Below are 143,667 nucleotides of genomic sequence, written 5' to 3' on the forward strand. Positions count from 1 at the left end.
ATTCCTTCACTTCATAACGTTCCCATGGCAACAGGGGAAAATGGCTGTTCTTGTGTGAAGTAAACGCAACATTTTTCAACTTTCTGCTAAGATATATGTGACTTTATTGCAACGAAAATGCGGGAATTATGAAATCATGCAAGCCCCGCATATTTTGCGCGGAAATCGGCAATTTATAATATAATATATAATATTATATAATAAATATGCAGACTTTGGCTGATTATGCATTGAATTATGCGATCGCATAATCGTGTTTTTCTGGAGGGACTGATAATTAGGTCTGTTTGACCAGTTAGAGTCCTGTAACGTAGCTCAAAGCAAAAGTGATGTTGCTATGGTTACCTCCAGTTTTTTTGCGCACAGATTTAGAACAATAGTAATAAAACTGTTGACTGGAAGTGTTTGAGTTGTCTTGGTGTACAATTTTGGATGGAATTGCCAGCCAGTTAGAGGTGTTTTCTGCGGCCGTGGTATAAAGAACGGAGCACAGCTGGGTTCCAGTCTACAGTTTGGGAGATAAGCTGCTGTAGTATCTCACACTGATGAATTGTGTTTCTCTGTTAAATTATGTGACACGAGAAATTGTGTAGTGAAATGTAATTGACCTACTGAATTCAGTCGCACTATAAGTATTGATAATAGTATTGAAATGTATAATTGGCAAAGACGTACACAGGCAATGAATTTCTAATAAGCCGTGGAATGAAAAAAACGAAGTACCTAGTATCTGCCATTGAGTGTGATTGTGTAGAAGTGATGATTTATTCACCCCTGAAGTCTTATCTGTTTATTTATTAATGATGTAATTTAATGTCTTTGTAATTGAATGTATTCGAGCTGATATGAACAAAGATATATTGTAATTTCTTGTAAGCTGTAATAATTACATTGACATTTTAACTGAGTGTGTCTCAATTGGATCAGCCACAGTGGTTGTTTAAGTATTACTTCCTCATTAGTGCAGAAGAAGACAGATTGTCTCTGGATTTGAAGACGGTATTATCAAGATTTTTGTAAGGCAATTGGATTTGTCATTAAGGGCATTTGTTATTTTTTGACGCACACTGACTTAAATACATGTTATGTTCTTCAATTCTGCTATAAAAGATGTATTTTAGGATTGTGCATCCAAAAAAAGAAGATAGCGGCTTCATGAGTCTTAAAAGGATAGAAATCTTTCAGAATATTTCATAAAGTGTGTTACCATGAAAAAAGTAAAAAACATGGACTCAACACAGACCTCTGAGATACAATCAAAGTCATTTTTGTGGAGGGAGACCATGGCAACGCAGCAACACCTATCATGCAGGTAAGATATAAGATAGTAATAAAATCCCTATCTGAGATGCCAATCCAATTTTTAAAGCATTTATGCAGGATGGGTTGATGACTGGATCCAGTGCTGTGCTAAGGTCCAAAGGGAATTTCTGAACAGAGCTGTCTCTGTGCTGTGTAGGGCTCCAAAGCCAGATTGACATTTTTTTCAGAGTCAAAAATCAATACCATTCATATGTACCTACTTGTCTGCCATCAGTTTTTGTGTAATACGTAGGTCAAGTGACATAAAAGGCCCCAGTGCATGCTATTATGATGGGCCCTTGTGCACGCTAGTTACTCGTTATGAAACACACACACACACACACACCATTAGGCACATACTGTATATATATTTTTACCAACAATGTGTTGGATTTTACAGTCCAATGAGTTACTCAGGCTATTGTATTGGGAAAGAAGAGAGGTCAAAGGGAAAGCTATCAGTACCATGGATAGTGCTCAGAGTGCTGAAATGTGAAAACAAGCATCTGTCTATATAACAAATGGCATCGTTTTTAATTTAACATATTTTTCTTTGAACACAGGCGTATACAATCTGAATCACTCACAACGGCCCCTTCTTTGCCCAATACATTGTTGGAAGGCCTGCTCTCTCCTTGCCCCAGTTCAGCCGCGCTGCCTGCACTGGCTATATTTACGCCCCTGCACAGGTCAACTACACTAGAGGTGGAACAGTGGGTGAAACATTTAGTTTTCTCCCTATAAAGGACCAACATTTAGTAGGGATATTGTGCTGAAATAGTCCTATAGAAATATGAAAAACACAAGGAAAAGGGTGAATAAGCGTTAATGATGCAAATCGGTGACAAATTGATTTTTTTGGGGTCACTTTTGTATGCATGAAACATTTCTTTCCTGGTTTTCTGAGCAATTGGCACTACGTTTACATGTTGGGAAACATCCTACCAGGTTATGTAGCTTCCAGCATGGGGTTTTGGTTAAAAAGCAATGAGTTAAGTGAAAGTAGTGCAGTTTATGTTAGGGTTTTCATAGTTTTTATGAGTGACAGGCTTGTGACATGTTGGCAGTGTTCCTATGTGCTTGGACTGTTCAAAATGTGTAACCTATGGTTTACCCCACCTCCTCTCCTGGAAGACACAATAATGATTGACAGGGTAAAGTGATCGATTGTATGTGTGTGTAGCGTGTGACCCTTTGCTTCATCCAAGGGAAATAAAACATTAGCACCATGGTTTAAATCAGAGATCTTCAACAGGGGGTCCGGGACCCCTAGGGGGTCGTCAGAGTTACTGCAGGGGGCCGCAAAACTATTGTCTGATAATTTTTCATAACGTTTTTTTTATTTTTATTTTTTATTGGTGTCTGAAAATATACATTAGCAAAGATAAATCAGCCTATTTGTGAAAAACCAACAACATTGGTCTATAGGTAAGCTAGCCACTAATACAGTTAAGCTTAAGGATTCACTGTGCCACATCACATGCATGTTTAACATTAAAACATGATGTATACATATATGAATTTGTCGCAATTATTTTAATAGCTTAGTATTGTATGCACCATAAACAACTCCCTGCTCCGTTTCTTTTTTAGTTAAGGGCTCCTTAGCCTAAAAGACATTGAAGACCCCTGGTCTAAATAAGTCACAATGGGTCGCAAATTCAGAAGAAAAAGCAAAGTAAACTGTTGCTGTGATCCCAATGAATGTGCCTCCCAAAGGAAACGCATTCATGTGTGGACATTTTTAATTATTTTAATTTGTTCCACTTTCAGATTAAAATGTGAACTCCAGTTGAAAACACACAATGGACAATGGAAAATCGAGTCGTTGTTTTCAGCTGTACAAACAGTAATCCGTTTTCCCACACATCTTGAATGCAGCATTAGCCCGGCACAGGGGACAGGACAACATGGCTGCTGCTGCGGGCCGATACTTCGGAGAAGGCGGCAGAGCAACGAAAAGGCAGAAAACCGAGGAGGGAGGAATGACAACGGTGAGGCTTTCCATCTGGCATTGATAGTTAGTGTTTTATTATGCTAAAATGTGCTAGGTTTTGTTTTTCTAAGTGATGGAATTAGCTTGACAAAGTAGAGCTTATATAGCAGCTAGCTAAAATGAACAAGCTAACTTAAGTAGCGTTCACGTTAACGCTAGCTCGGTCAGGTTTAGCTAGAACAACGTTAAAGCGGTCACGGAGTTTGTCTAATTATTAACGTTAGCGTTAGCTATTCGACAGCACATAAATAACATTTTCTGTACTGAGAAAAACGTGTTAGTTTACTGTAAGTTGTGCAAATATAAACAAACATGAATTGGTCTTTTTCAGGCCAGCGGTAAACGTCCATGGCAACGTTCCTTTAGTTAACGTTAGTAACGCTAACGTTAATGTTAGTCTCCAACGCAATAACTGTTATTTTATCTGACTCACTGACTTTGGCTGCTCAACCTAACCGGTCAGCTTCTCCATTCCCTTTCCACCAGCGGTGGGAGTATGTAATGAGCCTAAAAACAAAATGTTGTGTGTTCCGTTTTCAGGAGGGCTACGATGACCCTCATAAACCGCTCCCCTCTCCGGTGGTGCACATCAGGGGCTTGGTGGACGGTATCATGGAGGCTGACCTGGTGGAGGCCCTGCAGGAGTTTGGGGCCGTCAGGTAATAACCGAGCACCAAAGACCTTGTTTGCCTGAAGCGTGATTTATGATTCCGCGTTAAAAATGAACTTGCTCACTGCATTCTTTGGTGGTGTGATTCTCATTTGGAACAGTAGCCACATTGTCTACAAAATCATTATTTTCGCTAGTGGATGCAATTCTCGGCAGGCATGCAAAAATCGGCACAACACCGGTTTCATGGAACCTGATGTGTGAACATTCATAATAACCTCATAAAGCCACTCACAGAAAACAGTCCTCACCCACTGTCAACTTATCCAGCTGCTATGGCAGTTTTGCTAAACAATGAGCTAAAAGCTGCAGAGAGCTGCAGATGTGAATGTCAATTGTTGCTAACTCTTTCATATTACTGGGAATCCCTTGTGTTAATATGAAGCTATAAACTTTTATTAATGAAACATGGTTCAGTAATACGTACTATGGATGCTATAATTTTCTGCTAAAATATTTATTTACAGTTTTGTGGTTATGATGCCCAAGAAGCGCCAGGCCCTGGTGGAGTATGAGGACATGATTGGCTCCTGCAATGCTGTTACATATGCAGCAGAGAACCAGGTTTACATTGCAGGCCACCCTGCCTTCATCAATTACTCCACTAGCCAAAAGATCTCCCGGCCCGGAGACTCGGACGACACCCGGACTGTCAACAATGTGCTGCTGCTGACGATCATAAACCCCATCTATCCTATCACCACGGTAACTTGATTATAAAAACTAACCCTGTGTGCAGTGACAGTGTCACATTATGATTTATGTAGTGTGTTGAACTGGATACATTACTATATGATTACAAATTCAGACAGAATCATTCATTAGATCACTGTACATTAAACCCTGTTTAAAGTGTGCTTACTGTAAGAGTACTGTATGAACGTATCTGTGTGCCTCTGCAGGATGTGCTCTACACCGTTTGTAACAACTGTGGTCCTGTACAGAGGATCGTCATCTTCAGAAAAAATGGTGTTCAGGCCATGGTGGAATATCCTTTTCAATAATTGCCTTTTTTTATTGGCAATGTTCTTTTACATTTGGACACACTATAATTGTACAATGTGTTGATGTTCAAATATATTTGGGCCCTCAGAAATGTTGATATAATCAGACCTCACCTTAACTCATTGCTGCCACATTTGATTCGGTCCAAAGTGCTCAAAGGGCCAAAGCCTCTCTGAATGGGGCAGACATCTATTCTGGCTGCTGCACTCTAAAGATTGAGTATGCCAAGGTAAGTGTATAGCCATGTCTAATCAACCGTTGCTGCCTGTTGATTGAGCTAAACATCTTAGTGAGAGAGAACTAGTTTTAATTTTTGTAATGCAATCCTGTTCACAGCCAGCACGCCTTAATGTCTTCAAGAACGATCAGGACACGTGGGACTATACAAATCCCAACCTCAGTGGCCAAGGTAACATGCAGTCCCCCACCCTTACCTCCACCTTTTTTCTTCCTCTTTTTCTCTCATTCCAATGTATGGGATGGTTAGGGTTCTCTGCCTCCGGGGGTATTGCCTTTGATCACAGATGAATGGTTTCCTCCACCATTCACCATCCTACTCAACTCAGTGTTCAGAGGCAGTATCCCTGCGATGCCTTCACGAACTTCATGCATTTTTCTCGCCACACAGCAGGCTCAAAGTAAGGGCATGAGGAGCAACCTCAAGGGCAGCCAACTTCAATTACAGGCTCATGCATGTGAAATGCCTAACGCACCCGTCACAGTAGCATATGTAGGCGCACCATTCTTCACATAGGTTCACATTCCCCATAGAGCATGTCACAGCTACACAACCTCACATCCCTGCCTACTCTACACTACAGAGACTATCACGCCTGTAAGCATTCCTTCAAACATAGTGGAGATTTTATCATAGGTTATTTTAGACATAGCCAGCTGAGTTGAATTGTGAGACCACTCGGCACACCTCTGGTTAAAGGTCCCATGAAACAACTCCTGAGATCTTAAACATTTCCCCGATTTTGATGTACTGAAAACGTATTTTGGGATGTGGGTAGGATTTAATAATGGGAGGGCCTGGATACCTGGTAGGTAGAGTATAAACGGAGTGATCACTGTCAGCGACACCATGTTGTTGAGGACTAACACCCAACTGTGTTGCTGCAGTATTGTTGGACGTATAATTTAGCATACCTCCCAAGTACATGAGTTATTATAATGACGATGATGAATTTTTTTTTCTATAATTATGGGTTACATTTTTTGGTATGTTTTGCATGTAACCATTGATGGTAGAACAACAGATCCAGGGCACAAGAACATTCTACATTTCATGGGACCTTTTAATGTAAAATGTGTATAAGAAACACACATGATAGTGCCATGTACATTGTTAATGTTAGTGTCAACAAATTTGTATTGTTTTAAGACTCACTGATGAAAGACCAGATAATGTGGACATAGGTTTTTAAAGGTAGATATTATATCATTTGTAATTGGAGATATGTGATGTATTGATATAATGCCACAACAATATGTTTAAAAATCAGAACTTAAAAAACCTCCATGAAAGAAACTTAACCAGCCAATTGGCATGTTGTGATGACAGAGATTCTTCTCAGCCACTTCAATGATCACAATGCAGGGTAAAATACAGGATACAAGTTACAGGATAAATGCAAGTTGCATTGCTGTTAGTTAATCAGAGGGTATGGGATGGAGAAGATGATACTGCAATTCATATTTGCCTTAGATTCAGTGTGGTCAGCGATAGGATTTGCTGTGATTTCAAACCTGATTACAGACTAATACTTAAGTGTATTTGTATTGAGGACTTTTTTTTTTTCTTTTTTTTTGCTATCACTGTAAAATGATGTAGTTTTTTCTTTTCTTGTATACAACCAGGACCACAACATGTACACTTCAAGTTCTATACAGGTGTTTGAAAACTTTCTTGATATATTCTATAGTTTGTGCTGCCTTATGAACCAGAGGTACTCCTTGTGTCCTCACTGTGCAAACTCATACAGGCTTACCTCAACTTCTAAGCAGACACAGCGGCTTCTACAGCTACAGTATACCAGCACCTACAGCCACAACTAATGTATATCTGCTCAGTGGCATACATCGGACACAGTGGGGCAACAAATAATGGAACACAACCTCAACTCAGTACTTCCTTATTCCAAGTCCATCATCACCCCTATCTCCACCACCTGACATGGGAGTCCATTTTATTTTTGGTGGTGGACAGTAGCCACCATTTCAGTTTGAGGGACAGAAATACTCCCAAGGCCACGCAAACAGACACTTTGCATATCCACCACAGACTGATGTTGATAGATTGATAAGCATCTACCACCACCTCTTTACCAGTACAGCACATCTCATCTGCAGAGCCCTGAGGAGTCACCACTTTTGACACAACACATTGATGATGAGGGTGGGAGGCAGGTGTGTGGTCGTTGTGGCCACGCCTCCTAGCCTTGGGATGTGCCTGCCATAACACAACCACAGGGAGCAACAGAGGAGTTTTCAGACATACTCAGCCCGACCAGGGAACAGATGATACCACACACTGGGGCAGTAAACAAACAAAAAAAGCGGCCATTCTTTTTTCTCAGACGCTAATACCGCTCGACTCTACCTTCCTGTGCTGAACACAACATGACAACACAACGAGCTGAATATCCACGGCAACACACAGCTGAACCACCATGACAGCACATCGTCACGCAGATATTCCAGATGACTTATTGTCAAGCACTAGATGCCTTTTCACTTTGCAAGTGGCTGACAGCTATTAAACCAAATAAGCAAGCATCATGTGAGCGTTTTTACATGAGAAGAAATATCCACGGGGGGGCCTATGAAGACACAAGCATCAAACACCTATCAAGCATACAAGCACAGAGGCAAACAGATTAAAACTCCTTTCCTAAAGCTATCTCCATTTATGGACTCTGGTGTTCTGCTTTTTCCCCCTGTACCTTCTTCCCCATTTCCCTCCTTCTCTCTTTGCTGTTCTTGTGTTGTTTCTGCGTTGTTTCATTTTCCCTTTTTTTGCACTGGCCCATAGTGATGCCTTTAACGCCTCCCGTGTGATGCAGGTTTGGCTCAGTGTGTCTGTGGACAGACAGCCCATTCTCAAACGGTGCAAATGTCCTGCTTTGTGGTCAGAGCACGGTAAGCTGGAAATGAGCCTCTAATAGCAACTTTCAAAACAAACTGGCAGCAAGTCAAAACCAAGCATGGATGTGTGGATGTACTTTTCTCTCTGGTGGTGGGGATGCAAGGAAGGGAAGAAGGAAGGAAGGAGGAAAAGACTGAAGAGGGAGAATGAGTTGAGGCTGGAGTCAAGAGGTTGGCGGGTAGCGTCCTTGCTGAAGACTGCCCCCTACCTGCCCACTGTGTCCCATGGTCCATGTGTGGTGCTGTAAGTACTTGACAGAAATGAATTCATAATCTGACTTGATGGTTAAACGTTGAATGTTATTGTCAAACTAAAACAACATGACTGTTGTTAATTTTTGCCATCATGTTAATACTGCAACATGATGTCGATGGCCCAAAGTAACCAGCAAACAACAGATTTCAGTATGTCATGGACAAACTGGCTCTGAATTCTTGCTAATTTTCTATTTCAATTTTGTATTCTTATTCTGAGAATTTGCTACATTTACAGCTGTCTCATTATACTACCTTATGTTGGGTTACCAAGCACCTTAGTAACCAAGGGAATGAGTGGGGTCAGTCAGTAGTTGACCATTCTTAATTTTTATTAAGGGAGTGTTGGATTTGGATTTTACGATATTGTAGCACTAGTAGCTAAATGATCAGTTATTTTTTTTTTTACAGATGTGGATTTGGGTATTAGTCCTTGTTGTTTTTGGTTTTAGCACTATTGTGAGGTTGCTGTCATACCCGGTGGTGATACATTACAGGAGGTTGTGTTTGCTCAAGTAAGAGTATAATGAAACTAAGATATATTAGTTTTTTTTACTTTATTTCTCTTCACTTTGTGTTGAACAAATCAGAACTTGTTATATTCAGATTGCATGTATCATGCGAAATCCTGTGAAAAATGGGTCATGGAAGTGGCGTTTGTAATTAAAGTCCCCATATTTGGTGACTACTCCCCTAACCCTACTCTGCTCCAGTATTGCCTATTGCCGTGTAGCTTTAGTGGCAAATTCAATTAGCAATCATCAATTTAGGAAACGTTATAAGCAGCCACTGATTTAGTGTAAGTAACTGACCTTCTGTTTCAGTAATATTCATTGCACTATCTATGCCGTTAAATACACATTCTCCCAGTGTTCGTATCACAGTGTACCTGTCGTGCAGTATCCATATTTTAGTTACAGATGTGAAACAGATTTGATGTCATAGACTAACCAAAACAGGTGGGAAATATGTTTGATGACAGGCCACTGTAGCCTTAACCTGCTGGACTGTTACAGAGTGCTAGTGTGGATCTCTCCTTGAAACTACATTACTTAATGGGGCTTGACTTGATATACAGCACATTAATACGATCTGTGAGAGCTGTGTGGAGGCAATCCCAGCCCACTGTTTTTTTTTGTTTTTTTTTGTTTGTTTTTTTAATAGTACTTTTTTGTTGATTTTAAGCGTAGTCTACAAGTTGGGTGTAATTTCTTCCCTTCCACAATGTAGTCTAGTCAAAATGCTTGATGTCACTTCATTTCTGATGTTATACATCTGTCCTATCCTGGTTTGTATAGTTCTCATAGTTTCAATAAAATATGCTTAGACTGCAGGTGCTGCTCATAGCACTGATGCATGTTTTACTCTCTGATCTTCTACCTGAATTTTTCTATTCCATATGATTGCGTAGGATTAAACAGGATGTTTATACAGTGTTGGCAAATTTATACTTTATGTTTATTTGGATTTGACGTGTGTATATGTGTACCTGCACAGATGCTGATGGTGAAGGCAATTGGAACAATTCACAAGGTGTGTGTGTGTGTGTGTGCGCGTGTGTTTGAACTAGGATGGCTGATATAGGGGGTCTTTTAAAAAAAATATTTATAAGCTCTTTTTCAAAATCACTCCTTTTAAAAAAAATCTCCATTATGTCACGTATTAAAATGTAACACTTAAGATGTCAGACCCCTCTGTTGCATGTCATTCACAACCTTGTCCCTTAGTACATTGTAGGTATGATTACCTGTTTGATACATTTAGGCAAAAAAGCTTTTTGATAGGCAACTTTTATTTTCCCATTTTAGATCCCAATGCCAATCCCAACAAACGCCAGAGGCAGCCTGCTCTTCTGGGAGACCACCCACCTGATTATGGTAAATATCCGATAAAGAAATTGGTCTGACATTTAGAAGAATGGAACACACTCTGTATCTGTACCTCAAATGTTGATTTTTTTTTTTCTTTTTCTCCCACTTAAGGTGGCCCTCAGGGAGGTTATCATGGCTACAATGAGGACAGCTATGGTCCCCCTCCTCCCCACCGCATCGGACCAGGTATGGGTGGGCGTGGCCGTGGTAGTCAGCGCTATGGCCCAAGTTATGGACCACCACCCCCTGAGTATGGTCCTCACGCTGACTCCCCAGTTCTTATGGTTTATGGCCTAGAGCCCTCTAAGGTCAACGCCGACAAGGTCTTCAACATCTTCTGCCTCTATGGAAATGTAGAGAGGGTGAGTGAAAGGATGCTAACCAAACACCCTCGGAGCATTAACCGTTAGACACCAAAAGTTGATGGCTGCATCAGTCAAATTTAATGAATTTGTTTGTTTGATAGTGATTACTGAAGTTGAAATCCTAACAAATTACACCACTCATTGACGTTAAGTTAGTTCACCAGCATCAAATGTTTCCTGTAGAGCTGCAACAATTAGACGATTGTTTGATTGATAGAGAAGTAATTGGCAACTAATCGTTCGTCATTTTCCAAGGAAAACTGTAAAAATATTAGTAAATAACTTCCGTACTGGCCCGAATATAAGACATTTTCCTGGAAATGCACCTGAAAAAGTGGGGTTGTGTCATATTTAGGTTCTAGACCAGGGGTGTCAAACTCACCTTCACTAAGGGCCACACTGGAAATGGAGAATCGCATCAAGGGACACATGTAGAGTTTATTTTCATGCTTTTATTTTGAAAAAGTCAAATATCTTTGACTGTATTATTCCATGTCTCATATAGTCTTCTTACTTAGTTTGGTCCACATAAAGCCCTAAAAAAGGCAGCAAATAGTTCCTTAGAAATCTTAGAATTTAGCAAATGAAGCAAAACAAAGATTACATTTTAAAAGTCGACTCACAGCAACCTGTTTCCCAGCTTGGGAAATTCCCAGTGGGAATTTCTGGGACTCTCAAAGTCGGCAAACCTACCAAATTCTGCTCCAAGTGTGGTGTAGTTGCCGTTTGAAAAACAGTTTCCTGTCTTTTTGTTTTGGTGCACAACTAAGCGGGCCAACATTTATCGTGAAGCTAAATTGATATGCGGGCCGGATCAAAACCTGCCAGGGGCCGGGTTCGGCCCGCGGGCCTTGAGTTTGACACGTGTTCTAGACTTTTAAATGTCAAAAAACATTCACAACAGCAGAGGGCGCCAAACAGCGAGCCTCCTGGCAGCCAGGATGACGTTCTATGGGAGGAGCCGATGGTACCAGAACATGGGATTGACGATAGTGAGAGTGAACTGCGGCTCCGACTGCATATTTCTGTCTGAACGGGAGAGTAGTAACCGAGGCCAACCAGAACGCGCCAGGCATTCTGTTTTTTTACGTCCGAACCCAACCCGACACAGACAATGTAAAGTGAAGCACAAATACACCTATATCTGTCCATGTGTCTGTCTGGGGACGCTGCTGAAGCTGTGTAAGGGCTGGCAGAAACCAGACACTACATTTTCACTAAAAAGACCTTGAACATGGTTGTTCTTTCACTATGAGATCAATAGCCTAATTGGTATTAGATATAGGCCTACCAATACTACAGTTTATTAAAATTTGTAATTTACAAATGTGATTATATTTTATTTAAATGTGACAATTTAATCTAAAAGATATTGAAAACATGATTTTATTTAAAAGATGTTAAAAACAACAGCCTACCTTGGTTTATTCAACATGGATGTGTTTTTATTATCATTATTTTTAAATACAATTATTTTCTTTATAAAAACAAGATTAGGTCTTCAAAAATTCTTTTTCCAAAAAGCAGTCTTGAAAAAGAGGGCGGCGTCTTATATTCGGGCCAGTGTGGTAGTAAATTGAACAATTTGAAGACCTCTGAGATATTGTGAATGACATTTTTTTACTATTTTTTTTTAACATTTCATAGACTAAATGATTAATCAATTAAACTAGTTGATAGATGAATTGGTAATGAAAATGATCCTTATTTGCAGCACTAGTTTCATGCTCTCTTTTTCTTCGTGCGAGTCAGCTGGATATTTTTCTTCCTTTTCAGATTAAGTTCATGAAGAGTAAGCCTGGAGCAGCAATGGTGGAGATGGGAGACTGTTACTCTGTGGACAGGGCCATCACTCACCTCAACAACAACTTCCTTTTTGGCCAGAAACTCAATGTTTGGTAAGAGCAGCTGTCCAAACTATTACAAAACATGACAATAGATGACTGCAAAAGGTGCAGAGCTAGACATACAGATGTACGACCTCTGGCTCTCTTTCCTTGGCAGTGTGTCCAAGCAGCAGGCCATTGTGCCAGGACAGTGCTACCAGTTAGAGGACAACACCAGCAGCTTCAAAGATTTCCATGGATCCCGCAACAACCGCTTCACCTCCCCAGAGCAGGCGGCAAAGAACCGAATCCAGCACCCCAGCAACGTCCTGCACTTCTTTAACGCACAGCCCGACATCTCTGTAGAGATCTTCAACCAGGTACAAAAAACTACCAGGGGCTGTGAAGTGTACATTTTCCACAACCTAAAATATCCACTGAAACTGGTCTTTCCGTCCAGGTCTGCGAAGAACTGGAAATTAAGAGCCCCACAAGTGTGAAACTTTTCACTGGAAAGAGTGAGTAATATGGATTACAGCCTGACCAACAGTATAAATTGGTTTTGTTGAAGTGTGCTTTGATTTCCAATGAATAATATTAATCTATATTAAAAAAAAAAAGAAGTGAAGTACTGACACAAAAAGCCCTTAAAGCAAAACATTGCTACACACTAAACCCCAGCTCTTCTTAATGCAGTTTTATTTGCTAACTAGATCATTTAAAAATGGGATCAAAATGAATTGCTCACGTGTATAAAACTTGAATTTGGGAGACGGAGACAAATGTTTTATACGTTTTAGCAGCATACATATTATTTACTGTGTTACTAAGCGAAGACCAAATCAGCGTTAGACAGTGGGTTGTGATTCTCTATTTAGTTAAATATACTCAAGTTCAAATTGCATTACATCCTCTCCAGCTGGTTTTGAATATTGCTATGTTGGCTGTGCTGCAGCTGTCAGGTGGCTTCTTCTGGTATATTAGTGATCTTAAAACCTATACAGAGCTTTAGTTTAACGCATTAGCACACAGTTAAGTATTCTCTACTGTGGTAATGTAATCACGTCATCTTGTGTGGCACAAAAGGTGAGCGAAGTTCATCTGGCCTTCTGGAGTGGGAATCCATCAATGATGCCATGGAAGCCCTAGCACTGATCAACCATTTCCAGATGAAAAACCCTAGTAAGTTTTCATCTCGTTACATTGAAGGAACACCGTAACCCCCAGAGTAAGATAAGACCATACATACCCTTCTCGTGTCCGTGCGTGTTGTAACTCTGTCTGACGGTTCCACCGGTAGCTTAGCCTAGCACAGAACCTGCAGGTAACTGGTTCCATCTAGCCTACTGCTCCCAATAAGTGACAAAATAACGCCAACATGTTCCTATTTACATGTTGTGATTTGTAGAGTCACAGCGTGTACAAAAAAATAACGTAACATGAGACAGCCATCTTCTAACCGTAAACAAACTGGGAACTATGTTCTCAGACAGGCTTGCTGCAAAGCAAATCACTCCGCCCAAGTAGCAGAAGTAGCAGTGCTTCGCCTTTCTGAGAATATAGTTCCCTGTTTGTATACGGTTAGAAGATGGCTGTGTCTCAAGTTACGTTGTTTTTTGTACACGCTGTGACTCTACAAATCACAACATGTAAATAGGAACATGTTGGCGTTATTTTGTCACTTATTGGGAGCAGTAGGCTAGTTGGAACCAGTTACCTGCAGATTCTGTGCTAGGCTAAGCTACCGGTGGAACCGTCAGAGTTACAACACGCACGGACACGAGAAGGGTATGTATCGACTTGTCTAACTCTGGGGGTTACGGTGAATAAGCTAAAGTCCCAATAAGTCGGCGTGTTCCTTTAACATACCAACGTGGTTTTTCAAACGCTGGCCATGTAGTTTTACAATATACTGTACATTTGAAAGCCTTTTTATATCTTTTTGTCTACCTTTTGTCTTTAAAATGTGTTTTTTTTTTTTTTTTTTTCCTCATACAGGTGGGCCTTACCCTTACACACTGAAGCTGTGTTTCTCAACCACACACAATGCCAACTAAATCCTCTCCCCTCAAACCATTTGTAATGTTTTGTGTCTTTGCATAGAGTATACTGCAGTTCTGTTGTCACATCCTACTAAAACATTTAATCAGTATTGACAAAAACCAGAACTGATGTGCTATAGAACATGTTACTTAAACTGTGATTTTGTATGATTTACTTTTGTTTTTCAATCAGCTGTTTATTTTCTACGTTTACAACACTATTTGATTTGAATAACCCCCACCCCCCCCCACTACCCTGAAATAACTATTCAATGCGGACCTGTTTTTGGTTTTTAAATCAAGTGAACAGTAATGTGAATACATATAAAGCTAGTGTTCACATCTTCAAAGATTGTTTGTATTGCATCTTTCATAATTTCTTCACTCTTGACAGGGAAACATCCATGTCCATTTATGGGGAAGTAAGAATACATAGATTGGCAAGGTCTTACAAAGAGAAGCAGCTGTAGTTTTCTGGAGGAAAAGTCCCTCTGACTGTACTGAAGTGGTTAGGGTGCCTTCTATATGTTGATACCTGGACTAAAGAGCATGGCAGACATGAAGGAGATGGTTATCTGTTCAGGGAATGTCAAGTTGACACTTTTTTAGTAAACAATACTGTGAATATGACTTTGGCTGGAATTACTCAATTAACTAAAAGTTTGTTTCAGTTTCCACATACCTGAATTGGGCAGAAGCCCCATCTATACACACGGGTTGTGAAGCCTAATCTGTAGTGATTACGTGTACTCAGACCTGCAATGCACTGCATTATTTTCAGTATTATGGTTTGTATTCACAAAGTGCTAGATTAATTAAAGCAGTTTAAAGACAAATTGCCCATAATTGGCCTTTTTGCTTAGATGTTCACCTAAATGTTTTTAAATAATTTAGTGTTAAGCATGTTATTAGCAGCACATCCAAAATACATAACTGTAAATAAGTTCTTATTTTTTACCTAGGGACCACAGTATATTTTGTGCTTTTTCGCTATTTTTTGGATTCTTTGTTTGCTGCATGCATTTGTGGTGTACTTGGAACATTACCCTTCTCCATATACAGTAAAAAAATAAATAAATGTAACGTAGTTTTCTCAAGAATACTAAGTTGTATGTTGCACACAAAAGCACACATACATAAACCAATTTGTTAAAGACTGAAGAAAACCAACTCCAGGTACAGTAGTAGATTTTCTCTGGAGCTTTCAGCCACATCTCGTGGCCTTCAAAGATTGACATCTACATACACTACAGGCCCACTATCTGCTGAAAAAGGCCATGAGATGAAGCTGAATGCTTCAGCAGAGTCTAATAAGTGGACCTTTTTTGTTGTTTCAGTGAATAGTTTATAGTCCCAGAATCCACCAAATTCCATTTTCATCTGTTCTCATCTTTGTTCTGGCCTTCAGTGGGATCGTGTATCTAGAGGCGTTTCCTCCTCATATGGTAACACAGCCTACCACATCATTTTGACTAGCCTGAGGACCATCTTTATTATGTTAAAAGTAATGAAGGTAAGCTGACAACGTGTTAAGAATCACAACCTTCCGGAAAATATGCAGGTGGCTAGTTGCATTAGAACGCTTCATTCCCTGCTACCTCAACCAACCGTTTAAATCAAACGGGTTTCTAACTCGATACAGGTAGTTAACCATTATTATTAACCATTATTTCGATATAGCTATAACTCAAGACTATCATTCCAGCATCTCCAATAGTTACGTTATCATAACCGCTCAATCGCTTTGGCACATTTACTTCAACTTACGTACAATATTCACACCACGTGGTACATTCAGCACGTCACTATATGACCTGCAAAAGGTGATTACTCAAATCAAAATAATTAACTCCTGGAGGGAAAATCTTTTGATATGACGCAAACTTTTTTGATCTGCGAGGCTTACTCTTTGCTTTTTGTACCAAAGCAATGAAAAATGACTATAGTCATGTGAACAACTGACCTAATGTTCATGTCCTATCATTTTGACGAAGTTTATAGTCATTCGACGATTGTGCCAAAGCGATTGAGAAGTGTACACTGTAAGTGTTAAACATCCTTTAAATCTCTCGTTTATTTACTGACCTGCCATATTTACCTGTGCTGTGAACCTTTATTCCCTAATTGTTCGTACAGTTACGTTAACTATAATATTCACAATACTAGAGAAAAGGAAAAAGAAGGGTCCGTAAGAAAAAAAACTACAACTCCCATAGTGCCCTGCGCCTCAGTCGCGTAGGTGTTTCCGGTGTCTCATAACATTTTACTTCCTTCCACACAGACCGACACGAACAAATCGAGAAAGAAGACGTCGCTAACTTTTAAATGCTGTCTTCAACAGTCGCGTTGTGAGTTTATTTTTCGTTTAATTTCCATCGTAAAATGCGCGGCATGTGGCGAGTGGTGTCTTGAGAATTGAAGAATTGCTGAAAAACGTAGACCGTAACGTGTAGGCCTCCCGAAGAAAGTTTGGTCGAGGGCCTGTAAACAACATGTCCTCCGCCTCGCAGTCTTCCTCTAGACGGCAATGGTGCTACCTCTGCGATCTGCCCAAGATGCCCTGGGCCATGCTGTGGGAGTTCAGCGAGGCTGTGTGCCGGGGATGTGTCAACTACGACGGGGCAGACAGAATAGAGCTCCTCATTGAAACTGCCCGGCAGCTGAAGAGCACGCACGGAGTTTTAGACGGCAGGTCCCCCGGTCCACAGCAGGGAAAACCCAGCTCGGCTGGGCCCCTTGAAGCAGGGCGGCAGCATGGAGAGCGTCTTGATAGGGGGAGGGGTGAGTATGGGGTGTCTTCTCGCCTCCCCAATGGCCTGCACAGAGCCGAAGATGTGTCATTGTCAGAGGGCAGCAGACAGAGCCCAAACACTCGCCGGGCTATAGTTGGGGCAGTTCCTAGTCTTCATGGCACTATATCCCATGCCTTGATAGCTCAGGGGTTAGTAGCAGCCCCTCACGGGCTTTTAGCCCCCTTATCAGGCTCCAGGGCTGGGGCCACACCAATTGCAGTCTCAGCTGGCCCCATAATGGGTGAAGCTGGCAGAAGGCAGGTTGTGTCATTGGGTGTGGGAGCAAGCACCTCTGCTCTGGTGGGTATAGATTCTGCAGTGTGGAGGAACAATGAAGTGATGGCAGAACTGAACGAGGTGACGCGTAGCAGGGTTGAAGGCTGGCCAAACCGTCCCAAAGCAGTCCGGGATGTGCTTGTGGGCCTTAGCAGCTGCGTCCCCTTTAATGTGCGTTTCAGGAAAGACCATAATCTGATGGGTCGTGTTCTGGCCTTTGATGCCAGCACTACTCCAGACTTTGAGCTGAAGGTGTTTGTGGAGTATCCTGTCGGCACTGGAATGATCTACTCAGGAGTTCCAGACCTGGTCAGGCAGATGTTCCGCGACTCAGCCAAAGATGCAGGTAAAGCGGTGAACTCTGGGTTACGCTATGTGGAATACGAGAAGCGGCAAGGCACCGGAGACTGGCGTGGGCTGTCTGAGCTGCTGAATGATGGTGTGCGTATGTTTAAAGAGCCCCCAGTTCCAGAGGTTCTGCCACAGTCAGATGCAGGTTTGCCTATGGCAGCAGCCGGACGCCCCATACCGGCAAAGAGCACAGCTCGGCGCCGCAAGGCTTCTCCGGGCTCTGAGAATGGAGAGAGCGAAGGGAGGCCTGATCACCCAACGAGAGAGCCCTGGCCCAGAGGTGCTTACTCAGGCATGGAACCTCTTCCTGGCATGGCCACGGCTCAAGAGGGCCCACCCCGTTTACACAGCCAGCCCTCACCCATCTCGGCGCTAATGGGAGTCGCAGACAGCCTGAGCTCCAGCCAGATGGCCAGGGATAGCCCCAGCATGTCCACAGCCCACTCCTCCTCAGCTGGGCGCCCCACCAGCAGCAGCCCCTCCACTGCCTCCACCTCAGTCTCCCAGGCAGCCTTGGGGCAGGGTTTAAGTGCGGTGGGGCAGAGCAGCAACGCCAGTGCCGGGGAGTCTACAAGCAGTGCTCAGGGCGCTCTGCTCTGCTGCACCCTCTGCCGAGAGCGCTTGGAGGACACTCATTTTGTCCAGTGTCCCTCTGTCCCGCACCACAAGTTCTGCTTCCCCTGTACCCGAGGATTCATCCGCAGCCAAGGCCAAGGCGGGGAGGTGTACTGCCCCAGTGGAGAGCGCTGTCCCCTGGCTGGATCCTCTGTGCCTTGGGCCTTCATGCAGGGAGAGATCTCCACCATCCTGGCCGGAGACGGAGACGTGACAGTAAAGAAGGAGAGCGACCCTTGACGTCTCCCTCCTGTTGTGGTGAATGGTAAGAGGATGAGAAAACGTGCTTTTTCTTGTACTTCATGGTCAAGCATCTTTCTTTTCAGTGAACACGAGGGATGCAGCTGTCCAGAGAGGGGGGGTAAGGCCCATATGTAATCAGCTTTAACAATGCCCTTTAAAGATGACATTAAAAGCAGATTGAATGTATCAACCATGGTCTAAAGTCAATAAGAAACGTCTCAAAAATGTAGAGTTGCAAATGAGAAACACTACCAGTGTTACCAAAAGTGATGTTTCCTTTTTTTTTTTTTAAATACGGTTTTCTTTATTGAGCTGTGACTGCTTAGGTTTTTATGTCAGCATTACTAATTTAAGTGATGCTATCCTCCAAACTATACAACAGGATATACAAAGGTGAAGAAAGTCTTGAAAATCTTTGGCAGGAGAGGGGTCTAAGTGCATCTACTATCAGAAGAATCTGTCTGTGAATTTTATGAGACACAGAAAGACGACTTGACAATAATACAGCTAAATAACAATTCCAACGTCTTCTCACAATGCTAATAAGCATTATACGAAATACACTGTGACCTCCCCAGGCTCCTGTAGGCTAAACGTCTTTTGGTGGCAGCACATTGTTGAATAAGGGAGGCTCAATGTTATAATGGCCGGAAAGCCAAATTACACAAAACAGTTAGCATTGTAAATAAGATGCTTTGTGTACCATAAAGAAACATGATCTGTACTAACTTAAGCTCCTCATTCCGAGAAATCCTTTCCCCCGCGTCATCTTGTTTACAGTGCATGTTAAAACACCGACCACAGTGGAACACGGACTTTGTAGCTCCACATATCAACAGAATATTGTCATTTTTCTCAGTGTGTAAATCTATAAAAAACATTACACTTTGTTACTTTCTATAAAATATAGAATCCATGGGTTTTGCACGTGATCAGCCCTTTCATTAAGGCCACACACCGCAGGCAAAAAAACGATACAGACGTATGGAATTTTGTAATGCATATCTTTTTAAGGCTGTTTTTTGCAAAATGAGCATTTTTTTCTTTCTTGTACTCTGAGACAAATCTCCACTTCAGTACACCTAACATAACCTTTTATTCCTAAAAACATGTAGAAAATACAATTTTTTTTTAATGGCTATTTTCTGATTTATGGAGTGATAAAAAGAGATCCAAAATCCCCTCTGCAAAAACCTTTGGCTCTAATATGTCAACAAAATTAAACCCATTTGCAAATTAGCTCACATTTATTTGGTAATGCCTGGTTTGCATATTTAATTGTAACATTTCAGAAAACGTGGAATACAAACAGTGATTGTCTTAATGTCAGTAATCAACTGGCAGCGTTCCATGGTGCTATCTATTAGTTCCTCCATTCACCTGTAGTGGCCCCGCCTTAAGCAAACAACACAAAGGTGGAGTCTGTCAGTAGTCTGATGCTGATTTAGAGATCAGATTGAGGCAGAACAATTCACCAGCTGCATTGGAAGGGGGAAAAAAGACTCCGGATAAAGTAAACATTGTTAGGTCATGTTCACCATCTTGCAGCTCACTCCCACTGTCCATCTTCTGTAACAGCCTCACATTCTCAGCTTTGATTGTTCTTGGTAGTACAGTCTCATCAGCTAACCACTGGACTGGACTGGATGTAGCACGAGCTTCCCTAATATCAGACCTAGGGTTTCCCACATTTAAAATGGAAGACTTTTTAGGAATTGATTTACATTTTTATCACACTTTTGTACTTCCCAGCTGTACACAATACTTTCTAGTAATCCATTAATGTTACCTGGACCCGGATGAGTGGCAGGCAATTGACGGATGGATTAACCATTCAATTTCTTTTAGCTAAAATGAACCCGTTAGTGCAGCTAGCAGCAGTGACAGTGTTTGCTACCAGTCTGACCGTGCCGACGGAAACTCCTGAGTGCACAATCCACTGTAGCACCAGTCTCATCAGTCATTTATAGATGCATACAGCCACATACAGAAACATGGGCTAACTGTTACCATGGCAACCAAGAAAAAAATTTAAGGTGAGGTGAACTGTATTCTATGCTTTTGAGACTTTTCAAGATAATCCCAAATAAGATCCCGTCTCCAATCAAATGTGACCAAGCTTGTACGGTTGTTCTCATATTTCGATAAAAGCATAATTTGTAATCAGGAGTACATTACGTCTACAGGTAATGCTCTCCAGGCAACTAAACCTGGTGGATACAACAAAAATGTACCCTAAAAAAATATGACTGCTTTGTTCCCCCCCAAAATCCTGACATATTTTTTTCTTTTTCTACAGTGGGTCAAACACTTTGAAAGCACTTCCCCTATTACGTCGAGCAGAGGTCCACGTTGGCTGCCGTTCATCATGTGTGCCTCTGAGAAGAGACTAACTCTGAACCCCAGGAGAACAGCTACACACACACACACACACACACACACACCTTCAACTAAAGACACAACAAGACTCACTTTTGAGAGGAGGGACACGTCTGCTGCCGGAGCTCGGCTCACCTGTGAAGGCTGGGCCGCCGCGTCACAGACCGAAATGTTGAGTCCGACCAAATGTCTCTCTCCTTTGTCCAGTGCAGCAGAGGCCCTCTCGTCAGGATAGAAAGCACACGCTTGTTTTAGAACGACAATCTATTTTTGTCTTTCATTTGTGTATTTTTTTGTTCTACATGTTGCATACTGTTCTATACAGACGGATGACCGGCTCATGCAATTCTTCAAAAAAACAAAACAAAATGAATGTTCAAAATGTGGCAAAACCATTGGGTCCTTAAAGCCAAGTATTGACAAACAAAAATGTAATCCCACAATGTCTCTTAGGTATTCTCCTTATATTGTATGTCAAAAATGTGAATTTACTTTCAATATGGCTATGTAATTTCTATTTTTGATACAATACAAATTTATATGTATTTGTTTATAGTGATACGAAGACCAAAGATGGCTTCATGCTCAATGTCATTTTATTGTATTGTAGCTGTGTATGCTGTATCCACTGATAACCTTTGCATCAGTCACTAATTTGTTCATCTATCTCAGAGGTAAACTTGTTTTTGTCTATTTACTTTTTGAATTCTATGTATGGTAAGATAATTAGCAATCTTCAATGGTTAACCCACATACTTATGTGATCTTTACAGGTCAATTCTACAATAAATTACAAAATAGTTATTCGTCATAGCTGGATTCTTTTTTTTTTTTTTTAACCTCAGATGTGCAGCACATTGTTGAGACTTAGCCATTTTTATAACACTTTATTTGATAAATATTTTGACAAAAACATGAAAAACCCACACCAGCCCTTGAAAATGCATCAATATCCACTGAATTAGCATATATCTCTTAAAGCACAGTTAACCAGCTTTCTAAACACACTGTGAGCAAAAGTGCCAAAGTAATTTAAATGTGATCTGCCATTCTGATTATAAAATCCATGACTTGATTGAGCACAAAACCCACAACCAGCCCCACAGTATGGCAGACGATTGATGTGTAAACAATTGATGTGTAAACATATCATTTGTAGACAAGATAGTGGTGTAAATCCTTTAGTTTCTTGAAGTGGTTACATTTCTAATCTTGTTCACACCATTTGTTTTGATTATACAATACCAAGGTGAGCAGTGGTATGACTCATCGTCTGTCAGACGTGTCCTGGAACATTGCGGTGGTTCAGATGGGGGACGCGGTCTCCCCCAGGGCCTCCTTAGCTCCTTTCAGGGTCTCTTGCTTCACACATTTCCAGTAGCCAGAGAAGCCGTTGTGATGCTGCACCTGAGGACAGGGCAGTGTTCAGCACATCTCACACAACTGCAACCTGAGGGCAATCTAGAACAGATCTACCTGTTCAAAACCATAGCAGCGTTTAGGACTTCTATCTTTGCTAATAGTTTGCTATTCTAAAATAAAAAGTAACGTGTAAATGTTTACTGTTAACTGCATAAATGAAAAATCAACATCAAACAGTACAACCAAAAAGGGATAAGAATTAGGGCACTAGAGCTGTTTTCTCTAATTTCATCAGACGTCAATTTTAAAACTCTTTTTATGAAATGACTTGTTAGAAGAACAGTTGGTGAGCTTTCGAGGTGCAGGTAGGCAGAGTTCCCCCCCACCCCAACAGGGCCAGGCTAGCCGCTCCCTGTTTACCGTCTTTAGGGTTTTTCCTGCATAGAGGATATAATATAATCATATGAGAGCTGATCTGAGTTTCATCTCCAGAGTCAGCCTGTACCAGGCTCTCCTGGTGATTTATTTCAATATTAATATCATCTTTTTAACCACTTTTGTTAATTGGGGTTTCATTTACTCAAGCATAATATACATTTTGGTTTATCAAATTGTCAGAAAGAACAGGTAAATGCATAGACTACCGTCAAATAAGGAACCACAGACTCTTTGCCTTTACTGTTCGCAGACTGATCATGTCTGGTCTAGCATTTAGCATACAGATAGCAGTAAGAACATCTAACTGCGCAAAAGAGCAAGTGAGCTAATTTCCCTAAATGCCAAACTATTCCCTTTAAGATGGGACATTTTCTTTGCAGAAATATTTGCATATATATATATATATATATATATATATATATATATATATATATATATATATATATATATATATATATATATATATATATATATATGATGGATAGACTCACCCTGAGGCCTCGCAGTACTCTGTCTTTCATCACACCCATGAATTCCTTATGGCTCAGGCAGTTGTCCCCGTCCATGTCAAACAGTTTGAACACAGTGTCCAGCACATTCTCAGACAGATGGTGGCCTGTGGCGATCCTCACAGCTCGTTTGAAGTGGGCTGCAATGAGAGGAAGGAAAACCATCTACTGCAGGGGTCTTCAACTGTATTTTAAGCCAAGGACCACTTAACTGAGAGTGAGATGGAGCAGGGACCCCCTACTACATATATTGTATAAAATGTAGCTGCATATTAAACTGGGCCTACAATAACGTGTAGAGCAGCCTTAAGTTTTTATACATAACTTTTTTGGTCATAGAATACTAAGCTAATAAAATAATATTTTGTTGCCATTACCATATTTTATAAATCATGTTATGATGTTAAACATACATGTGGCCCAGTGAATCCTCAGGATGAACTGGATCTGTGGATGGCTACCTTATGGCGCTTACCCACTGCTAGTACCGGCTCTACTCGTGGTTGATCGTCATAGCGACGCCGCAGGAAACTGCCGTGACCTAATGCGACACACACACACACAGAACGTGGAAGGTGTGCGTTTTTGATTCTCGGCATGTGGCTTTGCCAGGAGACACATTTAGTTTCAAAAGAAGCTGGAGGCAGAAAAAAAAAAAAAAAAAAACACCGCTGGCTAAACTATTTAAAAATGACGGGTTTGTTCAAGACACCCCCGTCTGTCGCTAGCAATGATGACGCAGTGATTAGTGACGATTCTCTCCGACCAATCAGTAGTCTGCAGGTTTTCACGTCACCTTTTGGTATCGCCTCAGCTCGCTTGGAACCTCGACGGAGGTGATACTAAAAAAAGTACCTGTTGGCAGGTACCAGGGACTTTTTATCATGATGGAAAACCAAAAAAGGTGAGTAGAGAAGAGGCGAGTCAAGCAGGTACCATGTAATGGAAAAATGCCATAAGTGACTATGTTACCCATCACAAAAAGGCTGAATTATTTTTGCTAATAATATGTTGGATTTATGTTGACATTTTAATTACTGAAAGAAAAAAAAAACATTCAAAACATTAACAATAATTTAGAGGCCCCCCCTGAAGTAACTCTGAGGACCCCCCTTGGGGTCCCGGACCCCCTGTTGAAGACCCCTGATCTACTGTATGCAGTGTTTAGAGTAAAGTATCCACATTCTAATCCATAGAGAGGCGTTACCCATTCCAACAGGACGGTTGGCTCCAGTGAGCATTTTCAGTGAAAAGGCAAAATCCTCCAGGTTGTTGGTGAAGAGACAGAAGGCCTTGAACTCATCGAACGTGATACTCTGCAAGACAACATTTCAGTTCATTCAAACGCTACACTCAATGGCGTTTTCACAGCATTTTTTTGTGAGGGGTAAGTGCTTAGACCTGGCCGGCGGGGATCCTCTTCCTCATGTTTTCCCAGTAGATGTCGTTGTCTTCTTCGTCGGTGTAGTGTAGCAGCCACTCTGCAAAGTCTTCTCTACGCATGGTGTCCATCCCTTTGGAGAACTGCAGGAACTCCATCTCCTGGACTTCAGCCTGCAGGTCCTCCATGAACCTGAACAACCACGAGTCACAACAACACCACTTATGTCACTTAAAAGAGAGCATAACAAAGACTTCTGAAAATAAATCCATTATTTACATCCAATTTCTTTCTATATAGATAATGTAGTCCAGAGTCTGACTTTACAGTCAATTCTGAATTCATATAAAAGGGTTGTATAAAAGGATTTGACTGCCCTGCACTGCATTAGTTCACTGTTTCTGTTCTGTATGGACCAGGACCAGGGGCGATTCCAGGATTTTTTTTATGTGGGGTGACACGGGGGAACAATAATCAGTAAGGGGGGGGGGCATTTTATCAGAATACAGAATAGAAAATCTGCTTAGAAATATAGGAAATATTGGATAGGATATAACACAATGTAATTCTGCTAATTAAAACACATCACATTCGTTATTAGTTTCAATATATCCAAATACAATACACATTTTCTACAGGCTCAGTCTGCCACTTTAAAAAAAAAACAAAACAATTTCACGCTGGTTCCATGGTATCAGAATTTTGGATAGTCACCATGGAAACATTAATTGGTCATGTGACAAGGACTGGGAAGATTGGTAGAACCATAGATTGTTCTATATCTATGGGTAGAACAGGCAGCCAAGTGACAGCACTCTAATCCAATGGAAGTCACAATTGTCTGATTGACAGAACTCTAGCCTAATGGGATGACCGGGGGGGGCTTAATGTAGCCTATACACCAGACTAGCATACGCTAAAGTGCTGCAAGCCATTTTCATCACAGTTCATTCCTCACAAAATGTGGTTTCCTGCCTTTCTTGAATATAGGCTACCATAGCCTACTTTATGAAGTTAAATAAACCATATTTTGCATCATTTTTCCTTCTGGCACAGATGTGGAAAACCTGATGGTTTAATTGTGATCCTAATACATTTTCAGTCCTGTGAGCTTCCTTCCCATAGGCCAGGTCTATCTATTCTAATTTTTAAATTCCTCAACAGCTGTCCCATTGGACTGTTTACAGAGCACTTGTCAATAAAGTAAAGCTCTATGTGTGTGTGTGTGTGTGTGTGTGTGTGTGTGAAGTACAATAGTGTACAGTAAGTTCACCGTTTTGGACATAAAGATCAAATTCAGCAAACCGTGCACGATTCTGACCTTTACATCTGCATGTAGACTGATCCACACTATATGTGTTCAGTGGAATGGAAGGATCTCTGACAGCAGCAGCAGAGTGTGTGACTAGATTCAAGATTCAAAATCCTTTATTAATCCCACAATGGGGGAATTCACACTGTCGCAGCAGCAAGGGATAAGAGGAAAAGTAGAAGACACGCAATAATAAATATACTTAAAGTGAATAAATATTAAAATAGTCAAATGTATTTACAGTATTGCAGTCACATTTTTTATTGCACGTTTTGTCAGTCCTGATGTGTGTGTGTTTGTCCATGCGGTCTACTGGGAGCAGTGCTGATTGTAAAGTCTGACAGCAGCAGGCAGGAAAGTGATGCACAGGACTACACGGGACATTTCCTTACCTGCAGAACTCCTGATACTGCAGCTTGTTTTCGCCTCTCTCCCCAAAGAAGTAGGCCTGCAGAGTTGTGTTCACACTTTCCCCTTCTTCCACTGGTTTCTGTAAACATCCAGGGAATGTACAATACCATGTTAAAACTCAACTGGTAGATATTACTCTGTATTTAAATAGTGATGTTGAAATATCCAAATCAAGCTAAGCTTTCCTTTTAAGGGAATGTGAATATACCCACCTCTGTGCTGTCCTTGGGAGCTCTCTTTTTACTTGTTGCAATGATTTTCTTCAGCTTCAGAAAAAGAAAATGAAAAATTCACAACAAAGTTAAGCATTCAACCAGAGAAATGATGTCAAAATGTAAACATACATCCCCTCTTCTTTGAGCTATCATAAGAAATTATGAAAAAGACTACTGATCAAACCATAGATATAACATCCATCTAAGGCACACACGACAGACACTGGAGCAGATGACAATCCATGCACCTCTTCTCTTTGACTCGAAAACTTTAGGCTTTGTGCACCGAGTCACAACATGAAAATACGAAACAAGGTGCATAGCGTGCCAACATGCAGTCTACTAGCCTGGACCCGATCTAGACTAAGCACATAGAGGGCTTCTCTCAACATCGCAGAGGTTCAGTCCAGTTGGAACAGAGACACAAATGACTTGAAATATATGGACTAAACTGAGGGGCTGACTCAATCAGGATTTATGGTTCTGTGGGGGCTCCATGCAGAGCTTTCGCCGTAGCTTACTTAAGAGGCCGGAGGGTTATACTTGTGCGTTGGTGTCTGCGTCGTTCTAGCGTATCGTATAGAATAGCAGGGCTGGCATGTGTGGGGTAGAGCGAGTGAGAGAGTGATGGTGATTATCTTCAGAGTGAGTAGTGACTCTAGAGTCACAGTGAGACAAACAAAGTGTCTCCCCTGTTCTTTCTGACCACGGTGGGAAATCTGTAGCAGGAGAAGTTAACCCTCTCCTTGATTTCATGTTGTTCATGGAGAAGGAGAACCAGGAAATGAGTTGGGGGAAATGCAACGCTACCAAGCCACGGCCATGCGGACCAATCACAGTTGTTGCTACGTGTAGTTACATTTTTTGAGAGGTGCACGACAGGCTACGGAGTAGTGTCCGTATCTACACGTACCTAGGCATGTACCTACGGCTTTGATTTAACGTAGGTAGATATAAACTAGGCTTCAGGGTGCAGAGATGCAAACACATGACGGATGGAAAACAGACTAGTAGAGTAGCTAGCAGTGCATCTCTCCCTCACCTTCACATGGTGCCATGGTCCATACTTACAACTGTGGCAGCATCAGTGCTTGAGGCAGCATTAAAGGTGACAATATTTTTGAAATTTAAATGCACACAATAAGAATGAGAATCACAATTCTCTCTGTGCAATGCCCCCCCCCCCATGATTACAGTGCTTTCATTATGACACAATCTGTGTTATGTTCACTACAACATTGTTCAAATCTCACCAAACAAAAACATCATGAAATGTATCAGAGATCTTACCTTGAGAAATTCTTTTTGGTCCACCTGCTCATTGCCGTCTACATCCAGCATCTTGAAAGCTATATGAAATCCTGTACGCGGCTCTGCAACAGTAATACGCTGTCAGTCATCTGAATATTATAGAAGAGCTCACATGAATCACTGCACTTGGTTAGTAGGGCAAAGTAACATTTTGTCAACACAGCCTGGAAAACAGTGCTGAGAAAGAACATGAACACAAATCAGGTCAACTGCTGCTGCGCTGAAATGTGCAGGTGTGCAAAGCTCGGACAGAACGACTGGGGGGGAAAGCAATATTCTTACGGAAGAGAAGAAAATGCAATGCCACAAAATCACAGGCAAATCCATTCAGCACAATATCACTGAGAGTGGGGGAAGACCTTGGAAGGCCCAGAAGTTCATCTGGTATCTCACGTTACTGTATTGTGTCAACAGTTAACTTCATTAATACTGTATGTGCGTTTTCTTTTGCGGGGTGCAAATGTTGCAAATGTTCCACCAAAACAAGTTCCTTCCAGAGACTGTTTAACAGATCCACCTTCGCTGCGTCCGGAGCTTAGCGCCGCCCAAGACGATTGTGATTGGTTTAAGGAAATGCAAACAACCCAGAACGATTTTTTTCCTCCTATCCCAGAATGTATGTGTGGTGTAGCCAGACCTTACTCCACAGCGCTGTGGAGAATAGGAATCTACTTACTGGTCAGGATAGTCAGCAGGAACAGATACTCTGTGTAGGATATCAAACCTGCAAGACACAAAGAAATGTACACTGAATTATATTTAGGAAACAAGATAACCAACAAATATATTAATAGACTTTAAAAACAAGTAACCTGCAAACATACTGATGTGTTTTTTCTGTTAAGGTCACAAAGGACTAATTAAACAAGATCCACCGGTTGTCATTCTGATGCCAAGTTTGAACTGCAGTCAGTAACACCGGAATCTAGACACAGCATGATCAGATCTGGATAGTCTGAAGCTCCTGTGTGTTTGCTCTACTCTGTTGACAGACTTACCATTGTCTCCTATGGTTCTGAACAGCTCACTGCCAGCCTGAGCTTTAGAGGCAACCCCCAACATTTGGTTAACTTCCTGCAAAGGCACAAATAAGAAACAGATAACAGCCAAAACTGATGACTATGCTCTATATGTGCAGTTTGAAACCATTTATTTACACAATGTGATGATGTGAACATACTTTTGTTGTTAAATGTCTCTTATGCAGCTTTCCTACATGAGAAGAAACAAAGATATGTTAATATAACAATAAAAAGAACGTAATAAATAACAGCATGAGGCAGGCATTACATGCAATTTCTTTTTCATCATCTTGGTTTTATCTTTTATCTGAATGTCTGAGGGTTTCCACCCCCTGCAGTTCAGTGAACATGATGTGTGCACCACAGCTGCATTTTATAGTTTGTCCATGACTACAGAGGGTTTGTGCACAAGCTTTGCACCTGAGACTTCCTATGATAGCTAATACTGTAAAGACCAATGAACACCCAAGTGCTGGTGACATAGACTGAAGAATAGACACCACCATGATGACTTTTTTTTTTTTTTAGGGCTAATAGCCCAATAATATATATAAATATTTCTATATTCCCAGTGATTAAAAGAACTCCCGTATACAGTATAGAATTAATCTGGTAATGGGGGTTAGCTGTACTTATGTATGGTTAAATAAAGTTATCCGCTGACATGATGGCTGCGTGAATTTAAAACAAGTCACCTCCAATACAGTAAAGTCTTGTTTTATGTATTTCAAGTTACATTTGAAAGTGACATTTCATGAACCTCTGAGCAAATTGCAACTCCCACCCAAACCATGTTATATGTAGGATTTGATCATGTAATGCTGGTCTAATGGTGTTAAAATGAACTAATATGCTTTCCAATTGAGCATTTTCACATTACCACTCACAACTTTCAGGATACTGCAGGCAACCTTATTTTAAATCACCCATATATATATATATATATATATATATATATATATATATATATATATTTCATATACAAAGCTCTGTCAAGGTCTAACCTTGTGGCCCAGGCCTTGAGCAAAGACTTTTCTCCCAGTTCCAGTCAAGTTATTACATTTACAATAAACCTTATAATGCAAAATCTTCCTCCAGCATCTCTTCTTTGTCTTTTCTTTGTTGCTGTCACAGTACTACTTCTCTATTATCCACAGAGGAGTGTTAGAATGAAGGAAGTGGATGTACAGCTGCAACGCTTCCACTTATATCACCAATATCAATTTGTCACTACGTAGCCTCCTTTACATTTAAAGAGAAATGCACTAGTAACAAGTTCTGATATGGCCTCTCGTAGTCTTCTGGTCCTGTCTATGTACAGGTGACAAATAAAAGGAAAATCCAAAATCAAGTATCAGAGTAAAATGTTAGGCAACAAGGAGCCTTACGAATAGCTTCAATGCTCTCTGACATAGATTCTACAAGTCTCAGCAGCTGTACTGGAGGGATGAACACAATTCTTCCAAAAACTATAGAGCACTGTCGATCATGTCGGTCCATGACCTCCTACAGGTGTTCAACCGGGTTGAGAAATGTATCTGGTGACTGTGATGGCTATGACATCATTTTTTTCACACTCATCAATTCCTTTCATGATACCTCATGACCTGTATTGAAGTATCTGCATTATTCATGTTTTTCCTTTTTATTTTTTCACCCATCTTCTGCAGTATCACCTAGACTAGCGTAGACTAAGTGGACGTAAGTGGAGCTTACTGTCAACATTTTCCAGCATCACAGAGAACAGGAAGTCTCGCGGGGTCATGTAGGGTTCCTGTTCATAGACCACGGAGGCGAACTGGATGAAACGCATCTTCCTGGCAGACATTTGGGGTGCTGAAGGTTCCTGAAACAGCACAAGCGTCACAAATATCACTGCACACTACTGCACCGCTGGAGTACTCACTGTTGGCCATTGTTGGCCTGATAAAAAACACATTTAGCATTTCACTGTGTGAGTGTGAGTGACAGCTGAGGGGCGTTAACGTTAGTTGTTAGTACAAACTCAGGCTGGCTAGTTAGAATACGCCCTTTCTGTAGTGTAGGAGCCACACATTGTATGTTTTTTATGGTCTCATTTATATTATTCATTGATTATTATATTGTGCACTTATATTGTAGGTGGTGGGCGTTTTCATCGCGGTTTGAGCAGAAGTGATAACTTGTTTGCTTCACCTGTTCACCTGTTGTTTTTTTGGGCTTTGACAGAGAGGGGGTGAGCCTGGGAGCTAACACTTTCTGTTGACCGCCGCACTAACGCACTTATTTCGACTCACAAAGTAACTTTACATTTGGTAACTGCAGTGCTAGTTGTATTTTACGTGTATCATTTGCAATACAATCTCGAGCGCGTCACAGTGTGTTTATGCATCTCTCGGTGTTTAGCTAGTCCCTCGCGGCAGCACTTCGTTGAACTGCTTACAGCCGCAACATGTAGGCTAAATATTCATATGTGCTGCTGTAACACGTATTTAGCAGCATATTTAAACAGACAGACATAAGATACAGGGGTCACACCGTGCGTCTGTTTGCGACCAGCTTCGACCTCAACGACAGAAACTTTTATTATGCGTGTAAAGTTACTCACTTTTGGTTCCTCAGCATGAACGGCGAAGGGCAGAGTCCTGTTGTTGGCATGATATTGGTAATAACAGATAACCCCAGTTCCGATAACAGACCCTAAAATACCAGGTCCGACAGCACGGCGCAGTGATAAAGTTTTCAGAGACCGAGGACTCCTCAAAACATTCCTCAACACGGCGGCGACCCTTCCCCAGCTGGCCATTTTTTTTAGGAAGCTAGCTGTTAAAAAAAACTCCAAGGCTAGGCTTCCGTAGCTGCGTACTGTATGTGGGCAGAGCCACGCCCCCAGGTATGACGTAACGTCTTCAGTTCCGGAAAGACCATACATGTCCATGTAAATCCATAGAATATATAATAAATAATGGAATTTGGGTTTTAAGTTTCGTCATCACATCCTGCCAGCTACCTATAGATAATACCATATTTGGTTATTTGGTTATTTTCATGAACAATGTCCCAAATATGATCTGTTTGCATCCAAAGGACCTACAGTACATGTAAAGGCAAACAGGAAATCTCCTACGGACTCAGGAAAAAAACAACGTTTAAATAATGAAGCACAGGGAGGAGAGCAGTGCAGGTTGAAGTCAAAACCCTCCAGTAATATTAGACTGCCCTAAAATAAAATTCTGTAATTGAGAAAAATATGTTGTAATCCATGACTGACTTTTGAGATAGATAAACATTGTCCTCAGATCCTGAACATTTCTCTGCAGTGTGACACAATACATCATGTAAATCTGCTTTGGAAAGAGTTCACTGCTTTTTGACCATGTGTAATGATCACTTTCACATCGATTGTGTAATGTTTATTTTCAGACTCCTCTATTACAAGGTAACATTGGGGTTTTCCCCTCAAGGTTGGGTTTTATTATTATTATTAATATATACATATACTAATTACAACTAAACCTGGTGGAGGACAGTGTGAAAGCATTGTGATGTTACTATAGTGACAGAGCATGCACACAAAGTGTTAACTGTAAATTCTACTTTTAATCTGAGCCCACATATATGTGCCTCAGAGCAGAAAATCAGTCCTATTAACCCATGTTTCACAGAGAAATGCATTTCACATTTAACTTTGGATTTTGACTAATGTTAGACACAAGTAAAAACATTTTATCACATTTCTTAAAGCTTTAGTACGTAACTTTTTGATATCAATGAACATCCGTTACATTCAAGCCATTGCTAAATGAGTTGCTACAAAGCTAATTAAGACTATCAGCTCCACACAACTCTCTCTGTATTTCTCAGTATGACTATGTTCAGAAGATTGTGTCGTCCGGTGACTTTCCCGCGCAGAAACTTGAGTGAAGATAATGACCTCTTCTTGTTTTTTTTGTTTTTTTTAATCCTCCGTGTCCTCCTTGGCTACTAGCAACTGCATAGAGGAGAGGTGGGGGCACGTGCGCGATCACGGAAGGCTTGTATCATGTGGACGTGCCGACAGTTTTGTTGTCATTACTTAGAATTCCTCATGTGGGGGCAGAAACGACGCACTATAGCTTTAAACTAGCAGAAAAGTCATCCTATCTCCTTCAGGTTTTAGGAGAGCTGTGGGGGTCTGCATGTCATATACTACTTGGTCTTAATGTTTCATGGCACGGCTATAGATATAGCACCCCTTTGGGTAATAGGCCTACTGTATACAATATTATTGAAAATGTCAGAATACAGTGGCAAGATATAGCAACATTTATCTTGGTCAAATAACAATTCATCTTAGGATTCCTCTCAGTTTTCAAAAGATATTTTACGTACTTAAAATAAGTGTAACATTACAAAGTGTCCGTCACTGGCCATGCTACAGACCTACAGAGGGGAAAAAAAGACAATGGCAAAGTTAAGGGATGAACAGCTTTTATCAGACAATACCGTATTTCATATTTCCACAGACAGACATTGGCAAATGTTATTCAATTCAACAAACCCATCATAATTCAAATGTACATTCTTAAATACATATATCAAGTTGTGCAGAATTTGTGCAACATTGTATACATGTATGTATGTTTTTGTGTTTTATTATAGAATAAACCCTGCATCACCACTACTGTCTAACACTGTGCACAGGGGCTTTGCTTCAGTGCTAAACAAAAGTTGCATGAACCCCTTTATTTTTACTCAGATAAATTATTCACATGTCCACTCACACTTTATTTAAAACTGCACGTACATAGCTCGGATGAGATTCTGAATTTTCATTGGTCGCTATGAGAAAGCCATAAATAGAGCATAAAAAAAATGTTTGCGTCGTACCACTTTCTGTATGTTCAGAAGCCGGCGGGGCGAATCTGAAGCATATAGATACCCACTTGACATGGACACAGTTTGGAAAATAACAGGCCTTCAAGTGATTTCCACCAATGATTCAGTCCTGCAGTAGTGTCAGTGTGAAGGCTATTTCAGCACTAACTCCAGGGGGCGCTTCTATCAACATACACTTTCTCTGATGTTTTCTCAGTTGAGTATCAGTTGAGTGTGTTTACATTTCAATGTCATACTTTACTGTATGTTTCTATTATATCTGGCCTCCCAAATTTCTTCCATATGGTTGGAACCACCAAGGCTTTATCATAGTGTATGGAGCTGATGTACCGTCACTGCTAATCAACGCTGCTGCCTCTCCATGATGATAATGCTGTGTCTTTTAAGCTGGAATCTTCACCTTCACAGATACTGAGAAACAGGGGCAGAGCCAGATGTTGTAAACATTGGGGGCTCAGCCCAAAGGTAAGGGGGTCCAGGGGCATGCTTCCTTGGGTGAGATTTTCCCCATTTACAGCAACTATATGCACTTCTTTTCAAGCCATTTAAAAAAAAAAAAAAACACAGACTGCCTAAAAATTTGTACACCATTTGGGAAAAACATGATAGTTGCCAAGAAAAAGATTCATCCTGTAGAGCCGACATCCTGTTTTATATCTAACTGTTCTCCAACTGTCTTCAGCATTCTGAAACCAGAACACAACAAATAAGGATTTTCACTCCTGCCACCTAAAAAAAAGGCAAAAACTGTCTGATTCTGATCTATTTATAAGTTAGGCTACACAACATACAGTCGGTAGGGTAGGAATTTGGCGTGAACGGAATTACTAATCTTGAAACCTATTTTCAAGAGAGTTCACAGAATGAATGGCGATATTTCTCCAGTAATGCAACTTTTGCTTCATTGATTTGCCGGCCCAGTCAAAGAGAATGAGGGTTTGGGGGCTTTTGAGAAAACATTCAGGGCTGGAGCCCCAGAAGCACCCCCGCCCCGCTCCGCCCCTGCTGACAGAGCTGAAGCAAAAGTTGATTATCAGTTTCAAGAATGCGCAATTGAGTAGAGAAGCGCTCAGCTTGTAGTTGAAACCAATGTGAGGAACAATCAGGTGTATCAGGTGTGTGTGTGTGTGTGTGTGTGTGTGTGTGTGTGTGTGTGTGTATGTGACCAGCATGTGTGTCCACATCAATTGCACATCAAGTTTGCATCAGCAGGTTTGGAGGTTTATTTAATGTCATAGCAGCAAGTTGTAATGTAAAGTAACAATGACATACACACTTGTAAGACCATCAGTGAAGGAAACAAAGTTTGCACAATATTTGTTTTTTCTTTAGTCACGGTTTATGCTGCCTATTTAATTTCGACTGTTCTGTTATAACATAGTGGGGGGGGAAAAAAATCCCCCGTGGGTTTCATAAAAGTGATGGGAAGCAAACATGTAAAAAAACACACATGGTGATGCGGGCTAAATATCTGCCATGAGCAAGGAATCAGAACAATTACAGCCACACGAAAATACTATAGCTCCTATTTCAATGATAAAAAATATGTATTGCAATGACAGGCTGACTGTCATCACTCAATAACCAATGGTTTTCTCTTCTGAACCTCTGTTTCAGCAAACTGCATGACATGGCACTTATGTAAAAAACAAACAGTGACTGACAAATGAAGATAACATTCACACCACACAGCTTATCTATTCTCATTCAACTCATTTGAAGGCTGCAGTGATACAGAGAGATACAGCGCACTGTCACTACAATCCTCAAGTCAGTGGATTCAAATACTGCTGCATCTGAGATATACTTTTGGTGTTTTTGTAGAAAGAAAAACACACATTTAAGGTGCACTTTGACAGGATGGAAAATGGAAAAACACTGTAAGAAAGTCTGAGCTGCTGCCTGTGTTTGACTGCACCCTGCATGTGCATTTCCTCCTTTGTCTTTAACGTGAGTACAATGTGTCAAGACGGCTACATTTTACTGACATTAATGAAACCTTTAATTGTACTTGTATATGTAAAAGATAACTGACATACATGACAATCAATACGTGGGCTAATGCCTGTTCATCTCTGTGATCACAGCATACTGTACTTGGGTTTAGTCACCAATAATTTGATTATTCAGAGCAGCATGTACTGAACTACCCATGCTAGTTGGTTTTATCACTTCTGTAATATATATATATATATATATATATATATATATATATATATATATATATATATATATATATATATATATATATAAATTTAGCACACCTCTCACAGACACACTGACTACTCAATCAGCTATTAATACACGTTCTTATTGGGGCTGCGGGGCAACTCCTGAATCTGATATGAATACATATTGGCATATAAAAAATACAACAAGCATACCTACAGTATGTCCTGCTGCTCTTCCCTGGTAAAAGGTGTTTCATACAACTACATACTGGTGTACGTATATACACTATGATATTTAATAGTGGCTCATAATTTGTGGCTTTAATTTGCATATTTTTCGTTTAAATGTCGTAAACATTAATATATTTGAGTGACGATTGTTTTTATTTGTGGATTAATACAAATGTTTTAATTTTACCCATTTCAGTTCAGAGTATTGTTTTATTAGAGCACAGGATTTATTGGTATACATACAAAGATAGGTATATACAATTCATGACTTGAACCATGACAGTTTTACATTTAACTTGCCTTAGATGGAGAGATTCCAATCAGTTTGAACTTCAAATGAAAGACACGGTACAGAGAGGCTTTACTCCCAGTGAACTGCTTCAGGGTTTTACAATTTTGGGCACCACAAACTCTGTAGTGATTGAACATTTCACAGCTGAAATCAATACATTCTGTGGAAAATAAATTGCAGTAATACAGTACAAACAGCAGAGGGGCCATTTGGCTTCTTAATTCATGTTACAGATCAAGGAGTAGTCACTTCTCAGGTATATTTTCCCTCCCCCCCCACAAAAAAAAAAAAACATCTCTTTCTTCTCATGCTTACTGACAAACCTACTTTGTCAAACTTACCTATGGATTTTCCGAAGTGGACCATCATAGTAAAATACTTTTTTTTTCCACCACTCACATTAAATTATTGCAATTCCAATATTGCCCAACTTATTTCAAGAACATCAAAATAAAGGCAAGTTTAACAGGTGCACTAATAGACTTTTTCATGCAATGTTCAGATTTTTGTCATGTATACAAAGGCATTGTGTCACATAGGCTTAGTATTACTTTGAGCATTGCCACTTTGAACACACCTTGGATTAGAATTTGATGGAAAGCTTTTTTTTGTGTGACATGGATCATTATGGACAAAAAAATAACAATAATAAGAAAAAGAAAAAGAAAAGAGGAAACTAAACCGTAGAACTGTGTATTCATTGACACCAATGAAGTCAGGTGGGTAACACCAGCATTCCATTATATTAACATGATTCAAAGCTAGCCATGTGATGGGATTAAATGTCATTATGATTAGTATACAGATGTGTCAAGTGTCTAAGGTGCACAACTGCCCGGAGTACGCTTATGTGAATGTGACAAATCATAGAGTTCACATTTGCAATTATTTCTTGTTTCCTTTTCCCCCTTTTCTCTCTTTAACAAAGAGAAAAAATAAAAAAGTATATTGCTTCAAAAAACTTTTTTTTTCTTTTTTCTTTTTTTTGATATTGTGAAACATTTCATTCACCTCTTCTCGGGTTTGTCTAGCTAGACAAGAGCATTACATTATCAGTCAAAGATACATACAGAAAGATGCTGTGAATCCAAGAGATTAAACGATCAACAATGGGGACGTGACAGTGACTAATTCCTGGGACCACTTGTTGGGAGTCTGTCTGTCTGGGGCAACCTCCTATCTACCAGCAGGTGGGCACAATGCAAGCACTGATGTATTGCCTGGGTGAAGGGGAGGGGCTGAGAGATTAGTCCGTCACAGTAACAATAGTCAGTCCAAGGACCATGGACCTCAGTGTGTTCCAGCTCTGTGACTGAGGATCAGCAAAACTTAGCTGCACATGCTCTCCATCCATCCCTCCCTCCCACCCACCGCCTCCTACGCCTTTTGTCAGTGAGTAATGTTGAAAAACACAAAAGGGGGCTACTCATTTGCTCTTTCCAGACGTGCTGGAGCCCCCTGCCCCGCCCTCCATTTTGTCGGCAATTTCGGACGTGTCTAACTTCTCCGAGCCATCCCCTTTCTCTGACCTCTCCTTCTCAGACCTCTCCTCCCCTTCGGCGAGTTCGGACCTCTCGGACCTGGCGTCTGCGTCCCCCTCCGACTTCTCCTTCCTCTCCGAGTGGTCGGGGTCCATGGACGAGGTTCCCGGCTTGTCCCACGTGCCCATGGCCTCATGCTCAGCTATACAGGTGGTGATGTTTGAAGTCCAAGCCTTCAGGTCCTCCTACAGAGACCAGCAAATGACACACGTCAAGGAGTCTTTTTCTTATGTAATCTTTCTCTTTTGCACATTTTTCATATTGGGTTTTGGAACTTTTAAACCATTTCATCATACAGACACAAAATGTAGCCTGCAATAGAGAAGAGAAACCAATTCCAACTGTTGAAATTCCACTTATAAGAAAAAACTGATTTCAGGAGTCAGTACAAACTGGTGGGTGGACAGAGCCCATCTTGTTTCCAGAACACAGAAAGCCAAAATTGATATAACTACGACCATGAAAGAGTGTTGTACCTTTCCTTGATTACATCAGCCATTTGTGTTTTGGGGCTGCTCTCTCAGTGTCTTATAGTTCACTTTCATAAATCAACCCCACCAGTTACTAAATGAGAGGATTCCCCACCCTAGGGGTCAGGAACCATCTGAGATAAATCTGATGACTACTGGGGCAGGAACCAAACAAAAGTTCTGCAACAAAGATCTGTTTTAATTTTTAGACTTTTTTCTAAACTTTGAACTGAATTATTACATAATTTTAAATCTTTGGGCCTCTAAACTGTCATTAAAATGACACTATCTGAGAAGTCATAAGGGACATGTATTTTTGGTGGAACTAAAAAGTCCAACATATCTATCTAAAAGATAACTCGGAGCTTGCTGTAAAATAAGGAGTAACGTCTGATTTTAACCCAAACTATGATCTTTTTCTTAACAGCCACGTGCGTAAACGGAAGTGAACTAATGTCTAATTTTACCCTCAGGACCCGTAGCTGGATTGTTCATACCCCAAGGTCTCCTGACACTCACAGTCAGACAAAGTAATGCAGTACTTTATCAAGGGATTTGCACTTGAAAATTGAGTATTCTTTTTTTTCATTTTTCACCATACGTTTACTCATATAGACTATTTTTCTGGCATGCTATCATGCTATCTGACCATGCTCTAGTCCCACGAACATCTATTTTAATAATTCCATTAGCATGCAAGCTCTGTGGCATCTGAACATGCGCTTGCTCACAAATGAGGACTGTATGGGCTTTGTCTTATAGCAAATTGACCTTTCTGTGAGTCTAAACAGGGCTTCGGATGTTGCTGCCTCTCTCCTGTGGGAGACGTTGTTGGCTATATTAGAGGATAAATAATTTTATACACAGGCTATGAGAATAAACTTAGGAAGGAAAAGCTAAACCAAGCTGGCACAACAAATATCTCAACTTGATAATATGTATGCTGCCTCTCAATGCCCTGATGTATTCAAAGAGCAGTTGTTGCTACAGGCAGAGTTTGATGTTCTTACGACACATCCCTCTACTGAGCTCCGGCTTCAGGCAAGATCAAAGCTTCTTGAACACAGCAATAAAGCCAGGAAACTACTGGCGCACCAGTCACTTCAGGCATCATCTTCCCATGAAATTCCCCAGATTCAAACTAGTTAAGGTATAATGACAGATCCTTTGGAAATGAATTAGGTATTTAAGGAAGCTAACATGTCTCTTTACTCATCTTATCCTAATTCTACCCCTCCCAACTTCAACTTAGTCTTTTTGATGGAGTAGATATCCCTTCTATTGAACAAACTGTAGCTAAAATTAGAGAAAACAATCACTATTGAAGAACTAAATGCTGCTATGGCATCTCTACAAAGTGGGAAGAGGCCAGGACCAGATGGTCATCTGTCTGAGTTCTATAAGAAAGTTAGCCATTAGCTGACCCCCCTACTACTGGACTACTACTGTTCAACGAATCATTTAATTCTGATTGCCAAACTCTTACTAAAGCTCTTAATGAAAAAAAGAAATCTTTAGCCTGTACCTCTTACCGGCCAATAAGTTGTGTTAAGCTTACATTATTGTCAAAACTGGTGGCTTTATGGCTGGAATCTATCATCCCATCTATTATTTCACCAGATGCAGAAAAAGCTTATGACAGAGAAGAACCTCTTTTACACAGAAATTTGGCTTTAAGAAGACTTATTTCATGAGTTAAGCTGCTCTATCACTGCAAGCTTCAATTAGCACAAACAATATTCACTCTGAATATTTTTGTCTTTATTACTTCACTAGACATGGTTGCCCTTTGAGTCCCCTACTATTTGCAATTGCCACTGAACCCTTGTCAATCTAACCCTCATATTAAAGAACAGAACTGAAGGTCTCTCTTTATGCAGATGACTAGGTTTTATACACTTCCAACTTGCATGTTTCTGTTCCGTCTGCCCTTGCCACTCTTCAATCATTTAGTCAAATATCAGAGTTATAAATGGAATTTTAAATAAAAGTTTTCCCATATTGATGGGGAAAAATATTTCCCCATCAATATAGCTGCAGTAAACTATCCTTCACAGAACCTACCCTTTAAGGTCGCCCAGCATAGCTTTACATATCTCGGAGTTCAGCTCATTCACAAGCATGCAGACCTTAACAAGACTAATGCTTCATTTATCCTCAACTGCACAAGTCAGTTAGGTTAAAATTAAAATCCTTTGACGATTCTCCTATCTTTTTCAATGCATCATCATTTTCATGCCTCAGATCTTCTTTCATAAATTAGATGGAATAAGAGGGTTCCCAGACTTTGTCAACTATATTTACAGACCTATGCCACTCGGACGGATGGCTTTACCAAACGTCAGGTTTTCTTATTGGGCTAGCAACATCAGGATTTTAACTGTATGAGGCCTTTGATCCCCCTGCCCCAATGTGGCTGGCACTAGAGGCCAACTCCTCCAAGTCGGTGTCACTGAAGGCTCTAGTACATGCTCCTATTCACTCGTTTATTTTTCCCTGTACCAAGACATGTTGGTTAACAACTCAAGGGGGGAGTTTAAGCGACACTTTGGCCTCCAGTCATTTTATACAGTATCTATGCCCCGCTATTTGCTAATCATATTTTTCCTTTATCCCTCGTAAACAATAACTTCTTGGTATGCTCAAATTTGGGGGTCAAGACCTTTAGAGATTTGTATCTTGATAATGTCTTTGCATCCTTTCAGCAGGTCTCAAATAAGTTTTCATTTCCTAAACCTGTGCAAACAGCGGCTCTTTTATGTGAACGCGCGCGTCGCTGGATTGGGAAACCCTGGGTTGACTGAACTAGTTGTTAACCACCGTCGTGACACAGCTTATGCAGGACCGGGTTTGTTAGGTTAGGTGAAGCCGGGTAACTGAAGAAATCCAGGGCATGTTGATCTGGATTCGTAGTACAGGCCTCAGGTCTTTACATGTCTACAATACAATGTCTGATGTTTTCCATTTTCCTGGGTTCTTGATATGTATTTTGCATAATTCTTTTCCTCCATTTTGGTTTGTACTGTTTATGGTTATGTTTGAATGATCCTGTTTTTGTCTGTATTTTTATAAAATGCTACTCTACAAGAACTTTAACTGGGACACAATATTCAGTTTGTGTTTGTGTTTTGAATGTCAAAGAAATGAACTGTCACTTAAGGAACGGGCTATTCGGCACTGAAGCTGGGGACACGCCAAGCCGATGAACGCCAGGTAGGCCTCAAACCCGTAACTTCAGTCCGGTGGCTAAGCATTTAGCTTTCCTTAAGCCTGGTTCACACGGCAGGATAATTAGGCCGATTTTAGCCCCGATTCACCCCTTCTGACAATCTTAAGGATGCTCCGATTATGGTAAAATAATCTGATCAGATATTCCAGCCGTGTGTGGTGTGTTAAGACTGCTCTCGTCTGCTCGGAAGGACGTCAGGACCGCTCCGATCTCAAATCGGGGATATCCAACATGTTGGATTTATTTGGCCCGATTTCTCCTCGTGTGTGGTGTCCCCCGGGGACAAACGAGCACGCAGCCTGTGGACTGTGGCGTGTAGCCAATCAGAAAGAGAGGTGACGAGGCGGCGAGGAAAGCACCGGGAAACAAAATCAAAACAGCCGGCGGCACGGCGCACCAGAAAGTCCGGTGGACGTCGGAGATAAGTATAGCAAGTATAGTCCATGCTCGCGTTGTCTCCACTTCTTTCATCGCCTTTTCTTTTGATAACGTTTTTTTTTTCGGTTAAAAACTAACTACAAATTATCGCCAGCATAGACATATATAGAGCCACTGCATCCTCTTCGTCCGCCATGATCGTTTACTCTGAAGTCACGTTTGATCTCGAGGGATTTTGCGAGATTTCCCGTCTGACCTGGGAATGCTCGGGAGTCAGATCGGTTCGTGTGTGATGTGTTGATTTTGCCGTGTGCTGCGCACCACACGCTGTACGACCAAAACTGTTAGACCCGTGATTTTTTATCGCCGTGTGTGGGGTCTCTCAGGATTGGAAAATCGGCCGATTTTAAAATTGTCCCGTGTGAACTAGGCTTTAGTATCATATGTGTGAGAAAAACCAAGCTCTGTCATAATCCCTAGACGTAACAAGAGTAATGAAGTTCCCAGGGTTGGTTATTCCGTGACGTGTATATTTGTATTCTCCTCCGTCATTGAATATGAGTTTATTGAAAAGTCCCAATAAACAAAATTGGAATATAAATAAATAAACTACAGTGTGTGTGTGTGTGTGTGTGTGTGTGTGTGTGTGTGTGTGTGTGTGTGTGTGTGTGTGTGTGTGTCTGTGTGTCTTCATGGTAATGAAGAAATATATCACAGTGCACCAGTGGAGCTGACAGACAATGGAGCTCTATAGCACAGAGGATTAAGATATATCAGGCTTTGGATACACACACAATACTTTTAACTTTTAATAGGATTTGTTGACAAAATCACTAGACTTTTCCTTTGACATTACAAAATATGTGTTTGCAGCAAACCTAAATCATCATCATCGGTATATTTCTTAATGTGTAGACATCTCTTATTTGCCCTTAGAGGTGTAATCTTTCATGGACCACTTATATGGCACACAGAAGGTCTAAAGTAAGGGAAGTGGATTATGTCCTAATGTCTGCTCATCTTTAACATGCCTCAAATATGAATGTTCTTACCTCATCTTTTGCATGGAATGCAAAGTTGATTCCATCGTTTATTCTGTTGCGGAAAAAAATCAACAGTGATTGTCAGTTTCTCATGCACTGCAATGCCTTTTATATGTCTAATGAATAATAATATTGCACGTGTTTAATATAATATAATAAAATAGGGAATAATATATTTTTTAAATGTAAAACAACATTACACTTGAAAATCCCTCAGTAAAATCACAATTTAAAAATCACAATTTCTGCCATTAATTTTTGCCGAAATAGAAAAGCTCTTACTGAAGAATGAAGACATTCTTCTTCTTCTTGTATCCCATTGAAGGATCGAATGTGCAGTTACTAAGGTCTACAGGAGGCTCTTCATTGTATGTCGTGGCGTGGTTCCGAGCATCCTTGTAGAAGGTCAGCTGTCCCTCTTTCAGCACACAATATACATTCACCCAGGACTTGCTGTAAAATTAAAATGCCACAGGAAGCAGATCTTAACACATTAAGATTGAATACATATCTGAACGTAACTTGGGCCAGTTGGATGTATTATGATGTATTATATTAAAGGAGACCTATTTTACTCGTTTTCAGGTACATACTTGTATTTTGTGTTTTTACTAAGACACGTTTACATGTTTTAACGTTTAAAAGAACAATTAGTTTTTTCTGGCCATTGCTGCTGCACCTGTATTTACCGTCTGTCTGAGATGCTCTGTTCCTAGATTGGAGAAAAATTAACAACATTTGCAACAAAGATTTTAGGTTTCCTTGACATCAGCATGTAGCTACATGTAACAGTGTATGTAATGTGAACACTGCGATAGTGTGCCTGCCTGGAGCAGATAATCATAAAACCGGCCCATATGACGCCACATTTAATATGAACATCTGACATTGTAACATTATAGGTATGACAGAAAATACGGAGAAGCAAATGGGTCTCCTTTAAAGATGGACACAACACCTAACAATACAATTTTATTTTTGTGTCCAGTTGACTCGTTTAAAATCATCATCTTGTAGAAGTGGTCTTAAATATGCACTTGGTTGCTACATACATGATATTGTGCTGGAAGCTACTATTATGGGGAAAAGTCAGCAACCCCACCAGTTGATGATCCATGTAATGGACATGTAAATAAACAGCATTGCTGTTGTGTTGCAGTATAGAGCTAGTAAGCCAGAATCAAATAAAAATCAGGAAAGATCTTCTAATGTCAGCCTAAACTCTGACAGCCTCCAGAGTCAACTTCCACACAGTGGGGAAATACAACACAGTGGTTGTGCTAATTGTGACCAGAGCTTTTATTAACCTAACTCCTCTAATTACTCTAGTCCATAATGCACTCCTTGGCTTTGAAAGTAAAGACTGGTTACTACTGTAGGTTGTAAACTAGTTAACACTTACTTGCACATGCTAACACTTGCATCTTATGTTAGAGCAGATAAATACACTGTTTTATCCATTCCTTACACGTTTGCTCTTGTTTTTTACGGTTGGTAAGCTATGATTGGACAATCGAATTGTAAGCTATGTCTTTTGTATGATTTTAATCAGTAGTGGTTGTACCTGTTTGGGCTTCTCTGCTGAGCTTCAAGGTCAGATGTGGTGGCCTTTTTGCGGTAGAGGAAGCCTTCGTTTTGGGCAGTGTGTGAAGGCGGCTGAGGTGTCGTTGGGGCACCAGTAGCTGGAGCTGAGCGAGAACGTCGTGTCTCCTCAGGCTCCTTTGGACGGGGCCTCCTCCTTGGTTTGGGGCGGTCTCGGGCACGAGGGCGTCCGTCAAAACGAGTCACAGGTGCTGAGAGGCTGCTTCCAGGGCGATAAGGCTCTCCTCGTGCCTGGGAAAGTAGAATAAAGAGAATGTGACACCAAGTCACACAAGAATGAACATACACAACACCGTTGTGATATACTGTATGTAATCTCACATTTGCTGCCTCTCTCTCCTGGACCTGTTCTACAATCTCTGCCATGGTAGATCTCTTCTCCCTGCAGTGACAACAGACATGAGTCACCCAAACAGAAAACACAATCATTATGTGACCTTAAAATTGATTAGGATCACGCTGGACAGTGCTGATTAGGCACATTTTGTAAAGATCATTTGAATTTCACTGTCACCAGCACAGCTCATTCACATACCCTGAGCGTTTGTCAGATCCTTCTTTCACAGAGCCCTCCAGGTCACTCGAGTCCTGTCTCTGCAGCCTCTGCTTGCTGCTCCCCTCCTGTTCGCTGGACGACTGCCTCTCCAGGCGCCTCCGGTAGCGCTCCTGACGCACAATCAGTGGCAGTTCGTTCAGCCTGGCCTGGATCTCTTGTTCGCTGGAGGTCTGTCTACCCAGCTTGTACTCCCTCTCTCGCCTGAGATGGTCCATCTGAGGATCAGAGCGGCTTCCACGGGGATCCCTCTGCAGACGGCCGTGGAGGAGCTCCAGCCCTGACTCTGGCCCCACCATGTCTGCCATTGGGATGTCCCCAAACTGTTCCCGCTGCACTCTGCTGGCCTCTAGAAGGGGGTTTACAGCCTTGTGGATGTGGTTGATCCTGGGTTGCATAAAGTCAGCTTTCAGGTGCTGCCATGCATATGCCATTTTAGGGTCCATGATGCCACCACTCTGCACCAGGTATCCAGAACTGCCCAGACTTCCACTGCTGTAATGATTTTGTGCCAGAAAGCCTGAGCTACCCAATCCCCCACTGCTCTGATAATTCTGCGCTAGGTATCCAGAACTCACCACATTAGGCTGTTGTGCTAAATACCCAGAGCTCCCCATATTAGGCTGTTGTGCCAAATACCCAGTGCTCCCCATATTAGGCTGTTGTGCCAAATAACCAGTGCTCCCCATATTAGGCTGTTGCGCCAAATACCCAGTGCTTCCCATATTAGGCTGTTGTGCCAAATATCCTGTACTTCCTAAATTAGGCTGATGTCCCAAGTATCCAGAACTGCCCATATTTTGTTGAGGCAGAAAGCCAGGACTTCCCATACCTCCACTGCTTGGCTGCTGAGCTATGTTACCTGAACTTCCTAACCTGCCACTGCCTAGATGGTTTTGCGTACCACCCACACAACCAGTAGTCAGTCCAAAGTACCCAGAGCTCTCTGCACTGCTAGCAGTTTGATGGTTTATCCCAAGGTAAGTAGAAGTGTCTGCTCCACCACTCTGGGAGGTCAGCGCCGAGAAACCGGAATCACTTCCACCTCCGGCCGCCTGGTGGTTCATCCCAAGGTATGAGGAGCTCACCAGCTTCCCACTGCAATGCTGTTCCAGTCCTTGGTAGCCTGATCCATTTATTACTGGCTTGTAGCTGGCTAGAGTTGAGGACAACCTCTGGGTTGAAGGAGTGGCACCCAGATCCAGCCTGGTCTGTAAGGGTTTGGGTTCTATATGTGCCTGTACCGTCTGCCTCAAGAAAGATGAGGTAGCACTTGTTGCGGGAACACTGGGAGTCAGACATGATAATGGGAACATCCTTCGGCTGGAGAGTGGGGTTGTCTTTTTCTCCTCCTCTTTTTTCTTCTCAGCCTAAAGAGAGAGTTAACTAAATAACTAATAGCACTACTTAAACCCAAATAAAACCAGAAATCAAAGACGGGTCCAATAAAATGGGGGTACAACAAGTTATCAGGAATTATTTGCTCATTTCAAAACAGTCTGTTATTGCCTACTAAGCAATGTAGCATGAAAGGCAGATGGGGTGCAGTGAATAAGGGTACACAACATGCAGTAAACGTCATGAGACAGATTCGAGCCCATAACGGTGCAACCTCATGGCATGCGCCCATGCCTGCTAAGCAAACACAACATCCCAAGGTCACGTTTTTTTTCCTGTAGCAGCATTAAATTGCGACTCCACCAAACTGATTAAACATTTATCTACAGTCAAGCTTACTGCGGAAAGCTGGCGGAGAGAGCTGAAGCGTTCTTTCCAGGTTACAGCAGCCTTGCGGAAGGCCTCGTGGCGAAGGATGAGTTGCTCAACCTCGTCTGTTTGCAGCTGGGCCCCTCCTCCCTCTGGCTCCTTGGAGGTGATCAGCGGCTCCTTGGCCTTCAGCCAGGCTTCCGCCTTTACCGTCTCCTGGGCAAACTGGAAATGTTCCTGCTCTGGAGGTGACAGCAAACCAACAGCATGGTTACACCAATGCACACTCCAGTAGAAATCCATTACGTGCTTGTGTACATTATGGTGATATTTATGTGAGAGATCATAGCGGATGTCTATTATATCATTTCAGTCATGTTCAGAGTGAGTGTGTAATGCGCAAACAATAAGATTCATTCATGATTCATGATAAAAGGACAAAGTGGAAAAAACATTTATAGTGTAAACCCATTTGACATTTAACATAGTGTTATGTTAAGAGCTGCTTCTGCTCTGATGTAGTCATCTACTGAGTTACTCACTGCGCTGTAACCTTTCCTGGTGTCTGTCCCATTTTTCAGCAAGATCCCTCTGCTTAGCCAGAAGACTGTCCAGCTTCTCTTTTATCTGTGGGGACAGACAGATTGCAGTCATGACCACAACAACCCAACAACATATAGCTGAATCAAGTCATTTTATGGTTATAAATTATTTTGTGACATAGAGACAGAGCGCAGTCCCGTCCCCTCCGGAGGGGAAAACAACTCTCCGCTCTCCATTGACTTGTATTGCGTGACTGCGCTTCCTCGTCAGTTCTGTCTGCTAGACGAATAAGAAGACTGTGGGATTCTTCTGACACTAAGCTAATGTTAGGCGTTACGTGTGCACTGTGCAGCAAGCATTTTGTTACCAAGTCAAATATCCAAATGTCAGTTTTATCTTTGTTAAAAGTGTAATTATATTTCTGTAAGTAAAACTAAAGCATTTTTGTACACAGTACGCAACTTTTGTTATATGGGAATGTGGGAAAATCAGAATATTAAGTTTGCAAGTGCTAATAGCTAACATTAGCTTACTAACAGCTAACTTGCCCTCTCTGGTAGACGTAGGTTGATAAAATAATCATTTGACATGTTTAAATCGGATGTTTTTGGCTAGCTACAGGCACTTTAGTGTTTCAGTTGTAGTATATTAGTTGCATATTGTGGCGCCAATTGTTTAACCCTCCGATGGGCGTGGCTTTCAGAGTATGACACGATGCGCTGTGTTGGACTTTGTTAGCCTGACCTCCTCTGATGCGGGGTTGCCTGCAGCTATAAGGATCTTGCCCAGATCTGCACACTGCTGTATGGTCTTGCTGCGGCCGTCTACTTTGGCTTTCAGATCCTGATGTTGTTTCATCATCACTTCCAGAGCCGTCAAATCCCTGAGGAGGAATAGATCAGATTATTCAGGTTAAATGAAGCAAAACAGTGGATCCTCATACCTGCCGAGTGTAACATGTTAGCTTTGTGCTTCACAAGTATACAAGTTGACATACTGTTATACAGTACTAGTGCTAATACGATGAATGAGGTATAAAAGGATGAAAAATAATGACTTTGGTGATACCCTGACTTTTCCTGTAGCACCAGCAGTAGAACCATCTTACACCATCCTCACACAAAGACAGTGTAATACTTGCATGTACACAACATGATAAAACATTTGATAGGGTTTTTAAAAGATTATTTAAATTATTATTATTATTATTTTTTTTTTTTATTTTTTTTTTATATATTTCACCTTTATCTCTGATAAAGTACAGTGGACACATTGAAAGGAAGTGTGGGGAAAGATAGATGGGGATGACATGCAGTAAAGGCTGGATTTGAACTGGGAACGTTATGCTTACATGGTATGCATCTTAGATCAATGTCAGGGCACTGTAATGGCCTATTGCCAGAAAATGAATGGACAATAATTTTGATATTCAATGAATCATTTAAGCCATTTATTAAGCAAAAATGCCAAACATTTATTGGTTCCAGCTTCACAAATGTGAGTTAACTAAATTTTATTTAGCCTTAAATCACAAATCACATTTGCCGCGAAGTATTATACAATCTCCACAGCACCTTCTATCCTCAGATAGAATCGTTAGACCCTTGGTGTTTGCTTTTCTCTGTTTTTTGTTTTATTGTAAATCGATCATCTTTGTGATTGGACAAAACAAGCAATTTAAAGACACCATTTTGTACTGGGCTTTTTTCTTTCTTTCTTTTTTACTTTATCTGACATTGTAAAACCTAAACCACTGGTTCCCAAAGTGGGGTCCTTGAGGGAGTTCAGGGGGTCCCCAGCAAAAGGTGGAATCATTTATTTTCACTATAATTCCATTCATATGCAACACAATGGCAATAACACTTTCTGCAATAAAACATCTTAGCAAAAATCCTATCAGATGGGGACCCAGGGACCAAATCATATCAAATGGGGGTCCATGGTCTAATTTGTGTCTTTGACATGAAAAAGTTTTGGGATCCACTGACCTACAACAATTAATTGATTAGAAAATAAGCCACAGACCAACCAGTAATGCAGGTAAAGTAATTATTATTTTCATTATTTTTAATTAATTCTTTCAATTAATTGTCTTTAAAATGTCTTGTTTTCTCCAACCACCAGCTGAAAACCCAAATATATTCAGTTTACAATCACATCAAGACAAAGTAAAGCAGAAAAATCTCCACAACTGAGAAACTGGAACAAGAGGTTTAGCTACTGGAATTTTTGCTTAAGAAAAAGACTTAAATGATTGACCAATAATAAAAAATATTAGCTTTTTCTGATCAGCCTAATGGAAAAAAATCTTTGAGCCCCGCAGTGTGTATGTTCGTGCATATGTCATGTCAACAGCTGTGAAAATATTGGAAGCCAAGTAGATGTGTTGCAAGCTTACTGTACAGTGGAACTGGCTGGGTGAAACGACAAATACTGGCAGTGTAAAATGTATATTCCTCGATTACATCGTATGAAAAATTGAATAACAGATGTCATGTGAAATTAAGTCAAGGTGGCACAGCTGCCTAATTCGACACCTCACAGTGATGAAATTCGGTCTACAAGGAATGCACAAGAACACAGAGACTTTCAGTTAACTGAACACTGAACAAATCACAAATGCAGCTACTAAAACCTGGACCACATACTGTATACCACACGTGTCAAACTCAAGGCCAAGGGCAAAATCAGGCCCCTCGCAAATTTTGATCCCGCCCGCATATCAATTTTGGTCCACCTAGATGTGCGCCAAACCAAAAAGACAAGAAACGATTTTCAAACTGCAGTTACAAGACACTCAAAGCAGACTTTGAGACTCAGAAATTCCCCCAGAACCAGAGAGTTTTCATATTCAGGCTGTGAAACAGGTTGCTGTAAAACATTTTAATCACTAATCATCATCATAATCATTAATGCTAAACTCTACAATGGCTAAGGAACTTTTTTGCTGACTGTTTGGCTTTATGTCGACCAAACTGTAAGAAAGCTATATGAGACATGCAATTATACAAAGATATTTGACTTTTGATTATATAAAAGCATGTCTGGCCCTTGATGTGATTCTCATTTTGCAGTGTGCCCCTTCGTAAAGTTGAGTTTGACACCCATTTTTATGTACATCTCAACACAACTTCAAAGACAGCAGATATCTTACCTGGGCTCATCCCATCCTATCTGGCCCATGATGCCTTCCATCCACATCAGGTTTTCACGCACCACTGAGAAGAACTGCACCTTGTCTGTTACTGAAGTGACCTGGACGCGACTGGCCTCACAGGAGCTCAGCAGCTCCTTCCAGGCGTCCATCACTTCCTGCTCTTTGACCATGATGGCCTCCGCCTTCTCACCAGCATAGATGGTTCTCAACTGGGCAGCGTTCTCCTGCAGTTGCCTCACCTGCACCAAGACAGGATGAAGGGAGTTAGTGGCTTCATCGCAGTATCGTCACAGTGTAGAACAATGGTTGTGTTTGTCGAAATTGAACTGAACTGATTTCATTTTTTTTTTGCCTGTTGGTCGAACAAAACAAACAAACAAGCACGTGTTTAAGTAAACTCATTTTTTTTCTCACTTTATGTTCCACAAGCTCAGTCTGAGGTTAGAAAAACTGCTTTTAGTTTCAGTTCACCCGACTCCTGGAACAAATGACAGCACTTTCTTAAAATCAACTCAATTGTGCCTCTTGGACAATTTAGAAATCTGGTTCTAAACCTGCAAACTTCTACTTGTAACTGTTTTACATCATTGTATTTTCTTTTGCATCCCTATTATCCTAATTTGTTTATCATTCATCATTTTCCAATTCAGAATGTTTTATTGTCTCTCTATATTTCTTATGATTGTACTTTCTGTGTTGTTCTGTTTTTGTCTTTGTAATCTGACTCGATGACATTGAAAATGAAGGTCGCCCCTCAATGGTCTCTCGAGGATAAATAAAGGTTGAATGAATGAAGCCTAAGGCAGAGGGGAAGCAACCTTTACTATCAAGAGAGCCATTTTGGCCCACAATTTTTTTAAGAAATCTATCTCGGGCTGCAAAACATATTTGAGCCTTATAATGAAGCTAATACAGTCTATTTAAGTCTAAATTAACCTATCAACGTTACTAATTATTGGTGGTATTTCTGGCGGCAACAGAGCAATCCCGGAAGTGGAACGTTGTGGATATAGACTATAGAGGGGCTAACGAGCGGCAGGTTGCCTACCCCTGGCCTTAGAGCTAGGTAAGTCCATAGATGTGGCCAACGATACAGGATTAGTGTTTATTTCTCCAAAAAAAGTTTGGTGAAATGTATATGCCCCCATCCTTGTGCTCATGAGCTGTAAGTACTCTGTATGACTGATGGGTTCAGAAAGCGATCATATCACTTGCCTGTGCAACTAGCAGTTGAAGGGCATGCTCAAAGGAGTGCATGAGCCTCTGCAGGGTGGCTGGATTGGTGATGTTGGCTTGGCACGCCCTCACCTCTGGCAGCTGCTTCATCTTCCCTGCGATCTGAGCCAAGACCTACAACACAGGACAGCGTCATTATGATGAGCGCTTTAAAAATAGCAGTTGCATGTCACGGCCAGACTTGTTTGGCTTTTTGAAATGAAGAACACTGTACACCTGAATGCAAGGCGGATATTTGTTTGGACTGTACCTCTTTGCAGTCAGTGAAGAACTTGTGCAGCTGGTGCGACGCTGCCAGCATCTGCCTGCGCGTCTCCATCAGCTCCAGGAGGTCGGCCCACGACTCGTTCAGTCCATCCTTCCACTCGGCAATGGTGGCCGCGTCCGAGTGGCCGCAGTCGATCATCTCGTTCACCATTTTGTTCACCTGCTCCATGCGCTGCTGGCCAATGCTGTTGGTTTCTGAGGCAAACTTGGTGAATCTCTCCTGAAGCACCTGGAACACGCACAAAGCACACAACACTGCAGAAACTGCACACAATAACACAAGCTTAGTGATTTTGATACAATTGCAATTACAATAATGCATTAACTGATGCAGTACCACCTTTATGAGTTTCATATTAACTGTTTGAGACAGAGTGTGCTTTACATTCTGCTAAGAATTGTGTTGCTTTGTTGTTTAGATGATTGAGTAATCGTTTGAGTCATGTTTCAAGCAAAATGCCAAACATTTGCGTGTACTAGCCTATGAAATGTAACCTAGAAATCTAGATGCACCCAAATTTAATTTGCAGCCAAGGGGGTCTAGCAACTCTCCATTGGCTTGCGAGCTGGAAAAACCAAACTCTGGTCAGGCCAATCACATCGTGTATAGAGTCGGTAGGCGGGCTTATGGCTGCTGCTGCTGCTGGGAACAGCGGTCTTCTGGAAGACTTGGAGTTAAGCTTTTCTTTGAGAAAAGAACAAAGAACGGCACTGAAGTCATTCTTAAAAAAGGAAGATGTGTTCAGAGTTTTGCCGACAGGATACGGCAAAAGTTGAATCTATTAACTAGCTCCGCTACCTTCTTCGTTGCTCTGGTTGGTTGTAGTGCTATCCTATTGCGTGCAGAGGGAATTTGAAAGACAACCGTTTATCCCACCCCTCGGATTGAGCCCTGCCAATGGTGAGTTCCCAGACCCAACATCTTGATGTGGGTCTGGCTTGTATATATGGCTATATGAAATGTGCATTTTCAATGATATTTTTCGTTCATCATTGTAAGTTGAATATCGTTGAGTTTTGGACATCTGGTCAGACAAAACGAGTAATTTGAATAGGCTATATGTTAATAATAAAGATATTCATAACTTTTTAAATAACATAAAAATTATTGGATGTGTGTGTGATAGAAGTCATGAATGAAACAGACTTTGCCTACTTTTTCTTCATCAACCCAAACGCTTGAAAACTATACAGCTGTACAGACGCACAGTCGCAGTTAGTCCTATAATATCAACCTGAGCCTTTAGTCTCTCCCAAACAAATGATGATACCATTGTATTTAGAGTATTATAGCAGTTGTATCGCTTTTATGTCTGTTCTGTTCTTTCAGTAAATAAAAAAAACCCAGACGGTTTTATTTATATCAGTCACATTCTGTGACGCCCTGACGCCACAATAGATCTATAGTTGGAATAACTGGAGCAGCAGTCATCAAACATCAGGTGTCTTTGAGACGGCTGCTTTATGAATCCCACATGATAGGACAGTTGGGTTGCTGTGCGTCATGAGTAACTGCCGTCTCCTCAGAATGACGCTGGAATGAGCGAGGATGTCCCGTATGGTACACTTCCTTCATCTTCATGTCTCTCTCTCTCTCACAGGAGCCCTGTTAGCCACATGGAAAGCCCCCACTGTCAGACAGGCGTTGATTAAACTCCATAGTCATTTTGTATCTGTAGTTTGTGCGTATTAGTGTTGAAGTAATTGTGTCCACCAATTGTCTAGGTTATCTATAGACAGGGGAAATGACTGTAAGGCATGCATTTTATGCATATACGTTTGTATGATCTTTAAAATCAAAAAGAAGTTTATTCTTCCACCATCACATGGGTTTTTATTAAAATAGGATTGTTGGATACAACTTGCGATAAATAAACAGATATTGAAATGTACTCAGTTCTGCCTTTCTGCTGCTTTCAGTATTCTGCTAAAATACAACACATTGCTTGTTGGATTTAAAACAAATGAAAGGAAATCATTTCCAGCATTCTTTTATTGAACAAATTGAACATTGAATTGAATGTAAAAGGCGACACTGAAAGTGACATTTTAAAGTGCAGTTTTCTGCTGATATTTTCTTTTAACTAACACAAAAAATCTGAGTGTCTGTCGTGATATGTCGCGGCCTTTCACAAGATGTTTATCTAGGCAGTTAACGTGATGACGATTAAAAAAGCGATATATTGTGCAGCCCTACATTGTTCTATTTTTTTTATCACTAGAAGGACTTAAGGACAGTGGTACCCAGGTGTCATTCAGGTCAATGTCCAACATAAGCTCATAACCTTGCCAGGCAGAGGAGTACTTCAACTCTGTGTCTCCATAGCAGACGGAAGACGTAACCACTGTATGATAAGACAGTGCTGTCTCACCCTGCCAAGGCCATGGAGGAAGTCATCACATAACACATTGGTTGCATCTCATAACCCTTAAATTGCCCCCTGGACTCCTCCACTTGCTTCCCTACCTCGCGTCTTAGTCCCTCCCACTGAGGAGGCACGGGAGAGACTCGAGGAAGTCATGCAAGGAGAGAGGCAACGAGCAAATGTGTTTTTGAGTCATGAGACGTCCTTTCCTCTGAAACGTCACATGAATTGGTCAGCTGTTTGGGCGGAGTTAGCACGGGCTTTCAGCTGCACGGCTTCCAGGAAGGCTGCTCTCGTGTATCCTCACCTATAGCTCCTCGATTATCCCTCCTCGATGCTCGCTGCTTGGGGCAGAAATAAGAGCTTTGAGATGGACTTCCCCCGAGGAGGGACAGAACAACTTCCGCTTTGGCAGAGGACCGAGGAGTCGAGGAGCTATTAAATAAGGGTTATGAGATGCAGCCATTGTGTCTGTGCTGAGATATTTGGGCGCCCGCTATATCTTTGTTTTCATTGAAGGTTCAGCCAAACATAACGTGTCCAGCATGAGTTGAAATACACCTTCAGGAGGACAGGAACTTCAGAGAGTTGGGATGGCACTCCATTTGTTGGGAGTCGCACATGCGCAGTAGCTAGGTAAGGATCACATCAGCTAGCTAGCTGTTTCTCTAACTTCAGTCAGTACAAGGCAGGATTAGCCGGGAAACTTCTTCTAAACGAGGGCACACTTCCAAATTTGCGTGGAATACCTGCAGAACAGGGACATGGAAGTAGTTCTTTTGTAGATTATGGTGAACTCGTGTGTGTTGTAGCAGTGTTTTGCCATTGAGAATGAAGGGGCTAACCGCTAGCATGCTAGCGCTAGCAGCACTGCAGGATGCTAGCGGTTAACCCCCTCGTTTCGGCTAGTGACGTAGAAAGCCGTGCAGATTTTGACCAGCTCACCCGGAGACTGAAGGCAGGACACATTCAGAAACCGTATCTCACTCAAAACAGCATGGATGTTTTTTTTCAAAAATTCTTCAAAAAGTAATAATCTTAAAACAAAAAAACAACTAAAAAAACTCAAACGATTGTTTCTGATTAAATAAAGGGCCTATACTGTAAAATAAATATTGTGTTCAATCACGGTCATGATGGAGATATTACATTTACGTTAGCATTTTTTGCTTTGTGGAATGTTTGCTATAGGAATCTTTGTTGTGATGACGAGAAAACAATGTTTGGTCAAATTGTATAATCTCAAAATTAAATCAGAAGATAACAGGCAGGGTTCATACGTATTTTAACCAATACCTTTCCATGACTTTTCCATGACTTTTTGGCAAATTTCCATGACTATGTATTCCTGAAAATGTCAGTCGACATTATACAATAAGAATAAAAATCTGTGTTAAAGTTTACTCAGAGGTTTAACAATTAACAATTTATGTGGTTCATAGTGGTAACAAAATTACTACATGCTTGGTTCATTTAGACAGGCACTGCTGAAACAAACACATTTCTATTATCTTTTTGTATAACAATTAAATGCGAGAGGCAAATAAATAAGTCTGGGCTTTGTCATAGCTGGTAAGCAGAAAACTACGTCCTGACATGATGGGACTATGTGTACTGTGTTTACTATTACTGCTTTCACACTTGGCCTCTAATTAAGTGTGAAAGCAAGCAACACTTTTGTGAAAATTAAAGTATTTATTCCAATAATTGCATCAAAAAAGCAATTGCATTTCATAGTTTTGATGTGAAATACGTTATATATTTCATGGTGTTCTCTCATAAATTACTCGTATCACAAGTTGAATATGTCCTGTGGTTGGAGTAGTGTAGCAACCACACAAGCACAAGCTTCAGCGTGGGGCCACAGGTCTGGAATGAGGTTGATAACACTGGAAAAATATCTTTGTCTGTGTCTGCTTTCAAAAAGAGACTAAGACAACAGCTACTACTAAAATATTTAAGTTTGACAGCTGGCGACTTCTAAACTAGTGACTCTGAAATCCTTTGATTTTCTTCTACTGTGGGTGGCTGTGGCTCAGTGGTAGAGTGGTCGCCTGCCAATCGGAAGATTGGTAGTTCAATTCCTGGCCCTGCAGTCCCATGTTGAAGTGTCCTTGGGCAAGACACTAAACCCTGAGTTGCCCCTGATGCTGTGCTATCGGTGTGTAAATGTGTGTGAATGTTTATCTGATATATCGGCCACAGTGTGTGAATGGTTCCTGTACTATGTGAAAGGGCTTTGAGTAGTCGTTAAGACTAGAAAAGCACTATATATGGAAACAGTCCATTATTGTGGCTTGTTATAGGTTAATGTGTATTGCATTTGATCTATTTAACCAATGCTTAGGCTGATGGACTAAATGTCTTAGTTAGGGTTTCTTCTTTTGTAAATGATATTGTAGAACACACGTTTCCTTCAACATGATAGTATTTATAATGTGTAATATTTGCTCCCTATACACAAGCTTCAGGTAGCTTACCAGGGTGTCCCATTCCACATATCTGCAGTATGTCTTATGGTTGTACTTGTCTTTTAACTTTTGTGAGTAAATTGAATTGAATTGAAGCCAAACGGTTTTGACGGACTGACCGTGACATCCTCGAGGTCTTGGCCCAGGTCAGTGGAACTGGCCACCGTCTCTCGCTCAGTGATCCACTTCTCTAACTCTTCCACGTCCTTGTTGAGCTGATAGAGCCAGTACTGCTGCTCCAGCTTGGTCTTCCTGTGCTCCACCATGTCCTTCAGAGACACATACAGCCGGTCTATGTGGGACTGCTGCTTGGTGATCTGCTCACTGTTGAAAATGGAGAGAAAACTACATGTTACAGCTACCAACAAGATGGGCGTTGACAATGCCACCCTTATAGTAACCTACACGGTACATTAGAGCATGCAAAAATTAAACTTTCCTCTTTTCTTGGGCTATATGTGCTGCTTTGTGAGTGCACGTGAGACGGTGGGTCAGGCCACACCTTTCTGGGTGTCCGAGTTCTCGTAGACGCTGGCATTGCTGGGATAGCATGCCTACTGTCTCTGCATATGTTTCCACCGTTTGCTCCAGAGCCAGGTGGGCCTTCAGCAGCTGCAGGGTGCTCGCTTCGTCCTGAGAAATATCAGAATGATGTCAGGGTACAGGTTTCACTTTCACATTTATGCCAACAAATAACCGTATGAGTGCTGGGGCTGTCCTTACCGTGCCTTTCTCTTCATTGACCAGATGGAGCTTCTGACCCGACAGCCAGGACTCCACTTTGGCCGCCTCGCTGTAGTACTGCTGAGCCTGCAGCGTGGCGTCCAGCATCACGCACCTCCTCTCTGTCTCCAGCTGCAAAACCTCCCACAGCTGGCGCACATGCCCCGCCCCTTCACGTACAAACTCCACCTCAGGAGTCCTCAGCGAAGCGATGATCCCCGCCCGGTCCAGAACCTCCTCCACGCGGGCGCGCCGCCCCGTCAGCTCCCTTTGGAGAGTCTGAAGGACCAATCACAATCAGAATCAGAATCAGAATACTTTATTGATTCCCTCAGGGAAATTATTTAGTTGCAGTTGCTCACAGTCAAATTCAAGGTAAAATAAGAGTTAGAAAAGAGCAAGTCAATAAGTGTATAAAGTAAGATAGCAATAAAGAAATATAGAAAAGAAATAAAAATTAAATAAAAATGAAAATGAAAATAAAAACGTTAAGTAGAAGTGAAGTGAGATTAGGTTAGAAGTAAGATTAGGTTAAAAAGATTCTTTCAAATGGGTTGTACAAATTCTATTGTAGTGCAGTGTCAACATAAATACAGTACGAACATGAATAAGTACAGTGTGAATAATAAGTAGCAGCAGTGAATAAATAATACATTTTGCATATGTAGCTGATAAATTATTGCAGCAAGTAGTTATTGTACATTAAGTGTGTAACACTCAGAGGGAGGAGTTATATAGTTTGATGGCCACAAGCTGGAACGATGTCCTTTGGCGCTCTGTGGTGCATTGTGGGTGTCTGAGTCTGTCGCTAATGGAGCTCCTCAGACTGACCAGTGTGTTGTGGAGTGGGTGGGAGGAGTTGTCCAGGATGGGAGTGTATTTTGGACAACATCCTCCTCTCTGACACTGTCAAATCAGAGGTAAGTTCCCACACTGAGCGAGGTAAGGTCACATTCCAGCTGACCATGAGCCAAATGTCACTTACCTGGTTCTTTTTTACATGCTGCTGTACACCCTGGAGGTTATTCCCATAATCCTTACAGGAGGCCAAGGGAAGCCGCTCCTGAATCCACATCTACAGAAGAAAATTAAAAACAATGTGTATGGAAGAGGAAATATGTGGAAGGAAACAGGGCTGAGCCATTAATCGTTTTCAAATCGAATCGCGATTTGAAAGAATACGATTAGCTAATCGTGAAGACCGCCATTAATCCAGAGGGACATATTTATTTGAATGTTTGGTGTAACATTTGGTTTAACATTTTTTATTCCTTGTTTCATTATGATATTTACTGTTTTTCCATAAGATAAATGCTGGAATAATGTTCCACGTCACAGATTGTTTACAGAAAATGTCCTATTTTCAGTGGATCTTTCATTTATTTTGTATAACTTTATTTATTTACTTTATTTTTTTATTTTAACGTGATGGTAGAAGGTGCAATATGTAGCTAAAAAAAAAATCACAAATTGATTCGTAATCCCAATATCTGACAGGAAAATTGCAATTTGATTTTTTTTCCGTCCCAAATCGTTCAGCCCTAGAAGGAAAGGATGGGAGAGACAAGAAGTGTGCACTCACCATCTCATCCTCCAGGTCCTGGGCGACTTGATGCATCTCTTTGGAAGCCAGCAGGATGCGGCGTCTCTCCTTCAGGGGCTCAATGAGGCGGACGATGCGGGTCTCTACCACGCCTGACTGCTCGCCGGCCTCCGTGTCACCGCCCACTCTGTCACCTGCCATCATCCCTCGATGGGGTAGGCAGACCCCCTGCAAGCTCCCCAGCTCTCCCATATCCTTGTAAAAGTCCCCTATCTGAGACTCCATAGCCTGCACCGGAAGGGAGGGGAAGGTCATGTTACAGCCATGTGAGGGATGGACAAACGCAGCACATCAGCTGTTTTTCTATCGGAACATTTCAGGGTTATGTAATGGACTGCCTCGCTTTAAGGAAAACAAGCATATGGTGCATATTTTTTAATGCCACTGAACCTCTTGCTTAAGAACACTCCACAACAGCGGCTTCCGTGGACACATGTCAGAGCTGGGGGAAATGACATCAACAACATTGAGCTGAAGTATGCAGTCTGTCAGAAGCATTCGCTGCATCAAGGCAGATTAGAGAGTTTTAGTTCTACAAACATTTCTCATGGCCAAAGGTGCTGTGGAGGTAGAAATCATCTTTTTGTTACATATCACATGGTGTAGACCAGGGGTCTTTAACGTTTTTTAAGCCAAGGACCCCTTAGCTGAAAGAGACACGGAGCAGGGACCCCCTACTACATATTTTATAAAATGTAGTTGCATATTAAACTGGGCCTACAATAACGTGTAGGGCGGCCTAAAGCCTTTATTCATACCTTTTTTGCATAGAATACTAAGCTATTCAAATAGCCTAATAATTGTTGGCATGGTTTTGTAAATCTTTTGTAGATCTTCAACAGGGGGTCCGGGACCCTTAGGGGGTCCTCAGAGTCAATGCAAATTCTTGTTATTTTTAGATTTTTTTTTTCTTCAAAAATTAAGTCTTAACATGAATCCAACATATTATTAGCAAATATAAATCCCCACTGATGATAGGCTTACTGGCCTATAGGTAAGTCACTAAGTAATCACTGTGGCACATGTTGTTTTAACATTAAAACATGATTTACAAAATCATGCCAACAATTATTTGTCAGTATTGTATGCACTAAAAAGGTACAGTATGTATAAAGGCTTTAGGCCGCCCTACACGTTATTGTAGGCCCAGTTTAAAGGTGCACTATGAGTTCCTGCATGGTTTCAGCGCGATTTCATTTTTGTCTCAAATCGTAGGCATCTCTCCTTGATCCGCTAGCTGCCTGCCCCCTGAATACACTTTTTGTATTGTATCACAATTGTGAAAAAGCCCGGTCTCTGGAGACAACACAGGGGTCGTAAATGTCAAACAAACACTAGGGGCACAGGATAGGCATCAAAATACAACAAACCACGTTCCAGCCAATTACCGACAAGATGGTTGGGGGAGGGGGTGGGGGTTAGTGATAGTCAGTCAGTTAGTCATGACAGTTACAGAAACAGGGGGGGAGGGGCAAGCTTGCTCTGTTTTGTTTTGAATTTACTTGGAACGTCAACAGAAGTAACGTCATGCAGGAACTCATAGTGCACCTTTAATATGCAACTTCATTTTATACAATATATGTAGTAGGGAGTCCTGCTCCATCTCTCCTTCAGTTAACGGGGGCCTTGGCTTTAAAAACATTAAAGACCCCTGTGTTAGACAAAGCTGAGGAAACAGAAGTCAGAGGATGACCAACTGATGGTGCTAACCACCAATTTAATCATTTGTGTCTGGAGAGCCGCTCCGTTTCATACATGAGAGTGTTTCGCATATGAAAGAATCATTTGGGTTTCAGTGACACTATTTCAAGAGACAGTGCCAACAAGGTCTCAGAGAGACCCTGGGGAGCTTTGAGACTTGCCTGGAATTTCTGGAGTTGCTCATTGAAGGTGGGCAGATGGTGTGCCTGCTCCAGCTGGGGGGGCTGCTGCTCTAGGTGGGAGAGCTGGTGGTCCAGGTCCGAGTAGCTCTTCACCGCCGGCTCAGGCTTGTTGTTTTCAAAGAGCTGGCGCGCCTTGGCCTTGGTGGTGCTCTCCAGGTCGCACCAGCACTCTCTGATCTCCTCCAGCTTCTGCTGAACGACTGAACGCAGCTCCGGCTTCTCCTGGATCAGCTCCAGACCCTCCTGGAGACAGGAAGGCATGACTGTTCAGGACCACTTGTTAAACTGACTGTAAACGCATTGCACTGCATAGATCAAAATCATAGCATCAATTTAACCCTCTGAGGACAAAAGTCCAAGCTATGTTTGAGAACACTTCCACTCAAAAAGCGATATAACAAAATTTAATTTTAGACATTTATTTACTATTCTATTCATATATTACGCTACCTTTGTGAACCCAAGACTTTTGTAAACTCATTTCAAGCACCAAAACAATTGAGTGGAGGTATGTTTTCACAAGCAAGTGGAGAAATATTTCCGCATTAGGGCCAAATTATCTCTTCACACATTGCTCTGGAATATTTTCAGAAAGCTGAGTTTGTTCTGAAAATTTTGATGTGAAACACATGGGGATCAGTTATATGCAAATACACTTAAAGGAGAATTCTAGTATATATGTAAAAATGCTAGACCTAAAAAAAGGTCCAGGTAAGTGATGTTAATCTAATACACTTTTTGTCAAATTCAGTGAATATCTCACGGTCACCTAGCTCTCTATTTTTTGTGTGTGCTGAAAATTTACACAGCCCTGGCTGTGTAAATGGAAAACAAACAGAAAGGATCACGGTGCGATCATGGAGGGCTTGTATCATGTGGATGCGCCGACAGTTTTGTTGTCATTGCTTAGAATTCCTCATGGGGGAGACAGAAACGGCGCACTACAGCTTTAAAGTGCCAGCCGGCCAGTCCGGGAATCTTGAGGGCGGAGCTTCTGAAGGGGCGGTTGTATTTTTCTGGCAGTTGAGGTCAAATATCAACAGTCTTTGCGAAGCATCACTTACTGCACCTTTAAGTCACTGTGTATTTTCCCAGGTGTTAAAACCTAACTTATTTGAAAACATTATATGTATGCGTGTCATTTCGTGGCTGATTGACTGTTGCTGCTCACTCGTACACTCCTTTAATGTCAGCTTTCGCTTCAAGGGATGGTTCCTATGGGCTGAAATGATTGTTGCTTCACTTGGTACCAAAAAAATGTGAACTGCACTGTTGCTGCATATAACTGTCCACCATTTTAGATTTCAAGCACAAATGTAATCTATTTCTAAACTCGAAAATCCATATTCTTTTACATGACAATGATTTTAGGTAACCCTTTCATCGATTGTCTCTACCAAGGGGAATTGGCATTCAAAGAAAAAACTGTATTATAGGAACTTAACAGCCCCATTGCAAATCTCCACACATACCAAAACACATCATGCCATAGAAAGGCACTGAGAATAACATTTCATAGTGCCGATTAGATAGTGGCTAAATTCAGTTTTGTCCCCAAAATAGCTCGGGACAACACAGCTCCATGCCAAGGATGGAGCCCCCTGCCTGCAGAGAGGCAGGTGTATGGAGCAAAGTTTGGCCTCGGGCTGACCTAAAAATCATGCATGGTAAGTCTAATAAACCCCTGTTCTGCCCTTCGTCTGTGTTCTTCTGCTCCACTTGCGGCCCCTAAATCTTGGGCTTTGTCCATGAAGTGAGCTGGATGAGGAGATGCAGGGGGATCAAAGCTTGTGGCACTCTTTTTTTGTGTCAGTGAAGCTCTTCCCTGACAAGTATTATTACCAGTCTCCTCCCATACCTAGACTTAGGGGAGTTGGAGGTGTTTTTCTCCTATGACAAGATTTTGGATATATTTGAATCTGGCTCCCAAACACTCATTTTAAGCGTGGACCTTCATGACAACATCGCCGGATAATGTTGCAGATTTTATTCCATATTGTAAAAATACAAGCATTTATGCTCCACATTCTTCTGTTACATATGACAGTGGGTGATATATTTGTTATTTACTTAGCTTGTATTGTAATAACAACCGTACATATGATGGATTTTATCTTCTAAATTCTGCTTCCCTCCTTTATCTTTTCACAGGGAGCTGGACCCATATCCTATGGCTTTCATAATGCAGTGCTGCATTCCTCCTCTTGGCACAGGCTCTCTGCTTAACTGCTGCTAGCGCTCACTCTCTCACATCTCTCTCTCTCGCTGCTATCTTTCCTCAGCCTCGCTCTGCCTCTCATAATGCAGAGCCAGCAGAAAGCAGGTCTCTCTGTCTCTCTCTCCTCTCTTGGCTTTACTGACACAGAGTGAGGCAGAGGGAGAAGAAATCAGAGAGGGGGTGGAGAGAGGAGAGGAAAAAGGCAGAATAAAGGAAGGAGGGACGCAAAAGGAGAAAGAATCAAAGGTTTATGGAACAGGAAAGAGGCTGCGGGTGTGCTGGGCTGTGCTACAGCCTGGGCACAGTTGGATCCAAAGGGCATCTGTGAAGTGAATTTTCGAGGTAGTCGTGGCTGACATAGTGCGATTTTTTAAATGGCTACCACATATGAATCATGCTATTATGGCAGCATTGTGTTGCCAAAGTCTGCAGGCTTTCTTGTAATGCTGATGCAGCACAGTGAGAAAGTGGGTGGGATTGAAGGGCTTGTTTTATACTACAGGCACAAACAACAATGTATTCACACCTACTGTATGCATAAAAGTAACACTAGCTAAACAAAGAGTCATAATGCTGCACATATCAACAAATGTGGATGGCAGCGTCCTTCTTTGATGCCATGTTGTCCCTTCAGCCCAACCCATAATGCAACATAACACTATGTATTACAGCCACGTCAAACCAGCAAATGTCAACTTTGAGTGCACGGGCCATTATTTACAATTCTGGGTTGTTCCCTCTTGATACAAAGCTGTGACATACTGTACACTAAAAATACTTTGTTATTATTATGCACTCAGGAGCTTTGGTTATTTAAGTATATTTAAATGCGTCTTGGATTAGTATATGAATAAATTGATTAACCTTTTTCTAAAATGCATATGCCAAATTGGGTGAATGTCGTCAGTGATTAAGATGGAGACACTGCAGGTGAATAGGGAAACCATTTTAACTAAGAGATATCACTATTGAACTTCCCCAATTACTGACATTAATGACATGCAAATCTTTTGAAATATGCACTTACTATTTGATGACATTTCCAGAACAGAAATGTGAACATTGGATAAAGCCAGATTCGAAATTCTTGTTTCATTTCGTTGGCATATTAGAGTCAAAGGTTTTTACAGAGGGGGTTTTGGATATCTCTTTTTATCACTCCATAAATCACAAAATACATTCCAAAATCACGTTTTTAAGACTAAAATGTTCTAAAAATCAGGCTGTGAATGATATCCAAGCAACCACCTCTGTACAAACCATGGGAATATAGATAGAAATGAAACTGGAAGGTTTGGTGTTTGTAATTGCTACTGAAGAGAGAGTTCTGGCTCAGAGTATAAGAAAACTCAATTTGAGAAAACGGCCTTAAAAGATATGGATTGTAAAATGTCTTACATTTTGCAAGACACTACAGGTGATCGTGGAAAAAAGATTATTTATTATTATTATTATTTACTTTATGACTAGTCTATATCCTCGACGTTCCACTTCCAGGATTGCTCTATTGCTGATGGAAATTCCGCCGGATTTCACTCATTTAGGCTGGATGTCTGTTACCTTGGGCTTCCTTTGTGTTGGCGTTCTAAACTCCGGTGGATTTGTGAGGACTATGGTTAACTGCTCCTCAGATCTCTGCAGGGTAAATCCAGACAGCTAGCTAGACTATCTGTCCAATCTGAGTACACGTTCCACCAAAACAAGTTCCTTCCCGAGGCTATTTTGCAGCAGCCCTGCAGCTTTTCCCGGTGCCTAGCGCCGCCCAAAACGATTGTGATTGGTTTAAAGTAATACCAATAAACCAGAGCATGTTCTCCCATCCCAGAATGCTGTGTGGACTAGCCAGACCCTCCTCCGCAGCACTGTGGAGGAAGGTCTGGCAAAGCGAGACTACATTATGACAAATATTGCTTGTATTACAGGTTTTATTGAAATGGGCATGGAGGCATTATCTAATGCTAATTTTTTGGTGAATTTAGGAGAAATCTACACACGTAAATAGACAAAGTGTAGTAAATTAAATGTTTTCTGTCTAATAGTCTGAAAGAAGACATGTTATGGAAACAACATAGCCCAAAATCTTAAAATTGACTAGTACATTTAAAACCTGAAATGTCTCGCCTTCTCTTTTCACGTCTAATTTTAGAGACTATTGCCTCTAAATTTTCGACTGTCTTGTTTGAAACCATTTCCATACCAGTGATGCATGGGTGGCATGTAATGCTAGTAGCATGTTCGTTCTGAAAATACCATTGACATCAAGACAGAAATGTATCATCCATTAAAGGTCCAGTGTGTAACTTGTTTAGTTGTTCATTATCAAAATCTGTGTTGCCCGTTCACAAACTTGTCCTTTTTCATGAATATTTACCACCACCATCAATTCCAGGTATTCCTATTAGCTTGAAATTTTACATTTGCATTCGCATGAACTGGGGTAGACGCTCCATATTCATGCTCCATCTTGAAATACGTTAGCCGGTAAGGGACATACAGGACATACTGCTCCGCCTTTCGCGTTTTCGCTGTCACATGATAAACTCACAGGTGCTGCTAACGCTGCTAATGGGTATCGTAGCTTCCCGGCCCCGGCAGGTTTGAAGAAGGAAACATGGAGGACCACACGTATTCAAAATCCAAATTTCAGTAACAGGAGTCCTCTTCTTCGCCCAGAAAAAAGAAAAAGGATATTGAAAAGAGCAAGAGACCGTCTTTTTGAAGCGTGAAGGCTACCGTAGCTGTAATACATACTTTGAACTGCGTGGTGCGAGAGAGTTGATTGATATATGATCTCAACACTAGATGGGAGAAAGTCCTACACATTGGGCCTTTAAGGTAGTTGTTTTAATATTGTAAGTGTAACATGCTGTAATAAGTCATAGTTTTAAAGTTTATTTAAAAAATATATATATAATGACAGGATGGACATCTGTTTATTCTTATTACAGGACTATGATAGGCTATGCAAACAGTGATAACAAAAATTTATAATATTTTGATTTACATTGTGGCAGTGTACTAGATCAAAAATACAAATGTGCAGGTAAGGATAAATGATAATTCAAAAGAAAAAGAGGACAATGAATGCAACACAATAAGCTAATGAAGTAAGTTAAATGAGGTAGCCTACATTTAATATGAAAAACAGCAACATCTGGAAAGTGACGGTGCAGTGACTTGGATTATGTATGTGTGTGTACTGCAAGAGAAAACAGCAGGGGGAATGGGTAACTTCATCTATACTGCATTAAAGACGTGAGAAAATGTTACACTTAGCTGTATACTGCTGCTACATGTTTCATTGAAAAGGTTACTAAGAAAATGCTAAACCACTGTAAGTCATTGTTGGATGTTAAAAATGTATAGTGAAATCAAACAGTTTTGAATCATTACATAATTTGGAGATTTGAGACTTTTCAAGAGCATCAAGACAATATTATACTTGCTAAAATAATACATAAGAATGTAATGTAATAAATCCAAATGTAACATCAAATTAACACACTAGAGTGTGATAGAGACAATGGTTACCTCCAGCTGCAGCTTTGTTCATAGTGCACTGCAAATATATTGCAAGCTGTGTTTGCAAAATGTTGTTTTATAGCAAAAGCATGGTATGACTGGACTGGGTTTATATGTATATAGTGTTTAAATTAAGATGTTTAAGAGAATGCCCGAATCATAAGCAAGTGCAATTAGCTTTAACTGTATTTAAAGTAGACCTACTATATACTGTTTTTAGGTTCATACTTGTATTTTGTGTGTTCTTTAAAGGTCCCATATCATGCTCAATTTTAGGTTCCTCCTTGTATTTTGGGTTTCTACTAGAACATGTTTAAATACTTAAATGTTCAAAACACATTATTTTTTCTCATACTGTTTGTCTGAATATACCTGTATTTACCCTCTGTCTGAAACGGTACGTTTTAGCGCCTGTCTCTTTAAACCCCCCTCCCGAAAAGCCCAGTCTGCTCTGATTGGTCAGTGTTTCCAGGTCTTTACATCTATGCTCTCTGAGTCTTTGCAGTTGCAGTGAGGGAATGACTGTAACAGCTCATTAGCGGCACTTCCTACCTATATAGAGTTTAGTTGTGACATCACAAATGTACAGAAGTCCTAACGGCTTATTTAAAGGGACAGTTTTTGAATGATTTTCTGCGCGCGAAAGTCGCTTGACGACACAATCTTCTGAACATAGCCCTACTGAGAAATACAGAGAGAGTTGTGTGGAGCTGATAGTCTTAATTAGCTTTGTAGCAACTCATTGGCAACGGCTTTGGCTTGAATGTAGCTTTAAAGGAGACAGATCATGCTCATTTTCAGGTTCATGCTGAGTTTCTACTAGAACACGTTTACAAGCTTCTATGTTCAAAAACATTATTTTTCTCATACTGTCTGACTGAATACCTTTTTTCATCCTCCATCTGAAATGCTCCGTTTTAGTGCCTGTCTCTTTAAGCCCCCCTCCTAAAACACCCAGTCCACTCTGATTGGCCTGCAAGAAAAACATGGTGCACATTTGCTAAGGTATTTCTCAAGTCTTGGGTGGAGATGGGGGCGGTTTATTTGAATGATCCTGCATGTGTTAAGGCCGTTACAGACCAACCAGACGGCTGACCCTCGGCAGAAAAGGCAGTTGGACTGATCAGTCTCCCTGAGTTGGTCAAAAAAGGGCCTCAGAACACACCAAAGCAACGAGACGTAATACGTCTCCATAACAGCAGGCGGCGCTAATCTGTATTGTCGCCCCAAAAAATGAAAACCAGCAGCTGATTGGACAACGCGTCACGTGGGTCTGGTTGCTGCTTCCGGATTTTGGATTTTTCAACCGGCCATTAATGGCGACTCATTCAGAATACGATCTCATATTGTACTAAAATAGTTCACCGAAACGTGTTTCTGAAAACATTTTAAGTAAGAAATAGGCCGTGCAGTTGCTGAATCTGTCTTCATTTCAGATCAACAAAGGTCAGTTTAAAAGATTTTCCAGGTGAGTCCCGACTGCCCTGTCTCCGACTGAGCATGTCAGGTCGGCCAAAATGAAGGCCGACTGCTCCTCCAACGGACGACGGCACGGAACACACCGAACAGACTCGAGTCACCGACCTCGCCAGACTGTCCAACAGCCGATTATCGGCCCGGTGTGTGGCTGCCTTTAGGGGGAGCCAAATCTGAATGGCTTGTTAAATCCCGTGATTTCTGATCTAGGCAGCCTACATAAAAACTGACTGGTTTGTCTTATATTTACTGGTTAGTAGGCACTCCAGATACCCAAATGTATGTCCACAAGCACTGACAAAGTGGGTTTTTCATGACATGTCCCCTTTAACCTTCTTACTAGCTCTTTAGTGTCCATGTGGCTGTTGTGTGTGTGAGAGGTTATAAACAAAGGCAATAAAGTGAAATAATGGACAAAAGAAAATCCATCTACACTGTCTTTTTCCTCAGTCTAATGACTTGTTAGCTAGAGTTAGTGAACATCTTTTAAAGCTGGGGTAGGCAATTTGTTTTTGGCATCGTTGGGCAAGAAATCCATAATAATCTTTCAGTATACTGTAATTCAAGGGGTTTGAGAGAAAACTAGACTTCTGCACCTCCTCTTGGCTGTTATCAGGCTTTATAAAATCTAGCCCGTGACGGGAGACTTTGGCCAATCACAGGTCATTTCAGAGAGAGAGAGAGCGAGAGAGAGAGCGTTCTTATTGGCTGTTCTGCATATGCATAACCGTGCGACGGAGAGGGAAGGCTGCAGGAAGAGGTCTCACTCAACTTCAAATTCTGGTGTGTTTTTGCTTTCTACCCACTGTAGCTTTAAGATACATAAGTGCTTCTTAATGCCAAGATAGCAATATCATCAAAGTTGGCCAACAACATTACTAAACCCTAAAGTAGATATGACCTAATTTCATTTGGCTGTTAAACAATATGTTGACATACACTGTATGAGCATGTAGTACTCATACCAATGTCTAAACACAATGCAACATGCTTAGCTACCCTCATACTAGAACAACTTGTACACTTTTGATACAACAATTCAACAAATCCCATGAAAAAACCAAAGCCAACAATAAATTGATCCTACTAATAAGTAGTAGCCAAAGCCTTCATTATTGTGTACACAGCAATTCACTGTCCTTCTAAATACTCACGAGTGCACCAAATGTAATCTACCACTGAAAATAGTCCCCAACAGACGTTGGAAGTGAAGTTAGAAAGTATAGGCCTTTTTCACAGCAGACATTTTGACTTGTCATAGTAGGAAAAACACAGCTTTTACTTATAACATTAATGATGGCTTTGTGTCCCAGTAAGGCATGACAGTGTGACAGTGAGCCAGCATGCAGAATACCAGGACCCTGAAACTGAAGCAGCTAAATGGAACTCAGCCATTTTATATTTACACCAGTGCTTTTTCCTATTGTAAAATGTCTAAATGCATGTCCTCAGGGGAGACAAGCCTACTGAGAGATGCATTATTAGTTTGGTTTATTGGGATTTATTAGATCATGGAATGCATTGACAATCAGAAAAACATAGAATAATGCTAGCCAAACATTGAAAAACATGCTGAATGAATGGGCAGTTTGAGACCCCTTTTTAGGGGTGCTCAAGCCCTCCTAAATTTCATCTCAGCCTCCCTAAATATTATAATAATAAAAACATTTTTTAGTTAGAGTTTCAAACTTGTCTGTTAGTTACAGATGACAAACAATTACAGGTTTAAAGGGCTTGAAACAGGTTTAATATCCTGTGTGGTCGCCTAGCCTGGTTGACACCAGACCCTTCTCATTTGTAACTGAGAGTGGGTCTGGGCAAGCTTCATTCACAGCCCATTTCCAAAGGGGCGTCACCAACGGACGCCACTCAAATGACTCTGGGCGCAATTGGATAGTCCTTCAACCAATCAGACCAGCGATCCGGGTGACATAGCAGCAACAGCGGCATCAACGGGTTGCTGCACTTCGGTGGCCGTCATGTTGAATGTAAACAAAAAGCTGCTTGCCGTCACTGCGCTATCGTCATCATGTAAAGCCCGCCTCAACGGTTGTGATTGGTGCCTTGATTTGGAAAAATTGGAAATGGGCTTGAACTTGGCCAGACTGACTTGCAGAGCAAATCTCAAATTTGCAGGAAGATCGTCAGGGTTTTCCCAGGCTAGCTGTCGCCAATGCTATGCACCTGTAACCCAGTCAAGGAAAGGGTTAACAGAAACTGAGTTTTGGCCAATCGGAGGTGGTTGAGGTCAGAGATTATTGGCTAATGAAATTACTGATTTAGCAGGGGGGGTTAACACTTTTGCATGCACTATATCCGTGTCACATTCTCATCAGGGGCTGAGCCCCCCTAAAGGTCTGATCCTAGAATCGCCCCTGGCTGAATGTATGTATTAAAGTGAAGCCATCATCCCTTGTTCATTTCCTTGACTTAAGTTCTACCAGTAACATACAAAAGAGGGGATGAAGATAAAGATTAAAAGGTGATCTAAAAGATCTTTTGAATTTTTCAATTTTTCGAAAGGATGAGCAACTAAATATGAAGATGCCCCCAATATTTCAGATACTTAGTGTATGTGGATATAGGATATAAACTAATAATCTTTCTTTGTCTGAATGTTTCATTCATGTTGATCACTTAAAAGTATTGGATACCAGCCCCTAGACAGACAGAGGTAACCAACTGATATAGTGTCCATATGTAAATATGTAAGTGGTGTGTGTTCATTAGTCTGTCACTGATCTATGTGCTCCAGCAGCTAGACAGGCCCATGGTTTGTCTGTATCCTAAGGCTTGGCACAAGGTGAGCTGCGAGTCCTCTCACTGTAACAGAGATGCACCCACAGATCCTCCACACACACCAGCCGCCAGCGGTGGAAGAAGTATTCAGATCCTTTACTTAAGTAAAAGTACTAATACCACACTGTAAAAATACTCTGGTACAAGTAAAAGTCCTGCATAGGAAAATGCACTTCAAGTATTATAAGTAGAAGTACTCAATGCAGAAAAATCATCCCATTGTAGAAAGTGTAACGGATCCAATGGTCTAATCATTTCAGCTGGACTTGTAGGCCGTTATATTGTTGGCTAGTTTAATTTAGAATAAAACATCAGATTTTATAAACTACATGTGTTTTGTGTGCAACAATCTTAATGTGTAAAGTAACTAAAGCTGTCAGATGAATGTAGTGGAGTAAAAGTACAATATTTCTCTCTGAAATGTAGCGGAGTAGAAGTAGAAAGTGGCATGAAAAGAAAAGACTCAAGTAAAGTGCAAATACCTCAAATTTGTACTTAAGTACGGTACTTGAGTAAATGTACTTAGTTACATTCCACCACTGCCAGCCGGCCTTTATGTGCTGAGTAAGTACTGAGAGAACAGAGATAAGGGGCCGAGGCAGGTCCAAAAGGACGCGGCGTTCTCCGATCGCGGCCTCATCTTTTCTCTCTGTCTCTCAGGTAACGACAGAGAGACAGATGGGGGTTGATGAAGTGGTGTTAGTAGGAGACACGAATGTCTCTGTAACCGTCTGCACGGGGCTACGGCACACACACAGGAACTTTAGGAAACCCAGTCAGCACAGGATAGACAACCTCTGTGGAGCAGCCATCTTCTGCACTCAGTGTCAATCCTTTCAGTTGATTTATCTGGTATTTGGCATGAAAGGTTATACAAATACGCTGATGATTCAGAAGTAAAGCCGTATCCTGTTCCAATCCATTTCATTTCAAGCTGCGATGTCATTCTAGTTGGAGGTCCTCTCAGTGTCTCTCTGATTAGAGTCTTGTGATGAGACAGAACATTACAACTGATTTTTTGAATTCTGGAAAAATAATGAAATGTGTTGTGCACATATTTTAAAGGCACCTGGTTATGGGTCAGAAGGTGTCATGGTGGTCTAGTGTAGTGGTTGAAGATGTATACCATATAACCAGGGCCACATGGAATCTGTGCAGAATTTTCATTTTGGATCACCGCTGAAAACATTAAAAAACAAAATCTGCAGATTCCATTTGGGTCTGCATATAACTGTAATGTCAATGGTTCTATTCTGGTCCAGGACCATTGTGGCCTGATGTTTTTCTATGCTTCTTGTCTGTATCTCTACTGTAAACTATCCCATAAAGGTCCCAGGACATGTCCAGGCCTTTGTCTCACTATTGAACATATATAATAATACTGGATTTCAAATATACCCATTCACACATGCTACATGGAGTATATTTGAGTTAACTGTGATCATAAAACCATGTGAGCCAAGTATTCTCAATTAGTGTCCAGCTTCTGTTGCATGAATTATTTAATTTGATTTCACCAGTGTTAAAGATAATAACATGGATACGTTTGCTTTTTAATATAGATATATAAAAATGCCATTGTTCCACCATCTGATTTTCTTTTTTGGCTGTAGAGCATCCCTACTCTTCCATTTATAATTCCTCAAACATGAAGTTTCTTTATCCTCCAAACATCCACCTGAACACACAGGTGTGTAAGCATACACAAATTGGGATGCACAAACCTAACTGACCACAGGAGATGATTTGGTATGGCCAACTAAAAAACCAAAACTAATTTACATAATAACAAGAAACATTATATTAGGGCTGCAACCAACAATTCTATGATATGGCTGCACAGATTGAGTGACTAAACCTGGGAACCTGGAAACTGTCTATAGCAGGGTTCTTCAACGTGTTTTAAGACAAGAACCCCTTAACTGAGAGTGAGATGGAGCAGGGACCCCCTACTAATATTCTATAAAATGAAGTTGCATATTAAACTGGGCCTACAATAACGTGTGGGGCAGCCTAAAGCCTTTATACAAACCTTTTTAGTGCATAGAATACTAAGCTATTAAAATATTTGTTGGCATGATTTTGTAAAGCTGAATTATATTTGCTAATAATACGTTGGATTCATGTTAAAGGTCTAAGAATTTCTCCCATCTAGTGTTGAGATCATATATCGCAGTACGTATTACAGCTACGGTAGCCTTGACACTTCAAAAAGCCGGTCTCTTGCTCTTTTCAAGATCCTTTTTCTTTTTCTGGGCGAAGAAGAAGAAGACTCCTGTTCCTGAAATTTGGATTTTTAATACGTGTGGTCCTCCATGTTTCCTTCTTCAAACTTGCCGGGGGCCGGGAAGCTACAATACCCATTAGCAGCATTAGCAGCACCTGTTTATCATGTGACAGCGAAAACGCAAAAGGCGGAGCAGTATGTCCTGTATGTCCCTTACCAGCTAACGTATTTCAAGATGGAGCATGACTATGGAGCGTCTACCCCAGTTCATGCGAGCGCAAATGTAAAATTTCAAGCCAAAAGGAATACTTGGAATTGATGGTGGTAGTAAATATTCATGAAAAAGGACAAGTTTGTGAACGGGCAACACAGATTTTCATAATGAACAACTAAACACGTTACACACTGGACCTTTAAGACATTTTAATTTTTGAAAAAACTTTTAAAAAATTAGTAAAGAAATAAAGAAAAAATAAATAATGAGTCAACTACTAAAAGCACAAACCTATCTGCACACATTGATTGCTATGCAGAAGTAATCTTTTAGCTCTTTTGCATCGTGACTGGACAAAGTCGAGGTGTCTGCTGGCTCAATGGGAGGGTCTAGACTATGATAAACCTTCAAATACATTTCACACATGGACAACCAAGATGGCTAATGAGGATTTCCTCATTAGGTAATATACAGTAGTAGGGCTCGTCTTCATGGGCCATGGATATAATTAGTTACACTGCTATCTTATGAATATTTAATAATACTGTATATGCCACAAAAATGAATGTGTAAAAATCTATACAGTCTAATGAATTTCTTAATCTCTTCAATAAAAAATGAATAATTCAAACACTTGGAAATGTCAACAAAACCTCTCAGGATATTATCAGAGATGTACTGTAAATACATTTTTGCAAGGTCAAAGCCTGATAAACCTCACCAACCCAATCGTATTATTCAGCATATTCGTTTAAACGTTGTCATGTGTTTTAGTCACACTGTTACACGGGTGCAGGTAGAGGACTGATAGGAGCCACGCATTTGCTTCTAGATATTAAGTGTAAGTACAAAAACTGAGTATGAAATAATCCAAACCATTGCTGACAGAACACACTTTACACAATAAATCATTGTGCGCTGATAGATTTCTGCCATGGCGGAGCTTTTGGCCACTGAAATGCATGCAAGGAAATGAGAAATGAGCTCATTAACCTGCCTTAATTTCCTACTGAGAAAATAATGATTAAAATATTTTTATAAGAAATAGGAGATTTAGAGGATTCCAGCTGTAAAAAATGTTTTTCTGTTTGGCTTCTGGCTTTCATATGATGCTTGGGAGCTGAACGCAAAAGAGCACTTCCTGGTTAACTAAATCCCCCCCCCCAACCAAAGGATGTTACACTGTGCTGAACACCACAGATAAACTACACATTTTTCCACAATGCACATTCCTACATTATGAGCAAAAGTATTGGTTTATGCAAACTTTGCTCGACTAACTGATGAATCCACTTACATCTCATATTCTCTACGAATCCTCCTCATCCGCAGCTCCATGTGACTGAGCTGATAATCACATTTTTCTGAATAATAGCAGCAATATATTTGTGACTTAAACTGGTTGAATGCAACGTGCCATTAGCAGAAATGGAGTCTCATTGAAAAATGTACATCTCAAGAGCCCACCTGGGCTTCACTGAGGCAGAGGGCATGGAGAACATTCTGTGTGGATGGGATGGTGCTCTGTCACTTAAGCAAAGCATGATGGGAATCTGGGGCAAAGAAGCAAACCCGAGAATGTTTTCATGATGTGAACTGACTTTATATGCGTTCCTAACAGATAGCAACATGGAAATGAAAGGAATCTGCCTTCTCTGTGTGCTTGGCCTTCACTGCTGCAAAGGTTTAAGTGTCCTCTATATGATTCACTGTAACCTCCATAACTGAGCAATGGAATTCAGGTGGTCAAACCCCCTGTGCAGAGACCAGAGAACCACAGGGATCACACCACCTGTGAACCTGAACAACACAGCTGCTATAGCAACATAACCTTGAGAATGTAATTCAGGATGTCCCCAAGCAAAGTGATGAAATGGAAGCTGAGTGATGATATCTCTCCCACTTTCACCTATTTGATTTTACAGCCACCACACCCAGTATTACTCATGTTCTCTCTTTGGCCTGTCCCCCCCCCCAAACCCCCGACTCACCTGCTCTGCCTATCTGACCTCCCCATCCAACCCTCCCTCCCTCCATCACCATGCCCTGGTCACCTCCACTCACCTGTTCTATCTTGGCAAGCCATTCTTTATTGCGGGCCAGTTCCGCCATAAAGGCCTGGTGCTTCAGCCACTTCCTGTGTAGCTTTTGAGCCTCATCCCGCGCTGTGTCTCGGGCCATCAGCATCTTCTCTTCCACCCGCTGTCCCAATCACTCAGCTAGGGGAGACAAAAATAGCCACCATCAGGAGCCCAACGCTCGAGCCAGCCCTTCTTCCCCCCTTTCCCACAGGACGTCCTGCTCTGCCTCCTTTACGCAAGAGCCACCCGCTCTGCTCTGCTCTGCTCTGCAGGGGCCTGGGTACCTGTGCTGTCACCACCCACCCCAACCCCCACCAGACACCCTTTTCTGGAGAAAAAAAAAAAAAATCAAGATAAGCACCTCAGCAGCAGTGGTAGCAATGGAAGCACTCAAGCCCTTCCTTTGGGTCGCCCCTGGGTCCTCATGCCCTACTGCTTCATGGGTCTTGCGGTCCTGATGCTGCAGTGCCTGCTAGCCAGTCTCAGAGAAGGCAAAAAACAAACCAGCGAAATAGAGAAAATGCGCCAATGACAACACTGGTAAAGAATGACACACACATCCAAGATTCCTTTTCGCGTTGTGGGTTATCTTCTAGTTTCAAATGTCGATTACAATCCAGCCATCAGGAAAGGTGTAGATGTAGCATAGCCACGGTAGAATCTTTCAGCCGGGGCAAACCTGACCATCCACCACTAGCCAGTCCTAGTCAATCTGTAGTCCGGTCTACTGATGCTGTAGACAGGAGGAGGAGGAAGAGTTGGAGTGGGAGGAGCAGGGTGAATGGGATGCAGAGGCAGTGCAGAGGAGGCCGGATAACATAAGCTATCTGCTCTTGAAATGCATCGTTCCCACCGCTGCAAAGATGCACACGTAGGCTGGTGTGAGATAGCACACTATTTTCTCTCCTCAGTTCCCCTTCCTCGTGTCCCCGAACAGCTCAGCCGCGGTTGGTGCATGCTGCTGCAGTCCTTGCCTCTCAGCTACGCTCCTGTGTGTGTGGTGTGTGTGTGCGTGTATGTATGTGTGTGTCTGTGTGTGTGCTTGCGCTGTGTGTGTGTGTGTGTGTGTGTGTGTGTGTGTGTGTGTGTGTGTGTGTGTGTGTGTGTGTGTGCGCGTGTGTGTGTGTGTGTGTGTGTGTGTGTATGTGTGTGTGTGTGTGTGTGTGTGTGTGTGTGTGTGCAATCACAATCAGCACTGCAGTGCCGGAGTAGAGAGAGAGAAAGAGGAAGAGAGAGCGAGATGGAGGGGAGAAAGGTGGGGGAGACGGCAAAAGGAGAGGGGGAGAAGGAGACAGGGAGAGGAAATGGAGAAAGGGGGAGCGCCAGAGCAAAATAGGAAGGAGAGAGCATATAAAAGAGGGAAAAGATAGTGTTGGTGGGAGGGTAGTGAAATAGAGAAAAGGAAGAGAGAGTCTGCGTCATCCCTCAGTGTCACCAGGGACATTTCTCTGCACTAGAAATGACTGCACTCGGAGCGGGAGCGGGATTTGGGAAGGAGGGGGGGGAGGTGTCGTTTTAAAACAGCTGAATGAGAGGGAAGGAGGATGCCTGCACACATGGTCCACGGTGCAGCTGACTGATTCGGATCACTGTTCACGCTTCCTCTTTAAGGGGACCTGCATGTGATTCTCCTGCTGCAAATATGGCAATTGGGTACAGAGGGTGCACACATACCGCTAATACTGCTCCACCAGGTCTAAAGTATTTATGACAAAGACAATTTGACATTATCAAAAAATGTATGTTCTCTGTTTGTGCTGTGGCATTAAGAGGATATTTTTATGTAGCCTATGCTGTTCTTTAAAAATAAAAATAAATGTGATCAAATTGAGTCATCATAGCATCCAGAGGTGATTAAAGTTTCATGAGTAGAGAGTGAAATGGAGCACTACCCAAAACCACCAAGTTTTGTTGTTCAACCTGGTTGTGTATTTTTTATTAGTTCAGAATGTAATAGACTAGTCGGAATGGACCGATTGCTTGGCCTGTGGTATTGCTGCTTGCAGCTTTCAAGAACCACGTATCCAAACTACTTCATACTCGACACTGCGCTACCTTGGATCCTGAGCAATACACCTGTCATTACATAGACACGTCACACACCCAAGTCACGGCTACTCACAGTCAGAAACACACTCAGTAAAATGCAATCAGAGGAGGTATTCATTTCCAAAAAGGCATATTAGTTGCTTGCTTTGACATAACCACGTCTATGAAGTAAATTTAAAGCATGGATTTAATTTTGCCGGCTGTAACGTTATTGGTATATATATATATATATATATATATAAGTTAGAAGGGAAAACTTACACAGTGTGAGTTGCAATGGCAGAGTGGCGCTGTTCCTATAGGATATTTGCTCATGCTGGTTGACTCTATATGGAAGAGAAGTAGAGTTCGGTTGTAACCAACTGCCAACCTTCGGCAATTGTGGGCGGAGCTAAACGTTTGACTCCGCACGGGTGCCACCTACGCACAGAGTGGCGTAAAACCCACGTTGTAGAATGTAGAATAACGATTATAATATAATATATATATATATTATATATATATTGAGTTTAGGAAAAGAAGAACGGGGAAAGCAAACGCGACTTGCGGGAAACACGACTTGCGGGAAACGCGACTTGCGGGAAACGAGCCTGCGGTCTCTGGGGGACGCGAGACAACAACGGACGGTTGGGTTAAGGAAAAGAAGAACGGGGAAAGCAAATGTCACACGCGGGAAACGGGTCTCCGGGGTGAAAGTCCTGTGTTTTTCCCTCAGACACACATTCTTCCTCTTCCGGTTGCTATTGGGCATGTGTGCAGAGTCAAGCGTTTAGCTCTACCCACATTGAGCCACTCCTCGATCTGCGTACTGCAGTCAGGGCTTACTCACCTGCTCACCAGCTCCAAAAGGGAGTAAGTGCACATAGACCCCAATGTTAAAATGCCCAACTTGCACTGTCTATGATTAACATAAACACCGTGAAGATAAACAAGTATGCAAGCCAACCTCGATGAAAACGGAGTTACCACCATTGCATGATCAAATCTGTAATGGAGCAATTAAGTCCAACCCTTGCAGGTGATCACATAACCCAACAAAGCTGATGATACTGGGAGGGGCACAAGGTTCTTCTTTACCGTTATGCTCACGGCTCTGTGAGGCTGTATTCTCGTTTCTTTTAGCATTTTAGGCCTTTATTTGATAGGACAGCTTAGACATGAAAGGAGCGAGAGAGAGAGAGAGAGAGAGAGAGAGAGAGAGAATGACATGTAGCAAAGGGCCGCAGGTTGGAATTGAACCTGCAACCGCTGCGGCGAGGACTGAGCCTCTATACATGGGGCGCACGTTCTACCAGGTGAGCTACCCAGGCGCCCCGTGAGGCTGTAGTTTACTACACCAATGCTTTGACCTCCATGAAGGGCTGGGTATTGCCAATGATTTTCCGAATCGATTTGATTCCGAATCACAAGGTCCCAATTCGATTACATTTCTGATTCGATATCAATTAGGTTAGGGAAATTTCAGTTAAAATACCAGTATTGCTTGGATATAAAATAAATTCTCAGAGAGAATCCTATGTTGTAAATTTTACAAGCAAGACGCAACCCTCAAATAGTTTTTATAATGCACCAGGTTAACGTTTACATTAAAGGTCCCATGGCATGAAAATGTCACTTTATGAGGTTTTTTAACATTAATATGAGTTCCCCCAGCCTGTCTATGGTCCCCCAGTGTCTAGAAATGGTGATAGGTGTAAACCAGCCCTGGGTATCCTGCTCTGCCTTTGAGAAAATGAAAGCTCAGATGGACCGATCTGGAATCTTCCCTTTATGACGTCATAAGGGAAAAGGTTACCTCCCCTTTCTCTGCTTTGCCCGCCCAGAGAATTTGGCCCACCCATGAGCAAGAGAGAAACATCATGGTTTGCAAACAAGCGGAGCATGGCAGTTGGTCAAGGCCACACCCCCACCCCCACCCTCCACCTTGCCCCCCCTCTCTCCTCCTCAATAGCATTTAAAGCTACAGACACAGAAATGGCACATACTAAGGAAAGCTCATTGGCCCTCATTTATCAACCTAACGCAGAAACCAGCGCAGATATGAGCGCAGAAATCATCTTACGACAGGCTTCACGTGTGATTCATGAAACGTTCGTATCTCACCAATCACAGCGTAAGAATGGTCGTACATTGATAAATGCAGCGGCTGGAAACGATCGTAATTTAAATATCACGCCCCAATATATTCTGGGTTTTGAGGCCTCGCCCCTACAATTTACGACATGGCGAGACGTAATCCGGCTGAGAAGAGACACTTTTCAGAGGTGGAGATTTAAACCCTGATATCTCAGGTTCATTTGCGCTTACGTTTGTAGTTTTGTCAGCCTGAAAACTGATATTAAAGGCTGTAGAAAGAATGGGGAATGGAAAGAGATCACTGTTGCTGTCAACAGTGTTGCCGTGGTAAATCAGACTCCAGCTGAAGTTTATTTAATGTATACATCCTTGACATATTTATGCTATAGTCCCCATAGTAATATACAGGCTTATATTGCAATCTCTTAGGCCTACATGGTTTACGTATATTTAAATAAGCACACAGTAGCGGAGTTTATGCAGTGTCTTTTATTTTACTCGTGTTTGTTTCATGAGTCAGAACTGTGAGGGAGAGCGCGTGTCCTCTGCCCCCCGTGCTGGACCCCCACCTCGACCCTGTCTCCTGACAGCAGAGGTGCTGGAAAAACAAGCCGAAATATATCGGTCAATGGCAGAAATAAATGTTGTGCATCGTCATGTTTCCTGTATTGAGTATCATTGCCAAACATAATATACCTTTTAAAAGCAAGGAATAATATCCCGTCTCCTTCGTATAGCCCCACTTGGGGCTGTGCTGGACACTGGTCTCTGGTCATCGGGTCATCTGGCTCCAGAACCCCACAGGCTAAAACAATGTTGCAGAATTTTTCTGCCGTGTATAGTAGGGTCCCCCCGCTGATGTAAGACCATGAGCCATCTGCCCTTAATCAATCCGATGGAGCGCTCCACCGTGGCCCGTGTGCGTATGTGTGCACTGTTGTACCAGCGAATAGAGGTCTTTTAAAAGAGCCAGATCTGCCATTGCTGATAAGTGATCAACTGATGACTTCTCCTTCTCCTGATAAACTTTTTATTTGCTGCACCGCAAGTCCACACTGACTCGAAAACTTGCGTACACGAGTTCAGACCAGACGTGAGATTTTACGCCCGTCCTACGCCTGTGGGACTGGCTCTAGTGGCTGTAATTCTGCACCAAGGCTGGATTTCGGGAAATACACTTCATATACAGTATTAGGGGACCACTAAGGCCTATAAAAAGCATCCAAAAAGCAGCATGTCATAGGACCTTAAAGAATTGAGCCCCCAATGGTGGTGAAAAGGAATATATAAAAAGAACGATTGTGCTCACTGCTTGGTCATCTCTTTTTCTCTGTGCAATGTCCTCAAAGTATGGTCCTAAAATTCTGTGCTTTTTATTTCTACTACCTTTGTAATCTTCCTCCCAGTAAATTTTAAAACAACCCTACAGGTAAAATTCCCACTAGCAGCCACTAGAGGCTGCAATGTCTTTTACACCCAACACAGGAAAAGTATCAGTCACAACAAACGTACTGATGCATGTTTGCCCTGATGCGCAATAGGGAAAAAATAAGATCAGTCAAACTAAGTAACCCTAACCCTATACAGTATGTACTGTATTTAGTTGATAAGCAGAATAGATTTGTTTCGAAGGTTGAATTCTTGACTTATATTATATTTAAATATACTTGTTTATTAATGTGGTCGTAGTGTGGTTTAAATTTTATAAATGGGTGCAGTTCCATGCACACTTGGGGAATTGTTCAAATAAGGTAAAGTCCGTTTAAAAACAGTTAAATGCTCCACAAAAATATTTAACAGTGCAGAATCTGGCGAACAACGTTTCGGCCCAAAATTTGGCCTTCCTCAGGTGTTCCTTGGGGAATTGGCCATGGGAGTAAATAACAGGGTTAAGGGAGTTAGGAAGGACAAACACTATAGTACATGTACAGTACCTATCCCTATTTGGCTCCCATGCTCCACCCTCATCACCCCACAACCACCACCCACCACACACCACCCCCACACCCCACACACACACACACACACACACACTGTGATCTGCCCTTATTTTAAACAATAAAGAAAGTAAGACATCTTGTTGTTATTCATAGTTTAGTACTATTCTTTCTGGAATAATTTATCATTATGATCAACTTAATTATTTCCTGGATTTTGTATCACCATAGTCCATACACTTATGTAGAAATGCAGGAAATGGGATTCAAATAGAAAACATTTTTTTGGCCCCCAGACCCCTGTTTTGTGAATAGGACAGAGATTTTCAACAGGGGGTCCACGACCCCTAGTGGGTCCTCAGAGTCACTACAGGGGGGGCTGCCAAATTATTCTTTAATACTTTTTTGAAAGTATTAAAAAATATTATTAAAAAAATTAAAATATGTCTTATGTGCAAAAGTCTTAGGCAGGTGTGGAAAAAATGCTGTAAACTAAGAATGCTTTCAAAAATATAAATAATGATTGTTTATTTTTATCATTTTACAAAATGCAAAGTGAGCGACCAAAAAAACATCTAAATCACATCAATATTTGGTGTTACTACCCATTGCCTTCAAACCAGCATCAATTCTTATAGGTACACTTGCAAAAAGTCAGGCAACGTTGAGGATCGTAGACGCAGTGGTCGGCCAAGGAAACTTAGTGCAGCAGATGAAAAACACATCAAGCTTATTTCCCTTCGAAATCGGAAGATGTCCAGCAGTGCCATCAGCTCAGAACTGGCAGAAACCAGTGGGACACAGGTACACCCATCTACTGTCTGGAGAAGTCAGGCCAGAAGTGGTCTTCATGGAAGAGTTGCAGCCAAAAAGCCATACCTCCAACATTGAAACAAGGCCAAGCAACTCAACTATGCACGAAAACATAGGAACTGGGGTGCAGAAAAATGGCTGCAGGTGCTCTGAAATGATGATTAAAAATTTGAAATATTTGGCTCTAGCATAAGGCAGGTTGTTCGCCGAAGGGCTGTAGAGTGGTACAATAATGAGTGTCTGCAGGCAACAGTGAAGCATGGTGGAGGTTCCTTGCAAGTGTGGGGCTGCATTTCTGCAAATGGAGTTGGAGATTTGGTCAGGATTAATGGTGTCCTCAATGCTGAGAAATACATAGATACTTATCCATAATGCAATACCATCAGGGAGGCGTATGATTGGCCCCAAATTTATTCTGCAGCAGGACAATGACCCCAAACATACAGCCAAGCTCATTAAGAACTATCTTCATTGTAAAGAAGAACAAGAAGTTCTGGAAGTGATGGCATGGCCCCCACTGAGCCCTGATCTCAGCATCATGGAGTCTGTCTGGGATTACATGAAGAGACAGAAGGATTTGAGGAAGCCTACATCCACAGAAGATCTGTGGTTAGTTCTCCAAGATGTTTGGAACAACCTACCAGCCGAGTTCCTTCAAAGACTGTGTGCGAGTGTACCTAGAAGAATTGATGCTGTCTTGAAGGCAAAGGGTGGTCACACCAAATATTGATTTGGTTTAGATTTCTCTTCTGTTCATTCACTGCATTTTGTTAATTGATGAAAATAAACTATTAACACTTCCATTTTTGAAAGCATTTTTAGTTTACAGCATTTTTTCATACCTGCCTAAAACTTTTGCACAGTACTGTACTATTATTAGCAAAGATACATTAGCATATTCATAAAAGACAACAACAACCTAGCATTGATGATACGCTTACTGGCCTAAAAACTCATTTCACATACGTGAGGAAAGTTCAGGAGAACTTGATGAATTACATAGAAGCATTTAATGAACACTCAGTTGAGGAGACAATTAAGCAGGCAGTACATTTTAACCACGATGTGTTATTGTGCAGTGCCATCCAACTCTCTGAAGGTCCTGTCCTCCTGAAGGAGTATTTAAAATCATGCTGGATGCTGAAGCCTAGTTTAGCCTATCTTTCTCTCTGGGAAATATCAGATACAAAAGCCTTGTTCAGCCTCTCTCTCGCTCTGGGAAGTAGGCTACAATGTGGCTGGCCCTCCGACCTCCAAAAGGAGACAGTCCTGAGACAAAACATTCCCTTATCATACAGCTGCCTAGATTACCTGAATCTGTAGCAAGATGAACATAATTATCCATGAGCAGGTTTGGTTAATAGAGACTGGCCGAATGTTCTCGTCCCCTGACCTGTGATTTATGAATGACCTGATGTTGTCGGAGCTTTCCCTTTAGTCTCATCATACCACAACACGGTGTTTCTGGAAATTCCACCACGTAAGGTAGCCACTAAGGTAGCCATCCACAGATACAGGTAAGCTTATGGATTCACTGTGCCTTCCACATGTATGTTTAACATTCAACATGATGATATATGAATATGTAAATCATTATTATTTTATTAGCTTAGTATTGTATGCACCATAAAAGGTATGTCTATAGGCCTTAGGTCACCCTAAATGTTATTGTAGGCCCAGTTTAACATGCAACTTCATTTTATACAATATTAGTAGGGGGTCCATGCTCGCCTCTCTTTCAAGTTTGGTGTCCTTGTCCTAAAAAACGTTGAGGGCCCTGCAATAGGTTATATCAGTCAGTTAGAAATCGTTCAAGCCTGTCAGCATAACAAGGGACCCCACAAGAGGTCATCTGCTCTGGGACTACATAGTTCCATCAGGTTTCTGTTTCTGTCTCAACCAGGGGTGTAGCACAAAATTCTGGGCCCTGTAGAAAGGCATTTTCTATGGGCCCCTCCCCACATCCACAGCTATTCATTCTAGCATCTTTTTGGGCCCTCCTCACATGAGGGCCCTAGGTACTCAGTCCCCTTTTTCCACCCAGTCCAACGCCCCTGGTCTCAACCACCGAGGCCTTTACTTGATAATTAGGGAAATAGTCTGAATCTCACTTTCTTCACTAATGTCAAAAATGAACACTTGACTATAACGGCCAGTGTTACAAACTGTTACGTTAGCCTATTTATTGTGAAATATACCAACTAGCACCTTTCACCCACCTCATGCTCCAGTCTCATGCCTAACAAGCCCGGGCCAACGCGTCAATTTGGATAATGTGACGTCATCGCGTAGACAGTTACGGGGAATGTGTTTTCAGTATTTTTTTTAAATACAAAAATACAGTACACTACAATATTAGATAATAGATCGAAAATACGAAGCCATTCTATCAGGTCCATCAAATACAAATGACAAAATACAATTTTGTATTTCAAATGCTTATTTTAAATACATTTATCAGAAACACTGGCCACTCTAATGACATAGCCTATGCCAACAAAACGATGCATTAGTTGTCCATGTCAGGATGATTGTGGGACAAAGCAATAGTAGACTTTAGAGTTAACTGCTGGGCAGAAAAACTTACAACACAACACAAAAATCAAAAGTATTTATAGTTAAAAAAATCCGAAATATCTTTAAAACTTAATTAGGAAATGACCAGGATTGACTGTATTGTCAGCAGCTTTGGTTAATGTTTAGATTATAAAAGTATAACTGTTCTAATTGATCTCATCCCAATACTAAAAGAAAATCAGATGTGATAAGAGGAGTTGCAAAACGGTGTTTCTTATATATACATACAAACAAACAACTTTATTCCTAATTGACTTAACTTAGCCTTTGACACCAGACGTTGACATTTTCATTTACTGTATGGCTGTCTTCTATTGTTTTATGTCTCTTAACTTCTTTTATTTGTATTTTATGCCTGTGTGAGTTATGTATTTTATGTCTTTATTTATTATTCTGTACAGCACTTTGGTCTACTTTGGTTGTTTTAAAGTGCTTTATAAATAAATTGATTACAAATCACAGTAGAACGTAGTAAGTGACATGTGCCAGGGGAGCCTGGACCACCAACTTTGTAGTTATGGGGTAACCACTCCACCTCTAAGATACAAGCCTCATTGATCTATTATTAGACAGCTGCCTGCTCGCTGTCTGATTATCTGATATAAATGACCACATTGCATTGTGGGATATACATTCCCTCGTAGAGTCCTGTTTTATGCACTTTAATAGCCAGTGGAAAATAATCTCAAAATGAAATAGCACAACATGGTGTCAACATAAAAACAGGAAACGCTTGTTCGTTCCTCGGGAATGTTTTAATCCAAATCCGATGTTTTTCTCAACTACCACGGCCCCTGAAAGGACCCTCATGTGGCGGTGCCTGTAGCCGGCTCACAGTCACCTGTTGGCGGCTAAACAACTGCCGCTGGAAGCCGGCGTCCTGGAGCTCTGTAGCAGCTAAATACAACCAGCATCTGCCTCTCGGATTTGATCGTTCTATGGCACGATGTGTTCATGTTACAGCGCTTTACTTAGTTTAAAATACTTCTATTGTATATAATTAATATATGGTCTAGGCAACTGGTGAAGTAGATGATCACTTTGAGGGGGGGGGGGGACATTTTGTCCCCACTGGGGATAAAAATAATTCAGCAGAGGCATGGATATGTTGACCAGAAAGGAGGAAATCCCACGCATTCCCCCCTCAAATCGCACCTTGCATATATCCTATGAGCCTGGCCTCCATCGTATCCATGGCAGGTTCCTCCTTTAAGACATCCTCTGTTTGTTTTTTTTACCGTTCGTGCGCGAATTTGGAAGGCTTGTGTAATGTGGATGCAATGTGTTGTCATTACTTAGAATTCCTCATGGGGGCGACAGAAACGACGCACTATTTTAAATAAATGCTAATTTTCATCTCTCCTGGATGTGTAAAATAGGCAAATAACACCTCACCCATATTAACTGTATAGGGTGATAATATGGTAACCTTGTGTGTACAGATTGTTGTAAGCATTGAAAAATAAATGAATGCTAAAGCAGTGATTCCCAACCATGAGTAAATGTACCCCTGGGAGTGCAGTGCTTCAGCAGGGACTATTGCTCTAGCCTTTTTCCACATTTTCCACGTTTTTTTTTTTTTATTATTATTACATTGTGTGATCAATATGCCAGGGTAAATGCACAGGGGTGCAAATAGCATACATTGAAATTGGTACCAAACAGGGTATTAATAGAACACATTGCTGTGTGCACCGGGGTACCAATAGCATTCACTTCTAATTGCACCAGGGTACGAATAGCATACACTGCTAATTATACCAGGGGTGCAAATAGCCTCACCCTAAAAATAATTCAGCAGAGGCAGCCACATCCATGGTGTGTGTGTGTGTGTGTGTGTGTGTGTGTGTGTGTGTGTGTGTGTGTGTGTGAGAGAGAGAGAGAGTGACCGTTTTGCCACTAGAGGGCAATCTTTCTACAAATGTTTTCTCTCCTGGTATCTGACCAGTCTAAATGAGGACCTGAGCCAGGGACAGATGGAGAGTGTGCGCAGTGATCAATGTTTCTGCTCCTTAAAGGTGCTCTAAGTGATGTGACGCATTTTTTAGGCTACAACATTTTTTGTCACATACAGCAAACATCTCCTCACTATCTGCTAGCTGCCTGTCCCCTGAACACACTGTAAAAAACATCTCCTCACTATCTGCTAGCTGACTGTCCCCTGAACACACTGTAAAAAAACGTGGTCTCTGTAGACAGCCCAGGCTCCACAAACACCAACAAAAACAAACTGCGCCAACCTGCACCACCAAACATAACAAACAGAGTTCCAGCCAATAACTGACAAGGAGGAGTTGGTTGAGTCATGAACGTGCATTGTGGAAGTAGCCTACTGGCTAATGCTGCTGCAGTGATGGCTCAACCATCTCCTTCTTGTCGGTTATTGGCTGGAACACTGTTTGTTATGTTTGGTGGTGCAGGTTGGCGCAGTTTGTTTTTGTTGGCGTTTGTGGAGCATGGGCTGTCTACAGAGACCGTGTTTTTTCACAGTGTGTTCAGGGGACAGGCAGCTAGCAGATAGTGATATGTTTTTTTACAGTGTGTTCAGGGGACAGTCAGCTAGCAGATAGTGAGGAGATGTTTTTTTACAGTGTGTTCAGGGGACAGGCAGCTAGCAGATAGTGAGGAGATGTTTGCTGTATGTGACGAAAAATGTTGTAGCCTAAAAAACGCATCACATCACTTAAAGCACCTTTAATGCATTTCAACTTTTAAAATGATCTTTTATATATCAAGTGAAAGTCCCCTACATGTTTAGACGATGGTGCGCTCCCTATATGTTCTGTGTGTTGAGATATATTATTGTATTTACTTTAGAGCACCAATAAATCGACCCAGAAAGTGAATGCAGCAACAGCTGGGGGCGGATTGGCTCTGTAGACAGACCCGGTATTTTAGTACCAGGAGACAGACTGCAACAGCAGGAAAAGGACACAAAGAAAGACCGGAACTACAGCGCCAGCGTAGCAACATAAGCGGACAGTTTATACCAGCGCACTCAAGTAGCCTCCATGACAGGTAGCTAACAGTTGACAGCATCCAAGGTAAACAGATTTTTCTTTCTGTTAATGTACGTTATAACACACAGTTGTAGTGACTTCGAGTTTTCTGGTCATGGACGGCTGTCTTTAATGTTCAACCGCCACGACAGAGTGCTCTCTGAAGCACTGCATTGGAATAATACATGAGGCGAAACTAACCTTATTGTCAACGTTAAAACATATATTTTTCAGAAACTAAAAGGAAATACATTTGGAAAAGCTTTTGATAGTTATTTTTTTGCTGACATTAGTGTACCCATTTAACGAAAGAGGTGTACAGCAATCCAATATTCTAATAAGTGTAACGTTAACGGTATTTGAAAAACGGTATAATGGGGGGGAAAACTGGCAGCCGAACAACTGTAACGCTAAGTCTTTTGAACGTTATTAATTAATACATTATTATGTGACTTTTTTTACTTGGTGGGGGCTGAAGAGAGCATTAGGAAGTTATGAACTGAATTAAAACGACGCATTTAAAATGTGTAGGTAATTGAAATGAGCATTAATTGTGCAAACAATCCATTTATTTGTATTAGTGCAAATCAAGAAAGTAGGCCTACATACAAAACACATGGTGTGTATTCTTTAAACGTCAATGAAGAGCAAGACAAAGACAACATGCACTAACAACACTGTGTGTGTGTGTGTGTGTGTGTGTGTGTGTGTGTGTGTGTGTGTGTGTGTGTGTGTGTGTGAGTGAGTGAGTGAGTGAGAGAGCAACTGGCAGCAACTCTGCAGGCAGATCCCAAGCAATTGGGGTCTGGTGGGCTGGAGGATTATTTTTTTTATTTTTACTGCCAGTCCAATTTTTCTCCTCCTTACCTTGTGTTTGTGTATGTGTGTTACTCAATACCTACCATTTCCTTGGTAACAGTAGTATATGGGAAATTATTAGACCTGCTTTTTGGCCACCCTCAGACTCTTTTTACAAGCCCTGTACAAATGTTAACATGCAGCTAGAGAAATAGGTTTACCGATTTTGGTGTGGAGGAACTTGACCGGCCTACACAGAGCCTTGACCTCCTCAACCACATCCAACTCAGTCAGCTCAGTGTTTCCTCCCAACAGTTGAGAAGTAGCCGACAATGATGACGGACAACTAACAGACAACGCCTTTTGAAAAGCCTGCCATTGATCTCTTTTGTAGTTGATGTTGGCCTCTCTGTCCACGATGATGTCACATGGCTTTAAGAGCAGTAAGCAGGACTACACCTTTGGACCATGGACAGTTACTGCTGCCAGAAACCACATCATGAAATCCAAAGACATTGAACGGTGAGATGTTCCTCTAACAGTAGGTAGCAGATATATGGAACTGTCTTCTGCCTTTTACTTGTTAATTTCTGTTGGGCCCTCCGGTGGGTTCAGCTTTTACTCATGTTATGCATCCCAGGTATGTTTAACACAGCAGATCATTCTTTTTTTTTTATTCCATTCTAAGTGTGTATGAAATGATTAGCCAGAAAAGGCAACACAAAAACGTGACACTGTGTCTCTGAGTACTGCATGGGCCCAGTTTTGCAACCTGTACCCTCCTAAACCTGCAGAGCTCAGTACTGGTCTTGTGGGTTGACGTTTAGCACTGTTGACATAACAGGCCCAAGGTTAGATTCAGGAAAAGGTGGGAGAGAGAGAGAGAGAGAGAGAGAGAGAGAGAGAGAGAGATCTCTCTATTGTCAATGTGCTCAGATACACAATATTTGTTCAGCAGCTCTTCCACAGTGTGCATAAAAAAATTTAATAAATAGAACAAAGTTAAGTAAACAGAACACAGACAAAAGCAACTAGAAAAAAAATGAATTAAAGCAAAATATATAGGCTACAATGTATCTCAAAAAGTAAGAAAACATAGAATTGCACACAAACCAAAAACACCACTGAAGCACAAAGAGCGCTGGGCCGCTGCGTGTGACCATGCCGCCATCTTTAGTGAAGGCTGCTGGACGAACACTTCAGCAGGCACAAGTTGATAGACTTCAACTACCAACACTGGAACAGACCCATTCCCCACAGTTATCTGTCTAGCAAATGTGACTTCAAAAAACATAGCCTGCATACAAACGACAGACAACAACATACAGCCCTAAAAGCCAGAATACGGCATTCAATTAAAGTTCAACGGTAAGCTTATTACAATCAATCAATTTTATTTGTATCAGTCAGTCTTATTTGGCACATGAAAATGTTATCCCATCTGTTCGTTCAACTTGTCCACAGTCAGATCAGCCTCAGGTTTGGGAGATAATACATCTGTCATAAAAACAAAAACTGGTCAGCTTCAGGGAGAGAGAAATCAAACTTTGTGAGAAATTTCAGCCTGTTTCTACATAACCCATTTGTTATTGTGTGGAAAACATCACTATGGGACGGTGTTTCCTACATCCATTCCATTCTGAAATCATGCTTTTGTAGCTGACAAAACAACAGATAAAAAACCTTCACAAAGCTGTTTGATTAAGAAAGGCAATAAAGTCTTCACTGAATTGTAATTGACAGAGGGGGCACTTGATGGTGACAAATGATGAGAGAGAGGCTGCTGAACTGAGGGTGCTGGCAGTTTTGTTGTCATTACTTAGAATTCCTCATGGAGGGCCGACCGAAACTACGCACAATAGCTTTAAAGGTTGAAAGGTGTTAGCCAGCTGTTTGCCGTTTGCCTTTTCCAGGTTAGCGGAGGAGATGAACATGCCCTCCCTTCCAGAGATGATGTTTGGTGACAACATCCTGCGCATCCAACACACAGAAGGCTACGGCATCGAATTCAACGCCATCGACGCCCTTAAGAGAGTCAACAACATGGAGGACGCTGTAAAGGTGGCCTGTGCTCAGGAATGGCAGGAGAGCAGGCAAGACTAACAACCCAGCTGGGGGATCGTTTTGTTAACTTTTGATATGTCAAAGCTGTCAGGGGTTTCAGAGCAGAATTTTTTTCCAGAATTTAAAATGTGTCATCTGGCCACCACAGGACATCACAGATATTCATGTCAGAGCAACTTAAAGAGGCGCTATGCAGTTTTGGCCATTTCTTCGCTGTTTTCTCTTTCGCTTTTTGCTGGCAGGTTTCTCTATAGAGGCCCCCCCTACAGCTTCAGAATAGATATTTGGGTCACAATAAATAGATAAATGAGTCACAATAAAATACCTCACTGCCACTTTGGAAATGTTTCACTGTGGTGTGGAGCTGTAAATCAAGAAGAACCTGCTGAGAAGATGGCCTTGCTGGTTTTTTAACATCTCTAGGCCCCATAATAATCGGAACAAATATAGACATCACACAGTGATGTACACTGCACACCAGAAAAAAACCCCCAAAAGTCATCCTTACGCTGCCCTACCCACACCAATAAATATAAGAGCAAAATATACATTTGTTTACCACATGAGGCACCTGAGGAGAAGCAGCTAACCTCTAGTGGTTCTAGACAGTGGTTCTTTGTCAGCTCCTATGTTTACTCGTGTCTGACTCCTCTCTCGGTCAGTCTGCCGTTTCCTCTTTCTCTGTTCCTCCGACAATGCTTTCCTAGCTTTCTGTTTCTTTTTAGCCAGCTCAGCCATGACGATAGTGTGAAAAACTCCATCACTACCTTGTTAGCCGGTTCCTGAATGGGCGTATGTGTGCAGTGCCGTGAAGCAATTCGTTACATGGCGAGACCTGATATCACGCCATGCTTCCTGACGCTGAGGCCGGTGGCTCGCCGGCCCAAAGTTGCGAGGGTGGTTTTTCAGCTCACAGGTGCTAGGGGGGAGCGAGATGACCATCATTCAACTCGAAAAAAGTCATATAACCATTCCAATGACTCCCAAGCTGTTCAGTTAAGGTAAATTAAGCTAAAAAAAAACTGCATAGTTCTCCTTTTAAAGAAGGAAAACTCCAGTTTGAAAATACTGGAGTTCTGTGTCGGAAAACGATGTAAAAGATCTATAAAGGCGTTGATTCCCAGACACAGAGCATGTCACCTGCGTAGTTAACATGAATCTCTGTGATCTCCTTCCAGAGCTGACTCTGAACATTCCAAGGAGGTGGTGAGACCTTACGACTGGACATACACCACAGACTACAAAGGCACTCTTATAGGAGATAGTATGCAGCTGCAGGTGGGTCATATCCATTCATTCAACCTTTATTTATACTCGAGAAATCATTGAGGGGCAGCCCTCTTTTATAAAGACATTGTGTCAAATTACAAAGACAAAAACAACCACACAGAAATAAAGCGACACCATCATAAAAAAATAGAAAGACACTAAAACTTTCTGAATTAGAAAAATTATTTTATAAATAAATTAGGATAATAGGGATGCAAAAGAAAGTACAATTATGTAAAGCAGTTACAAGTAGAAGTTTGCAGGTTAAGAACCAGATTTCTAAATTGTCCAAGAGGCACAATTGAGTTGATTTTAAGAAAGTGCTGTCATTTGTTCCAGGAGTCGGGTGCACCAAGTCTACATTTACCGTGCTACGTTTTGGTTTTTAAGCAGAGTTTTGAGCCAAAAGCTATCCCTGGTCACACAAGTGTTTTTAGCTCCAGTAGAAGAACTAATCTTCGTTTAAACTAACAGGGCCAAACCAAAATATCTCATCAACATTCTGGTATACTGGGCATAAACAGGAGGCAGCGTGTATACTCTGCCTGCTGCTGGTAGTTGCCATGGTAACGTCAGTAGCTTAGTCTCAGAGAACGAAACGTCAAATCAGGCGGCGAAACATTGGCGTGGGGGGAACGCCAGAGCAGGGGGAATGAGAGGGGGAAACGCCAGAGCAGGGGGAATGAGAGGGGGGGAACGCCAGAGCAGGGGGAATGAGAGGGGGAAACGCCAGAGCAGGGGGAATGAGAGGGGGGGAACGCCAGAGCAGGGGGAATGAGAGGGGGAAACACCAGAGCAGGGGGAATGAGAGGGGGAAACACCAGAGCAGGGGAATGAGAGGGGGGAACGCCAGAGCAGGGGGAATGAGAGGGGGAAACACCAGAGCACGGGGAATGAGAGGGGGGAACGCCATAGCAGGGGGAATGAGAGGGGGGAACGCCAGAGCAGGGGGAATGAGAGGGGGAAACACCAGAGCAGGGGGAATGAGAGGTGTAAATGTAGCAGCATTTTTAAAGTGCTCATATTATTGCTTTTCAAAGGGACTTACCATCTCCAACAGAAAACACTGTTCACAAACTGCTCCAAACAGCTCTATTGTAGTCCAGCCTTTACTTCAGAGACAAACGTGGTCACTTTGGAACACAAGTTATAATGCTCGCCTAGCTGCTAGCATGGCACGCCATCATACTCTGCTTCTGACTGGCTAGTAGTCCTTACCTAGGTACTGTCAGGGCACACCCTCATACTCTGCTTCTGACTGGCTAGTAGTCCTTAACTAGGTACTGTCAGGGCACGCCCTCATACTCTGTTTCTGACTGGCTATTAGTCCTTACTGCACATGTGCGACTCCCAACAAAGATAGAACAGAAGTGAGATGTCTCACTCTGTAGCTAAAACAGAGAGCTCAACACACAGGGTGAAAAGAGGAGCTGTAGCAATGTGCAGTACAACAAAGATAGTGTTTTCTGAAAATTAAACCACATAAACATATTCTAGTACAACCTCTAAATACAATTATGAACCTAAAAATGAGCATAATATGAGCAATTTAAATCAAAATGGAGCGATGTAAATGCAGCCTAAAGTTAAAAGCAGCTTTTCCAAGTTCAGAGCGAGCTCGTGGAACATGAATCAAAAGCCAGTCAGCAGAGCGAGTCTGCTAATGTCCCTCTGAGTGACAGAGAAGTTCTGTAAGGGACCGTGGTAGTTTTCCAACAAGAGCCTTACAGATGTTCAGTAATGGAATGGAACACAGTATATTCATCACCTTTTTGTTCTTTTTGTTATGTGTGTGTGATTTACGTGAGTGTTTGATTTCCACCTGTGGTTCATGTGAAGGTGGTGAAGACGGCGGAGCGTATCAACATGGAGAAGCTCAAGGCTCGGGAACAGATCATGTTCTTCGACGAGGTGCTGCTGTTCGAGGACGAGCTGCACGACCACGGCGTCTCGATGATCAGCGCCAAAATTGTGAGTGCTGCGTAGGGTTGGGCATCGTTTAGATTTGAACAATTCTGATTCCAATTGCGATTCTTCCTTTAGATTCCGGTTCTTATTGATTCTGATTCTTTGAGTGGTAGGGTGGAAACGGGTCACATGCCTATTTTCACAAATAAGAGTTTTATTTGTATTCAATGGTGGGTGGCAGTTTTACCGGGTGTAAAACAAAGCCAGACTAGAGCTCCATGGCTGCAACGCAACAAGCGCCTGGCTGCTTCGGAAAGCAAAACTTAAATTTGGAACCCATGATCAGATTTGAAACCAAATCCTCCAAACGATTCCAATAAAGAAACGATTCTACTGGAATCGTAATTTTTGAAATAATTCCAAATAGGAATTATAGGAATAGGAACAGCTGATACTATGGATCAAAACGACGACCAGATTTGGTAACATTGTTTTCCCACGGTTTGTGAAAGACTCAGAAGCACGTATTTGGCGGGGGGGTTTAGGCGTCCTTCATCAAGAAAATGTGACGTTTTTTCAATAAATTTCCCCATAGATTTTGTGTTTTCTTTGGGGTCTCTGTGGTTATTTGGCATCTCTTTGAAGTCACTTTGTGTCACTTTATGGTAGTTTTGAGTCTTTTAGTTTTTTTCTTTAAAAGTCAAATCATTTTGGACCATTATTATCACCATATCTGTGTCTGAAACTACAGCAGATAATAATAAATACATAACTCTCAAAAGGCTTCAAGACAAAACTCGCTAAAGAAGTCCAACTCAATTATTAGATTAGATGATTGATGATGATTAGAAAAGTCTTTAAGTTACGTTAATCCGGCTTAGGTGCTGCCCAAAACAGCTCGACCCAAACCTTATAATGGTCAGGAAAACCCTGATTTAAGAGGAAGACTGAGCTTTGAATTCATTTTTCGGCCACAGTCGGTGTAATCAGTGCATAATTCCAGCAGACAGCTCATGTTTTTTAACCCTTAATTTATTCAGGGACGTTTCCGGGAGAGCCCAGCTCTCACAGTTCAACACATTCACACGTAAAAGCTGCCCAGAGCGCATGGCCTCGTACTCCAAAAGCCACGCCCACCGCAGGGGAAAACAATCTGCGCCACAAAATGCAACAAATTGTTTCAAAGGCCAACAAAGTGCCTGTAGCTAGCTAAAAACATGCAATTTGTTAGCTAAAAAATGCAATTTTTTTTGTTTGCATTTCTGTAATATACTGTTTCTTGATGCATGCAAACAGTTTGAACGGATACATTTAGTGTAACATGTTGCTGTGTGTCTTGTTGCTGATGCAGAGGGTGATGCCCACCAGTTTCTTCTTGTTGCTGCGTTTCTTCCTGCGAGTGGACGGAGTGCTGATCAGAATAAATGACACACGACTGTATCACGAGGCAAGTTGGTTTCCTCCAGCCAGGACGAAGTACAGCGCATGGTGCAGTTTAAATATGGCCGAAGTTATCCACACTGACTAATGGTAAAGGCTCTAACGAGTAATGGGTGCTGGTGCTGTTTTTGATTCCAGGCTGGGAAGAACTTCATGCTACGAGAGTTCAGCACGAGAGAAAGCCAGATAGCAGAACTGAAGGTGAGCTGTGACCCGTCGTGCACTCACTAGGGCTGGGACGGTGTGCTTTTGTCCCGATTGGATTCTTTTCACGATACATTGTCGCCGATTGGATTATGTATTGCGATTTCCGTTTATTGCGATTCTAGAAGTATGATGGGGTCTGGGCAGTGAGGAATTGTTTGGTCACAAAGAATGGAAATCTGTAATATCTCTACCTGCAGAATACACTGGAAATTACAATCTATGCATTGTTATCCTTTCTGTTTTACTGGAACTAATGTTTTGAGTACATTGGTCCTAAAATCATACTGCCACAAAGTAAAAAAAATGTTTATGAGAGTAAATTATTTCTTTAGTTAAATATTGCGAAATGTTATATTTATATTTCAACATGACTCCAGAAAAAAAATATGTATGTTCATTTACTAATGATTGTTAGTAGTGACTACTAATGTGAACTTGATTTGTCTACTGCATCAACTCACCGCTCCGTGTTAATACATCTTGACCTGTTCAGTTACACCCAGTAAAAACGTCATTTTAACACAAATACATTTAATAAATGACATTTTCATGTTTGAAAGTCTCTAGGTTTTGACATAAATGCAGATATAAATGTAATACAAAAAAAATAATAATAAATAATTATCGATTTTCAAATATTGAATGAAATACCATATCCTGTAGCCTATTTTGCCGTCAATACTGCCGACGTTGTCTTTGCTGTAATCAAATCAGTATATGTTTATGTTTTAACATGGTATTTCATTTTATCAATGGGAAACATCCATGTGTACAGACAAGGCTAGCAGCAGCAGCGCCGCGTCAGACACGTTTCTGGTGTGCAAAGACATAGAAAACACCACGCAGCCGCCACGCAACAGAAACGCCACGCAGCCAGTGTGCAGCCGGCCTAAGACCCAGTCAGGCGGCGAAACGTTGGCGTCGGTGTTGCCAAAGGTCTCCGTTTGCGGCCGTTGAGACTGCAACACAACCCTGCACATTCCAAACCAAAAGCGGCTCCTCCAAAGGCTCTGAAACGCCAGAGCAGTGTGAATGTGTGGTGTAAACGTAGCAAAAGACATTTTTTGAAACCAAAACGTAGCAATGTAAATGTAGCCTTAAACCTGTCCCTCTCTCCTTCAGAATGTTCCTGCTGCACTGTACACAGAACCCAATGACATCGCCCAGCACCTAACGCTGAAGCTGACAGAGTGTGAGAGGCTGGAGCTCCCTGGGATGCAGCCTGGGAGCGATGTTAATGACGTCGTTCCGTGACCAGCATACTAAGAGGTCCACATTGATGTGTTGCATGATGAAAAAAACGGGAATAGTAGTCCAGAAGCACATCCTTAATCTTACAGTATCATAACAACCATTGATCTTCCCTGAAGTATCTGTACAGGAATAGTTTTTATATATATGATGGTGTGTTCTTAAAACTCAAACGCAACCTGACTTTAGACAGTTTGTAATATCATAGAAACTTGAACCCCCGGTTAAATACTTCGGTCAAGCTTCTGGCTCTGTTCATATTTGAACTGATTTTTGTTTTATGAGACATTTTTTTCACTCTCAAAATTGATCGCCCTTTTGACATAAAAGACTTATTAGTAGGTAGGCTAGCTGCTTCCATGCTTGTATTATTAATATGTCTCTAATGTGTTTGTAAAAACAAAACGCTACACAAAACAGCAGTGTATTTTCTGAAGTCATCAAGAATTTCTGTAAATATGTCTACTGTATTTTCTACGGTGACTTACGGAAGGTGAAAAAGCTTTTTTTTCCATTTGTGAATATATATCTTCGATATGGCCAAATAAATTCTGTTTGTGCAAATGTAGCTAACTGCCACCTGCTTGTGCTGAATTCTTGTTTTTGTTTCTTGTCAAAAAAAGGGTCGGTGATAATCGTTTAAAGGTCCCATGGCATGAAAATGTCACTTTATGAGTTTTTTTTTTTTTAACATTAATATGAGTTCCCCCAGCCTGCCTATGGTCCCCCAGTGTCTAGAAATGGTGATAGGTGTAAACTGAGCCCTGGGTATCCTGCTCTGCCTTTGAGAAAATGAAAGCTCAGATGGGCCGATCTGGAATCTTCCCTTTATGACGTCATAAGGCGAAAGGTTACCGCCCCTTTCTCTGCTTTGCCCGCCCAGAGAATTTGGCCCACCCATGAGAAAATAGAGCTACAACCGTGGCTGCAAGCTGGTCCCCATCCTCCACCTTGCCCCCCCTCATTGTGGGACTGGCTCTAGTGGCTGTAATTCTGCACCAAGGCTGAATTTCGGGAAAGAGACTTCAGATACAGTATTAGGGGACCACTAAGGTCTATATAAAAGAGACTTCAGATACAGTATTAGGGGACCACTAAGGTCTATATAAAAGAGACTTCAGATACAGTATTAGGGGACCACTAAGGTCTATATAAAAGAGACTTCAGATACAGTATTAGGGGACCACTAAGGTCTATATAAAAGAGACTTCAGATACAGTATTAGGGGACCACTAAGGTCTATATAAAAGAGACTTCAGATACAGTATTAGGGGACCACTAAGGTCTATATAAAAGAGACTTCAGATACAGTATTAGGGGACCACTAAGGTCTATATAAAAGAGACTTCAGATACAGTATTAGGGGACCACTAAGGTCTATATAAAAGCATCCAAAAGCAGCATGTCATGGGACCTTTAAATGAATCCAACACTCAACACAAATGAAATTTCATCACCGATAAATGTTGATTTGCAAATCAACCTGTGACCTTTGTTTAGTTTCACGACATCAGCAGTGACCATGGAGCACATTTGAAGTTTTGACGTTCCAGTGGGGAAATGGGACTCAAAATGATCAAATGATAGGGAAGTATCCTTTGAGTGAGAACCATCGATAATTACTAAAATATAACTAAAGTACAGAATTATTCATCCAACAAGATAATTCCCCTGAGAGTGTGTATAATCACAAAGAAATAGAAGAACAATTTTAAAGGCACAGTGAGCCACACTGTTGCACTGGGTGACATGTTCCGTTATTACCATAAATACACACACAGTATTTTATTTTTTGACTCAGTCCCACACACACCGTCCCGCTGCCCAAAATAGTTAGAGCACCAAACGTGGATTAATCAGCCACAGAAAATAGTTCTCAACATGTGCGCTGTTTCCTCTAGTTTGAGGCACGTTTGCTAAAAGCTACAGTGACCAGCTGTTTTAGGAAATGTAAACTATATATTTGTGAATGGTTTTAAAGAATTATGTCTTCAGTAGGACAAATAATTATAACGAGAAACTGAGTAAATATTTTTGTTTTGTCATGGTGCCAGCAATGCTACGCTGCTAGCTAGTAACCATTGACTGGAGCTGAGAGCCACAGACATGTTAGAGAAGTCAAAGTATTGTCAGACGCACTTACACATGGTTGGTTTTGATCTTTTCTTTGGACATTGTGACAATGAAACAAAGAACAATGCCAGCCCTATTGTTGCTAGATATTTCAGATTTTACAGAAAGAAGAAGAACGGAAACTTAAACGTTTTTGGTATTTTCCTTGTCCGTTTGGGACTTCCTGGTGTCCCTCTAAAACACGTATCAAACTCAAGGCCCGTGGGCCGAACCTGGCCCCTCGCAAATTTTGATCCGGCCAGCATATCAATTTAGATTCACAATAACGTTTGGCCCACCTAGTTGTGCGCCAAACCAAAAAGACCGGAAACTGTTTTCAAACTGCAATCACGCGACACACACTCAAAGCAGAATTTGGCAGATTTGCTGACTTTGAGTCTCACAAAATTCTCCCAGAAGCAGAGAATTTTCATATTCAGGCTGTGAAACAGGTTGCTGGGAGTCAGCTTTTAAAAATGTAGTCATTGGGGAGGCCTCTAGCTCACCCAGTTAGAGCGTTCGCCCCATGTAGGCTGAGTCCTTCGGTGGCGTAGGTTCGAATCCAACCTGCTTCTCTTTGCTGCATGTCATCCCCCATCTCTCTCCACCATTCATGTCTATCCACTGTCACTATATATAATAAAGGGAAAAGCCCCAAAAAAGTTATCTAAAAACAGCCTGGAACACTTGTGGGATTAGCTTTGGCGTGCTGTTCGTGCCAGAGTGACCAACACAACCACGTTGGCTGACTTGCGACTAATGCTAGTTGAAGAATGGGATGCCATCCCATAGCAGTGTGTGACCAGGCTGGTGACCAGCATGACGAGGGGGTGCCAGGCTGTTGTAGCTGTGTATGGTTCTTCCACACGCTACAATATTTCTTGTTTCTTCAAACTTCAATCATCCAATCCACCAAACACCAAACGAGTCAATGGCAGAATAGTTTGGCATTGGCAGAGAAGATTTGGCAAATTTTTAAAACCCACATACTCAGCGCTGCTGCTCATCCCACAAATGCATGTTCCTGGGGCACCATTTGAAAGGGAACTAAACAGGCTTTCCAACGGTATAAGATTTATTGCCAAAAAGCATTATTACCACAGAGAAATAATCTACCAAATGCAAAGTTCCTTACTTTTTGTGCTAAGTTTATATAGGCTATGTAATTCATAAACAAAGTGTTTTTGCTGTCTAAAATGTGGCCTTTTTAAGCTGAAATCAATTTGAAAAACTGTCATAAAATGTTTGTTTTTTCTGATATTAGAGAATATCATGGATGAGCTTATTCCAAAAGTGTTCTATTTAAAGTGCTTTTGTGATGGTATATATATCAAGTCAATAAAGTTTTTTTGAATTAAAAAAAAAATCAGCAATTTCACAGAAGAGACGGACAGCAATATGGCGCACACATAGACACAGCGGTCCAATCGGCTTTCTCCATTCCTGACAGCTGGCCAATGACAGAGCCCGCATCAGGCTGAAAACTATTCAACATGGAGACAACAGTTGAAAAGCTTGAGGCGATGGTAAGCACAGCGTAAAACTGTTTTGTTTTCTGTAATATTCACCTTCTGAATTAGCTTTTTGTCCTTGGTGAACGATTCCAGACACATTTGGCAGCCCATTAATTATCGATGGGGTATTCATCCTATCACAGTAAGAGCAGCAGGTCATGGTTTTCTCTTTGTATTAATAAACAATTCAAACTCCTTTGCGCCATTCAGCAGGCCTGTCTACGTACCGTTAATGTGGTATCCCTCCGTCTTACTAACTATTACTAACGTTATTAAAACAACAGCGGAAGGCCAGCTCACACCTAACGTTAAGCTGTCAAAAGCCGCTTCCTTCTTCAAAATATAAAACATGGCCACCATTAAAACCTGTACGTTACATAGCTGTTGTTCCGTGTGAAAAAGTATTCCTGTAATGTAGCATCATAACAACAAGCCAGCGGTCAGTCAACACAGCTGGCCACAGTTCAGCATTAGAGACTAGTCATTTTCACTACAGCTCAAATATATTTTCGTTAGATTTTAGCTCTTTCCAACTTACAGACAATTCACTTTTATTCCAGACATAACGTTACGTTTTTCGAAACTCTACAATAATGTTAGCTAACTCTGTAATTAGGAAGCAGAGGAGGACTGCAGAAGGTCCAATAAAACAGGTATACAATGTTTGACCAAATAATCTCAACTCAAGGTCCACTAACTAGCCTTTTCCAGAGCTTTCAACAGCATCTCACTTGCCATTTCCCATATCCTTAATACAGTGGCTTGCATAAGTTTACACACCCATGCTAAAGTTGACTAAAAAGAGGAATAGAAAACCATCTTTTGGAAATTGATCTTAATGCCTTAATTAAAAAATGAGGAAAAATCCGACCTTTAAGGACACCAATTTTCTTTGTGAATGAATAATGTATCGTAAATAAATAAATGTTCTTCCTTAAAATACAGGGGGCATAAGTAAGTACACCCCTATGTTAAATTCCCATAGAGGCAGGCAGATTTTTATTTTTAAAGGCCAGTTATTTCATGGATCCAGGATACTATGCATCCTGATAAAGTTCCCTTGGCCTTTGGAATTAAAATAGCCCCACATTATCACATACCCTTCACCATACCTAGACATTGGCATGGTTTTATTTCAGTTAACCTAATAGCTGGTTTGATTTGCATTGAGAGATGATTTTATGGAAAGTACCCCATGCCAATCTCTAGGTATGGTGAAGGGGATGTGATTGATGAAAATTGGTGTCCTTAAAGGTTGAATTTTTCCTCTTTTTAGTCAACTTTAGCATGGGTGTGTAAACTTATGCAAGCCACTGTACTGATTCTAAGCAGGTTTTAGTATGTGGTGTGTTCACACTAGAAAAGTTACAAAATAAAGTATAGTAGTAGTATCCTACTAGAGACCTTTCACTCAAAACTAATGCGTACAAATGTGAACTCAGGGTTTTCCTCTACCATTATTTATAAGTCTTAAGTGCAGGACCCAAGCCGTTTTTGGCAGCACATAAGCTGAATAAATGTGAAATGCTGCAAAAAAACGTTGAAAAAAGCATTAAACTAACTAGAAGACTTTTCTCAGATCTAATTTGGTCCCTAGTGAACTTCTTCAGCAAGTTTTGTCTTCAAGCTTTTTTAGTGGTGTTTGAGAGCTTTTCCAATGTTTTAGATACTGATATGGAGATATTAATGGTCCAAAATTATGTCACTTTTTTTTTTTTTTAAATTGAAAAACATCCCATTCTCTCTCACCGATGTCTTGGACAAACCCAGAGAAACCACTGGAACCTCATGGTGTCGCTAAAGGAAAACTCATTTTGGGTCAATCAGTCTAGTCAATGTTGGGATATTTGACTGGATAAGTGGAAACCTTGACCTGCTGGCAGCGCTAAAGGATGAGTCCCCAGGATTTCTCCTCTGGAGACCTTGAATGTCTGTACCAAATGTTATGGCAAATAGTTGTTGAGATCTTTCAGTCTGGACCGAGTGCTGAACTGAGCGTATAGGATATATTACACACAACATATGCCAACACATTCTGTTTGTCACAGCGAGATATCTTCTCACATTTATGTGACACACTGACTCCCAACTCACTGAGCCGTGAGAACGTCCGGCCTTTGGCTAAGCCAGTGTTCTGTCTGTCCAGTGCCCCTTTTATATTGTGCTACTGGTGACCCTTCTAGAAAAGCAGTGCAATGTTAAAAGGGCATTGGCCAGAAAATGGTTACAAGCGATGGAAACGTCTCAAACTCTGAAGCTTCAGCTGTTGGCAGATGCTCTGACTTCATTGCACTACTGTATCAGACAGCTAGCAGTGCAATAGTATTGTCAAAGCATCTGAAAACTGCAGAGACCAGCTGCACTGACTACGTTTACAGTTCTAGACTGTATCAAGTCCAGTGGACGTGATCTTTGGACCATTGTGTGGTCTGATGAAGTGGGTGAGACTAGGCCAGTGTATTGTAAGCCCGGCGGCCCACCAGGCCTAAATTGCCCCCCAACAGGCCTAAGCCACTGGAATGACATGCAGCAAAGGGCCGCAGGTTGGAGTCGAACCCGCGGCCGCTGCGTCGAGGAGTAAACCTCTACATATGGGTGCGCGCTCCACCAGCTGAGCTACCCAGGCGCCCAATTGTTCTGTATTTTTAAGAGGTTTTTTAAACTACAGTGGGGTGGCTCTGTTGGAAACTTATACGTAGTCATATTTTCAAATCTCCAGTTAGCTTTTAGCTCTGACTTAATGTACGGCCCTGTGGAATCTGCGTTTAGCTCAGGGATGTCAAACTCATTTGAGTTCATGGGCCACATACCCGTGATTTGATCTCAAGTGGGCCAGACCAGTAAACCAGTCCAGAAAGATCAGAAACTTTATCTGCCACAGAGTTTCTTGTCAGCTTGATGTTGATGTTGGAGAGAGGGGTAATATTCTGAGAAAAAACTCAGAATTTCTAAGATTAAAGGCGTAAATTTACGGAAAAAGAACTTCACACTTTGCAAAGTCATCCAGTGGGCCTGATCGGACCCTTGGGCGGGCCAGTTCTGGCCCACGGCCCGTATGTTTGACACACCTGGTTTAGCTTTTTTTGTGATTCCGTCCATGATTCTGTTATCACCGAAACTATTAGGCTCTACGTTAAGGCTGGCTGCACACTGGCTGCGTGGCGTGAGCGTGTCAGCTGCGTGGCGTGTCCGTTTTTATTTCGGCTCCCATGGTAACAGGTTAGAGCTTTCACACTACCTGCGTAACACACACGTCTCAGGCGCGGCTCGAGCTGCGCCGAAAACGCGTGCATGCTAGAAATAGGACCGACGCCTATTTTTCACGCGACACGCAAGCGTGTTGGAAGTGTTTCCAGGCAAAATAGAATAGGAAAAGATGTTTATATGTCATTTTGACACAAATACATTTAATAAATGACATGATGTTTGAAAGTCTCTAGGTTCGAAATATTTTGTAGCCTATTTTGCCGTCAGTACTTCCAACGTGGTCTTTGCTGTAATCAAATCAGTATATGTTTGTGTTTAACATGGTATTTCATTTTATCAATGGGAAACATCCATGTGTCCAGACAAGGCTAGCAGCAGCAGCGCCGCGTCAGACAAGTTTCTGGTGTGCAAAGACATAGAAAACACCACGCAGCCGCCACGCAACTGACACGCAACAGAAACGCCACGCTCACGCCACGCAGGCAGTGTGCAGCCGGCCTAATGCTGCCGTCAGTCCGGGACTGGTCCCAGCCGGGCCCTCGTTAAAAAAAAGACACTTGCCACCGGGCTAAACGACTGTTCTGGTACCCTGGTGTCTAAGTGTTGGCTGCTAACCTACTGTGAGCTTGTGCTACACTCCACATGGTCACATTATCGGGCTCGTTCAAAACTGCTTTTAACAACAACTGATAGAGAAATGCTATGCTATACTAAAGGACATTCTGTGCCATAACTAGGGCTGCAACCAACGATTATTCCCATTGCAGATGAATCTGTCCATTGTTTTCTCGGTTGGGCCTAATCGATTAGTTGTTTGGTCTATATAAATGTCAGAAAATGGTGAAAAATGTTGATCAGTGTTTCCCAAAGCCCAAGAGATTCAGTTTACTGTCACAGAGGAGTGAAGAATCTAGAAAATGTTTACATTTTAGGAGCTAGAATCAGAGATTTTAGACGTTTTATTTTTGTTAAAATATGACTCGAACCGATTAATCAAATATCTATATATTTATATATATATAGTTGGCCATTCATTTAATAGTTGACATCTAATCCAATAATGGATTCATCTTTGCAGCCCTATATGTAACCAGTCCCATCAAACGCCACTGTAACACACTGGCTATATTATATGTTAGAGAGCTATAACTTTTGCCTCTTTTTATCCACAGAAACTGAATAGGCAATGTTTTACCAGTTGCACATTGTGTTATTGTTTCTTACATTCTTCATGCCATTTTTTTTTATTTCGAACCCTGCCCTACTTAAAGCAGGGTATATATGTGTGTGTGTGCAGCAGTGTGCTAGCAGAGCGTAAAGCTGAGTGTCTTTGCAGTTCCTGAAGTCCGAGGCAGACCTGGAGTACATCGAGAAGCGGCTGAAGCTGGACTTCATCAACAACACTGCAGAGAATGGATGTCCCGCTGAGGTGATAACTGAAACCACAGCTGTTATTTCTGCTGACATTCCCACCCAACTAAAGACAGGGTTCCCTCCAACACCATCTGCAGTCTACAGGACATTAAAAAAGCTGCTGTAGTTCAGACGCTGGAATTATCGGTGGACAATATTTATGGGCCATTGTAGGGCTGGGCAATATAGTGATATCGATATATGTAATTAGATTTTGGATATCGTTATATATCCTAATATGGCATAAGTGTTGTCTTTTCCTGGTTTTACAGGCTGCATTACAGTAAAGTGATGTCATTGTCTGAACTTACCAGACTGTTGTAACTGTTCTATTATTTGCCTTTACCCACTTAGTCATTATATCAACATTACTGATGATTATTTATCAAAAATCTCATTGGTAAACTATTTTGTAAAAGCACCAGTTCTCAAACCTACAATATCGTCGCAATATCGACATTGATGTATTTGGTCAAAAATATCGTGATATCTGATTTTCTCCATATCGCCCAGTGACTTACTAGCTATTAACCTTCAATATAAACCAGTGGTGGAATGTAACTAAGTACATTTACTCAAGTACTGTACTTAAGTACAAATGTTGAGCTACTTGTACTTTACTTGGGTCTTTTCTTTTCATGCCACTTTCTACTTCTACTCGGTTACATTTCAGAGAGAAATATTGTACTTTTTACTCCACTACATTCACCTGACAGCTTTAGTTACTAGTTACTTTACACATTAAGATGGTTGCACACAAAACACATGTAGTTGTGGTTCAGCCCTAATAGACACTGTGCCTGCAGGAGAACCCGGCGCTGATGCTGGAGAATCTGAGGGCCATCAAGGCCAAACACACAGCGCTGTGCTCCCAGGTGAAGGAGATCGCAGTCGCACAGAAAGAATCCATGGACTCCATCAGCAGCGACCTCAGCAGTGCCATGGAGCTGGTCCAGCACCTCCAGCAGACTACTGATGTGGAGGTACCCACACAAACACTAGCATCGCTGCTCCTACTCCCACCGTATGTACTCCTACTCTATACAGAGGAAAGGTTCCATATTCTACAGTCTTTCAGTAGATTATGATGCCAGTGAAGACTTCTGATGCACATGACTCCTGTCAACAAAAAGCCATTTGCGAGCACAGATTCACGTTTCACAAAAGATTGTCGCTCACAGACGGCAGATACATTTGTAAGTCCTGCAGGGTTTATGCATGCGGCACGCAAGTACGGTATGCATTTTGATTACGAACAATGAGTCAAAGTAAACATGAGAGGAAATGATCTCATGCTGCAAATTCGCTGTTTGCACGTTGAAGTTTTGGAGAAATGGCCCCCAGGTGCAAAATTGTACAACCATTGCAGTTAAACGTATACGGGTCTGTACTTTGGCTTTCACTTCAATAGAAAGATGTAGAAGATAGTACATGATGATCATACAGGGTACCCGTGGGCTCTTAAAGGGTGGCTCGCCTGGTGGAGCGCACGCCCATGTATAGAGGTTTACTCCTCCATGCAGCAGCCGCGGGTTCGACTCCGACCTGCGGCCCTTTGCTACTTGGCGTTCCCTCCTCCCCTTTCATGACTTGAGCTGTCCTATAACAGAAAGGCATAAAATGACCCCCAAAAAAATATATATAATTTTGAAAAATAAGGCATTAAAGGTCCAGTGTGTAACGTGTTTAGTTGTTCATTATCAAAATCTGTGTTGCCCGTTCACAAACTTGTCCTTTTTCATGAATATTTACCACCACCATCAATTCCAAGTATTCCTATTGGCTTGAAATTTTACATTTGCGTTTGCATGAACTGGGGTAGACACTCCATATTCATGCTCCATCTTGAAATACGTTAGCTGGTAAGGGACATACACGACATACTGCTCCGCCTTTCGTGTTTTCGCTGTCACATGATAAACTCACAGCTGCTGCTAATTCTGCTAATGGGTATCGTAGCTTCCCGGCCCCGGCAAGTTTGAAGAAGGAAACATGGAGGACCACACGTATTCAAAATCCAAATTTCAGGAACAGGAATCCTCTTCTTCGCCCAGAAAAAGAGAAAGGATACTGAAGAGAGCGGCTTTTTGAAGCGTGAAGGCTACCGTAGCTGTAATACGTACTTTGAACTGCGTGGTGCGAGAGAGTTGATTGATATATGATCTCAACGCTAGATGGGAGAAATTCAAATTGAAATAAAAGTGTTCAATTTCGTTCACAAAGGTCTAGCATTTGTATTGTCCTTTTATAAGATTAAAGAACTCCATTGTTTCGTCACAAAGCATGTACTGTATGTATTGAGTACTACAATAAAATGTTGTATCAAGTACTTCGTAAACAATTATTTTTATAGCCTACAATTGTTTCTGATATTCCATTATATGCTACGTGCGTTTGCCAGACTGTCCATGAAGTTGGTATTAAATTATATTCTAAATGGTGTTAAAAAAGGTCTTAAATTTAACTCGTGGAAACTTGGGGGGGGTGGGGGGGGTGTGTACCTTGTCATAATGCATATGAAATATGAAATTTGCCATGTCTTCCTTTTTATTAATCTCTAAATATACTGCAGCTGTGGGTACCAACGATTGACCGTGTCCTTGTTGACATGCTGCAGGTTCCGCCGCTGACGGCGCCGGAGCGGGAGGCAGCGGAGCTCCTGGGTACAGCAACCAGTGAGACCACAACAGAGGTAAGACCCAATCGCTACCCAGAAGCCTTTGTGTTTATTGCTAACGTTTGTCACCACTTCATTGGCTGCATCCCGACAAAATCCCTCCAGCGGTTCACTGAGCAGCAAGGCTCTGTTCTAGGCTCAGTTTATAAGGGGGGGTTTCATCATATCACACTTTGAGTTAGATGTAGGGCTTCTCACTGTGAATCAAATAATATGCCTATATATGCCTATATATATATATATATATATATTAGGGCTGTCAATTGATTAAAAAAATGTATCTAATGAATTACAGACTCTGTGATTAATTAATCGAAATTAATCGCATACATAATTAACGGTGCCTGAACCGATACTTTTTAAGAAAGTAAGAAAAGAAAACAAAGGGTACTAAACAATAGTTGGTGACATTAAAGCCCATGTTGCAGGGTTTATTTTCTAATGAATTTGTGCAATTTGCTTGTTGGTAATAAACATTTAAACTGTTACCCAACAACATCAAATACAATGGATATCACAAAACGGAATAAAATACGAAAAAGTAGTACTATTTTACAGCGGTTTGCAATGATTCTCTTTTCCCCCACAATGCATTGCATTACGTCACGTTGGGGAGACGACAGACGAAAGCCCCGTCTCTGTTCACTGTCTATGTGCCACTGGTGTTGCAAAATATGGCTTTTGGTCTCAACCGAGTCCATGTGTCTTTATTATGTGTATAATAACATTGGAGGGAAAGTGAAACACAGCTTGGACGGGGATGCTGTTCGGCTTTTCACAAGTTTAGACAGCTAGCTACGCCGACGTTTGCTAACGTTAGCGCAAGACTAGACTGCTAGGTAAATATTACGACTGCCTTCGGAGTTTACTATATCTGCGTCCACGTTGTCAACATAAGACATGTTGCGTTAGTGCTCCTTTTGTACCATCATTTTATTAAATGAAATGTTAAGCTTTGCTCCTACGAGATGGGTGGGTTTTTGTTAGCTACATACAAAGCTAACTGGCTATAGTTAGCCTGTATGCTAGCGGAATTAGCTAACGTTGCATAACCAGCCAGCAACTTCGGCAATCAGCAGTAGTTTCGGTAGGCTAACCACGACAGTATTGTCGCCCACAATCAACCTCTGCTGCTAAAACCAGTCAATCTGCAGTGATGTTTGAAATAGAGACGCTTGTGGATGTGTTAGCTGTCGTGGTTAGCTCGCCGGAACTACTGCCGAAGCTGCTGGCTGGCTACGCAACATTAGCTAATTCCACTAGCACAGGCTAACTATAGCCAGTTAACTTTGTGTGTAACGTAGCTAACAAAAACCCATCTCGTAGGAGCGAAGCTTAACATTTCATTCAATACAATTATGGTACAAAAGGAGCACTAACGCCACATGTCTTATGTTGACAACGTGGACGCAGATAGAGGAAACAACGAAGGCAGTCGTAATATTTACCTAGCCGTCTAGGCTAACGCTGTTGCGCGAACGTTAGCAAAACGTTGGCGTAGCTTTAGCTAGCTGTCTAAACTTGTGAAAAGCCGAACAGCATCCCCATCCAAGTAATAAATAAACACTAGGCAAATATGTTGTTACTGGAGCTAGTAGGGTCCATCAAAACGTGAGATATCTAATCGAAAATGTGTTTACAACGTTGGGGGATTTCACAGGTGGGACTGACTGGCAAGTTAGCCCATAGCTAACATGATGCCTTCTATTTCTAGATCTAGCTAGATTACCAGTACTTATCTGAACTAACGACATGATCACTGTCACTAAATATAAAGAAAACATTGACTTTCACTCGGTGCTATTCACTGACAGTAAAAACACCTCTTCCTCATCCCAGTCAGTCACCATAGTTCTAGTACTAGGCTGAGGCACGTCTCCCCAACGTGACGTCATCACCGAATTGCGTTAAAAAACCCACTAAACGACTAAAACGGTAAAAACTGGCCTTTAACACTATTTGGTGACATTTTTAACAATGATATACATATGTTGAGTGCTTTATGTACCCATTAATCAACAGTGGTGTTTAACCTGCAACATGGGCTTTAAAGAACGGCTTGTTTATTGCTAAGGCCATATGGTCAAAATTAAATGATTTAATAATAATGTATAACAATAACAATAACTTATTTCACTAGTAAATTGCTGTTGAACGACAAAAACAACCACCAAGGACATTTACAATAACTTCAAATGCACCACGAAGCTGTAGTTTACCAGTTTCATTGAACGTCTGTGTTGTTTTTCCGACGGCAGCTCGGCAGCTGCAGATTGTTACATCCCCCTGTTGAGTCACAGTCCTCTACAGTAAAACACAGTCAAACTTTACACCGTTCAGCGTTAGCTGTCAGCATTGTAACCGTGTTTAATCCAGCTACTAGCTAGCGGTAGGCTAACGTTAGCTGCTGTTGAGTATAGTGTTAACTAGCTAGCGGTAGGCTAACGTTAGCTGCTGTCGAGTATAGTGTTAACTAGCTAGCGGTAGGCTAACGTTAGCTGCTGTCGAGTATAGTGTTAACAAAGAATTTCTAATAAGGGAAGAAGTTCCACTCTCTCGTTACTTCCGGCTTCTGAACTGGTTGCAGTTCCACCAGAGTTCCATATAGGGGGCGCTCACAGGCCAGTGCAGAATGAATGGGACTCTATGGAACTATACCCCTCAAAATCCACTTTTCTCAGGATATAATTTTTTGTCTAGTAATTTGAATGTTGCATTTGAAAGGGGAGGCTAAGAAAATACACACTGCTGGGTGTTAGATTTTTTTAAAGTGGCTTTTTTGTTCTAAAAAGCCTTTTAAAATGTCAATGACGTCATACACATATACGGCCAGAGATTCTGCTTTACGGCAAGCTCTGAGTCACTTCCTTTTTTCTCTCGAGGCATCGACAACACAGCTGACAGGTTAGACTCTCCCTGTCAACACACGTGCTAGAAAGAGGTTTGCTAATGTTTTAAAGACCACGTTGAAATATTCACTCTGGCATTCTGGTTCTGCTTCGGATGCCGTCAAGCGGGATCTCCGATCGTAATCTGTCCTTCACTGACCAATCAGCATTCATTAGCAGAATGCTAGCGTGTTATGGGCAACAACGACTCAACCTGTAACAAATCGAAAGGGCATAAGTACTCGTTCATTCAACTTTCGACCTATAATCCATGTTGAACTTGCAAAAACTACAATCAAATCTGAGATTTCTCATCGACAATCAGGCGAAAGAGACAAATTTAGCCGTCTAGCTCCATAGGGTCCCATTCATTTTGCACTGGACCGTGATCACCCCCAGTGGAACTCTGGTGGAACTGGTGGGGCTTAATAGGGAGTGGAACGGCTTTCCGTAGACGGGCTTTGGTGTTAACTAGCGTCACGTGCAGCGGTGTTTGTGTTGCCTGTATCGTCTTCAGAGCATCAGAGAGAAGAGCAGACATATCAGTGACACCAGATTTCGGTAGCCAGGGTTGGCAGGAAGAAGATTTTTACAAGTAAATGTTCCAGTTAATGATCCAGGCAGCACATTCTCGTCTCCCTCCTTCATTTTACAGTAGAATGGTGGCTAGAACGGCTCCGGGTCAAACGTCAATATGGAATGGATTAATCTCCGTTATTTTTTTTTAACGCGTTATTTTTTCTCAGATTAATTAATCGAAATTAACGCGTTATTTTGACAGCCCTATATATATATATATATAGTCATGTGAACAAATTAGGACACCCATGCTAAAGTTGACTAAAAAGAGGAATAAAAAAATCATCTTTAGGAAATTGATCTTAATGCCTTAATTAAAAAAATGAGGAAAAATCCAACTGAAATGTCTGCTCTGCCTCAGTTCAACAGCAGCATCTACATATGGCCCCTTGTACCATCATGTTACATAAAGTCATAAAAAGAAATGAAACATCCACTGATCAGTCCTTCCAGAAAAATTAGTTTTTTTGTGATTGTTGTGGGCAAAAATCCTTGATTATGCGGCACGTTTTCTTAAAAAATGCGATGGAATATGCGGGATATTTATGCAATTTTATGAGATTAAATTGCGGGAACTTCCAAAAACTGCGGTTTCATCATGGTTTCATCGCGGGGTTTGCAGCTTTTCGATGACGTTCACGTCGCGTAATTACATCACTACATAACGTTCCCATGGCAACAGGGGAAAATGGCTGCTCGTGTGAAGTAAACGCAACATTTTTCAACTTTCTGCTAAGATATATGTGACTTTTTTGCAACGAAAATGCGGGGATTATGAAATCATGCAAGCCCCGCGTATTTTGTGCGGAAATCGGCAATTTATGCGGCGAAAGTGGGGCGTATTTGAAAAAATGCGGCCCCCGCATAAATATGCAGACTTTGGCTGATTATGCATTGAATTATGCGATCGCATAATCGCGTTTTTCTGGAGGGACTGACTGAAGATAGGACATTTCTGTAAACAATCTGTGACATGTAACCATATTCCAGCATTTAACTATGGAAAAACAGTAAATATAATAATGAAAAGAGGAATAAAACATGTTGAACCAAATGTTACACCAAACATTCAGCTAAATATTCACATTGGATTAAACGCGGTCTTCACGGTTAGCTAATCGCATTCTTTCAAATCTCGATTCTGATTCGAGAAGGATTAATGGCTCAGCCCTGTCACTGACTCTTGCAGCCTACAGAGCTGTTTTGCTGCTTTTTTCACGATGTAGGGACGTTTCCCCTCACTGTGGTAAAGGATTATGAATACTTGGTGCCCTTAGAAGCCCTCCCCCCCTCTCTCTCTCTTCCTTCCTCCCTCCCTCCTTGAAGCTGTCCATGATTTTATGACCGATGTATGGCCTCCAAATGCATGTCACGGCCCTGCCAGCAATTTTAGAGGGCTGCTACTGTAAAGACTTCAGCGGTTCAAAGGCAATAATCCTCTCCTTTCTAGTAGACTTTTAATTTGAAAGGTCTGTCCAGGAAGTGTTGAAGCTTAACACTGGACATGGCCATGCCCCTGGCTCTTATTTGAGCCATAGTTTAACCTGCATAATAAGAAACCTGCTGCTTTATAGAAATAACATGTGACTATAAATGTTTATGTTGGATTTTGTTCTTCAGGATTCTGTGATTTGAGAAATCATACAGGCTTTTAGCAACACAAGCAAAAATCTGTCCCTGTTAAGGATGAATATAGATTCACAAAGTAAGCCCATATATATATATATATATATATATATATATATATATACACACACACACACACACACACACACACACACACACACACACACACAGAAGATGTGTTGCATCAAGCAATGATTGTGACTCAGCACTATACGTGATCCTGCATGGTCCAGAACACCACCATGTTTGTTGTACAATTAATTGTCTCAGAAATTATATAAAGAATTAATAATATGTATATATAAATATATATATATAAATAAATAATATAGCTTTCACTCAAATTTAAAAATATTAATTTATTACTTTTTTAAACATATTTAAGTTTAGAATGAATCCCAGGAAACATCTTTTGGTTATATATCACTGTCATGTGACCCAGATAGTGTAATAACACAAACACAGCCTATGGAGTAAACCACGCCTCTTTATTATCATTTTTTCTTTTTCTAACTGTTCTCTCCCCCCCCCCCTTGTTATTTTTGTTGCCTTGAATATGTTTAGGGTCAAGTGCCAACAACTAACAATTGAAATAATAAAAATATATAACCTGACCAATAATCCCTTTATATAATTACAATTTGGCATAGCTCAGTCCCTCCAGAAAAACGCGAATATGCGATCGCATAATTCAATGCATAATCAGCCAAAGTCTGCATATTTATGCGGGGGCCGCATTCTCTCAAATACGCCGCACTTTCGCCGCATAAATTACCAATTTCTGCGCAAAATATGCGGGGCTTGCATGATTTCATAATCCCTGCATTTTCGTTGCAAAAAAGTCCCATATATCTTAGCAGAAAGTTGAAAAATGTTGCGTTTTACTTCACACGAGAGCAGCCATTTTCCCCTGTTGCCATGGGAACGTTATGAAGTGACGTAATTACGCGACGTGAACATCATCGAAAAGCTGCAAACCCCGCGATGAAGCCACGATGAAACCGCAGTTTTTGCAAGTTCCCGCAATTTCATCGCATAAATATCCCGCATATTCCATCGCATTTTTTAAGAAAACGTGCCGCATAATCAAGGATTTTTGCCCACAACAATCACAAAAAAACTCAGCATTTTTCTGGAAGGACTGGTATCTAAACTAAATCAACAACTACGAGTCATACACCTTAAGACCTTAGCTAATGTTAGCAATTCATTGCGGTTCAACAAAGAAACAATGATTATGTAAAAAACCCAGGCCTACATGTAGGAGTGTTCAGTTAGCATCCCCAGTCTCTGTCCCACTGATCATCTCTGCTGCTGTTTGTTTTCCAGGTGCCTCCTGCTCTAGAGGCTTCTGCCCCCCAGCAGCCACTGAGTGAGTCTGTTACCTTCTCAGTCTTCCACTCCGCTCTGAATAATCTACAATACTGTAGAGGTGGCAACAGTCAGTCTGTCTGTTGGTTCGGTTCACAACCTTAATCCAGACTGAAATATTGGATAGGGTTACCATGAAATTGAGTACATTCATGTTCCCCCTCAGGATGAATTGTGCTAGCTTTGGTGATCCTCTGGCGCCATCATCAGGTCAACATTTTCATATGTCTAATTCTTTAGTTTGGGACCAAATACCAACAAAACTAAGGCCATTCCCATCAGCCTCAGCTCTACTATGGGTTTAGTGCTAATTAGCAAATGTCGGCATTCTAACACAACTAAGCTAAGATGGTAACCATGGTCAACTTTATATTGACATCAGCATGTAAGCATTGTTATTTTGAGCATGCTTACATAAATAAAGAGCCACCACTATCATGGCTGTTAACACATCAGTCATTTAACAATTAATCAGCTCAGCGTATGCTGTTTAGTCCCAGTGTCCTGTTCTCAGAGAGGAACGCACTTTGTGTATTGCGCATTCTTTTTAGTTTGTATTAAACAGATCCAGGGTTTGATCAGTATTCTACAGTCTGTAGCTTACAAAAAGCTGAGTTGTTAACCCAGCAGTTAAAGGTGCTGTAGGTAGGATTGTGAAGATCCAGGAATTAGCCAAAAATGTTGAACATCGACAACTTCTCAGTCCCTCCCCCCTTTCTGCTGAAGCCCAAAACGGTCTCCTAAGCCCCTCCCCCCACAGGGGAGAATGAATGCGTGTACATGAGCAGTGATTGACACGCAGTTAGACACCCCTGCTGAGCTGTGGATTTTTGCAAATCTCACTCCAGGCTGTAGGTGGAGCCAGAGGAGCTGGATTTAAAATGACCTGCTTCATGTAGTTCTACTGGAACATAGGGTCAGTTTCAGCAAATATGACAGAAAGTTAGTTTTATAAGTCTTACTCACTGCTCCTTTAAGAAATATTTGCACAAATAGTTCTGAAATCACAGCTAGGAAATTCTACTGTAGAGGCTCGACAAGATGAATGTTTTGCCTCCAGGGCTTCTACTGTCAGACTTAGATTTTTTTAAACACTGCAACTTGAAGTTCAATTTGTCAGGTACTTTGCATAAAGAATGTATTTGTATATACTTTTGTATAGTACCATTATCAAATGCTACAGGGCGCCTTGTGTGTGGGTGTCGGATAACAAGGGGCGTGACAAAGTGGCGGTATTGGAAATATGAACGCGCTGCGCACCCTGAGCACTGTTATTGGCTGGGGGGTTACACGCCCTCATGTGGGGCCCAAAGGCTCTTTGCTGACAGCCAGAAACATCCCGCACACAACAAAATAAGAAGAGATAATCCTGGCACGGTCCAGGGTTGGAGTCCGACCTGTGACAATTTCCCGCATGTCTTCCCCCCTCTCTCTCCCCTTTCATGTCTAGCTGTCCTAGCCATTAAAGGCAGAAAATGCCCAAAAATAATCTTAAAAAAAATGTGTGTTATATTAAAGGGTCGGTTCAAGCAAATTGCTAGAAATAAAAAAAATGGATTCCCCTCTTGTGGTATCCATGCAGATACTTAGTTGTATTTGTCCATGTTCTCTCTCTCTCTGGACTATTTAGAGTTAAAATGTTTATAATCCCCAGACCTCAAACCCTGGTCAAATAAATCTCCATGGAAATAAATAATTCGGTGACTGACCCTTTAGTGTAAGCTACAAAAAGCATGTTTTCCACCTCAGATCAGTTGGACTGTACTTCTGCAGTTGACACATTCCTCTGTCAAAGTTGAACTGCAAGGCTGACGTCTCCGTACGCGTGTCCATCCCCAGGCTGTGAGTACGAGGAGCTGAGTGAAGCCACGCTGGAGACGGTTCCTCCCAGCGTGCGCTCCAACATCAAGCTGGCGGACCTCAACGTCTTCTACCAGCAGCTGCAGCAGCACCTCGGCAACAACAGGTTGGAGAGCAACTGCAGTGATGATTTTACAATCATATGCACAATAACATGTTCACATTCACACCGGTGTCCTACACATGTACTCTCAAGTGATGCATCTTAAACAGGGGAAGTCAAACTACCTTTGAGAAGGTTTCGGGTATAAGACCGCGTTCAGACAGCCTGCGTCGGCCGTCCGACAGTCGGGCAAAAACGCCCGACTGGTTTTTCCATTCATTTCGAATGGGGGAAGGTGTGTTTCGGCCAGACTGATCTCATGAAGTGGCGTATGTATGACATGCCAATTCGTATGCCGTTATTGGCGTGTTATCAAGACGCATACTCGCTTTTTAGTGTGTTTATCAACGCCGTTTGGCCTCCACTGAGTTACATTACCTTGCGATTGAGTGTGAATTTATGCCGTAGCGAGTAGTATGAAAGGTCGAAAATCAGGACTTTCACCCAGGAGAGCAGGGATCGCGTGTGACGTTTCCTTAAAGCCAACCCTGTTGTTCTTTTCCTAAACCCAACCGTAGCTTTCTTCTCGCAATAAGACGGCGATAACACGCCAAGTGGCGTGTATGTTTACGCCCGCTGTATACTGCATAGACATACACACGGATAGCTCAAAATGCGTACAGATAACACGCCACTTGGCTTAAGAAAGTCGGCGTGTATGTTTACGCGAAGTCATACCACGTTGGTTCAGGCTGCGGCGGGGGTTGCTGCAGGGGGGGACACTAAAAAAAAACACAGCGTGCCTCTGCTGAAAAGTTGAGACTGACTCAACTTTTGGAGAAACACAACCCCCACGTCACGCTGCGGTGGCCAATCGTAACCAGAGATCAGACTTGTCGGTGTGTGAGCCGGATCGCTTTTTTTGTTGTGAATGCCCCGTAAGAACATATCAATCTGTTGACAAGACTGATGCTTCGGTACAACAGGTCTTTATTAAACTTAGTAGAAAGCTTATCAACATCGTGCTGCGTCATTGAATTGATCAGCTTATTGCGGTGGCTGTCTGTTTCCTGTCGTCCTCTGCAGCGGCTCCCTCAGCGTGCAGAAGATGAAGCAGTTGAAGATGAAGGTGAGCGATGCCAAGCTGAAGGTCCTGCAGCACCTCTCTTTAGTCGAGTGCGACAGGAAAGGCCACGTTCGTCTCGCCATGTGAGCTGAGTCAACCAATGGAGACTGTTGAGTGGGTGGGTGTCGTTACAGGCTGGGATGGATTTGGCCGCTCCTCCACCTGTCCCACCTGGAGTATGGAGGGGGGGGGGCTTACTGAAGGATCACACTGCAGAGGCTCTCAGGGGGGGTCGGCCAGACCAGATGCATCCAGGCCACCAGATGTTTGTGGGAACATCAGTCATACTTTCAGTCCAGGTGCCGTTTATTCTTTGATCAGGTTTTAGCCGAGGTATATAAAAACATGAGATAGATTTGAAACCATGGTAAGGGCACGAGAATTGAACCGTTTCATACCCCGGCCCTATCTGTGTGTCGTTTTATTAAGTAACCTCTCCTTTAAACTCTGGAACTAAGTCAAGGAATCTGAGTTGAGATAAATGCGTGGACGTCTGGTGATGTCAATTCTTGATAAATGTCTTCATATGTCTGCTTATGAGTGATGCTGATATTCCTGTACTACTGTAGACAGCTGTCTGATTGTATCAATCAGTCAAAGGGGATACGTTTCTGCAACAAATATGGAACCCAAAGGAGAATTATGAATGCCGTTAACGGGCTAACAGTCATGTTCACCTACACATCTATGGTCAATTCAGCGTTCAGGTGCGTAGACTGGAATTCAGAACGTTGAAGATTAAATGGCATTCAACATCTTTGCTTGGGCCGGTGTTCCTCTGAGGAGTGGGGGGGAAGGATAGAACCCAGTGGGCTGTCACAGGAAACAAAGGTTAACCGTAAGTGCGGGGGGGGGGTTGGGGGCATTGTTTAAAATCAGACGGTGTGTCTTTGTATATCATTTTTATTTGCATATCCTGAAATAGCACAATGTAAAATAAAAACCTTTGCAGAAAGTGTTTTCTTCAAATGGCTCTAACGTTGGAACCTGATGACTCATTGGGACTTCACATCAAAAGGACTTCTGAACGGATTTCATTCAAATTCTTTTAACAATTCAAATTATTTTATGCACAGCTTTAGAAGCTGTTAGCGTAACATTGTGAGAATGTTGCAGGATAACAAACCTTGCTTAAAACCATCAAACTAGTAACAGCGCACTACAAACAGAACTTCCCTGTAAATGTACCAGTAACATAAAAGAACATTTCCCTTGCTGATTTGGCTCATGAAGAGTCTGGTGCTGCTCCAACACAGTCCTCCTGTATTCACAAACATACAGAGTGGAAAAGGCACAGGAAATTAATTTTCAATTTGACTTGTTTACAGAACCACAGTGAGATTATCAAGTGCATTTTTTCAATCATTACTGGCATCAAAGTCTTGCACTTTAAAGTCTGTTTTGATATGGATGCTAGAAACCAAATGAATTGATAATACGCTTGATGATGGTAATTGAAGTTTCACTAGTGATGGTAGCTGATGGATAAATGTGATCATTTTTAAACAGGTGCTATAAATAATGACAACTGCTGTAACAAGTCTGTGAAATTGCACTTCTTTCCTGTTGTTTGACTGACAGGTAGAGCAGAAACCATGTGCACACACAGCTTTATATATCTGTCCAAAATAATGTGTGTTTACAAGCCGCAACAGAAATGCTGGTATTTTTCCCCCGTTTCATACCCCTGGGGCCAGGATGTATAAACAATGCCTTCATTTTTATCCTGGATTGTGAGGCATTTTGTCAGATTTAACGATAAGCAAATTAATCAATAAAAGTAGGTGGGTTTCTCCTTTCGACCAGAAATATGGCCTTTTCTTTGGGCCATTCATCTCTACGGCAGCCTTGCAAACTAATGGCTGGGTGGTTTGTGTACAATAACCATAGCAACGCACCAATAGAGTGCGGAACGGGCCGCATTTTTCTGGCTGAGCCTGGACCGCGTTCAACAGGCATTAAGATATTCATGTCTGAGCCCGACCCAGTTAAAATCTCATTTTTTTCTCATATTAATGACACACGTACGTTTGTAGGAAGGCATTCGGAAATGTCAACAGATGAGCGCATCAGCGCACACGGAGAAACAAGCACACGTTAACACAGGCGCGCGCATACATAATAAGCTTTTTTAAATTTAAAATGTATCCATCCTCTACGCACCAAGCTAACTGTAAGCCCTAAACAGGCAAGAAGCTGGAAATTGTCGCAAACTGAGACGCATACTCTGAATGTGCTGTATGCCCATGAAAGCTTCTAAAACCCGAATAATACCGGCACTCTTGCTATTTTTGAAAAAAGGCCTAATTCGGAATATTCAAACGGAATATGCCATTTAAATGACCTGTAAATCAAATTCATCCAAATCGGGTGCTTAAGGGCGTTTCTCAATCTATTTATAGCTACCCGTGATTGAAATGAGACCCGTGCACATGCAGCACAATGACTGAGATTTATAAAACAGAATCAGGCGCATGTGTGGCTTTTAAATCCGACAAAAAGAATGTGTATGCATATTTCTGTTTTTGTGCGTACACACAGGTTTAATGTTGTTGTCTCTACACAGAGTTTTTTGCACCTGGCCCCTGGTGTTTCACATGCCCACTTTAAACTTTACCAGTTGAGACCGTTTTCAGGTGGTGGCTGAGTCATCACGGGAGCTGGCTGTGTGCGTGGTCTCCTGCTGGGTGTTCATCATCACCAGTCTGACCTTCAAACAGCTGACACCTAGCAAGGGAGGCACTCTGTCAGGATATTTCTTTTCATATTTGTCTGGACTTTGCTCTGGACCAAAGTGTTACCCCTAAATTCCAACCAGGCGTGTCTATGCTGTGTTCCGCCGGGGCTGCGGCAGCAATCGGCAACCTGCGCCTGGTGGAATTCCAGGGTTAGACAGCAAGTAACTACCATGCTCATGCCCCAGTGGCACCTACAAAGTGTTGGAATGTTGTCGAGAAAAATAATTGACTTTTCTTTTTTTTTTTAAGATTACTTTTTGGGCTTTTAATCGACAGGATAGCTTGAAGACAGGAAGAGGGAGAGAGAGGAGGGACGGATTCGAACCCGGGCCTCAGCCCACATAGGGCGCACACTCTACTGGGTGAGCTAGAGGTCGCCCCAAAATAACTGACTTTTCTGCCTGATTAACTGTGCTGTCTTTAACTAGCAAAACAAACTGAAAAAAAGTTAGGATATGAATTGAAATTGCATTTGAAATGAGTATTTAGTAGCATGAAGTCATGCCCAGTCTGTCTGTACTTGAAACTCACAATGTGGCAACCCTTCCACTTGTTCCTGGGCTCTTCCTGGTGCCCTCCACTACAAAGGCCTGCAGCACATCATCTAGTGTTGAATTGGCTCTGGAAAAAGGAGAACACACACAGACAGTAGTTGCATTACCAGGAGTCTGCTACTAAATCTGAATAAACCTGGAATTTTGTGTTTATAACTCAAAGCTAAGCAGATTGACATCGCTGAGACTAAAAAGGCACAAGCGGGAGTGGGTGGAGGTTCTGGCACCCGTGCAACAAACACAGCTGCTGTCACCCACCTTTTTGTGTCCTCCAATAAGCTGGGACTTTGCTGTGACCCTAGAGACTCCCTGAGCCCTTCCTTCTGATGTGCAGACACTGTGTCGGCATCAAGCTCACCTGGACGGACACATCAATCCAAGACTTTGGGAATTATTGTCAGTAAACGGTACTCGACACACTACCACACTATTCCCAGTTCAACTAAAGGCCAGATTCTTGAGTATTTGTCACACGTCTTTCTGCTTACTGATCTTAACCAAGGCATTGCCCCCTGTTTCTTCCCCATTGCCAAATGTTATTTCCTTCCTCCTGTCACCAATATCTTCATCCTCCTCTTCCTCCACTTCTGACCCCACATCTTTAAAACAAAGTCAAATGCATAAATCTCCAAGCATCTATGCAGTGGTGAGAGGCATTGAAATTATGCTATGGATATTGATTTTTTTTTAAATAAATATTTGAATGTTTTGTTGTTGTTTGCAGTTCAATATGTTATATATTAGCAAATTAAAAAACTAATCCAATACAACATCAACTGATGTTTGTTTTTTGAATGACATTAAATAATCTTTTTTTTTAAAAAACAATTTTTTTGGGGGACTTTTCTGTTTATTAGACAGTGGATAGACATGAAAGGTGGGAGAGAGATGGGGGATGACACGCAGCAAAGGCCAGCAGGTCGGATTCGAACCCGCGCCGCTGCAGGACTCGGCCAACATGGGGAAAACGCTCGAACTGGGTGAGCTAGAGGCCGCTCCATTAAATAATATTCTTAGTAAGTATCCCTTACATTTAGTTAGTAAAGCTTTCATGTTAAGATTTCCATTCAATCAAACCCAGTTTTTGGATGGTCAGCATTGTTTCAGCAGTAGCCACCTGTCCACCTTCCTTGCACAGCGTTGTCACAGTTTGAAATTCTACTTCTTTGATATCAGCCTCCATGTTTACTGTTGGATGAAGTTAGTGCTAATGCTAACCTACTGTTACAGCTGCTTCACATTAAAAGTTTTTTTCCCCTACTTATTTCAGCTCTTAATGGTCACAAAAATAGAATAATCCACAAAAACGATGATTTTACGCATTACGTTTTGCAAGTCAACTCAGTCAACAAAGTCTTTTGTTTTGCGTGAAAAATGGAAAAGTATTAAAAGAAATCTACAGTTCTAGGTGTTTTCACTGTTGATTTGTTGAACGTTTTCACTGTTTTTTTAAGTTCAATAAATGCAACACCTTTCCAGAAGACAATGAGTAATCAAGTTAAAAAATTGTGATTTCAATCATGTTTACAATATGGAGCAGCCCTATGTTATCATTATTTTATTCCAAAATGTGTAAAGCTGCAGACCAGGGCTCTGTGGTGATACAGGGATCTACTGCATAAAGCCTGACCACAGGGGGACTGTTCACCAGAACATGTTGGTTCTCACCTCTCTGTGCGTCACAGCAGCCACACTCTTCTTCCTCACTGCCTTCTTCAACATGCCTTCCTCCCTCCTCCTCCTCCATGTTTTTTTCTTCTTCAGTGCACCCTTTGATCATCTGCAATCCTTCCTCCATTTCGTCAAGCTCGTCTTCTGCCCTGTCCTCCTCCTCTTCTTCTGCCTCCACAGATGGTTGACTAGTTCCATCCATTTCTTCCTGCCTCTCTACAATCTGCTCCTGTTCAGACACTCCTGCTCCTTCTTCTTCTTCTTCCTTTTCTAGCTTCTGCTCTCCAATGCAGCTGGGAGATATAGTATCTGACTGCCCTTCCTCCTGGCTGGCTGTGATGGAGCCCTGGGGACTGCTGGCAGGGTCTGTGTCGAAAGGTGGAGTCTGAAGAATTGACAGGTAACAGCAAATATGGCTCAGCTTTAACAACTTTTTTCTCTTGGTGTCATTTCTAATCTTCTAGAACCAACACAAAACAAATATGTAAGACATATACAGTATGGGATGTTGTAGCTGGAGTGAATTAAAAGGAGGCAAGTTGACACTTCGTTAGAATGCTTTGGGTCAATCCAGAGTCCTCTGCAGAACCCCCCACTGGTGAATGAAATTACTTTACCCAGCTTTCTCTTGGTGTGGTGAAACTCTCAGTCCTGAGATGCACAGAGCTGAGGTGGCTGCAGACGGGGGAGTCCGCGAGATTGGCCTCAGTCGTTCCTGTCATCACACGCCGGCGCACGTCTGTCAAAACACAACACGAGCAACATGGAAAGACCTTATATCACTCATGTTCTCCTTTACTGGAATTTAAATGGTTATAGTTGTCCATCAGTGGGTTTACATGCACGTAAGTAGGCAGGTTACAGTCGCCTTCCTCCAGTAAAGTAGTAATTTCTTGAATGCCATGTAAATGTAAATCTTCTTGTATCTCCCCTCCTGTCCATCTACTCTCCTTGATGTTGATCCTACAGTGTGGTGCTATGTGACAACTAAGTTACAGGGGCATAGCTAGCATTTCTTATGCAGATTTAAATGTTCTAGATATTTGATCCATCTCCACCTGTTATTACTAGTAGGTTTAAACTTGGGGGGACTGCCTAAACATTTATGGGCGAAAACACCCAAGTCAAATGATGTGAAAAATAGAGGTACTTTTCATTACAGTGCACACTGTGTGTGGGTTTACCTGGGCTACGTGGGGTACTATTACAGGGTGGGGCTTGTCCGCTCACAGAGATACTGTAGAGTTTCCCCTGAGGCTGCCCTGGAGAGTATGAGATACTGTAGAGTTTTTCCTGAGGCTGAGCTGGAGAGTATGAGATGCTGGAGAGTTCAGCCAGCCCAGCCATGTCAAAGTGAGCCCTGCACACACACACACACACACACACACACACACACACACACACACACACACACACACACACACACACACACACACAGTGAGCACCAGATTGTTTTTATTAATTTTTTATATCTGAGCAAAGTATATTTGCCCCCTTGAAGGTCCCCTTCCCTATATGTAAACATTTACTTCGCAGGCATCAGTAGGCCACCTCTTTCCAGTAAGCCATTCCTAAAGCTTTCACTGCATTGTTAATGTGTGTTTTTCAAAAAAAGTAATCCTCCCTGACTTCCTGTGTTTTGATTGACACTCCGGGAACAAGGGCCATCCTATATATCCGAACATATCCGTTTCTACAATTGTCTTTGGCCTTATCGTGCTGTAGATGAGCCTTGATTATTAATAGTTTTCCCACACACTACACTATGTAACCGCATCCAATCCCATATAAATCCTCAATGCACTTTAAAATATATAGCACTTAGGTCCATGTCAGTGTCCTTACGTGTTAGGGCTGGGTGTATACTGAGCCTGTGTTTCACTGATTTCAGGATCAGAGTCCGTTTTCTCAGAGTTGTTGGGAAAGCTCTCATATTCTGTGAAGGAAAACATTCAAACTGAGTTAAACATTTACACCGGTTTGCATACATCGTCCTCACACATTCTTTTCACACTTCAGTGGCAGGAAATATCAATGTCTTACTGGTGTTGTGAGTATCTAGCAGTAGACTCCCACTAGCTTCTGGCCTGCACACCTCCATTGTAACGTCTGCATTTTCTTGTGAATTGGATTTCTGGAGGAGACATTTCACAGTTTACTCTTGCTTGAACTGCTTGGCTTGGGGCAGCAACTCACTCCCAACCCAGAGAGAACAACAAATTAGGGAACTCAGTATAGAGAGTGTCTAACCAATTGTAAAACACTGTAACAGTCTTGTTGAGTAAACCCATGTACCTGCTGCTTCTTCCCAGAGACGATGTTGAGAAGGCTGCTGTCCAGAGCTGATCTGTACTGGCTCAGCTCCTCTGTGCTGTGATCAGCTACCACTGAACGGCTCTCCGTCATGTAGCACCCTGAGGAAAGCCAAGGTGGCGACCAGCCCTCCTCGTACTGCTGCTGTTCAGCTGGATAGCGACTCAGCCATAAAGTCAGCTCTTCCTGGCTCAGCAGTTCCCAATCTCTGTTCAGAAGCTGGGCCTCCAGGTTGCTTCCCCAGTGATCTTCCCTGTGCGATAAGAGACAGTACTGCTTCGAAGGTGGTCCAACAGCAGTGCTAACTCCTGAAAGATTTGTGGAGGATATAGAGAAGGAAGAAAGGGAGGAGGCACAAGAGGTGTCGGTGTAGATATAAGAAGGAGCATCTCTGAGCCGGGTAGCTGAGTCTAACCCTCTGTGGTCCACCTGGAGGTGTTTCTCCACTGTGTCTAGGCTCCTGTTGGCCTGCTGCAGCAGCTCCCGGGACACTTTGAGGTTGACCGCAATGGTGCTGATCTGCTGATCTGAGATCAGTTTCAGGCCATCCAGCTGCTCCACTAGCTCCCTGTCTATGTCTGCCTCTGGTTCAGGTTCTTCCTCAACACTAACTGAGTCAAACTCAGCAAGCAGATGAAGCATGTCTTTGTAAGGGTACAGCTGATGGGGCATTGTGTCTCCCCCCATACATTCATCTCTGTCTCTCCCCAGCTTTGGTTCTTCTCCTCTGTACAGCTGTCTTGCCACTACTGTGTCTGCCTTGACTTTGACTGGCCTGGCAACTAAAGGAGACGGAGGAATGATGATTTTATAATCAATTTGTGATGAAATGTGTGTCTGAAGCACATTAGTTGTGTATTTTGCACACAATTTTAATCTTTTTTTAGTACACATGGGAACCCTACATGTCCATGTTTGTGTGTTGTGCTCAGTACCGCTCTGTACTGGTTCCCCCATTATGGTTTGCTCTGCTGTGGTCTGGACTTCAGATGGCCCCAGATCTTGTTCTGGGTAAGCACACAGACCACCACTCAGCTGTTCCTCCAGGGAGAACCTCTGCAGGACACACACACACACACACACACACACACACACACACACACACACACTGTGTGTGTGTGTGTGTGTGTGATTACGTTTTCGGCTCCTAACGATCACAAAAACAGTCATTGAGAAAAACGATTATTTTAGCACATTACGTTTTGGAAGTAAACTCTTATTTTGTCTTGGGTTCTGAATGAGAAAGAAAAGTTCAAACGGGAAAAGTATGAAGGGGAATTTCGCAGCTCAAGGTGTTTTCACTGTTGATTTGATTAACTGTTTTACAGTTAGTTATTTTCAATAATTGCAACATCTTTCCAAAAGTCAATGAGCAATCGTATTAAATAATCATATTTTCAATATTGAACAAAGTAATTGTGATTATGCTTTTTTCCCCCACAATCGAGCAGCCCTAGTCTGTTAATACCAAATTCCCACTTTGAGTTACTATCCCTGTGTAACAGTGTCTGTGGAAGCACAAAGAGGAAATTTCATACTAAAAAGACTTAAGAAGATACCCACTTGCTTTTTGAACTTTAGATTGCATTTTTGCACAGATTGAGGACTGTGGATTTTGTCCCCATCACTTACATTATAAGTGCTTGAGGAAGGGATCTCTTTGCAGCCAGTATGGACAGAGGGAAAAATTACAGCAATCAATGTATTGGTTTCAATGTACAAATGGGCATGCCAATATTGTTTTAAGATATAATTAGAACATTGTGAACTTGTCCTTTAGCGCAGAACAATAAATCCATAAATACACATACACACACCTTGACCTTGCAGAGACTGAAGCATATAGAGTGAGGCTACCTTGATGTCATGTTGTAGCGTGTAGCACAGACTCTGCAGGCTGCACGTGCGGTCCTGTGGGTGCGGCTGCAGGCCTTTCAGGACCACATCATAGTAAGGCTGTGGAATGCTGCTGTCTACTGCCAGGGCACGCCCTGCATCCATCGCCTGTTTGATTCCGTTCAGGTCCACTGTGTCCCATGGTTCTCTGTCTGAAACGATGTATGAAATGTTGGAGACTGACGTTATCTATTTGAACAAACTGTCACCTACTGTATAGCCTATCCTAACACTACAGAAAGTGCCGCCTTAATTTTCTGGTTGAAATACTCAGTTCTGTTCAATTTTAAGTTCATTAGGCCAATTTTCATTTGATAGAGAAAGGGAAAACCACAAAAAAACACCATGTTATTTACAAAATTCAATTCTGGTTTCAATTCAATATTTTCTCAATAACTTTGAAATCATCTCAACAATAGGAAAAGCAACAACATATTCCCTGACATACAATGTTGAAGTCCAAAATGAGAAGGCAGGAAGTGAGAGCTACCTGTGTAGAGTTCCTGGATCAGAGCACACAGGCTGTAGATGTCAGCTAGCTTTGTGCACGGCCGCTGTTTAATGACCTCTGGAGCAGCCCATCTGTACAGGCTGGGGGGCAGGACTGTGTGCATGGGGGGTTTCACACATGTACTTTGACTGCTGGACACACACACACACACACACACACACACACACACACACACACACACACACACACACACACACACACACACACACACACACACAAACACACACACACACACACACACACACACACACACAGCAGTGCAGTGAAAACACATTTTATTTATCAGGATTTGAGACCCTCTCCAGGGAAATATTCATCAGGTTTGTTGCATCACATCTGTCTCATTTACAATGCCATCTAATTTAATCTACTGTACACAGTAAATAAGTTGTTTTGGTTTCTCCCTTATTGAGAAATTCTGGATCTGGCCTTTGTACCCCGCCTTCCACTGCGCTAAGTTAATTGGTGAAAGAGCAGTGCGCATCAAGATGGCTAGAAACATCTGAGCGATTCAGCCATACATGTTTGAGCCTCACAGCAGGTTCAGACAGCCTGGAGCCCCCGAAGTGCTGCCCACTTCCTTTGGGTGCCCATGGTAACTAACTGGGCTGTTCAGACCTGGCCACGATCTGCACAATACTTTCAGTGTGTCTGAATCCGGCATCAGTCAGACTCAGATTAGGACCAAAAATCAGCATCTAGCAGACGCATCAGAATGGTAGGTGTAGTTAGCATCTGTTATTTGTTTGTATTGTTTGTTAGCCTGTTAGCTTGTAACTGGCCGTGGCTGACAGCTACGATGAGAGCGTGTTTCCATTCTCTGTACTGACATTATAGTCAGACTAAATATTGAAATGGTCATTCAGTCTGAATCAGGCTACTAAAAACTGATTTTTTTTCCAAATTCTTAGATATTTATTTGAAACCCTTTTCATCAGTCAGGAAGTTAAATTTGTACCTCCTCCATTGAGGATACATTGAGCCTGGTGTAGGCCTGGGCCTGCCTACCTGGGGACCATGAAGCATAAACCAGTTAGTTTGGCTACTGTGAACTTTGTGAGGACCACACTGTGGGAAGACAGGGCCCTCATCACCAGGCCTCCCCTGTGGATGTACTGCAGACCTTCACAGACCTGCAAGATCACTGACAGCAGCCACCTGTTCTGCAGCACTGGAAACTCTGTACGCTGCAGGGACAGGGAGTAGACACGCACGCACGCACAGACACAGACACACACACACACACACACACACACACACACACACACACACACACCAATCCATCATTTACTTGTGGATTTTACTTGTCCAGTATTGCTGGACCGACTAAAATTCACTTGTGAATGTGCATAAATGTTAAGTATGTAAATATCACAAATGTGTGTACATCCTTGTTGATGTTGCTATGTGTATTATTTTGTGTTGTTGCATTGTTTAATACATTATCATCATTATATATATATTTATGTTTAAATGTTTCTTCTTTCATGTTTTGTGCCCGATCACCCTCTTGAAAACGAAATGGTGCATTTCAAGGGGTTTATCCCCTAATTCAACTTAAAAAAAAGGCCTACATTTATTGACATATGAAATTCAATGATACATTTGATTTGTTTTGGTATATAGTGCTTTCTGTTTAAAATGCCTTTATGTCATTTTCCGTGTTTGTTTCTGTCACTTCTCCTTTGAAGTCTGTGAAGCGGGAGAAGGAATGCTACAGTTTTCCTTCCATTTTTATAACTTGCAAATGACACAAATTGCAACTTCAGACTGGTGTTCCTGTTTGAAACATAAATCATACAGTATGTGTCTGGGACAGAAAGTGTTCATCGTCTGGGAACCATGAAAATCTGTAAAGAATGGCAACCTGTCGCATGTTGTTGAAATGTTTCAGTCCGACTGACTGACCAACTGTGCCATCTCTAGAGCTGGATGCCGCTAGTGGCTAAAAAGCCAACATAAGGGGTGCCCCATCAGCCTAGTGGTTAAGGCGCATGCCATATAACCACAGTGTACTTCCACTGATTCCAGCTGGGGCCTTTGGGTGCATGTCCTATCCCTCTCTGTCTCCCCACGTTTCCTGTCTATTTCGACACTGTCAGCTCTAAGGCAAGGCAACAACAAAGGCAAAAGGTCCAAACAAGTCTTTAAAAAAAGCATATGAATGTTATGTACTTTATGTGTCTGACAGGAGTATAAAATAATCCTCCAGGTGTGTCTCTGGTACCCTGTTGTGCAGCAGGTTGTGAAGCGTGCCGACGTTGACTGGTTCAAACACCAGACTGGTCCTCTGGAGGTCATCAGACACACTCACTGCCATCAGCTGCAGCAGCTGTGGGTGGAACAGCTGGCTGAGACACACACACACACACACACACACAATGACTCATGAAATTAATGTTAGTTTGCGACAGCTGATATGCAGCAAAATGCTCGCACTGCAGAGCCCTTTTATCCTGTTTCTCAATCAGGTGGTAATTATTAGGGATGTCCAGAGCCGATCACGTGATCGGAAATCGGGCCCGATCACGTGGTTTCAGACTCGATCGGAATCGGACGTTACCTCCCGATCAGGACTCGGATACATATGTATATATATTCTCATTATTTTTTAACACATCTATAGTTATGAGGTGGCACAGAGTTAGACCCTTTTGACTCCACACAGAAACAGCAACGCGTGTGGCATGACATCACTAATGTTGCAGAGACGCTATTGGTTAAATGCCGGCAAAGTAGAACACGAAAGCAGCTTGAAGCGGAAAGCGCGAGTATGTCTGTGGTCTGGAGGTATTATAAAGTTGAATTATTATAGAAGTATCGGATCGGGACTCGGTATCGGTAGATACTCAAAATCAAATGACTCGGACTCGGGGGCAAAAAAAACCTGATCGGGACATCCCTAGTAATTATGATCTCAAAAAGGAATACAACAAGTATAAACTATTATGTAGTTATGTTACTTTAGAAAATCCACAAGTAAACAAAACCACAACCAAAAAAAAAAAAAAACGACTCTCCTACACACATCCTGTTCTCTCTCACCTGCAGTACTCTTGTTCTATGAGGAGCAGGTCCAAATAGGCTGTCTGACTGTCCCTCATTGTTTTCACTGTCACCCTGGAGCCCCTCCAGCTGTAACTGAAACACACAATGGCACACAATTTGGTCATCAATGTAATAAAATTAGGGCTGTCAAACGATTAATTTTTTTTAATCGCGATTAATCGCATATTTTATCACATGATTAAAATTCTATTATTTTGCATTTCAGAACTGTTTTTAAGTACATATTAACAATCAAAAGCAATTCTTACCAGTGTATCTTGATTGGGAATCAAATGAATGCAAAGAAAGTTACTTTATGAACTTTAAGATTTGTATTTGTTATTTATTTACTGTAAATAAAAGAAAAATGTGTGAATCTGTCATTATTGCACAATTCCTCCAAGTACCTAACTAAAAAACTAAAAATCCCTATCCTTACCAGAGTCAATATAGTGGGCAGTAACTTCTAAATAATGTTGATTACTCACTGACGTCCAGTGATCACCAGTTAATGAGACAGCGTTTGCTCTTTGCAGCAGTTCCAGTTAGGCTGCTATCTCCGTGTCGTACAGGCTGTGTATCCGTGAAAACTACTGTCCCCCACGACGGCAACGAGACGGGTCAGAACATGCCAACTGTAGTACGTCTTTAAGACCCGAGTCCTCTATGATGCTGACAGGTCTGCAGTTAGTTGTCGGCCCTTAATCGCATCGCAATTAACGCGTTGATGCTGACAGCCCTAAATAAAATATCTCTTGGTTGAAGAGCAGGTCTGACTGAACCCATCAATAGCATTTGTTTCTTAATGATTGTTTCTTAATGGATTAAATACTTGAGTATAATGTTGATACAAGTTTCCTTTTATCCTTATTTTTATACTTATCAATACATATGTCAATATCCCTTTAATAACTTGAGATTGACTGACATATTTTCTAATTATGATTTGATTAAAGCATTGTAAAATTGATACCAACATATAAAGTATATGCATCAATACATAAATAATACATGAACTCTAGTTTTCTTTAGTACAGATGATTGAAAAAGTAAAATGTCATTCCACTGTGTTTGGTTGTGGCCAGCAGGGGGTGCTGCAGCCCCCTCTTCCCACACTTATGGTTCTCAGCACTGTGTGTGAAAATATTGAGAGCTACTGACAAACAAAGTCAAATTCCTTGATTGTGTCAACATTCTGATTCTGGTGTGGTTCTAGCTATGGTTATGAGGGACTAAGGGCGCTTTCACACCTGCTTCATTTAGTTTGGTTGAATCGCAATAGAGTTTGTTTGCCCCGCTGGTGCAGTTCGTTCGGGCAGGTGACAACGCGGACAATCGCACTCGGATGCGCACCAAAAGCAAACAAAACAAGCGTAACGAGACCTGCTTGACGAGGTGGTCTCAGTACGTTTTCAAACAAACTCTGGAGCAGTTTGTTTGTGGTGAGAACGTGATCCGACCTCGAACCGCACCAACTATATGTACTCCGCAAGTCTGAGCTAATGTCTCTGTAGTCAGGTGTGCTCAGCAGTCTACGATGCGGCAGAACATGCAAACCGAACAGCTTGCAGTGTTTCCCTCACAGAAACAGACAGCAGTCGAGCTCGCCGTCCGTCACTTGCATCTCCGTGGTCAAACCAGTCGCCGCTAAAGTTGGAGACAGACGCCGGCACGGCAGAGCGAAGTCTTGGTGACAAGAGCAGACGTAGTAACGTCGCTCGCAAAAAACAATGTCTGGTCCAATGGTTTGACCATGGAGATGCAAAAAGTATGCACTAGTCCAGAACACAGGACCTTCTTCCTGTATTTATTTTCTTGCTCCCGCCCCGGACACATCCAACCAATAAGAGGAGTGAACGTTCTTCTGTGATTTGTAATGACACATTTTGGTATGCTTGGATTTCTCCAGGTGTGAAACGAAACTGAACCAATCACTCCATGTTTCCAAACTCATCAACTACTGCAGACCAAAGCAAACAAACTATAGGTGTGAAAACGCCCTAAGTAACGCTCTTACTTGGTCATGGAGGTCAAAGAGCCACATGTGAAGGAGCGCAGAGGTTCATCATCATCAGCCTGGCTCAGATCACTGTCTCTGATCAGTGGAATAGATGCTGGCACAGCCATCGTCGGGCAGGGCTTGTTAACACACAGCTAGACAAACATACACAAGGAGACCACTCAGTCCACTAGTATCACAGCGTGAGTTATTACATTACAGTGACTTTCAGTCTGTGTCCTACCTACACAGGCTTTCCAGATAACAGGGAGAGTATGGGAAATATCCATAACACACCACGCTCAGCCTGGTGGTGGGGACAATCTCAACCTACATGTGCATGTACCACAACTAAATGTTTTCCCAAATGTAAAAACATGTAAAGCCGCTATATAATTCCGAGTTTGGGAGGGTCTCAAACGCTGATACATAACCATTAGCATGTCTAATGCTGCAATGAATGATATAAGAAATTCAAATCCTATTAAAATCAAATGTCTTGCCATCTGTCATTTTTAATGTGTGTGTGTGTGTGTGTGTGTGTGTGTGAGACTCTGTCCTGGTCAGTGGGGCTGACTTTACTTCCCTTACCAATTCCACAGCTTTGTGAAGCCGGTTTCTCATCTGTATGAGCTACAAAAACGTGAGTTCAGAATTGAATGGATGTGGGAAACACTATCCCATCGCGATTTTCCCAGGCAATTGTTGAGTTTAATTTTTCTTTCTCCATAATATTTGGTATTAATGGCAGCGATAACCCAATAAACTATCTACCTTCCAACCTGAAGCTGTCCAGGTGAAAGCCACAGTGAAATTCGAACATTAAATCCATCCAAAGTCCGCCTACAATTTAAACACACTGGAAGTAGCCTCCAGAAGTCTGAATAAGTTGGTTTTCATCGCTGAACATGTCACTAATACAAAATTCAGAGACATTTGTGCAGCAATGTGGTCATGAAATGAGTAACTACTGTACCATTCTATGGGTCCAACTCATGTTTGGCATGTAGAGGGGAATGACAAATCGTACATATATATATATATATATATATATATATATATATATATATATATATATATATACACATACATACATAACATAAAGCTGTGATCTGCACTGATCATACAGTCTATGGCACTGATGCAGACTGGCTCGTTTTGCGATAAACACTGCCACACAGTGGCTGAAACGGGCATTTTTTAAGGTGGAATCGAAACTTAAAGAGAACCGGAGCGAATGTGGAGCCAAGTTCAGCGTCGTTATGCTGTCAGAGCTTGATGAAACTGACTTGGGTTCTGTTCAATCACAAACAAGAGTTGTTGTCCCTACCTTTTCCGTTTTGTGAAATGTTGTTGTGTTTTTGTTGTGTTTTGTGAAATGTGTTGAAAATAGCATGATAATTATGCTTAGTTGGCATGCACATTATATAACAGGCACCAGTTAATTGTCCACCCTTGGCTTGGCTCAGACTGAATACATACCAATGTGTAAATCAGCATCTACTTTACACTGTATGAAGTGATATACCTTTCCAAAACCTAAACAGTGGGCTTCTGTACCAGAAGACTTGCGGTTTGTCCTCTTATTGACCTGCTTGTCATTTCCACTAAAATGAGTAGAAACACACAAACAAACAAAAATATCAGTTGATTAAACATTATACAAACAACAACAGAACTGTGGGTAGGTAATCATGAAATAGTGTTTATTCTAACTAGCTATTCTTTCATATATGTTAGATTTTGTGGTAAATTTTTTTGTAGAACAATTAAAGTACCCTATCTTTGAAGTGGACGAAACACAATGCACCACATTATTACTCTGTTTTATAGCATATCCTCTTATCAGCTTTAATATGTCTGAGTGGGTATATGAGAGTATATGGCCATCTTTATAGGTCTGACCTGAGGTTATTACTGTGTGCAGGGGCATCTGTTGTCGCCGTGTTTTGCACTACTGTTTTTGGAAACTACTCTCACCTGTCACATTACATAATACCTGTTGGACGGTGCTCTGCACACTGAGTTAGGGATGGTGATTAAGACACTTGTTGAACCGCCTGCTTGATTTTCAATTACAGATTTTGCTCTGCACTTTGCAACTCGGCGTTTTGTGCACCATACCGTGCTTTTAGACGATCCAGCAAAGATACAGGGTGTAGCAAGACGGATGTTGACACGTGGGACGAGTTAGAGCTGAGGTTGGTCGCGGCTGGGCTCTGACACAGCTGTTGCATGGAGGACATGCAGCTCCCCAGGAACTCTTGCATCTAGCAAGATAGAAGCAGTTTGAGTTCCAGGTCTTAACTAAACACTGATGCAAATGAGTAGAACACTGACTGAGCAGTCTAATTTTGCCTGTCATTTTGGACTTACCTACCTTTTGGATATACCTAACATGGTTGGTGCAGTTCAAACATCAGTGATCTATATAGTTATGCAAGATGATTTGGTAACCATGGACACATATGGATTTTCCTAGATCCTACATCAGAAAGTAGGAGTTAAAACAGAGATGTGTTGTGCTTGCGTATAACCCCACGTGCGCAATTCTACAGTAACAAGTTATGGAGAAACGTGTATTCCCATTGACCAGATGGAGCTTATTCTAAAGGATCACTCCACTGTTTTTGCACATGAGGGGTGGTTAACTAGTTATGGGGAGAACTACAGCCAGATGTATTTTGTCCTCTGTGGCTCTGGAGGAGCTTTGTTAACTCTGAAGAAGTGTTCAGATTGACGAGACACAATTGCATATAAAGTCAATGAAAAGAAAAAGGAGAGCTCTCTGGAGGATAATAAAAGAACTGGACTTTCTGCTACGTTTTGAGATCGGTAAGATAAATAATACCAAGGGGGTAAGCCTCTCCCCAGAACGCGTAGCTCCTATGGAGCCATTTTGATGCTACCAAGCCATCACCTCCCGTTAGCATTCCATTGACTGCCATTCATTTTGGCGCCACTTTAACAGCAAATAACTTTACATCTGAAGAGTTTAAAGACTCTATTTGTCCATTGTTTATTTCTAAAGAAACACAACAATGTATAAAAGGCTCCATTACCTTGTACCTCACGTTATGGCTCCGTAGCAGACGTTTTTATAAAAATAGGCTAACGATTGTGTCATAACCACAAGACTTACTGTTGCATAGTAGAGGAATTACCGTATAGTACAGGAGAAGCTCTCAGGCAGTTTGGACTTCCATTAGCTGTTTAAGTTTAATTACTAATGTTAACTAGCATTTTAGTGATCAATAATTAGCCTGTGTCCATGTTATCTCCTTACATATACCTACGCTCTCCGTCTCTGCTAGATTGGGAATGATTGCGATTTCTCTCGGCACAGCTACCAGAAGACTTCCAACTTTCAGACACGATGCTCACTTCACATCTACGTCGTCTCTCTCAGTTGGAGGCTGCGCTCAGCGCTCACCGGAAAAGTGCTTCTAATATCCTTCACTGGTCTCCGTCCAGAGCAACGGGATCTGTTGGTCTAGTTTATATATGTCTATGGTAAATACACTGCTAGCTACAGTAGCTTGCAGCTAACCTCTGCAGTTGGTACATTGGCTGTTTAACTGCAAGACCATTCTGAACATTAGTCACACGGATAATACAAGCCGTAAATTCACTTTGCATTCTGTGTGAAAACAACAATTACTAAATAATTCCTGCTGATGTCATCAGGTTAGGGTTTGGACAGAGACTGCTTTACTAACTGTAGGTGTGCACAGCAGTTTGAAAGATGTTGCTTTTTATTAAAAAAAATGCTATCAAGTCGGATTTTGCGAAGTGGATAATCATAATGACAATGTTTTTGGAGTCTGACACATATTGACTACAAGTCAGAATATCCCTGCCTCTGTTGCTTCGATTTGGACATAAAAAAAACCCACTCAGTTTCTGTTAGTCCCTTTACTTTATGGAAGTGCACTGCTAAATCACTGGAGTACCTCTTTTATTTTTAAGTTCTGCCTCCACTGTTGTTGCAACTGTGCATGTCCCACTTCACCAGCACCCAGTGAGAGAACACTGACACGCTCAAACTAAATTGCACTGTTTCCATTCAGCAGCGTACCTTATCACTGTCTTCCTGCTTCACAGCCCTGAGCCAGTCAAAGGGCGTCCTGCCTTCCACATCATGGAGTCTTAGATCTCCTCCAGCATCCAGCAAGCCATTCACCACTGAAGGGTTGCAGGAGAATACGCCTGCGTGAACTGGGGTGCTCCCGTCTTCACAGCGACTAGAAGAAAGTAGATTCTATTTCAATATCCTGTCACCTGATAGCTATCATTCTCGGTGTTGTTAGACTATCAATGTAAACAACTCATTGTTTAGCAAGTCACAAATAAATCTCAAGTCTTGGCTAGGAAGTTCAGAGTCAAGTCCTAAGTCACGACCAACAAGTCTCAAGTCAAGTCCAAGTATGCCATTATGCGCCCTTCATACAATACAATGCCATTAAAATGTTTTAAACAAAAAGCCAGTCAGTTAGTATGTTACGTTTATAGAAACAAATGCTTTTTGAAATTTGTATTTATAACTTTTACAAGTATATTATCCTGGGGCTAGGGTTGAGTTTGATATTGTTGATATTATAGGCAAAAGATCTGCAGATTATGCCATATTCTTAACTTGTATAAAACCTGAGATATTAACAGTTTATGAACAGCATAATTGTATGTTATACCCATAGTGACCTGTTTGTTTTGTTCTTTTGTGTTCTATTAAAAACCATATAAAACAATAAAAAATAAAAGTAAAAAAAAATAAATAAATAAATAACCTGAGATGAGCAGCAGAAGATATGAAATGCTGATAAAACACATACCTGACACATTGAAATATCAGCTGTAGCCTACTTTATATTCATGAGCTACTTCTAAATTATTAGTTCTGAATGATTAGATTGTTATATTGATATAATATGCATCAAAGTAAAACTAAAAGATTTCAGCCACTGAAATGTATGTGAAGTGGCTAGATTTTTTCACTAGAGAGGAGTTGCTACTCTGTTGAGGGTTTCTGCAAGCCTCGACGCCCACCGAGCCTAAGTTGCCCCCCAACAGGCCTAAGCCAGTGGGAATGATTTTGTAATGTATTTTTTAGAATTTCTTTACAGTTACAGTGGGGCGGCTCAGTTGGAAACTTAGACATAGTCATATTTTCAAATCTCCAGTTAGTTTTTAGCGCTTACTTAATGTAGAGCTCTATGGAATCTGTCTTATAGCTTTTTTAAATTCTCAATTTTGCAATTCCTTCCATGATTCTGTTATCACACAAACTATTGGGCTCAAATTATACACATACATTAATGCTGCCATCGGTCTGTGACTGGCCCAAGCCAGGCCCTCGTTGAAAAAAAGGGGGAAACACTGCTGTAGACCTTGTCTAAGACATACCGTCCACTCAGGATACTGGAGTGACATTACACAATTTTACCTCACAAAAGATCTTTGGCTCAGTACGGACACCAGCTTGCAGAAAGGACACAAACCAGACATCAGATAAACATTTCATTCTGGACTTTTGGCAAGTAATCCACGTTTGTCGTTTAAAAAATTTGAAATTAAGTCTACTTAACTTACTGGAATGTTTTTTTTTTTTTTAAAGCTCCTTGGAATGGATACAAAAGCTGAGACACAAAAGGGGTGCAGGGGGGGAAAGACATGCAGGAAACCTTCACAGGTCAGACTCGAACCCTGGACCTTCTGCATCGAGGAATAAACCTCTACATATGTGCACCCTCTCTACCAACTGAGCTAACCGGCCACTACTGGAATGTTTTTAATGTCCGAATGTGATACTGTGCTGGTTTGCGAGGCACACTTTGTATGACAAAATTTTTTTTTTTTATATTTGGGCTTGGGGAGGGATTAAGCCATTCCGAGTCAGAAAGCTAAAGTCTGAGTGAAGTCAAGAGTCATTGGTGTTAAAGTCAAAGCCAAGTTGCAGCTTTTTTTATATTGCCTAGTCGAGCAAGTCATCAGATTTCGGCCCAGACTCACTGGTTGGGATCGGCTCCGTAATGCAGGAGCAGCTCCATCACCTTGACTTGGCCCAACAGAGCAGCACAGAACAGTGGAGTCTGACCCAAGTGATTCTCACAGTCCACATCAACACCTGGAACACATCAGAAAACACTGAGACCATGGTTTTGTTTTGAAGTACAGGTGTCCCTTTATTTTAAGCACTCTGTGTCTGACTTAAGAATAGTATTGACTTTTTCTTTTTTTCATTATATTTATAAAATGCATGATGCCATACATAGATGTAGAACTGGTGCAAGTACAACACAATACTAGTACTATTACAGTTAGTTACATACCCTTATTCAGCAGTTTCTCCAACTTGGTCAGATTTCTATCCAAAGTGTATTTGTGCAGTTGAGCGTGTGCACCTCCAGTGGTCACAACACCCGTGTGTACAGGACAGGGGAATAGCAGCGCATTCATCCTGTTTCATCTGGTCCACCCAGCTGTCAGCAGATGGCGCTGTGAACACAGTGAGGTCGAACTTGTAATACCTAACATGGTTGGTGCAGTTCAAACAATCAGTGATCAGTGATCTATTTTTTGAATGTGAGAAAACTAAAACATTTCTCAGTGACTTAAATAGTCACCTTTTTGAAGATTTTCTTTTTTATTATGATAATCCTGATAATAACACTTTGGAATATGTAGTGAACTTTTTTGTTTTGCAAGCTGAGTTTTTTATTCAGAAACAGAAATGGCAAAAATGGCAGCCTTCCTTCCAGGTATTTAAGTTAGAAATAGATTTGCTCCTTAAATCACTTCATATAATTAAAAATAACCAACAAAAATGATCGGCTTCTGTGTCTCCTCTACACAGTCTGGAAATCCTGAACAGTTTTCCTCTTTGTTTTTGTTTTTTTTGTATGTGTTCTGTTTTTTGTTGTATGTGTCTTGTTTTTGTATGGAAAACTGTATTGTCATACCATGACAGTGTATGATGTTTTGTGTATTTGTGTCTTTAAGCATCAATAAAAAAAATAAAAACATCAGTGATGTACGATGATTTGGTAACCATGGACACGGGGATTTCCTTGATCCTACATCAGAAAGTAGGAGTTAAAACAGAGATGTGTTGTGCTTGTGTATAACTCCATGTGTTTTAGTAGAGAGGCCCGCGAGGTCATGATGTTTTAGTGGTTGTTGAAGTAATTTTAAGCCGAGATAGGGTGTCTCTCAGTCGGGTACAGAGCTCAGCCTGAGTAGGGGCTTTTATGACTGTCAATATAGCCAGCATCTAATGTTAGCTAAGGCTGTGCTGTGGAGTAATGTCTGGCTATGTGAGACTAGCGTCTTGCATAAATTGCATCAGTCACTAGAATTTGATGTCTCCTCCTGTATCGATGTCGCTGTGATGATGCAGGGTGACAGAATTGTTTTTACCTGCAGTCCATATGACCATAGGACCACCAGAACTAAAGGGCAACAACGTGACATTTTCCCCTTACCAAATAAACTAAACTACAGGTTGGAAGTGAAACATACGGCTTTTCTACTATGGCCCTTGTACTGCATTGTACAAAATGTGTGCAGATTAATTCCTGGTCTGTTTATTGGTTTTATTTACCAAAATGAGATTCTGTGAAGGTACAGGGTAAATTATTGAAAAACAATTGACCAAATATTCACAGTGGATTCTCTGTATATGGGCAGGCTTAAGTAAGTTCAGTGGTGGAAAGTAGGCAATACATTTTGCTTAAGTACAATATTGAGGTACTTGTACCTTACTCGAGTATTTCCCATTTTATTCTACTTTATACTTCTAATCCACTATATATCAGAGAAAATTGTACCTTCACTATTTTTCTTACTTGTTACTGGACATAACAGTGTACGAGGCAGTTAAAATGAACACTAACAATTAGAATTATCAGTAAATAAAAACTAGTACTTTACCTAATAAAAGGTCTGAATGCACCCCTCTATTCCTCTTCTTTATTTCATTCATTTAGGCTAATATATTATTTTCTACTACATTATTTTCTACTTTTCTTTGTCTTGAGTTGATGCAATACAAAGTTCCTAATGCAGGACTTTTACTTGTGATTAATACTTTTTAATATTGTAGTTAACTTATTGCTAGTTTTACTTAAGCAAAGCATCAGTAGCTATATTTCATCTCGCCCCGGTTTCTGCTATCAAAAAAAAGCATCCTCTCTGTAGGGTCGCCATTTTTTTGTAACTAAGTTACTAACGTTAGCCATAACATTTTCAAAATGTGTAAAGTTAGCCTGTGTGAAGTAGCTAGTTAACGTCAGTGCTATTAACGTTAATAATTGTATGTAACGTTAACACCGTCCATCAGGTTACAGCATACATGTAAAGATAACAATAAATAAATCCAAATAATTTGGCAAATAAATTAGCAAAACTGCTACCGTTAATACGATGCTAACGTTAGCTAGCTAACTTTATTTTTTCGTTTAACATTAGCTAGCGAAAGAAACAGATACCAGTAAAATACATCTGACAACTGACAAAACTAAAGTGTATACCATATACATGCCTCATAAGCAATGGTGAGAAATAAAATGTAGACTTACATACAGATAAACGTTGTGTTTAGCTTCTTTTAGACGCAGCAAACTGTTTTAATGGAGTAACAGTACCATTAGCTAGCTGGTCTCTGACCCGCTGGCTCGTCACTTTCGGCCAATCAAAGACGAGTCACGGTTACCTTGACTCATAGTCCAGTCATTTTAAGCCAAAATGGGGGTCAACCTAGGACAAATTGCAACAGAAGCAAACTCAACTGATTTTGTATCCTCAATATGTCCTGAGTAAGGAAAACAAAAGCCCCGAAGAATCCCATTAGGGGAAAGTTTCGAAAAAGACCCAAAATATAGCCTATTCATACGCCTATTCATTGTTTTTCTCACGTGAATAGGGTAAACATTTTAACCTTTAGATATCACCATGAAAATTACTGAGTTGGTTACTCACATCACGACAACAACAAAAATTATTACACGTTTTTTGAAATGTTTTGGTAACATGAGCAAACGGTGCATAATAATGTATGCTCCAATTTGCATTTAAATACCACAACATATCTAAATATTGGATATAGCCAGGTGAAAATGTCTTGTAGAATCTTGTTGACATCTTACAGTAAAAGACTATAGAGGCAAACAAATGTCACCATAAGGGGCAGAGATTCAGTCATTCATTCAAGGTCCACTCAACTGTCACTAAGCTGTCACTAAGCTCTCACTCAGGTAAGAAAGATTTCCTTTTGTTTCTCCTACATGGATTATTCAACCTACATTAATAAAACAGACCTCGTGATCAACTACAATTAATTGGAAACAGCTGGATGTGTATTGAGCTGTGGTATGACTATTATTGGTGACCTGCACAAACTCAATGAGGAGAATGAAGATGAGATTCTGGGTAGATGGGTAGCCTAAATGGCTTCCATTCAGACCTTAACATTAAGTATTTTACTGTAAGATGTCAACAAGATTCAACAAGACATTTTCACCTGGCTATACCCAATGTTAAGATCTGTTGTGGTATTTATGCAAATTAGCACATACGTAGTTAGATTATTCACCGTTTGCCCATGTTAACAAACAATTTCAAAAAACTTGTAATACATTTTTTGTTTGTCTTGATATAAGTAATCAACTCAGTAATTTTCATGGTGATATCTAAAGGTTAAAAGTTTTACCCTATTCACGTGAGAAAAAGAATGAATAGGCGTATGAATAGGCTATATTTGGGTCTTTTTCGACACTTTCCCCTAATGGGATTCTTCTGGGCTTTTTTTTTTGTCCTTACTCAGGACATATTGAGGATACAAAATCAGTTGAGTTTGCTTCTGTTGCAATTTGTCCTACCTTTACCAGACTATCATAGATATAAAACATTGTTATATTACTATATTATTTCTATGTTTTAGACATGCCTTGCAGACCCAGAATAACATTTATAAAACTAGATATAGACGGTGAGGTAGGCTCCCTTCAAGATATAGTAAAATAAATGCCACACTGAGGTTTCTGTAGTTTCACATAAGGCTACATTCTGCTTTAATGATTTGTTGCATCAACATTGACCTATATTTTCACAAAATACCACAGTACAAAAAAAGGCTTAGCCAACACTGCCACCTAGTGACCACAACCCGAAACACTCAGAGTGAGCTACCCATATATGACTAATATGAAAATGTTGACAGAGGTATTGTACGGTGTGTGCGTCTTCTAATTCTGCAGAAACTTGCCAATCTGTAACCAATACACTTTAGTATAATTCACATCACTGTCAGCATTTCTAATGTTCTGGTGATAACAGATGTACAAAGCTATGGTAGCCTGTGATGTAAGTCGCATTTAAGCCATTCCAATTATCCAATAGTCACATGCTGGCAAAAATTGTGAGCTAACAATGTTTGTGCAACAGTATATGAACTTTGATCTGGTATAATAAAATCATACGACTTTCAGCTCTTCTCCCAGCTCCACACAGCTTTCTAACACTGCAGGTAATGTGCTGCCAATTTTAAAGTCCGGCCTAACATGAAATACATATATACATAGTAACCTCAATTACAAATGCAGCATTTGGGTAAAAAATCTGCTACATCTTCATGTACATGTACATTGTACAGGTGTAACTCAAATATCATTAATGTTTAATGTACATGTAGGCCTACATTGTGCTGACTTTCAGATGATGCTGCACACAAAGATGAACATGGTGCTGATGAAAGACCAGAAACCAAAGTTCCAGATGTTGGCCTCCCTGAATTCTCGGAGGGCAGGAGAGCAGCGTGTGCATGACGGTCTGCAGCTGGAGCCGTGTACATCCCAGGAGGAGTTCAGAAAGTTTGAAGACAAGCTGCAGGACAAGCAGTTCTTCCAGCAAGATGTAATTAAACTTTTTCAGTTTGCGAGGGAAATATTTCAATATTCATTCATATTTCATCTCTGCAGAGTTCCAAACTGAGTCAGAATCTTCCAGCTGACCTACTTCAGGAAGCCCAATTGTATTCACAAAGGTCAAAGATCACTAAACAGGACTCATTTTGCTTCAACAAAGCAACAATTGGGAGAACTCTGGTGGGTTTCCACATGGCACAAGGCCAACTTTAAAAGTAATGTCTCAGCCAGTGTTGTAGTCGAGTCACCAACGTT

At 41.5% G+C, this 143,667-nt stretch overlaps 7 protein-coding genes and 1 long non-coding RNA gene across 25 annotated transcripts; 5 read left to right on the plus strand and 3 right to left on the minus strand.

Annotated features, from left to right (window-relative positions):
• The first annotated feature begins 3,142 nt into the window (after positions 1-3,142).
• On the plus strand, positions 3,143-15,314 carry hnrnpl (heterogeneous nuclear ribonucleoprotein L). Of its 4 annotated transcripts, none has more exons than XM_036008691.1 (14): positions 3,143-3,296; positions 3,839-3,957; positions 4,436-4,673; positions 4,871-4,956; positions 5,106-5,202; positions 5,310-5,382; positions 9,876-9,911; positions 10,187-10,255; positions 10,361-10,611; positions 12,391-12,512; positions 12,619-12,820; positions 12,901-12,958; positions 13,527-13,643; positions 14,301-15,314. In XM_036008691.1, the coding sequence occupies exons 1-14, from the start codon at positions 3,213-3,215 to the stop codon at positions 14,495-14,497; spliced, it is 1,749 nt and encodes a 582-aa protein (XP_035864584.1). In that variant the 5' UTR covers positions 3,143-3,212; the 3' UTR covers positions 14,498-15,314. The 4 variants fall into 4 exon arrangements, with proteins under 4 accessions (XP_035864584.1, XP_035864585.1, XP_031166811.1 ...); XM_031310950.2 differs by having other exon boundaries at positions 3,213-3,296; positions 13,527-13,622; positions 14,439-15,314; XM_036008692.1 differs by lacking the exon at positions 9,876-9,911.
• A 1,399-nt stretch (positions 15,315-16,713) lies between these two features.
• LOC116058181 (interferon regulatory factor 2-binding protein 1-like) lies at positions 16,714-21,942 on the plus strand. Its single transcript, XM_031310892.2, has 2 exons — positions 16,714-18,781; positions 21,059-21,942. Exon 1 carries the CDS (start codon positions 16,975-16,977, stop codon positions 18,754-18,756), a length of 1,782 nt encoding a protein of 593 aa, XP_031166752.1. The 5' UTR covers positions 16,714-16,974; the 3' UTR covers positions 18,757-18,781; positions 21,059-21,942.
• Positions 21,943-22,010: 68 nt separating this feature from the next.
• micu2 (mitochondrial calcium uptake 2) lies at positions 22,011-31,936 on the minus strand. Its single transcript, XM_031310893.2, has 12 exons — positions 31,687-31,936; positions 30,816-30,945; positions 29,258-29,289; positions 29,076-29,151; positions 28,754-28,801; positions 28,057-28,139; positions 26,764-26,817; positions 26,533-26,630; positions 24,849-25,020; positions 24,655-24,763; positions 23,430-23,587; positions 22,011-22,545 (listed from the first exon to the last, which is right to left on the minus strand). Exons 1-12 carry the CDS (start codon positions 31,882-31,884, stop codon positions 22,444-22,446), a joined length of 1,260 nt encoding a protein of 419 aa, XP_031166753.1. The 5' UTR covers positions 31,885-31,936; the 3' UTR covers positions 22,011-22,443.
• Positions 31,937-36,548: 4,612 nt separating this feature from the next.
• sptbn4a (spectrin, beta, non-erythrocytic 4a) lies at positions 36,549-76,996 on the minus strand. 4 transcript variants are annotated; one of them, XM_031310973.2, is made up of 20 exons: positions 76,321-76,992; positions 75,943-76,097; positions 61,402-61,665; positions 59,519-59,767; positions 58,922-59,011; positions 57,937-58,215; positions 57,653-57,846; positions 57,333-57,537; positions 52,360-52,605; positions 52,089-52,223; positions 50,871-51,112; positions 48,461-48,599; positions 47,716-47,800; positions 47,204-47,415; positions 45,449-46,836; positions 45,235-45,295; positions 44,876-45,144; positions 43,594-43,764; positions 43,321-43,363; positions 36,549-38,376 (listed from the first exon to the last, which is right to left on the minus strand). In XM_031310973.2, the coding sequence occupies exons 2-20, from the start codon at positions 76,063-76,065 to the stop codon at positions 38,077-38,079; spliced, it is 4,695 nt and encodes a 1,564-aa protein (XP_031166833.1). In that variant the 5' UTR covers positions 76,066-76,097; positions 76,321-76,992; the 3' UTR covers positions 36,549-38,076. The 4 variants fall into 4 exon arrangements, with proteins under 4 accessions (XP_031166833.1, XP_031166832.1, XP_031166834.1 ...); XM_031310972.2 differs by having other exon boundaries at positions 75,943-76,992; XM_031310974.2 differs by having other exon boundaries at positions 57,716-57,846; positions 75,943-76,991.
• Positions 41,623-63,933, plus strand: LOC118496609. The gene is made up of 3 exons (XR_004899214.1): positions 41,623-41,874; positions 62,986-63,089; positions 63,574-63,933. It is a non-coding gene; the product is annotated as an uncharacterized LOC118496609 (long non-coding RNA).
• An 11,252-nt stretch (positions 76,997-88,248) lies between the features above and the next one.
• On the plus strand, positions 88,249-97,915 carry tiprl (TIP41, TOR signaling pathway regulator-like (S. cerevisiae)). Of its 3 annotated transcripts, none has more exons than XM_031311036.2 (8): positions 88,249-88,455; positions 89,603-89,730; positions 91,122-91,301; positions 92,451-92,550; positions 94,381-94,512; positions 95,801-95,896; positions 96,028-96,090; positions 97,219-97,915. In XM_031311036.2, the coding sequence occupies exons 2-8, from the start codon at positions 89,606-89,608 to the stop codon at positions 97,348-97,350; spliced, it is 828 nt and encodes a 275-aa protein (XP_031166896.1). In that variant the 5' UTR covers positions 88,249-88,455; positions 89,603-89,605; the 3' UTR covers positions 97,351-97,915. The 3 variants fall into 3 exon arrangements, with proteins under 3 accessions (XP_031166896.1, XP_031166898.1, XP_031166897.1); XM_031311038.2 differs by having other exon boundaries at positions 88,310-88,429; XM_031311037.2 differs by lacking the exon at positions 88,249-88,455 and adding an exon at positions 88,469-88,577 and having other exon boundaries at positions 89,601-89,730.
• A 2,937-nt stretch (positions 97,916-100,852) lies between these two features.
• On the plus strand, positions 100,853-118,620 carry ska2 (spindle and kinetochore associated complex subunit 2). 3 transcript variants are annotated; one of them, XR_004106986.2, is made up of 8 exons: positions 100,853-100,985; positions 105,517-105,609; positions 106,400-106,576; positions 108,211-108,285; positions 114,693-114,735; positions 116,574-116,700; positions 117,724-117,955; positions 117,989-118,620. XR_004106986.2 is itself a non-coding variant. In XM_031310923.2 (7 exons), the coding sequence occupies exons 1-7, from the start codon at positions 100,953-100,955 to the stop codon at positions 117,848-117,850; spliced, it is 675 nt and encodes a 224-aa protein (XP_031166783.1). In that variant the 5' UTR covers positions 100,853-100,952; the 3' UTR covers positions 117,851-118,620. The 3 variants fall into 3 exon arrangements, 2 of the variants coding, with proteins under 2 accessions (XP_031166783.1, XP_035864729.1); XM_031310923.2 differs by having other exon boundaries at positions 117,724-118,620; XM_036008836.1 differs by having other exon boundaries at positions 117,727-118,620.
• Positions 118,621-118,650: 30 nt separating this feature from the next.
• LOC116058196 (inactive serine/threonine-protein kinase TEX14) lies at positions 118,651-141,203 on the minus strand. Of its 8 annotated transcripts, XM_031310921.2 has the most exons (24): positions 141,070-141,203; positions 138,823-138,988; positions 138,503-138,617; positions 136,572-136,737; positions 134,618-134,763; positions 134,022-134,100; positions 132,512-132,648; positions 130,492-130,587; positions 129,674-129,797; positions 128,455-128,633; positions 127,426-127,577; positions 126,897-127,087; positions 125,945-126,095; positions 125,022-125,821; positions 124,770-124,860; positions 124,572-124,662; positions 123,911-124,086; positions 123,344-123,465; positions 122,724-123,111; positions 121,544-121,654; positions 121,314-121,413; positions 121,033-121,122; positions 120,381-120,490; positions 118,651-119,024 (listed from the first exon to the last, which is right to left on the minus strand). In XM_031310921.2, the coding sequence occupies exons 2-23, from the start codon at positions 138,947-138,949 to the stop codon at positions 120,415-120,417; spliced, it is 3,708 nt and encodes a 1,235-aa protein (XP_031166781.1). In that variant the 5' UTR covers positions 138,950-138,988; positions 141,070-141,203; the 3' UTR covers positions 118,651-119,024; positions 120,381-120,414. The 8 variants fall into 8 exon arrangements, 2 of the variants coding, with proteins under 2 accessions (XP_031166781.1, XP_031166782.1); XR_004106981.2 differs by having other exon boundaries at positions 121,033-121,413; positions 127,426-127,574; XR_004106982.2 differs by having other exon boundaries at positions 121,033-121,413; positions 125,975-126,095.
• Between the last annotated feature and the right edge of the window lie 2,464 nt (positions 141,204-143,667).

This window comes from Sander lucioperca, chromosome 13 (assembly GCF_008315115.2).
Source record: "Sander lucioperca isolate FBNREF2018 chromosome 13, SLUC_FBN_1.2, whole genome shotgun sequence".
Taxonomy (NCBI): domain Eukaryota; kingdom Metazoa; phylum Chordata; class Actinopteri; order Perciformes; family Percidae; genus Sander; species Sander lucioperca.

Bases quoted from the DNA above. Each gene is read 5' to 3' on its own strand.
- hnrnpl (XM_036008691.1), top strand. From the start codon at position 3,213: ATGGCTGCTGCTGCGGGCCGATACTTCGGAGAAGGCGGCAGAGCAACG. The intron at 4,674-4,870 runs GTAACTTGATTA...GTGCCTCTGCAG, and splicing joins CCATCTATCCTATCACCACG to GATGTGCTCTACACCGTTTG. The intron at 13,644-14,300 runs TTGAAGGAACAC...CGGCGTGTTCCT, and splicing joins TAAGTTTTCATCTCGTTACA to TTAACATACCAACGTGGTTT.
- LOC116058181 (XM_031310892.2), top strand. From the start codon at position 16,975: ATGTCCTCCGCCTCGCAGTCTTCCTCTAGACGGCAATGGTGCTACCTC.
- micu2 (XM_031310893.2), bottom strand. From the start codon at position 31,884: ATGGCCAGCTGGGGAAGGGTCGCCGCCGTGTTGAGGAATGTTTTGAGG. The intron at 24,764-24,848 runs GTCTAAGCACTT...GTTGTCTTGCAG, and splicing joins AGAGGATCCCCGCCGGCCAG to AGTATCACGTTCGATGAGTT. The intron at 23,588-24,654 runs GTAACGCCTCTC...CTCTCATTGCAG, and splicing joins CAACCGTCCTGTTGGAATGG to CCCACTTCAAACGAGCTGTG.
- sptbn4a (XM_031310973.2), bottom strand. From the start codon at position 76,065: ATGCTGATGGCCCGAGACACAGCGCGGGATGAGGCTCAAAAGCTACAC. The intron at 52,224-52,359 runs GTACAGTCCAAA...CCTGTGTTGTAG, and splicing joins TCTTCACTGACTGCAAAGAG to GTCTTGGCTCAGATCGCAGG. The intron at 45,145-45,234 runs GTGAGATTACAT...CTACTTTCCCAG, and splicing joins AGGAGAGAGAGGCAGCAAAT to GCACGAGGAGAGCCTTATCG.
- tiprl (XM_031311036.2), top strand. From the start codon at position 89,606: ATGTTGGCCTCTCTGTCCACGATGATGTCACATGGCTTTAAGAGCAGT. The intron at 91,302-92,450 runs GCAAGACTAACA...ATCTCCTTCCAG, and splicing joins CAGGAATGGCAGGAGAGCAG to AGCTGACTCTGAACATTCCA. The intron at 94,513-95,800 runs GTGAGTGCTGCG...TTGCTGATGCAG, and splicing joins CGATGATCAGCGCCAAAATT to AGGGTGATGCCCACCAGTTT.
- ska2 (XM_031310923.2), top strand. From the start codon at position 100,953: ATGGAGACAACAGTTGAAAAGCTTGAGGCGATG. The intron at 100,986-105,516 runs GTAAGCACAGCG...GTGTCTTTGCAG, and splicing joins TTGAAAAGCTTGAGGCGATG to TTCCTGAAGTCCGAGGCAGA. The intron at 106,577-108,210 runs GTACCCACACAA...GACATGCTGCAG, and splicing joins AGCAGACTACTGATGTGGAG to GTTCCGCCGCTGACGGCGCC.
- LOC116058196 (XM_031310921.2), bottom strand. From the start codon at position 138,949: ATGAATGCGCTGCTATTCCCCTGTCCTGTACACACGGGTGTTGTGACC. The intron at 132,649-134,021 runs GTATATCACTTC...ATGTTTGTCTAG, and splicing joins ACTGTTTAGGTTTTGGAAAG to CTGTGTGTTAACAAGCCCTG. The intron at 121,123-121,313 runs GTGGGTGACAGC...TCCTTTTTCCAG, and splicing joins TTATTGGAGGACACAAAAAG to AGCCAATTCAACACTAGATG.